Genomic DNA, 110,582 nt, shown 5'->3' with positions numbered 1-110,582 from the left:
TCTGACTCGTTTATTACATATTTACGTATATCCTCTTTAATAAGCAAAAAGGAGTTCTCAATTGATCTATATTTCTATGTGGTCTATATTATATATTGACTAGTGGGATTGCCCGCATAATGTGCCCGAGAAACAACACTTAAATGCTATTAACAAGTCGAGAGGAGCCAAGGCTAGCTTGAGTTCAACTCTAACTTCATACTAAGCTGGCTCGACCTTAAAATTAAAATCAACCTGGAATCTTAAACTCCGCTTAGCTTGATTAAATCAATATGGCTCGACGTTACCACTTATTTTTATCTTAAGGGCTAAACATATACTTATTCTATCAATGGGCTATAATATTAAAACTTTACTTAACAACTAACTTTTATAAAACCACACCAAAATAGCCTAGCAAGTCACTTGATTAGTACAACGCCAAAATAAACAAAGACGAATACGACTACAACTCAAATTAACACCAAGCCACCTAATCCAAACTCGATACCTTCTCCCTGTTTTTGATCCATAAAAGACTAGAAGCTTTAATATCTTCCATTACTCGATTAATTGAAATACGTCTTGCGCTGAAAATGGTTTCGCTCATTGATTAAGGATTAAGGTGCTTAATGAATGGCAAATGTATATAAGGGATAGAGATTGACATGATGTGTGGAGCCGTGAAGGGGGCTATATGGGCATCTAATGATTAGCCATCACTTTATTGCATGCATATTACACCCCAATTGGCAGCTAAGCTGGGACCATCTCCCCTTCTCTTATTTTTCTTCTCTTCCACATATATACTAATGAAACAAGATAATGTAAACATAATAACTTATGCAATAAAGGGTGAGATATTTATTGAGATTCTGTTACTATGTTGTTACAATTCATTGGTACTTTTTTACTATATGAAAACTAGATTTGAACGTATTAGTTGAACTATGTTAGTGATCCGTTTATCACACGAGCAAAAATGATAGAAAAAATGAACATGTAAATATATTTTTATGTATCTAAACAATTTGTATTTATGAACTTTACAGGCCTTCAAATTTCAAAGATCCTAAAACGTACATGTTTTATTGATTTAAATTCGGACCATGAGTGGCATCTGCCTTCATTTTTTCAATATGTGTATTTAGAATTAACCATCATGTATTGACATATAGTCAATTGTTTTAAATCCTACACTTTTATCTCAATGTACACTTCATAAGAAAACCATTTAAGCTGCTAATCGTTCTCTGTGATTTATCAATACATATATTGTCCGCTGGCTGTGGCCTGGCCAGGATTTTAAGCCTATGAGTTTGGAAATATTTGATGGACGGACGACCAATTGTCTATCACTAATGTACGGGTTTTTCTGTCTTTTTCAGGTTAAGTCACATTATAATAGCAAAACAAATTAAAATGCACAAAATTAATTAAAAACACATCAAACGATACTAAAAGTCAATAATATAGATTCATTAAAGTAGCCCTCTATGGGTTTATTTTTTGAAACCTACCCATTACATCATCTATCGAAACCTTTCTAAGCAATTCACTTGAAATTTTCTTGAATCCTTGGAGCACTACCGCACTGGAGCCGTGGAGTTTCTCAATGCTACGAAAGTGTCAACCCCTTATTTTTTTAAATAGCCAATGAGGTTTAATTAGTTAGGGGTTATGCTTGTTGGTTATGGGCTTACATTTCTAGAATAAATGTTATGGGCTTAACTATCATTTTTAATTTAAATATGGTTAAGGTTCGTTGTCAAGTTTCTATGAATTCGATGTCGAAATTTCTATGGACACGGTGCCGAAATACATGATTTTATAACACTACTTTTTTATATGGGCTCGGCCGAACTCGTTCTCCTTTACTTGTCAAGTGCGATGAGTTTACTTGCGGTTATGCTCATGTTAAATTCAGTAATGGTAAGTCATTACCAGAACATTAAGCAAACGAACTACGTAATTTTATTACAAAATGGCAGAATCATCTTGTTAGCTTTATGCCCGGAAAAGGTTGAGTTGGCCATGAAACTTGAAGATCGCTTAAAGAATTGGTAGTGATGTAGACTAATGATTGGTAGTTAGAATTTTAAAATGATCATGCTTCCAAAATGTGTGGGACGTCTGCGAGATGCCAACACTATTGTTGGACCATTGATGGCCATCACAAGTATACAAAACCGTCAATCACTTAATCCCAAGTTCATTAATCACTCAAAATTAGGTTGAATCATCTTAAGTTTCATCTAATTTATGTTATAATATTGTGCTTGATCAATATACATAAAACATGTGTTTTTTGAAGTTTTTCCGTTTATGTGTCACTAAGCAATTAAGCTGATATCAAGTTGACGAAAATAGTTTATGATGTTAGACCATTCGGTTTTTATGAACCTCGCAAAATCTCAAGGGAGTTTGTTAAGATTGAGAAGGAAAATGTGTCTGTCTAGTTGGATAACTATTACGATGAGTTCCAAATCCGGTTTTTCTAGTTCGAGTTGAGTTGCTATATTTGCTCCAGAGAAGGCTTGAATAGATACCATCATAAAGCAACTTTATGAAGGCATCTAATGTGCCTCAAGCAATAGGTACCTACATAAGGCACTTATAGGCTCTATAGGCACCTTGTAAGAGGTGAATAATAGTACAGGTTAAGGAACACTTATAACACAAATAGTAAAATGAAGAGTTAATAGCATTTGTTGAATTTTATTAATAGTTTAGCTTACTTGCAGAGTCCTAAATGATTACCTAGCATGAACACGATAGTGTTTCGTATCTTACAAAGTACTGAAATGGCTAGACAAGGAGGTGTTAAGCGTGTTGGAGGTGTACTAAGGTTTGGGCTAATTGCCACTTAACAAGGATCAAACTAAAGAGAACGAGAATACTCATGTTGACTATGAGGCTAGTGGAATTAAAAACAATGCATATGAGCACAATGCTACTCATACAGAAAGTGAGAATAATGAATGGATTAGTCTTGAAACCGTTGTCATGATAGTCAATGCCAAAGAGGTTGCTTAGGTACTTGTTGAGAAAAAACATTGGTTTAAACTTTAATCAACCGATGACCAATTAACTTAATGTGATCACTTGAAATATTTATAGTGCATCAATGATTCTATGCACATACATGACCCTAAACACTTTATTAATCATCATTAGTCACTAAAAAAATATGATTTAAAACAACCAAGTGTTAAATGAAGAATCTACATCAAAAAGATTGAAAGTTATGTAATTACAAGTCCAACCCATTGAACATAATTTTATAAATGAAAAAATCTAGTTTTATAAACTTAGAAAAAGTTTATAAACTTATTTAAACCAATTTTTTTAAATAAATATTATTTGAAAACTTAATAATACTTAAAAGAATAATTTTAGGGAATGAATTTCATTCAGTCGATCTAAAAGATCTAACATTGATAAAGATGCTTAAGCTAGTCAAAATCAAGAATGGAATGCATAATTCTTCTCAAGATGAAGACTTAACTTTCGATACCTACCTGAGAATTCAATCCCCAAGACTCAGTATAATCGCACTATGAGCATTCTTAAGGATATAATTCCTCTCCTTGGTGTTGGTCTCCCCCAATAACGCATCGCTGTTTCCATATGAACAAGGAGAGCTTGTATATTCACCCCTCATAGACTAAAATTGTTTCACTCATCGAATTTCTCCAATTCAAACTTCGTTGAAACCAATTTTCAATTCGATTAAACTCCTAATCGGAAACTTTTCAAAACCAAGCCCTAACCAGTCTCGGAAATAAGACAGGAAGTTTATAAGATTTGTATGCCAGTGGTTATAATTCCTTTATATATGATTTAATTTATGGCTTTAATTGATGGAATAAATCAGTTCTATATATGAGTTAAAATAGATAGAAGTTCATGGTTTACATATCGTTCTATTAATTATATTGGTAATGATCCTCTTTAAAACAAATTTTATGTATAAACGCTTAAAAGAAAACCCTATATGATTTTGTAAAAATTGTAATCACCTTAGCGATAATTAGTAATTACCCAGTTGTAAGTAAACTAAATTACATAGGAACCTCAGTATCCCCAAGAGACATCATATGATAGTAAAACGATTCATTTCTATTCAAGACGTTGATGGTTCAAATCCTCGAAGCACATAAATGGTCTATAGGTTATTTTAAATTTGGTATATTGGTTTTTATTAATCAAAACTATCATCTTTTAGTCGCTGTAGGTCTCAACTAACGGATTAGTTGTTGACAGTCCCAGCTGTTAACGTATTTGTTCCCAACGGTCAATTACTAACAAAATCCTAAAGCCGTTACTTGCGGGTAGCCGGAAAAACGATTTTGGCGTAAAAAGTCACATTTTTCCGGAAAACTCAACCTGAACACCGCCACCACCACCAACGGACTCACCACCAACCAACCACCACCCCTTGAGCACCACCAATCGATTCTATGATTGTTACAGGGTCCCGACAACCTTAATAATTGGGGGTTTTTACTAGAAAAAAGTTTTTAAAGGTCCGATCTAATGTTACAAAGATGTTTGGGACGAAAATGTTGAGTTTTCGAAAAAAATTTGAGTTTTACAGCTAAAAAGGTTTCTTCGGCGACTTGCAACTAATGCTGTTAGAATTCTGTTAGTTGCAAACCGTTGGGAACAAATATGATAAAAGATGAGATCGTTAACTACCAATCGTGAGTTAGAACCGACAACGACAAACAAAAGATAATAGTTAGGATTAATAAGACCAATACACCTTTAAACTTAAAAAACATTAAACTCCCGTTGGTTTTTAGCCTAGAGAATATAATCTTGAAAGTCAGTTCACCCCTTGAGTTAATAGGGTAAAAGACCTGCAAGTGGCAGTGAACCCGACAATAACCCGAGTCAAGGCGACAGAGGTAGGGTTGGCAGTTGGCTTGGCTGCATTTAAACCCAAGGCTTCATCACCAATATATTATTATTATTACAATTATTCTACACTAAACATTACCATATGTATCCTCTCTAGGAGGCAACTCAAACCTTTTGAAGACCTCTCATCCTCTTCTCTTACCTTATAATTCAATCATTTTAATTGCTTCCTTAATCACTCCATCTAATATGTTGCGTGGTGTCACAAGCTCTAGCTCCACAAGAGGCATCGCGGCCATTGTTGGCGTCGGTCCCAATCTCGGGCGCTCAGTTGCCCGGAAATTCGCTCACGAAGGATACACCGTCGCAATACTCGCTAGAGACCTCGGTATTCTAACTCTATCATTCAGATCTGTAGTACCAGCTATTTAGTCTGTGTCTAACTGGTCATGAATATTAATGTTATGACTCAAACATTTATGAACGTACTCTTGGAAATAGAAAACATTATTTTGGTATTTAAAAAATGGCTAGCTACGCAGCTTGTTTCCGTTTGCCTTCTATCTTGACGTAAATAACAAATAGCAGCCATTTTCAGGGAGGTTATCAAGATTCGCGGACGAGATAGCGAGGGAAGAGAAAGCACAAGTGTACGCTATTCGTATCGATTGCTCAGATACTCAAAGCGTACGAGAAGCATTCGAAGGTGTCTTGTCGTTAGGTTTCGTCGAGGTTTTGGTTTACAACGTGTACCAACCAATTCCATGGCAATACTGCGGTCCATCCAGCTTCACCGACATTCGTCTAGATTCGTTTCAGAAATCCCTAGCCGTCTCTTCTGTTAGTGCTTTCCACTGTGCTCAGCAGGTACACATGACTAACTATAGCTAACATATGTCATTGTTTACTGTTCTTACACTTTGTTTAGTAATGTTTGTAATTGTAATTATTATATATTTGCTCAAACACAATCAGGTGTTGCCGGGAATGATCGAAAGAGGACGAGGGACCATATTATTCACCGGATGTGCTGCTTCTCTAGCGGGGGTCGCCGGATTCTCTGAATTATGTGCGCATGCATCTTTAATATTCTTTAGTTCATCAATCTTATCATAATCTATATTCTTTCCATTTTCTACACGTTTTCAGTACGATATTCGTTCAAAAATTCCCATGTAATAAGTATTTAATCAAGTTGGATCAACAAGACTAAATTTTAATTTGTTGATCATGCACATTTTTAAACAAGTGAAACATGTATATAAGTATATAACTATATATCCAACATTGGATTATACAAACAATACTAATTTTGTTATAAATGTTATACATAGGTTGTGGGAAGTTTGCATTAAGAGGATTATCTCAATGTTTGGCTAAAGAATATCATCCACTTGGGATACACATAGCACATGTCATCATCGATGGTGTGATCGGTTCATCTCGGTGCGTTTATTGCCTTTATAAATATTCTTGCTATATTATTTTGTTGACAAATCAGCAGAAGAAAATCAGGTTTGTCAAAATTTGACTGGTTTCTTAATTCTTTTTGAAAGAATGGATCAAAAGATATTTTTTACCTTTGCTTGTAGATTCTTCTTTATTGCCATCTTTTGTTGTCATGGTCAATTATCCTTTCAATGATTGTAGAATATACGATTTCTGTTTTCTTAGTTATCTTAAAACACTACAAAAATGACTTTCATCATGATCTTTCGAAATGTTTGTAATCCGTTAGCGATTATATTGCTGACAGATTACCTTTACTGTATTCATTGACGGATCACTGACACAAACCCTATCGATGTAACAACGATGGGTGTTGTCATTGCATCACCGATCGATGACATGTTGTCGTTATGTCAGTGATGGGTTGCCGACGGTCTTTTGTGGTCACATGTTTTGTCGGCTGATTGCTGCCAGATGGAAACACACCCATGCCCATTTGTCAAGCGATCCGTCATATCTCAGTGTGATATGTCATTGATTACCGATTAATCAACATTGACAGGTACAAATTTAATTATAATTTTTTTTAATTTGAAAATTTTGACCTATAACGGTCCGGTGATCCGTTCACGTCTGTTGATAAAATTCCGTCGATGAAAGTTATTTTCCTAGTAGTGAAATGGTCATATATCATCACCAATAATGAACATAAGTGATCATGTTTTTTGTTTTTGTTTTTTTTTTCAAAACATAAGAGAATTATTACTATAGAATAATTAACAAGTTTTGTGCCGCTTGGCCTCTTATTGGACCAAGTGGCAGATAACTACTAAACCACATCTAGTTATAATATAAACTTATTAGAAGTAATGATCCGGGTCCCCTTTCTTTTTTACCTTTTAGTGCGTTGATATTATTTTTTTTAACGGCTACTCACACTCTTTAGTTTTAATCATAATTTAAACTTTTTACAACTAACGAAATTGTGGTCACACCTCTAGGAAAAGTAAAGGCTTATACAATTAGTTTGTTACCCCTCGACCAAATTAAGACACTTTGGAACAATTTCTGTCTTTTAAAGCTGGATATTTTATATGTGTATTTGTATCTTTTGATACCCTATAAAGTTTTGGATTCAAATTCTTGTTCCCATCTCTTTCAATCAGAAGCGTCAAGTAAACTCAAAAACCTTCAAATTCTGGTCCCATACATATTCAGTCTAATCTAAGCTTCACGGCCCACGAAACGAAAATATTATTAAGACAAATATGGATTTCATTTTGCAATGCTGCTTTCATACAATAAACGAATCGATAAAAGTAAACTTTAATTACTTACTTAATTCATTTCTAAACAATCGGATGATTAGCTATTTGTTCAGTCGTTCGTTTGTTTTATGATTAAAACAAGCGCGGTTTATTTAGCGTCCGTTATGGCCCTGCCACTAGATGTTTGAATTATTAACAAGTTTTAACCTTTTTATCAATAATTGGGTGACCCCAGAAAAAGTTTAGAAGAGTAGTTTGCAACGTCATATTCTGTTCATCATTGGCTAGATCAACTTTACACTACTGGGACCCACATGCATCTTGTCTTGTGATGACGTGCTACTTTCTTTATCTTTCGTTCAGCCAATTGATCGAGATTGTTTGCTAGGTTATTTAGATTGTGAATCAGTTGTCATTTTGTATATATGTTTGTATGTTTGTATATAAATAGAGGGAGAGGTATATATGTATATATGGTGTGGATACACATTATATATATATATATATATATATATTAGTTTAAAATATATAGAAACTAGGTACTCCGTATAATATTATAGAGGTTATGTTTGTGATAGAACATGATGTCTTATATTGGTATACTATTTTGTATATACTTTGATGGAGTTGAGTAGAAAGTTGTTTATGGATATATACTTGTGGCATGTTTTGGACATTTGGTGTTCATGAACATTATCACGTGACTAAAATATCGAAAAACTGGTTTTGCAGTGCATTATCGATGCCACAAAGATCAACGATAGGGGAACACGAGAGTGTAGGAGGGGACGGATCTATCGACCCTGATTCGGTGGCTCAGACTTACTGGTATTTGCACATTCAGCCTCGGGCTGCTTGGACTCAAGAAATAGATATTCGCTCACCCAACCAGAAATTATTCTAAAAAAACGCAGCACACATATGATCATTGTATATTACTTGTCTTTTACTTGATAGTTTGTTTTGTGTTTACTTATATGTGTGATGTTCTTGATTCAACCATTTGAGCTCATAACTTTGGAAATAGAAATTATTGTTGTACAAGTTCCAATACATAGGATGCCCTTGTGTTGGATTTGACTATATATTATGGGGGGCTTTAAATATACCAAAAGTTTTTATTTGGTATACCAAGTCAACCCTATTAATCAACTACTAATCATTTTTATTTAAGTTTGATGGTGGCTTGATGATACATTAATGACCAATGATTAGATGTATACATTTATGTGGAGCATGCCAATGTGGTGGTTAACTTTCTTTTCCATGAAAATAACTCTTAGTCACATGTTAATTGTATGTTTCACTTCTATTGTTTCGGATCCATGACATTTTCGGATCATATCTTAAGTATAGGTAAAGTTCAAGATTAGTGATGACTGATGAGTAGCAGCGGCAACAAGCTATCGACGGGAAATAGTTAATCGGTAGCAAAAAGCTAAGTCGATAATGCAGTAAATCTATTAATAATTTTGTGTTGTTAGTTGGAAGTTGGAACTAACAGTAGAGTAGGTGCTTATTGTCAACAGGAAAGATATTCCTAGTTTGAGTTTATGTGGTTGTTATATTCATTCCATGTATCTCTCGGGTATAACCCGGTTTAGCATCAAACATATAGAAATTGACATCCATTTTGTTTGCTAGAAAGTTCAACGAGGTTAGATTCCGTGCTACATGTACCCGGCCACACATTATCAGTTCACCGACATCTTCACCAAAGGATTACCTCGTGCTTTTATTGATGACTTCTGAGCCAGTCTAAATATCCATGATCCTGCAGCTTAGACTAAGGGGGCATATTAGAATGGAAAGATTGTATATAATATTTCTTATAACACCACCTAAAAAATCACAATAATATTATTCTATGGAAAAATAGAGGTAATAAACAAATAAAAATGCTAGCTAGCAACATTAGCATTAAGAATAAGAAAATAAAAATGGGATACATGGTACATAAGGGGAATCGTGTTCTCATAGGGCACACACAACTAAAGTGTACCACTTGCATAAGACACCTAGTGAATCCCAGAATCACAAGACATGTCAGTCATACCAATAGTGCCATGTGATAGACTTTCCTTTTAACTTAATTTGTCTACTATTACTGAGAGGGTCCTTGGTGTTTGTTTCTAGTCACTTCTATTTCATTCTTGTAAATTTTATGTCCATGCATTACATAATTGTAGAGTGTGAGGTGTGACCTAGAATTGTCGGCAATCCGTAATGATTCATAACCCTACTTGGTACTCCGAAAGTGGGATTTCATATCGATAATTAAATAGATGATGTCGGTTGAGGGTCGTTAGGCCCAAAGGCAGACACGACATATAGGGGTTTTTTCATCACCTAGAGCTTGCCCCATTCGCGGCTTGAGTATGTTTATTAGCTAAATACATTGCTAGCTAGATTTGTACATCATTTTATGACATACGGGAAGAAGAAAAAATATATTTATTCCATCCATGTATTGGGTTAATAACTATATCAAGTGATAGTGAAAGGCATTTTGTGTTTTTGTCATTGTTTTTCCTTTTTTTTTTCTCTTAACAAAAAAGAAGTGTTGTGAAAAGGGGGTGGTGGCGATTGGTGAAAAAATGATTGGGCTATCTTGGTTGAAACTAAGACACAAGAGTTAGCTAGTTAAATATTGACACTACTATAAAAAAAAAAAAAATCAAATTCTAAATGAAATATCTCTGTCTGTAATTAGTAATTACCAATAGAGCCTTGTGAGATTAAAAAAAATTAAAAAAAATGTAATAAAAATTTTACCATTGGTGATTATCGACGAACAAGTTGACCAAGGTCAACCCAACACTTACCGATAGAAACATGACAAACACCTGCGGCAGGGATGTGCGGGTTTCTTTGTTCTTTGGGAATATACTTACCGACGACATATACGTCGCAAGTTTTCCGATAATAGCAAGATAAGATATTGACAAGATTTCCGCTAAGACTGTTTAGAACTTGCTTGTGGTGGTTGGATCGACGACGTGGTAGTCTTCTCTAATGTATTTGAGTCCCTTAAGGCGCAAAAGTACTAGTTAATTAAAGTTCGCCCAAAATCATTTGTCACAAGATTAAAACATATAAAACATGGTTACGGGCCCGGTCCTACCTAAAGGTACGTACGAACCAGATTTCGGTTTCTTAGAGAAACTATACTTGGACCGGAACCGACCCTGCACCGGTTCCACCTCTACCTGGTCATAACCCTATATACATGACCCGACCCAGTCAAAAGCCTGATCATACCCAGAACCGATTACTACCCGACCAAATTCTTGACTTTTGTTGATTAAACCCATAACCGGTTCCTAAAAGCTGGCTTGCCCAGCTCTACACGCACATATAATATAAGATTATGTTGCTTCGTAAGAATATGTAAAGTTGGCCAAACTAAACTAACCCATTAAAACATGTCAAAGTCAATTAAGGCCCAATGTATATGTAACCAAAATATGTAAACGTGGCCCAACTTGTTATAGGATTATGTTGCTTTGTGAAACCTAGATCAACTTACTAGTTCAAAAAATGTATCATTTATAAACCATTGTAAATGTATACGCTTTAAACAACTATTCATTATAACCAAACCATTGTAAAAAAAAATAGAAAAAACCACTGTAATTGTACCTCAATTATAAATTAATCTTTTAAACATTCTCGTTTATTATAAGTCTATATTGTTCTGATTACCTACAGTTTTGTATGGGCCATTTTGTAAATTGCTCTCTTTTTTCTTTGCTTTGTTATGTACTGGACTTTGGAATATAATCCAACTGATAAAATTGTCAAATTTTTTATCACATAATTAAAAACGTGAAGATAGGGACCATTTTCTTTACTCACCCCAAACTTTGGAATTTTAAGCGATTCTTAGAGACGGCTCTCTACGTAACCTCTCACTTGTGCTTGAGTGCTTCTCACGAACCATATATATAAAGTTGGTAAAGTAGATGAATTTTATTGTTAATATTAAATTATGGGAAAATTCCAAAAATAGCCATTTTGACAAATTATTTTCAACTTTAGCTATTATTCATGTAATACCTAAACTTGCCATCCTAATCCATCTTATCCGACGAAAGCACAACAACAGCCGCGGATGAAACACAATGTCAACCGCTAAAATCTCGTCACGTGTCATGATGTTTGGTCGCCCCGGCGGAAGGAAGGGTTGGTAAAAATGATTATTTTGGCCTTTGGGGATTTTCCCTTAAAATTATTCATAATGAATAATATGATCAGTAGAATGGTTTGGTGTAACATATAATCATATATTACTTCTTTCTATAAAATGAAAATGTCAGTTTACAATTAATTAATTATGACTGTTAAAAGCATATCACATGATTGTTTTAAGGAATGAGAGTTTTAAGTTAAGAACCCGAAATTTTAAACTTGGAACTTTAGACATTTTACTATCAGCAGTTCTTCCTCCTCGCATCAACTTTCATGATATATATATATATATATATACATATATATATATTATCCATGTATTTATTTATGTTTGCTATAGTTAGTTCCTTGTAGTTGAGACATATATGAGATTTACAAAATGGGACAAACAAATTTCAACTCGTACCGATGAAACTGAAAACTAAACTATGTAATTAGAAAATACTGACTCGTACCGATTCTCATGAAAGTACAAACATATCTTATTTTGAAAATTAAAATCACAAATTTGTCGATTGTTATTACTTATTACAACACCAGTAGTTTATAGTTTGACAAAAACAAGCTCAAGATAAGCTAATGGTAGATTATCTTAAAAGTTTCAGATCTGTCCTCTTCAACAAAGTTAATCTTCACCTTACCAGGGTGGCTTTCAATATTCTTCCACAAATACGATCTCTCTTCGTCGCATGTAACATTTTTGAGCTTTTCCAATCCTGCCAGAGATTCCGGCAACATTTTCAACCCTTCACAACCACTGATATCAATCGCTTTCAGGCTGCTTAGCTCGCCAATTTGTTCAGGCAGGGCAGTTATATCCGAACAATCAGATACATCAAGTACTCTCAGTTTACGGAGGCTTCTGACTGATTCAGGTAATGCTTTTAGTTTTGTGCAGCAATGAAGGCTCAAGATTTCAAGATCTGACAGATTTCCTAAGTCTTTAGGAAGAGAATCCAGCTCTTGGCAATTGGTGATGACCAGTTTCTGGAGACGAACGGAACTACATAGTCCTGCTGGCAGTTCCTTAAGATCGTAACACAAATCGATTTCAAGATATTTGAGGTTTTCCAGCGTGTAAGGATACTCGGTGGTACCACTACTGAGAGCATCACCTATCTTGCACATAACAAAGGTAATTTTCTTTAGAGTCTTCAGTGTGAAGATGGCTTGGATAAACGGAGAAACTGAAACGTATTTGAATCTGATTCTATGCAATTTGGATAAATATTCTAAAACTTGTAGATTGTTTAGTTGAGTAGGATAAACTCCGTAGCCTGTCACGATTAGAACCTTTAGTTCGCTCATTTTCTGGATGAACTCGGGCAGAATGTAGTTTTCACTCCTTATATTCAATATCAATACTTCAACTTTAGGCGCATTTAAATCATTATTCCAGGTAGAACTGAATTTTTCATCTGTAGTTAAAGATTGTGAGTTAATAAGGTTATTAAAGACAAGAGGATGCATATAATTATCCACATATATCCATGTTTGCGTATTGTTTTGACTATAATACATAAGGCAGTTATCTCACAAGCTCATAAAAGTGGTTGTGCGGTTCTCATAGTTCTTATGTGTTCCTACAAAGCTATGTGTAATACTATCACTTGCAAATTATATCCTCTTCGCTTTTTCTCTAGATTAGATTCTATTAGAATTCAACAAAGTTTTCATTGGGTAAGCATAAAAATGATCACAAACCTGTTGAAATAGATAAGATGCGTGCAGCGATGGGTCGTTCAGCCCACCATTTAGGAAAGTCGACATTACTACGGATTTCTGTGAACAGCCGTTTTCGATTTGCTTCAGGCTCTTGCCTAGGCTCTTGCATAGGTTCTTGGCTAGGATCTTGCCTGCCCAGGTGAATGGCCAACTCTCTAAGCACATCATGCTGCGTCACACGATAATGACTACAATGACCTCCTGGTTCACCTGCAGCTTTTCTATAACATCATATGATCAATTGTTTTAGCAGAGATAAAAGTCATGCATGTTGCAAAGAAAGGTACTACCCGTAAAAGTGGCGAACTATATAAATAATTAAGGGTACACTAATAGTATGGAAGAGAAGCGTTAGTTCAAACAACAAAGTTAAAATCACTACAATTGGAGATCATCAATTAAGAGAGACTGACCATTATTCAATGTGTCGCCATAATTTGAAATTTTAACGTCGTATAAAATGGAAGTAGAAAGATTTGCTCGATGAGTGAAGAGTTGTTCTCTTGATAATAATAACTGAATTCGTGGAATATTTAGTCTTGCCGTATATGAGAATGAAAACAACGGCGAGACGATCAACAAAGTGAGTGAGTGATTGAGTGAAGGGAGGCTACATTTCAATAGATATGGGATAGCTCAATACTTTTAATTCCCAGTATACAACATATATAATAGGAGTTAGCTATCAATTAGGAGAGAATAGGTTTGAAGACCCCCCCCCCCCTCTCAAGCAAAACAAGTAGGGGGTCCATCTCAAAGCATTGTACGGAAGCCTTCAAAAAATGGCTAGAAGCTCTTCTAAAAGAACTCGGGGCATATACAAAAGATGCGCCAACCTAGAGTGTGACAATCTTGCCACATCGTATCTTGCTATAAATATAGTCTTTCAATGCACGAACAAAACACATTAAAGTCGAGTCTCACTTTTTTCGAGAACAAGTTGCAAGAGGAAAATTACTAGAACGACTCATAAAGAAAGAAGATAAAGTTGTTGATGACTTACAAAGCCCCTACCAACACACAGATTTATAGCTTTACGTTCCAAGCTATAGGCCGTTCTCTGGCTTTAGCTTGCGGGGGAATATTAGATCATTATACATATAGCTATTTGGGTATTATAAATACCCTCACCTTGTAACGCTAATTCCTTGAAAAAATACCAACAATCTTATAATTACTGTTGAACTTGCATATTCAGTTCTTTATCATTATTATATCTTTGTTTAATTCTTTGATTATCAACTGATTATGTGTATTTAATCAATCCTGGGCAATAGCAATCGTGGACTAAATAAAACGAAGAAGTACCTTATTGGAATAAGAGTGAAGAGATTTTTTAACTCGAGATCACGGAGGTATTCACTAGCAAATAGGCCCTTATCATCAAGCCCATGAAACTCAATCCACATATCCATTAGAGCCGAACCCGCAATCTGGTCATCCTCAGGAAATAAGCCTAAGTCCAAGAAGCAGTCTCTATGCAACTCATCTAGTGCATCGACACTGGTTTGGAGACAGGTCCGCAGCCGTTGGTGAGACTCAAAGATTGATTGACCTTTAGACCATTTCAAGAGAGTGGTTTCCCATTTTACCTCGGGTTGATCATGTAGTGAGGCACCAACAACACTAAGGGCTAATGGAATCCCTTTGCAGAATTCAACTATCTACATACACAAGCGCAGACGGAGACACATGAGATCGAAGTGGGAATTTAGTTTTTGATATATCAAAATTAATGTATTTTCATTTACCTTGTTCACGGTTTCTTCCGACACATCAGTCTCATCACTTGTAAACGCGTGATAGCGGAAAAGAGTCTTTGCATCTTTAGCATTCAAGATCTCCAAATCATACCTGGACCCCGAAAACAAGTCCCTACATGTGACCAGAATTTTGTATCCGGGTATTTCGAACTTAAGATCTTGAATAATAGATTCAGACCAGACATCATCAAGGACCAGCAACACTTTATCTGATCCCTTTTGTGTAATTAAGGTCTCAATTTGATTCTTGGCGTCTTCTTCGCTTCTAAATTCATAATTATTTATGCCATAATGTTTATGTAGGCTTTGGCCGATGCTCTTTAGGCTGGCCTTTGAGACAGTAACATAGATGATTTCGTTACCAAATACGCCTGTCAATATAAGCAAGGCAAGTCTGATGAAACCCACGTTGCGACCCATAAGTTACAAATTAACTATGTAAATTAGGGTGTTCAACGAATCGAATTTCAAGATTTTGAAACTGGATACGAATTAAAAATAGCCAATTCAAATATTAAGGTAAAAAGTTGTATATATTTTTATTTATAATTTCTTCTAAGCCACTACAAACTTGAGTTTTTAACAACAGAAAATACAAGTCTATAAAACAAACAATACATCCAGTTTCTCTATGGTCTTTAGTTCTTAAAAGATTTATGTAACTTTTTTAATATAAATACATATGCATGTATAATAAAAAGAAAAGGCTTTATCTCAATTCGAATCGAAAATCATGAATTTGTATTGATTCGAAATTCAGTTGCTGAAATCGAATTTCGAGTTTTAACACTCTTAATCTAAACAACAAAAAGAAATGTAGGTAGGTACCTTTAATTTCATCATCATGACAAAGCTTCTTGGCCAAAGTAGTCTTGCCAAAACCTCCAGGAGCCGCAACCACCAACACCCGAGTTTCATCCTCAAGCAGCTTACGCTTCAAGTTTACGAGATGCTGATCCAAACCAACAGTGAAGTCCAGGAGCCCCGCAGCTCTACACGGATCAAAAGACCTGTCTTGGGCCAATAAAGCCTTAAGTGCGGCCATCATCGCCAAGGATACTTCTATTTGAAAGAAGTTGCATATATTGTGGTTCAACTTAATCAGCTTCTTTGTGTATTTTTTTATCTTTATTACATTCCCTTTCTTGACACCCGAGCACTTGACAACGAGCTTCTTCCCCTTGTCTAAATAGCCGCGGAGAGTTGTCCTGGCTCCATCAGGACGTTTCGACAGTTTGTTCAGCTCCGTGATTCCAGTAAACTCTGGTTCGATCGTTTCCAGGGTTTCTTTAAAGCCTTTGAGTAGCGGTTTAAATTCGCGGATTTGTATAGTCGTGTTTATGACTAGTTTTAGTAATTCACCAAAGGCAGCGCCTAGAGCTGCTCCTCCAATAAGCGCCACTGCCATTTGATCACAAATCAATTTGCTAGCTAGGAACTGTTGTTTCTGTCTCTTGTAATTCAAAAGATGGATTCGGATGATGAATATTTGTGTTGAGGTTCGGTTGACTTATGAAGGTTCTTTGCAATTTCTCTCTTTCTCAGATGGAAGGTGATAGAATATTAAAATACTATTGTTGGGACCTAAAGACTTTTTCAACAAATATAGCAAGTCTAAAAATAAGGATATTTTAGAACTTTCTTTATAATAATTATTTTACATATAACAATATTCATGACAATAGTATATTGAAAGAAAAACAACCAATCATAATTAAAGACTTTTAAAAGACTAAAAGGAAGTATTTTTTGGTTTTATTAGACTTGTTTGTGTGTTAGGCCACCGTACTTTCTAAGTCGGAGAGTCCCGTACGTAGTCCCTCTCTGGCTAGATTACGTTGTCTTAAATTCTTAATCGGACCTACGCTGAATTCAGAGTTTGGCTTGAGCGTTTCCCGGGAAACCATATTGTTGGATACCGCTTGACAGTCGTTAAATGATTCAAGGGTTGGTTGAACGAATATTTTTATTGGGGTTTGAATGACTTTTAAGTCGACGTTTAAACGACCATGAATTAAGGTTCTTTCTTTGAAGATTCTCTCAATTATTCCAGTGGATGGCGACAAAATTCTGTCGTGACATGATTGTAACTAAGCTTTTTAAAACTTTTTTTTCTTTTAAATAAGGCCAATTGGATGTTAATAATAATCTCATGTTTGTAGTCATTAATCTCACGTATCTTTCGTCCTATTATTTCTCACTGGACCTCATTAAAGAAAATTAATATTAACTTTGTTATTTTTTTTTTTATTTTAAACTAATGTTTTAGGGTTTTTGATCAGAAAGAAGATACGAGTTGATTGATGTAAAACTTATCTGAAACGGTACTTCAAACGGTTTGATTTTTGTTAATTAAAAGTTTAAACACTGTTTCACCGACTGGAGCACCGACAAGGTAATAATGTTCGTTAAACACCCGACATGAACCTTAGAGAAGCAGGAATTTAACACTTAGACATGAACCGTTTTGCCTTCAAGTAAATATGTATTTAACAAACCGTAGCAAAAGAATTAAAAAAATAAGCAAGTTGCTTACATGAACAAGTTGTAATTATTGTATATGTAATACATCTATATAGACCTATTGAGTTATTGACTCATTGAATTACTGTTTTCGACGCACCGAAAAGGGATGCACTGAAAAACTATATGTGACCAACTGAAAAATTGAATGTGATTATTTGATGCACCCATTGGTGTCTAGTAAATGTTATGCACCAAAAGGAAAGCCCATCTACAAGCACCGGTCAATCTCGTGCATCAGCTACCTACAAAAACCTTGAGATTAAGACGCGTCTTCAGTTTCAGGTCATTGTTGTTGTTTAGCTTGCTGGGATGCTAGCAACAGTTTGAGTTCTCCATCCTGGCAATAACTTTCTTGATACTATCCATGTACTTATTAAGGTTAGCTATAGTTAGTTACTTATGGTAAAGCCAAAAATGAGATCTACAAAATGGAACAGCATATTTCATCTCATGCCATTGGAATTGAAAATTAAACTACTAATCCTAACCTAAAACCATAATCTTATAAAAGTACAAACATCTTATTATAAAAATTTTCAAATTAAGATCACAAATTAGTCTATAGTTATTACACAAACAATACTTCAAAGTTTGATAAAAACAGTATATCAAGATAAATTACTGGCAGATTTTCTTTAAGTTTTCTAATCTGTCCTCCACAACAATGTTTATCATCATCTTAGAAAGGTCACTTTCAAATTTTTTCCACAAATGCGACCTCTCTTCATCGCATATCACATCTTCAAGCTGCACCAATCTGGCCAGAGATTCTGGCAACTCTTCCAACCCCTCACAACCGCAGATGTCAATCACTTTCAGGCCGCTTAGCTCGCCAAGTTCTTCAGGCAGCGCAGTTAGAAGCGAACAATCAGATACATCAAGTGAGCTCAGTTTATGGAGGCTTCCTATTGATGGAGGTAGTCCTTTTAGTTTTGTGCAACAATGAAGCCTCAAGTATTTAAGTTCTGATAGATTCCCTAAATTTATAGGAAGAGATCGAGCTCTTGGCATTTGATGATGGTCAGTTTCTGGAGCTGAACAGAACTACATAGTTCTTCTGGCAGTATTTTCAGATCATAGCATAAATCGATTTTGATATCTTTGAGGTTGTCCAGCATATAACGATACTGGGTGGTACCACTACGGAGAGCATCACCTATCTTGCACATATAGAAGGTAAGTTTCTTTAAAGTATTTAATGTGAAGATGACTTGAATCGATGATGAAACTGAAACATGTTCGAATCTGATTCTACTCAATTTGGATAAAGATCCTAAAACTTCAAGATTGTCTAGTTGAGTAGGATAGACTCCGTAGCCTGTCACAATTAAAACCTTTAGCTGGCTCATTTTCTCAATGAACTGAGGTAGAGTGTAGCTTTCACTTCTTATATTCAATATCAATCAGTACTTCAACATTAGGCGCGTTTAGATCATCATTCCATGTAGAGCTGAATTTTTCATCTGTAGTTATAGATTGTGCGATAAGGTTATTAAAGAGACAAGAGGATGCATATAGCTCTCAACAAGTTGTGTGTAACAAATTTAGAATGACCTTCAATGTGCAACCAATTTTGAGTCTAGAACCACATGACTTACGCATATTTTTTTGACCATGGTACATAAGTCGGTTATGTAACTACACAGCTGACTTGCCCTTTCTCTCTCACAATATCTGGCAAGCATAACGTACTTAAAATTTGTTTTTGTTATTTATTTATCGTGCGCTACAAATTAAGCATATATGTAATGTAATAATTTGTAAACTCTAATCACAGTTCTCACTTTCAATATCCTCTTCACTTTGTCTAACTACATTAATTTATATTAGGTTAACAAAGTTTTCTTTGTGTAAGCATAAAAAAGATCACGAACCTGTTGAAATAGATAAGATGATTGCATTGACAGGTTGATTCCACCATTTGGGAAAGACATTGCGACGAATTTCTATGAACAGTCGATTTGTTTAGCTTCAGGCTCTTGCCTGTTCAAGTAGATGGCCAAATCTCTAAGCACATCATGCTGCATCACACGAAACTCGCTACAATGGCCTTCAATATCAGATGCATCTTTCCTGTAACATAAGATGTTGGTTACTTGAACAATGGTGCAATAAAAACCTTTTTTAGAATACGGAGTACCTGATTGGAACAAGATTGATGAGATTTCTCGATGAGAGATGATTAAGGTTCACACTGGCATCCGTTCCCTCATCATCAAGATTGTACAACTCCACCCACATATCCATTAGAGTCGAACCCGCAATCTGATCATCCTCAGGAAACAAACCTAAGTCCAAGAAACAATTTTTACACAACACATCCAACGCATCGATACTGGTCTGGAGACAATCCAACAATTTTTCATGTGATTCTAATATCGATTGACCTTTCTGTTGGGTTTAATACGGGTGTAGCCCCGGCCCGTCTTGGGTTGGGCAGTTGAAGACTAGAAGGGTTGAATGGGTTGGCCACCCACTCAACTTTAGTGGCCCGTTTTATATTATTTCTTGTAACTTATGGAAAAAGAAATAAACCCTAGTTAGCCTTCCTATATAAACAAATGTTGTATCTTGTAATTTTGTGAGCACCTCAATAAAAGAAGAGACACTGTTCGTTGCCCGTGGACGTAGGTTACACACCGTGACCGAACCACGTAAATCCCGTGTTCAACTTTACTTTATTGCATTATAATAATATTATTATTAATATTGTTTGAAGTTGATTTGTGTTTGTGATAAGTTCACTGCCGCCACCACTAAAGTATTAATATATTGCAATTATTAATTTGGTTTTGCAATTGTTGTTGTGTGTCCCGTGAGATATTAAGCATACGCCAAAAGTCAAGAATATTGTTGACAGTTGCATGTTGTTGGTTTGTTTGATCAAGATTGAACAAGACGCAAGCAAGTCCAGGTTCTAATTTATATTCGGTTCTAGTTTGGTTGTTTGTTTAATTAATTTGAGTTCAGTATTACTTCTCGTTTGTTTCCGCTGCACGTTTTTTTTTGTTTTATAAATCAATTAGAAATACCGTTAAGTTCTTAAGGCCCGAGCCGTTGTATTGTATTGATTTCTTTAGCCCTATCCGACTCCTTTCGGGTCAGCCGCGTACACGTAATACCTAACAAGTGGTATCAGAGTCAGTGTTGGCTCTCACTCTTTGATCTCCGGTATTATGGCTGATGAGGGTAAAACGAAAATCGAGAAGTTCGATGGACAAAACTTTGGATGGTGGAAGATGCAAATCACGGATTTGCTAATACAGAAAGATCTAGATGTGGCTTTGGAGGAACCGCCAGAAAAGATTACAGATGAGTGGAAAGCTATTGACAAGAAGGCGAAGTCAACAATTAGGCTTGCCTTGTCTATGAACGTGGCGTACAACAACTTAGACGAAACCACAGCGCGTGGAATCATGGAGGCGTTGTCAAACATGTATGAGAAGCCATCATCTGCAAATAAGGTGTTCCTAATCCGGGAGTTGGTAAACACACGCATGAAAGAGGGAGGTTCTGTTACCGAACACATATACACCTTCAATTCTCACCTGAGACGTTTATCATCGGTGAAGTTCAAGATTGATGATGAATTGCAAGCTTGCCTACTTTTGTCTTCATTACCTGACAGCTAGTCAGGAACAATCACTGCAGTCACCAGTTCAGTTGGTTCGGATGCCTTGACTTTCAACAAAGTTCGTGACCTGATTTTGAATGAAGATTCTAGAAGGAGAAATAATGGAGAATCATCAAGCACTTTGCTAAGTGCTGAAGGTAGAGGGAGAAGCAAGAACAGAGGAGGCAACAGGGGTAGATCAAAATCTAGGAAAAGAAGCAAGTCTAGACCAAGAAAAGATATTACCTGCTGGAATTGCCAGGAGAATGGGCATTTCAGAAGTCAATGTACCAACCCTTCAGCACCTCAACAGAAAAAGGAAGTAAAATCTACTTCGGAAGTAAATGCTGCTACAAATGAAGTTTCAGATGATGAAGCCCTAGTCTGTTGTGTTGAGAACACAGTTAAGTCTTGGATCATGGACTCTGGTGCGTCTTTCCATGCCACGTTTAGCACAAAGAGCCTAATGAATGTTAGAACATGAAACTTTGGTAAAGTCCGTTTGGCGAATAATGAGGCTCTAGATATTACCGGGATGGGGGATATCGACTTGAAGACTTCTTTAGGAACTACATGGACTCTGAAAGATGTCAGAATAATTCCTGGGTTAAGGAAGATGCTGATTTCTATTGGGCAGCTTGATGTTGAAGGTTATAGTGTTACTTTCGGAGAAGGGCAATGGAAGGTCATAAAAGGTAACTTGGTAATTGCTAGTGGGAAGAAAAAGGGTACGTTGTACATGGCAAAAATCTCAGCAGGAGAGGTGAATTCAGTGGCTAGTGGACCGAGTCCATCATGTTTGTGGCATCAACGACTCGGCCACATGAGTGAGAAAGGTTTGAAGATACTGGCAGAGAAAGGAAATTCCCTGATTTGAAAAAGGTGGAACTTGATACAGGGTTCTGTGAACCTTGTGTGCTTGGCAAGAAGAAACGGGTCACCTTTATAAAATCAGGAAAAACACTTAAAGCAAAGAAGCTTGAGCTTGTTCATACTGATGTGTATGGACCAACACCAGTATCATTATTAGGAGGCTCCAACTACTACGTTACTTTCATTGATGACGCTACACGGAAGCTATGGGTCTATTTTCTCAAAAACAAGTTCGAGGTATTTGAGATTTTTAAGAAATGGAGGGCAGCCGTGGAGATGGAAACGAATCTGAAAGTGAAGTGTTTAAAGTCTGACAATGGTGGGGAGTACATCAGCAAGGAATTCGTTAATTACTGTGCTGAGAGGGGTATAAAGATGATTAATACCGTTCCCGGTACGCCACAGCAGAATGGAGTAGCCGAAAGAATTAATAGGACACTGAATGAAAGAGCTAGGGCAATGAGGTTAAATGCAGGGCTTCCAAAGACCTTCTGGGCAGATGCAGTCAACATTGCTGCATATCTTATAAATAGAGAACCGTCAGTTCCTCTTGGTTTTAGACTTCTAGAGGAAGTATGGAGTGGAAAAGAGGTTAAATTCAAACATCTTAAAGTGTTCGGTTGTGATGCTTACATTGGGATAAAAGATACGGAGAGGGACAAGGTTGACCCTAAGGCGAAGAAGTGTACTTTTATAGGCTATGGAGACGCAAAGATGGGCTACAGGCTTTGGGATCCAGAGGCCAGAAAGGTATGTCGGGCTCGTGATCCGGTTTTTAATGAAGCAAGACTTTACAAAAATAGAAAGTCATTCACACAAGAAGTTGATAAAGAACATGTAGAGTTTGAAGATTCAAGTGAGAAGGTTGATAGTCAGAGCTCAGAAACATCAGAAGAGGTTTTGGAAGAAAATGCAGATGAATTTGAGGATTTCTCTGACAGTGAGAGTTCAGAGCCTAATACTGAACAGTCTCCACTAGAACAAGAAATGATTACACCTCAGCTAGAGGTTAGGAGGTCTTCCAGAACCATTAGACCTCCTAAGAGATATTCTCCTTCTGTTAATTACCTTCTACTGACAGAGAATGGTGAACCACAGTGTTACTCTGAAGTAATGAGCTTGAAAGACTCATCTCAGTGGGAGAAAGCGATGAGAGAAAGATGGATTCACTTAACAAGAACGAGACTTGGGTTCTTACAAAGCTTCCGGCCGGGAAGAAAGCTCTTCAGAACCGATGGGTATTTAGGATCAAGGATGAAAGTGATGATACAAAGAGATACAAAGCACGATTGGTAGTGAAAGGGTTCCAACAAAAGCATGGGGTTGATTATAATGAGATATTTTCCCCTGTGGTAAAAATGACTACAATCAGACTGGTGCTTAGTATTGTGGCTGCAGAAAACTTACATCTAGAGCAGTTGGATGTGAAGACAGCTTTTCTGCATGGTGACCTTGAGAAGGATATCTACATGGCACAACCAGAGGGGTTTCAAACAGTTGGTAAAGAAAGCATGGTGTGCAAGTTAAAGAAGAGTCTTTATGGGTTGAAGCAGGCGCCCAGGCAGTGGTATATCAAGTTTGATGATTTTATGGGCAGGAATGGATACAAAAGATGTGAGATGGACCACTGTTGTTATCTCAAGAAATTCGCCAGTTCTTATATCATTCTACTGTTGTATGTAGATGATATGTTGATTGTCGGTTCAGACATGTCAGAGATTAATAAGTTGAAGTGACAGATGTCTGAAGAATTTGAAATGAAAGATTTAGGTCCAGCCAAGCAAATTCTTGGCATGAGCATCACCAGAAACAAGAATGACAGTTCTCTAACTTTATCTCAGGAGAAATACATATGGAAGATTTTAGAGAAGTTTAACATGAGCGATGAGAAAACCGCTACTCGAAGTACACCTATGGGTAGTCATATTAAACTTTCTAAGGATCAGTCTTCTAGTACTGATGGAGAAAAGGCAGAGATGGCAAAGATTCCTTATGCATCTGCAGTGGGTAGTCTTATGTATGCAATGGTATGCACGAGACCTGATATCGCTCACGCAGTGGGAGTTATTAGCAGGTTCATGTCAAATCCAGGGAAAGCACATTGGGAAGCAGTGAAGTGGCTGCTTAGGTACCTAAAGGGAACTTCAAAGATGGCCTTATGCTTTAAAGGCAAGAATGCAATTCTTAAAGGGTTTTCAGATGCTGACTTGGGCGGATGTAAGGAGACTTATAAGAGTACTACGGGATATGTGTTCACTATGGGGGATACTGCAATCTGTTGGAAGTCTAGACTGCAAAAGAGTGTGGCACTCTCAACCACAGAAGCTGAGTATATGGCAGCTGCTGAAGCGAGTAAAGAGCTTGTTTGGTTGAGGACTTTCTTAGAGGAGTTAGGCAGGGAACAAACAGATTATCCATTGTACTGCGATAATGAAAGTGCTGTGAAATTAGCCAAGAATCCTGTGTATCATGGTAAAACAAAGCACATTCATATGCGTTATCATTTCATTCGGGGTTTAGTCAGTGATGGGACTATTCGGTTGAACAACATTAGGGGAGACAGGAATCCGGCGGATATGTTTACCAAGGTTGTGACCTTGGACAAACTGAAGCTATGTGTAGCTTCAGTTGGTCTCCAGGAATAGTGTTGAGGAGGTGGCGACGAACAGGTAGAAGACATGGTATATACCGAAGACAAAAGATTACAGGTACTGGTGTGTTTACAGGTGGAGCAAGTGAAGACGTTCCGAGGCTCCAAGTGGGAGATTGTTGGGTTTAATACGGGTGTAGCCCCGGCCAGTCTTGGGTTGGGCAGTTGAAGACTAGAAGGGTTGAATGGGTTGGCCACCCACTCAACTTTAGTGGCCCGTTTTATATTATTTCTTGTAACTTATGGAAAAAGAAATAAACCCTAGTTAGCCTCCCTATATAAACAAATGTTGTATCTTGTAATTTTGTGAGCACCTCAATAAAAGAAGAGACACTGTTCGTTGCCCGTGGACGTAGGTTACACACCGTGACCGAACCACGTAAATCCCGTGTTCAACTTTACTTTATTGCATTATAATAATATTATTATTAATATTGTTTGAAGTTGATTTGTGTTTGTGATAAGTTCACTGCCGCCACCACTAAAGTATTAATATATTGCAATTATTAATTTGGTTTTGCAATTGTTGCTGTGTGTCCCGTGAGATATTAAGCATACGCCAAAAGTCAAGAATATTGTTGACAGTTGCATGTTGTTGGTTTGTTTGATCAAGATTGAACAAGACGCAAGCAAGTCCAGGTTCTAATTTATATTCGGTTCTAGTTTGGTTGTTTGTTTAATTAATTTGAGTTCAGTATTACTTCTCGTTTGTTTCCGTTGCACGTTTTTTTTTCGTTTTATAAATCAATTAGAAATACCGTTAAGTTCTTAAGGCCCCGAGCCGTTGTATTGTATTGATTTCTTTAGCCCTATCCGACTCCTTTCGGGTCAGCCGCGTACACGTAATACCTAACACTTTCGACCATTTGTTCCAAGTGGATCTCCACATGACTAAAGGTTGACCACACAGTGATCCACCAACAACTTCTAGGGCTAGTGGAAGTCCATTGCAGAATTTGACCATCTAAATCCACAAGCACCAACAAAACCGTATAAGAATATTACCATTTTAACTTTGAGATAAAGACATGTAATTCATCTACCTTGTTGACGAGATCATCTGGCACATTATTAACATGAATTTGGCCACTTGCAAACGCGTGATAGCAGAAAAGATCCTTTGCATCTTTATCATTCAAAATCTTCAATTCATAGGTCGAGTTAAAGTCCTGAAACATGTACCTCGATGTGACTAGAATTTTATATCCTGGTATTCGGAACTTAAGATCCTGGATAACAGATTTAGACCAGACATCATCTAGGACCAGCAGCACTTTATCTAATCCCCTTCGTTTAAATAGGTTCTCGATTTGATTCTTGGCGTCTTCTTCACTTTTGAATTCATTATTATCTATGCCATAATGGTCATGTAGGCTTTGACCAATGCTTTTTAAACTGGTGTCTTTGGAGACAGTAACGTAGATGATATTGTCACCAAACACGCCTGTCAATATATACAAGCAATAAAGATCCATGAAACCCTGCTGAAACTCATAAGTTAACCATCTAACTAGGGTGTTCAATGAGTAGAATTTTGAATATTCGACTTATTCGAATACTAATTGAATTTGAATGGATTCATTTCGAATTCAATCAAAAAATATATATTTTATTTATAATTTTAAGACCACCACAAGTTTGAGTTTTTTAACAACATATACAAATCTATAAAGTTAATAAACCATTCAAAGTTACAACTTCCAACTTTTTACTCTTTAGAACTAAAAAACTTCTATAACTTTTGTGATATAAATATGTATGTATGTTTAATAATAATAAAATGCAGTATCTTGAATCGAATTTCGAGATTTCTAGTCCGGTTCCAATATTGAACACCCCTAATCTATACAACAAAAAGAATTGTGGGTACCTTTAATTTCATCATCATGACAAAGCTTCTTGGCTAAAGTAGTCTTGCCAAAACCTCCAGGGGCCGAAACCACCAACACCCAGGTTTCATCATTGAGCAGCATAGGCTTCAAGTTTACGATATGCTGATCCAAACCAACAATGAAGTCCGGGAGCTCTGTAACTCTGCACATACCCGATGACCTGCCTCGGGCATTTTAAGCATTAAATCCAGCCAATGTTGCCACGGACGCTTCTATATGAAAGAACCGCAAGAGCTTGTTGTCCAAATTAATCAACTGTCTTGAGTAAATGTATTTCATTATTAAATTCCAAGTCTTGATCCCGGAGCACTTGACAACGAGCTTATTCCCATCGTCTAATAAGCCGCGGAGTATTGTCCTCTCTTGAACAGGACGATTCGACAGTTTGTCAATATCAGCGCATGCTGGTTCGATCATTTTCAGGGTGTCTTTAAGGCATGTGAGTAGTTTTTTGAACGCGATGGTTTGTTCAATCGTGCGTATGACAAGTTTCAGCAATTCACCAAAGGCAGCACCTAGAGCTGCTCCTCCAACCTCAAGTACCATTTCTATATAGTCACACAAATCAGTTTGTTAGTTAATTAAACGAATATTTTTATTAACGGTTGACTTATTAAGTCAACGACCAAGAAGGGTCTTAGTAATGTCTCTCAATTATTGTTGGGACAAAATGTCAAAATCTCAAAGAGTAAACTTTTTTTATTCATCAATCATAATCAAATTTACAAAAGTGTTTGATACAACATGATATTCTCAACAATCTCAGTTAAAATCTTAAATCAAAAACTATATAAACTGTATGAATCAAAGAAAACTATACAAACTATGATGAAATCTAACCTGCAACAACGTGTAGCAGATCTATAAATATAAACAGAAGATGATTTAATCCATCAGATTGTGAAGTGTATCCCGGAATATTCTTTCTCCAGACACAAATTCTTTATATTAAGAAAGATATATAAGTTCAACTTTTAGTCCTTCTAATTTGGATTGACTTCCCATCCGGTCCCTCTTATTTTGCAGCAAAGCCCCTCCCAACAAAAACTTTACACTTTGATCCCTCCAGGATGTATGAACTGGTCACATGCCATCCAAACATGAAATACAAACATACACAAAGAATAAATCAATAAACATATTATACAAACATAAAGAACAATGCTTACCTAGCAAGATGACTTGAACATATGCAAAGACACCTTTTAAGTGGTTTGTGTGTAAGTTTAGTTCCAATGAGATGAGATTGAGACCCGTTGAATTGTTGAACGCTATTGCTAATTGTATCAAAATGAATTATGAAAACATTTTATCGAGCAAGCATTAATCTCTAGCATCTAGCTTACGTGTTTTTAAAAGTTCTTTCAAGTAACCAAGAGTAAGGCATGAAAGTGGATATGCTCAATGGAGATAGAAGATCGCTAGGCATAGATTATGGCTGATGACTCGGCTAATTTTGTAAACGAAGCATATGTAGACTTGTTTTATAAAGAAAGAAATTTCTTGAAACGAAAGAGGGTATTTGAATCCCTATGTTATGAAGGTAAATTAAATATTTTCCGTTGCGTAATCAAACATTGATAAATTAACAAAACTGGTACCAACTATTGATCACACGACTAGGCCCCTGAGATCGGGTGTGACTGTATGTGTGTGTGTGTGTGTGTGTGTGTGTAAACCACACTTTAATATATTTTATAATTATGGTTTCGGCCAAGAATTTTTGGTTATATGCTAGTTTCGCTTAGGGATGAGCTCGGGATGGTTCTAATCTCGAAAATCCGGATCCGAAAATTTGAAAATATTTGGTACCAGTATTGATACGGTGACATTTCATACAAAATTCAGGAAATACCGGTACCTACGGTACCGGAAACTCAAAACTTGGTACCAATTCGGTACCGACGCTACCAAATCCGTATCAATTAGTTTGGTGCTAGTACCAATAAGTACAAGTACCTAATCTACCCGTCCGTATTCTCATCCTCAATTAGAAAGAATGGGGTTTTGTGGCAACTTTGACCTTACGTGCTGATGCTTACGAGTGGTGCTCGTTTGCAAGGATCTGGTCCCTTTGTTGGGAATATAGAGTTGTGATGCGTGAAAGAAGCGATGAAAATGCTAAATACATTCTGGTAAATGTTTAGACAAAAATCATATAAAAAATTCAAAATTTATTTAATATCAAAAGTTGTAAACATTATATAGGAATCTTAGCTTTAAAACTACATATTAATTTGAGACTTAAGACAATGTGTTGTAGGGCGTGATACCCTCTATTATAGTGGCCCGAACACCACTCCACGGGTGTGTGTAATGAGTAATTATTGCAAGAGGGTTACTGTGTGTACGGGCCACGGGGTTATACAACTATACCATTTTTCTTTTGTCATAATCCCCTCGCTGACGTGCCCAACATGTGTCACATAACGTCTAATTTAATACATATTATTTGCAATTTTCATTCCAAATCCTTAATTACATAAATTTAGTAATTTTAATTCATCTATTTATTTCATTTACTTCCTAATTCCCAATTTAGTAAATTAACATCTGTAGTTTAACAACAAAATATATGTTTTTTTTTTGTTTTTTTATAACTAAATAATTTAAAATACGTTTATTTCTAAACAATTTTCAAAGTATTAAAATGCTATTTTTATTATATCTTTTATTAGTTTTAATTAAACAAGTTGTAAAACTCTTTATTAACCCAATAAATAATATATTTTTTTTCAGAATACTTAATATTTTTTTTTCATAATTGTAGCTTCATACCTAATTTTAAAAATTCGCATGTGCAATCCCGCATAAACCTTAACCCTTCACTTCTCTCATAATTAATTCTCAAGTTAAAAACCACTATAAAACATGAAAAAAATATTAAACACATTTATGTTTGATCCGTTCTTCACTGCGAGTGTCAGCCAGCATCATACTACATTGCTCAAGTCAACTATTAAACTATTTGGAGTCTAAACAGATCTCACTATAGCTCCCAATATGAAATCATGAGCCGCTACGAATACTTAACAACGATAATTAATGATCATCAGCTTGTTGTACGGGGCAGTAGATCCAGATTCTATTTCCGAAAACCATTCCATGTTACCGCATTAATCGATGTGATCATCATGTTTCTAGTCTTGTCTTCCTATATAAGTTGTCCAATGTACATGTTTCTAATCATCAGATTCTCATTTTCTAGCTCTTTAGCTTCTTTCAACTCCGTAAGTATTTGATTTAACTTTCGATTTATCGATCATGATCATATTTTCTAAATAATATTCTAATGTCACATGTTTTAGATATTCTTGGAAGAACATATTCTAATAGTCTTAACAATTTTACAAGATGAACTGAGCTATCGCGTTACCATTTTATCTTGGATTTCTTGTTTGGTTGTGTGTCTTTTGTGTTAAGGCTGAAGATCCATATAGATTCTTCACATTTGAAGTTACATATGGACAAATTTCTCCACTAGGAGTTCCACAAAGGGTAATATTGAACATAATTTTAGTTATTTAAATGCGAACCGTTTGTGACATTGTTTACAATCGTTGTAGGGTATACTCATCAATGGTCAGTTTCCAGCCCCGACGATAGATTGTGTCACCAACGACAATGTGATTGTTAACATCGTTAATAAGCTGGATGAACCCTTTCTTATCACATGGTTAGTGTTCTTTTTGTTTTAGTGGATAAATTTGTTTTTACTTTTGGACACATATTAGTATATCTTAATAGTTGTAAAACAGGAATGGAGTAAAACAAAGAAAAACCTCATGGCAAGATGGAGTGTTGGGGACAAACTGCCCTATCCCACCAAACTCAAACTGGACTTACCAAATGCAAGTGAAAGATCAAATTGGATCTTATTCTTATTTCCCTTCGACCAAGATGCATAGAGCGGTTGGTGGTTTTGGAGCGATTAATATACGTGCAAGGGCCGTGATTTTTGTCCCGTATCTTAAGCCAGTTGAAGAGTTCACTTTACTAATTAGTGACTGGTGGAAATCTGATCACAAGGTTTGTACCCATATCTTAATAAGTGCATGAACCAAAGGTTTCAAGAGTTAGCATACTCTTACCTGGACCAGCTTGACAAACGTACCAAATTTTGAATTCCTAAGCGCACCATATGTAATAGCTAGTTCGAGGCATTTAGAAATTTATCAACTTTTACTTGAGCATTATCTACGTGTTTCTTTATATTTCTTGCTTCCGCTTTGCGTCAAACAAACATTTAAGGTTATTTTGTTTTCAGGTGCTATCTCAAACACTTGACTCTGGGAAACCTCTTCCTATGGCCGATGGTCTTCTCATCAACGGGCATTCTTCTTCAACCCCTTTTACCGTTCAAGAAGGTATATAATAATATGTTATATATCCGCTTATGTATTCATGTTTCCAATACCAAATTTTTTAACCAACATTTTTTTGTTGTGATCCAGGTGGATTGTACATGTTTAGGGTGTCGAATGTGGCATTGACTACTTCGGTCAACTTTAGGATCCAAGGCCATACACTGACATTAGTTGAGACCGAAGGATCGCATACGCTTCAAGAAGCGTATGAATCATTTGACCTTCATGTTGGTCAATCTGCATCTTTCTTGGTCAAACTTCATGCTCCGGTAAAAGACTATTTCATCGTTGCTTCGACTCGTTTCACCAAGCCCACGCTTACCGCTACGGGAATCCTTCATTATGATGGCTCGCAAACCAAAGCTTCTTTACCACTGCCTATTGGTCCCACCTATCAAATCCACTGGTCCATGAAGCAAGCAAGAACAATAAGGTACAACATATTCTTGAGTCTTGACATACCATTTGAGGCGATTTTAAAGGTCAAATATTTATATTTTTTTCTTGTTTTTTAGATGGAACTTGACAGCAAATGCAGCTAGACCAAATCCGCAAGGCTCGTATCATTATGGGACAATCCCGGTAACAAGAATAGTTGTGTTGGCTAATTCGGAAGCAAATATTAATGGCAAGCTTCGGTATGCAGTGAATCAAGTGTCTTATGTTAACCTAAAAACACCATTAAAGATTGCCGATTTTTACAACATTTCTGGAGTCTTTAATGTTAACTCACTCAAAGATACACCCCCTTCATTCCCTCCAATTCTTGGTGTCTCGGTTCTCGGTTTCACTCTTCATGATTACATTGAAATCGTCTTCCAAAACAACGAGAACACCATTCAGTCTTGGCATCTTGATGGTCAAGATTTTTGGACTGTTGGGTAAGCTTCTTTTTCTTTTATCTTTTTTTAAATATTAAAATAACATGATAATAATTTTCAAATTATAGCTTTGGTTCTGGTGTGTGGGACTCTACACTTAGAAGGTGAAGAGGTAGGTCCCAGCAGAGCCCAGTTGGACCCGCATGACTCACCTTGAAGAGAGACGTCTGCGCAGAAACCAACTGGATCCGCAGGACCCACCATGCTCAGAGACGTGACGTCCTTACGCGCAGTACGCAAGCTGTTCCCGCAGGAAATGCCTCCCAATGGTGAAGTACTCTGCCTGTTCCCGCAGCTGCGGATACAAGCCATCAGGGAAGGCCACCCGCGCAGCAAGGCTACACGCACAAGGCACTTAGCTCTCAATAATTCAGTAGTCACCTGAAGGAATGAGCAAAGCCGGGAACAATCCCGCACAAAGGCGGGAGGGGGAATACTCCCGCCCAAATGAGCCAGTCCGTACGATACTGGAGGATCTTTTGTACTGTACCTGACGAGGTATGGGCAAAAGATCTGACCAGAGATACGACAGCTCATTGACAACAGTATGGCGAGCAGCATGCTCTTGTACTGTAGGTCACTATTAGCCGCTGCCTACTCACCAACTCCTGTCATACCACGTGCATAGCCTGCAGTTGGTGGAAAAGGAATAGTACACAGCAGGCCTGGTCACTGTCGGCCGCTGCCTACCCACCAACTACCAGCATGGCACGTGCGTAGGCCACAGTTGGTAGAACAGGAATACTATTCAGCCGGCTACACCTTCTTGGAAGCCTACCTTCGGCTATAAATACCCCAAATGGTATGATCATCTGATCTTATCTTGTATCTTATATCTTATACCTGATATCTGCTCTAGCAATCTCTTAATATACACTTATATTCAAAAGCAATCTAGTCTGATTCTCACGCCGGAGGGTGGTCACAAGGAGGTCCCCCCCCCCCCTTCTCAGTGACGAGCTCACGGTGTCTGTTTTGCAGGTTATCAGAAGAACCATCTTTGCCGGGTCTAACCCCTCGTGGGAAACATCTATTTAACCCCCAGATTATCCGTAATCTGCCCGGGGTCATTTAGTGTTTCTTCAGAAGGAAATTTTACAATCTTAATGATGCTACTACAAGACACACTGTGCAGGTAAACATATTTCATTTGTGATTTTTTTTATATATAAAAGTAGAATCTTGAACAACTTATTTCTTTTAATAGGTGTATCCAAAATCATGGAGTGCAATATTGGTTTCTTTGGATAACAAAGGCATGTGGAATCTGAGGTCTGCAATCTGGCCGAGACGATACTTGAGACAAGAGTTGTATGTTCGTGTTTGGAACAATGAAAAGAGTTTTCACACTGAATATGACATCCCAGAAAACGCATTAAGATGTGGTTTAGCACCATTGAAGTAGAAATTTTTCGGTTATTGTTGAATGTAGCTTTATATGCATGTGTTCTTTCCAAATTTATGCGGTTACGAGAGTGTAATCTTGTTAGAAAAGAGAAGTAATAATCCACCTTGAGTTCATATTGTCATTTCACAGTTTTCATTCTATCAATCTGATTATATATACAAGAAATTATACACACCAAAAAAAAGTGATTGTGGTACATAAGTACATTATATTCTAGCTCAAATTAAAATCACATCTTATAATTATTTTAACATTTATATTGGCTGTTCAACATTTTCGTTGTGTAACACCTTAGTTTCAATGTCAGTTTAACTATGGTAGTTGAGTAAATGTATAATAACAAAAATGGACAAGTTGACCAACAAACTTACCAAAATGCACGTGACTAATTTTCTTATAAATTGATTTTTTTTCTATAAATAAAAATATAAGTACACGTGAGTATGTGACATTCTAATAATAACTTATTGATAAAAAATTCTTACTAAGCGGTGACTTATTGGATGAAAACTATGCTTGACGCCGTAGTGTAAGTTTTACCCAATTAATGAGTCTCTTGATATAAGTTATATGTTATCAGGTTGAGAATTGGTATACTCGTATTTGGCTAACACTCAAACTCATTTATTAATCAAGAAACCTGACTTTAAAACTTGATTACAATGTTTCTGCCCTGATTCACGGTACAAATAGGAAACTTAAACACGTTTGACTAAAACTAGGACAAACCTGATTAATTCCGCAATAATTATCTAACATATATCCTATCATAACTCGATTAGGATTCTAAGATAATTATCCACAAACTAATTAACTATTAATCTTTATTGATTAGCTTGCACACCAATCAATCAAGTTTCCTAGCTGATCCATGCTTCTAGCAAATTGCACCTATTGTGTTTCAATCAACCAATCACTCAACCAACTATGGAATTCCTAACAAATTGCACCTATTGTGTTTCAAGAGTTCATATGAAATTGTTCTATTTAAGAAAAAAAACAATGTTATGATTAGAAACTTCAAACAATTTTGTCAATGCTCATTTTAATAGTTAGATTGTCTATATTGATTTTCTCTCTTTATTTATTTGGACACAAAACATTGATTTTTTTAAAATTGGGCCAACATCTTTTCTTTTATTCATTTATCTTAATCAAAGATATTTATTTTTAACACACAAAATGGAGAGCAATTTCTCGTTTAGTTATTAACTTTTCTAGAAAGAGAAAACAAGAAGTGAAAAAAGTTGAGGGAGAGAGACCGATAGCACAAGTTCTTTTTTCATAGGATCTTTTTCATTTCATTTGCCTACCCTTTTAGTTCCACCAAGGGGCTTTTAAAGCAATCTAGTATCGAATCATTAAAATGTCTGACTGATTAAAAGACAATTACTGATCATTAAGCATGTTTATGAAACTTAATAATTAAGGTGCTTCATAAGTAATTAAGAGTTGTAACAAAACTGCTATACATCTGATAGCCTCTTAATAGAATCATTAAGAAGTTACCAAACAAAGAATTCACAATTTATTTTAGTGTATACTACTTTAATTTTATTTATTACATTTACTATAGCATCAACATTCTCCTTAACGAATGATTTCATGTTATATCCGTCTAGTTTCTACCATTAGAGTCCGTGGCCATAAACCACACCCTCAATCCATCCTCGCAATACTTGCAATGTCATATCCCTCAATTTTCCAAGTCAAAATCTACTATCCGTAGTCTTAAAGAAGTAGAGAAAATGAAACTAATTTTGATGTTATTTTATAGCTAATAACCGGTGTTCAGATTTAGATATTTATTTAAAAAGTGTTAAAACTTAAAACGTAAAATACTTTTTCTAAAAAACATCATCACAACAATTGCCAAATACCCATACATAAAGGACTGTTATTGACCAACCTTTTTAGTTAAAGGAGTAAGCCCCAAAACAACAAAAAAACACAACATTTTACTCAATTTATTATTAAACATAAACAAACGTACGATGATCAATCAACCTGATCCAATAAACAACAGACGTGCAAATCAATCCAAATAAACCTCAAATTAAACTCAAAAACATATTAGGGTTGTGAAGTTTGTCAACTCAAAGAACTGGTAACTTACACTTAATTAATTAATTAGTTAACACAGATTCATCATAATTTTGTATTCGATTTACATAATCTGCTTATGTTGTGTTGTTTTCAGGATGTTGAGTACTTTGAGATACGCGAAGTGCTTCGATGTAAGTTTATTAGGTCGCTATTTGTAATGTTAGGTTCAAAGTTTATTTATATCTTGTAGTATGGCTAGGCTAGGGCTGTTAATGACCGGGACCGAACCGAACAGAACAAAGCGTTGTTCGTGTTTATCCGTTAAGCTGTTATTGGATAAAAGATCAGTTCACGAACAGCTAACCGAATGTAAATGAACACAATTGAAAACAAACACGGTCTCTGTTCGTGTTCGCCCATTTATTAAACGAACGAACATAAACGAATATTTTGCTGAACGTTCGGTTCATTTAGGTTCCCTAGTTTCCCAAATTTAACCATTTTTTTACCGATCTACTTTTACGCCCTAAACGTCCTAAAGATTTCATTGTTTATATGTTTCAGTTGACTTTATAGAAGTTGGATCCGTAATAATACGTGCTTGACAATCCTGTTTTTTTTTTAATGTAGTGAAGTATTGATGTTTATTGACCTATATGATGTCCTTGTAGATTGCGTTTGTATGTTCAGTTTTTTTCTAGTGGTACACAAACATCTATGATAGTTTATACCGCATTGTTTACTTATGACTGCATACTCGGTTCTAAAAGTCAACAGCTCATATGCCTTTGGGAAAAATTGGTCAAAAACAGGATTTTGTTGATAAAAAAGTTGATATGTAAAACAGATGTAGTCAGTCGTGTAACCGAAATGTTTGCAGGCATCCTGCACACGATTTTCTTTCACAGAGCTTTAGGTCTGGAGAAGCGTCCTCAGCGGTTCATATAATGTATATATGTGTGAACCCTCGGGTGGGCAAAAGTAAAATTGCACTAATTTTGACGTTATTTTACTAATCTCGTGAAAATAACGTTAAAAGTGGCGGAAGGTTAATCAGGCATCATGTGGTGGCGTTGATAGCCGAAAGACAAGGGCACATGCACCGATCAGCCGGTGTCCCGATGATTGAGTGTTATGTGCCTTATGTCCAAGGCTTGATGCAAAACTACTATCGAGCCGGGGGTCTCACCGGAAGCAGCCTCTCTATCCCTATGGGATAGAGGTAAGGCTGTCTACATCTTACCCTCCTCAGACCCTACCATAGCATTGCTATTGGTGGGATATACTGAGTACGATGATGATGATGAAGATGATGATGATGATGATGATGATGATGAGAGCTTTAGGTCTGGTGCGGCCCAAAGACATTGATCTTACTCTTTTTGAAATTACATATGTAAGTATATATATATATATATATCTGCATCATTGAATAATAATTTTGGATGAATATATTGTGCGCATGGTTTACTGTCGAATTCTAGGTGCAATGTGGTGATGCAGAGCTTGAAAAGAAAGTAGACGAAAAGATCGATCAGTTCATCGATAGGGTCGAGAAACACCCAAACAAGAAAAACCAGGTTTTGCTTTTAGATATAACTTAAATGTTAATGTTATTGATTCATTTACGATAATGTTAATGATAATGTTATTGATGCAGATATGTTTATCTTTCTTTGAAGTAAAGAACAAACAAGCAACATGGTTCACTCACAAAGTTGAACACTTATACTGGGAACAATGGTATATAAACTTAATCGTTGCTCACCACCTGAAACCACATTCTGGCAAATCACATCATTCGAAGTTAGTTTTAGACCCTGGAGGTATAATAATTATTTATCGGCTTCAACTCTCGAATTGTGTATTTAAAAATTTATATTATGTGACATAATTTATCAATTTGTTACAGAAAGCGCGTCTGATGAGAGAAATGCCAGGCGCACAACACTCGAGTCCTCTCTGCACGAAGTTTTATTTCAAATAATTAAATTCGTTAACGAGAAAAAAGATCACATCCCTCCAATACCAAACAAGGAAGGCGTCTCATTTCCCTATGAAATTACTATCTCAAGGTGAGTTTTCCTTTAACGAGTTTTCATGGTTTGACCAATAATATTAACTGCTGCGTTACGTTTAGTTCATCAGATTCAGCGTTCGGGATGGACATGTTTAAGAGGATGCTTCAGACTGGGCATCCCACCATGCTTAGCTGAAATTTGTAAACTATCGAACAACTTCTGGCACGCTAATTCTGTTGAAAAGACGGTTGTTTGAATGATGATTTGGCGGTAATTAACTTTGTAACGTTTGTTCGTGTGTACATATTGGTTATGATTAGTTTCTCGCATGAACTTTCGAGTTCATGTTAGTTTGTACTGTTGAATATGAACCGGAGAAATATGCAGACGATGGACCGAGATTCGAGTTGACTTAATTTTGTTGGCTCTTATTAACCATCTTAAGGTTTATTTATTTATTCTCTATGTAGAACATGTTCGTTTCCAATTTCTAAACACACCACTTTGTACTAAACGGGAATTTTCAGGAACCGGAACCAGTTCCGGGAATGATCAACTTAGCGATTAATGCGGAAAATTATCGGATATCGGTCAAGGACCATGGTGAGATATCGGTAATTTGAATGTCATGTAAAATTCATATATATAACAATTTAACTTTAATAATTTAGTTTACTCTCTTACCATTAACAAATTAACCTTTTGCAACTTGTAAAACACTAAAACACGTAGCAAGTAGGAACTTATTAAGATTTAAAACACCGACATTGAATACTAAAAGTTGATAATTAAGACTTAGAACACTAATATCGGTGACATTGGTACCGATATTCTGACTGAGTGACTGATATTTACTAAGGGACTGATAACAGATATATCACGGATATATAGGTGATAACGACTGCATAGACGGTCAACAAAAGTCAAAACCGAGTCGGGTTGGAACCAATTCTGGGCAGTGTTGCAAAAATCCCGACTAGTCACTGACTAATCCCCAATTAATCGCTATTCCCCACTTCACTGATTAATTTTGGGCTAGTCGGCCAATTAATCAATCAATGGTCACATCCGGCCAAAATCGACGGTTTCCGGTCAAATCCGGCAAAATGTCTGACCAAAAAAAGCGGTTTCCGGCGAAATTCCGACCAAAATCGGCGGTTTTGCGCGAGATTTCAGCAAAAAACAGCGGTTTCAAGCGAGATTCCAGCCAAAATGTGTTTGTGTATATAAAAACTGAAAATTACATATAAAAATATGTGCGTGTATATTATATATAAAACTGAACATTATATATTAAAGTTCGATCCGATTAATCAATAGTCCTCACCCCACCACCCGACTAGCGACTAGGATTTTTACAAGGTCATACCCACTGGTCGGGTACGGATAGGAACATCAATAACTAATACGACTATCCACCGTCCTGATCAAATGAGAAACACAAGTGAATAAAAGACATAAAAGATAAAACAAGAAGTTTGAAAGCCAACCAAAAGATCCGGTCAAATGGTCAATCAATGGCAGCACACTCCTATTCAAATAACAAAACATGTGCTTGAAGTTTGAATTACAAGACAAAATAAACCATAACACGTATTAGTCATCCTGGGCCGTTTTAGTTTACCTTTATGTCGAAAACCGACCATTTTAACATTCATAGGAATTAAAACATTTCTAAAATGTCCACTTGACTGTCATTTGAATGTCCAACTCAAATTTAGTCGACCTGTCTACTTAATAATCCTTATCTAACTAGATTTTCAACAAACTAGGTCACAGGGCGCCACATGTCAATTTCCGGGACACCCAAATTTAAAAAAAAAAAAAAACTCGTGGAAACGATAGGATTTTTTAGGCGTCTCAAGTCTCAACGGTATTTTTTTAGGTGTTCCAATGAGATTCTCTGTCTTTTGACGATGTTCTTTTTTTGGTGTCCAACGAGATATTTTTAGGCTACTGACGAGATTTTTTCGTCTTCCGACAAGATTTACTTCTTCGCAGGGGGTTTTTTTTTTGGGCTTCCACCGAGAACTTTTTGACTTCTGTTGAACTTTTTTTGGCTTCCATCTAGTTAGCCCTGTCAACGGACTAAACAAACACGGATACTTAATCGAACACATATTTTGTGTTCGTGTTCGTTTGTTTAAAATCTAAACGAACAATTCATGAACATATATGAACAAATGTATGTGAACACAAACAAACATGAATGAACATATATGAACACACTTAAATGAACACATAACAAATATAAAACCATTAAGTAGATAATATTTAATTATTTGTTATTACATGTAAACGAACATAAATAAACAAACATTCACTAACATATATGAACGAACAAAACATGTATTCATGTTCATTTGTTTAGTTACATAAACGAGCTTTCCGTCGAACAGTTCACCGAACGTTCGATTCGTTTACAAGCCTACAACTAGTTTTTCTTTACACATGTTTTAATTCATGTTGTTTGAAAATCTCGTGAGTTGAATAAGTACGTACGTGGGTCGAGTGGATTATGGATATTTTAAGAAAAAGCTAGTCAAATAAACATATTGGTCATTTTTTTCAAAATTTTATGGTAGTCAGCGTAGTCATTCATTTGTGAAAGCAGTAGAGCTGTAATTGATTTATTAATTATTATTAAATCCAAGTCGTCCAAATTATTTTGCACATGGGACTATAATCACTATACCTTAAGACTTCTCATTTTCCATGGTCCATTGATGATTTAATGGTTATTTATGTGAAAGGTTGCTTGACACTATAATATATATGATATAATGTCCAAACATTTTATAACAAATACATAACCATATATAGGATCATTTTTCTTCAAAAATCTTAACCACATGCCAACATCCACCGGTACTTCAAAGAAGCACTTGGTGCTGGTCCATGGGCTATGTCATGGAGCTTGGTGTTGGTACAAGGTTATGACCTACCTAAGGTCCGTTGGACACCAGGTGTCAGCAGTGGACCTTGGTGGTTCTGGGGTGCACCCAAGTCGGCTTGACGAAATAGCCACTTTTATTGATTACCTACAACCATTGATTCAGTATCTTGAGCCGTTACCAGCTAATGAAAAAGTTGTGTTAGTGGGCCACAGCTTCGGCGGACTTGCTATTTCTCTAGCCATGGAGAAGTTTCCCCACATTGTCTTGGTGGCAGTTTTCATCACTGCCTATATGCCAAATTGTAGGGACCCGCCAGCCCTACAGATGACACAGGTATATGTTGGAGTCTCATGCACCTGGTTTTCTTTTCTTTTTTATTTTTTATGTATTTATCTGGAAAGTAAATTTTTTTTTTGTTTTGTTTTGGTTGTTTAGAAGTATTTCAAGACTTTGAAGCCTGAAACGTATATGGATTGTCGGTTCACTTTCAAAAATGGATCGCCGGAGTCAGCCGAACTTGGTGACAATTACATGGCCACCATGATGTATCCGAATTGTCCACCAGAGGTCAGTTCCATTCTATATCTGCTCATATCTGAATTTTGGAGTTTAATGCAAATGAGACAATTAGATGAATTGAATGAGGTAGTTTGTTAGGGACCACATGTAAATTGGTTGCATACATGCATCAAATTCATCAATTACTAAAGTATAATACTCACGATATTAAGTTTATATATTAGAATGATATATAAGGATGATAATCATTTCAGAACATTTAAATTATTTAAAAAATTGAAGAAACTCTTAATAATTAACGTTTTTTATAAAAAAAATTTAAGTGTGGTTTTATCACTTTTTATATCTATATTTACGATTACAATTATGAAACTTAGTTTTTACACACATCTAAGTTTTTTTATCATATATGTAAAATTGTTATTACATAAGTTTTACACATATGTAAACTTATGTTTATATGTTTAACAAAAAAATTATATATAAAATATGGTTAAACTGGTCTCAAACAACGTTAATATATGAAAAAAAATTAAAAAATGTTTGGTTGTTATGAGTTCCTAGAAGTTGAGGATATTATGGTTGATGTCATCATTCACATCATCAGTCCCTACATGGTGAACGGCCTAACGAAATGCGATAGTGACATCTTGTAATCTTATTGGTTAAGGGGATGTGATTGTTATATCCCCTTCCACATATGCCATGTCAGTTGTCGAGTTTAATTATGACGAGTTTGGGTTTTGCCCGTAAATTCGGGATATATCTCTTCAGTGTGTATAATGGCCGTGTATGTGCGTGAAATTGTTTTGAAGTAACAATAAAGAGATAACACACTTTAAGCATTCACATCGTCTTCTCTATTTTCATTCCATTTTCATTTCTAAAATATATTGATTTCCTCATTTCCTACATTTTGCATCTTCAATCGTGTTCGTTATCTCCATCTCTATCTATACAATTTAGAGTTTAATAAATGGTAATACTCTAAATATAGAGATGTAATATTCATTACCTCTATAAATATTTGTAACTATTTAAGAACAGGAAAAAATATAATAAAATAAGTGTTTGGGAGTGAGATAAAAATAGAGATAAAGAACCTGATATGATACGTTAAATAAAATTTAAATAAATTTAGAGAGATGCAATATTTAGTTTAAAAAATAGGAAGTAAGATAGAGAAGCTAATGTGAGTAACCCATTCTCGAAAATTAATCTATCTTTTCTTTTCTATGTGTAATTTATATAGATTATTGTAAGTGTTTGATAAAGAAAAATGAATAAAATAATCTTATATGAGTATGAGGTTTATAAAAATCAAACAAATTTTAAAGTAAAATGTGTTCCTTGAGTCTAAGACTGTAACCATGTTGATCACTTTGATTAACCAATGTTTTGGTGTACTTAGGACCTCGTATTGGCGAAGATGTTGATTCGACCGAGTAAGTTCTTCTTGGAGGACATGAGCAAGGAGGGTTTTCTAACCAAAGACAAATACGGATCGATTAGTAGAGTTTACGTGGTGTGCGAAGGTGACCGTGTTATGGATGAAGAATTTCAGAGATTTATCATTAAAGATAGCCCCCTAAGGAAGTGAAGTCTTTTCCGGGAGCCGGTCATATGATTATGATGACGAAATCGAAAGATCTATCTCTTTATTTGCAGGAACTAGTTGCTCAATACCCGTGATTCTCTTCATAGTTATTATATATATTATAAACATGCATGTATTTAGTCCAACAACACTTGTGGAGATTATCTTAGGCGCGATAAGTTGGTTTAGCGTGTAAACCATGTGGTTTATGTACAATAAAATTTAATTCTGTTTCATAAACTGTCAATACTTGAATGAGTGTGTTTCATAAGTTCGTATTCTTTGGTTATTATGTAACCGTCTTTTGTATAACACTCAACAAGAGATACAAGTGCATTATATGGTTCTAGCAGTTGTCAACATATATATACTAGGAGTTAATGTAACGTATATCTTTTTTATTAGACTCGTCTTACACCTATCCATTTTGATCGAATATTAATCGATCCCTATTAATGAAAAAACAAATTTGACATTGTAGTCCTGATTCATAAGATTACAAATTCAATCTTTCGATTATTTACGTGGAAACACAAGCTCCAATTCACACATACATCTACAAACAATAAACTATAGATTACAAGATAGATCGATAACCACAAAGGTTGAAACATTAACTGAGATCCATAATACAAAAAGTTAACGATAGCACAAGTTTATCGATCATTTATTAAAGATTTAGATCGCGTAGTTCTCTTAAATTCATCGGAGACACATATTTTGGGTCACCTTGGAGCAATTGCTTGGAGATGAGCAAATTTGCAGCTTCACTAGGGTGGTAAGGATCCCAAAACACATGTTTATCTCTATCCTCGCACAAAGTCGACGTTGGACCACATGGAATGATCCCTGCATATTGACCTCCATTCCCGCAACAAGCTTTGCTCGCCGTTTTAAACCCTGAAATGTCCAATAATTAATCCAATTCAACATACAATGTGGGTGAAAGAATAATATCTAAAGATAACAATAAGTAATAGATATAAGTATAATTGTTTCCCACCGTATTTGTCATAGTTAACGATGAGTTCAAGCACTAAATCGTAAACATTAGCATGAACAAATGTAGCCCCAGGGAGATTATCGTTCAGTTCCGCAACCAAATCCTTCAGTTTAGCATTGTACTGAATCGCAAGTTGATTGGGTAATGCAACACACTCGTTTTCGTTTAATTGATTAATCGTCCTTTGATAAGGTATGCACCCGATTGGCCCAACGTTTCCCACAATGAATTTTCGAGCATCCAGTTGATAAAGTCTCTGAAATCATTAGTTAGCTTACACTCAATATATAGTTTCTAAATATAAGTTGTAGGGCCGGCTTATGGACCAGCGAAACCTAACAATGACTTTAGGTTCACACTTAATTAAGCCCTTCAAATAAAAAAACATTAAATATAGATATATTATAATCGGTAGAGTAAATTCAACATTATGTATTGTTTTTGTGGTAAATTCGTGTGGCTCTTAGCTGTAGGTCATGAGTTTGAGTCTGGTTCTAAGCAGTTACTTTCTTTTTTGTTATAATTTACAACTGTCATGAAATGTCACAAAATCTCATTTTAATTTAGGTCTTTAAAATTGTTGAGTCAGCCTTATGAGACTTACAGTTAGTTGGGATCGAAGGTGGCTTATAAGATCATCAACAAACCCATCGGGAGTCTGTGTAACTCGAGCTCCAATCGAGAGAACAGGAAGCAAGTAATTGTTGAGGAAATCATTAGAACCGATACTGATTGAGAAGATTGATTTCTTCATGACGTGTTCCCTTCCTTTTGACGCACCGAGGAGTTTATCGATTTGTTTCCGTGTTATGTTGAAGTAATCTACTTGGATGTCCATTGATAATCTGTTAACCTATAAAAATGGTTTTTGATAACATTGTTAGTAACTATTTATTTAATGGTTTTAGGACCCTTTTTTTTAATTAGTAGGTGGCAAGCAAACTCGGAAGTTTTCTAGAGACAAGCGAACTCGTAGGCAATTTGGAACAATTTTCACTAGACTCTATGGAGTTCGTTTGCCGCCCATCGAGTTTGCTTGCCACCCAAACGAACTTGTGTGCATGGGCATCAAACTGCCTAGAAGTAGAATTTACAGGTTCCAAAAAAATTTAACTAAATTATGAACCATCTATTAATCGGAAAAAAAAAACAAACTTACGAAAATTCTTCCGGTGGCATTCATAATCCCTCCACCGCCGGAGGCATAATTCACACCATGTAATATAACGTCTCCGGTTGAATTTGGGTCCAGAAACGGTACCGCGTAATATTGTTGCCCTAGTTCCTCCCCTATAATCATAAAACATAACATAATATAACAAAACGTAACATAACATAACATTAACATTAGTTTAGTTAGCTAATTTAAATACACTAGTGATGAATAATCAAGGTTATTATCTAATGACAAAAAATGTTATATACTGATTTAAACTCGTACCGATGATATCCCCGATAGTTCTACCATTAGTATATCGACCGGTAGGATTTCCACCAGACTGTTTAAAATCAATCCCATTAGGTTTAATGTTAGCTTTAGATAATGTAGGTAAAAAGTTATTATTTCCGGCATCAACCAACGAATCGCCAAAGATATAAGAAGCCCCCAACGCTCCGCCTCCATCACCACCATCAGCGGCAGCAGCCACCGCGGTTAAAGCAATAAAAAGAAGTAAAGCTGCTCCCATATTGAAGGTGATATATTATTAGAGGTGGAGTGAAGGGAAGTGACAAATGAAGGCCTTATATTTGTGGGGTTATAATGTAGTAAAAATGGATGCATGTGTGTTTGGTAAGACCTGATGAGGTGGTTGATCCAATATAGGAATCATCAATGTCTTTAATGTTTACCTGTCTTTGACTTATAGGAATACCATGTTTTAGAACATCCTTGTTGTATATGAAATTATAGATGTGACTAATGAGTAATGACTATGGTTGTGTTGGTACATGGATATATATAATTGTTTTGATCTATGAAGAATTTCATATATACTTAAACTTTTCAAATGTAATTTTGTTTTCATAGAATCTATTTTTAACATGTATTCTCTAGTCATTATTTTTTAAAAACTTGTATAAACATTTTGTTAGAATTTTATTAAAGTATAAATTATACTTTCAAATAGGCACATGAGATTGTTTGTGAATGGGCGAGATCGATCTTATACGAGGTCAGGTTTGGCTTGAATAGGCTAATTTACACCTCCAAAATGATTTATTAATTTGTTTGAGATAAAATAACAATATATATATATATATATATATATGATAGAAGTAAATAACTAAATAAAAAATATATTTTTTTATTAAATAATTAAATTGGTTTATAAATAATATTTAAAAAATATATGTATAAAACAACAGTGATAAAAAGAAGAAAAGAAAAATAAAGTGAGGTTGGGCTTGGATAAGCTGGTTTGAACTAGAAAAGAGTGAACTATAAAAGTATAAAGTGAGGTTCATTCCTTAATTATTTTCTTTTATTTCTTTCTTTTTCTTTCTTTTTTTCCTTCTCACGGCCTAGTATTTTATTCTCCTTTTGAACTTAATTTATCACAGCTCACCAATTTTTTAATAAAAATAATAATTATTATATTATTATGGTGGTTTTTCTTGTCATTTTGGATTTAATTGATTATTATTACTCTTTTATTATTTTTACCATTATTATTAATATTATTATCATTAACAGCACCAACAAAAGTAGTAGCAGTCTGTTTTTTTATATTCTAACGACAAGCATTTTAAAAGATGAAAGCTAAGCTCGCACTTCTTTTCAAGGATTAATGGTATGATAGATTTAGCAACCATTTTTCTATGATAATGTACATCGTTGTCAGTTTGCTATCAATGTAAAACACATTTCGATAATTTTTTAGCATTTACAACTTTATATTTTGGTTATACGGAATACTTTTTATATAATTAAACCTTATATTATTATAAATAAACTTTTTTTATTTTGTAGTATAAAGATTTTCCTATGCACCACGCGAGAGATACTCATAGTTGTCATTTTTATTATCAATAAAAACAAACTTATTATAATATTCATTTTCTAAAAAATTCATGGGAAATATAAATAAAGAAAACAACTATTTAAGTGTGGGAGGGGATCGAGAGGTGGTGTGGTTTGGGGCCCATTTATGCTTTTGAGGTCAGAGATCTTATGGAAGTGTTCAAATCCGCTAGGGGAGGTAAGATTGGAAAGAGAATTGTGCACGGGGTGATTATTGTTGTTGTCTGGTGTATTTAGAAAGCGAGAAATGAAAGTATTTTTAATGGCAAAAAGGCTAATATAGGGAAAATTGTGGCGAGCGTTAAATCTCTATCATTTTTATGGCTAAAGTGTAGATCTAGATTTAAGAAGATTGTATGGAAAAATTGGTGTAAGTCTCCTTTGTATATGTCGTAAGGTTGTTTTTTTTGCCTTCGGTCCTTTTTTTGAGGACCGCTTTGGTGTGGTGAATGAAAGTATAATTTCAGGAAAAAAAAAAAAGACAACCACCATCAAGAAAGTTCTTCCAAAGCTTATAAATAATTGTCAACGTCCAACTTCAAAAGTGCTTTTTCTTCCTTGGTGTAACCGATTTTTTGGTCATTTTTGTTAACAACATGAAAGTCAAAAACTACATTATTTAACAAAAGTAGGTTTAAAAAAAACACTAAAATAACAAGTTTAACCATTGTTTAATTTTAATTTAGCCAATAGTTTTGTTTCCTGATTTCTTAAAATTAAGTAGAATGTCAATTGTGTAAAATTACTTACGTGATGCATCAATTAATAATGTTATAGCATTCTATAATTAACATTTATATATGATTAAAATTTGATCTGGTATGAATTTGGGTAAAATTTATGTCGGCACATAGATAAAACCATGCACGTCTCGTCGGTGTATTCGTAATTATGTAAACTTTATATATTAAAACTTAAAAGTCACAAAAGAAAAATAAAATATGAGTAAATTTTGTTATACTATAATAATATACTAAACTAGGACAGGACGCAAGGTATTTAGCACCAAACATGTCGGGAAGTCTCGTTGTGGATTAAAACTCGTCGTGGCGTAATGTTTGGTGAGAAATGTGTCTGGAAGACTACAAAACACCACGTGATCGAGGACACGTTTAGACGGGGACATTACTGGAATTCCGATATTTTGATGAACAGATGGGTAAGTCATAAATTTATACGATAATTAATACCCATTAGAAGCATATGCATATGTAATCTTGCAAGCCAAATCATGATTAAAACTTCAAAAGTAAAAGTTAGTACTTGGTTAGTGTTTGCCTTTACTTTATAAAACTAGATTATGGTATATATTAAAAGTAATTCCTTCCTCTACAAGTAAAAGAAAAGGTTTATAACATCCAACACTAAAAAGATATCTAGAACTTCATTATCTTCTTTTGGTTGGCAAAAGGCTATAAACTTAAAACTTCTAGGAAGTGGAAATTAACATATTGAATTGAATCTACCTTTTTCAAAAAATAAAATAAGTAATTATTGAGAAACAAAAACAAACATACAAAACAAAATGCATTAGTTGCTTTCATTTATCATTATGGTATTATGAAACTTGATTATAGGCTAATAAAATATCACAAAATTTATTTAACCATATTTTAAAATTTTAAACAGAAATATATGAAATCGACTAATTAAACCAATGTTTTGAGGTCTAACCAGCTAGACCAAGACCAAAACTATGGTTTGATCGATTCTTTCATATGAACCACGAACCAAATCGATGGTTTGATCGATTTTGTTGATAAAGTAGTTTTATATACTTGTTTAAGCCAGTAGAATATGTTTTTTAAAATTTAAAATTCTTTATGCGTTTGTTTTATTTGTTTATATCGATCCAGCGAGTAAATCAGTAAGACGACCAGTTTGATAACCAATTATGTTATAAAACAATAATTTAAGCAACTTATGTTTGCTTTCTTAACACATCCTTCATGTGAATATCTAGCATGTATATTCATAATAGTAATGTGTGTCAATGTGTTCATTCTTGTCTTCTTTACAAAGCAAAGCTCCTATGAGGGTATGCTCTTTACTCTACACTTTTATATTATCAAACTCAAATAAGAGTGTTCTATTCCATAACTTGCTTCCTTTTGCTTTATATCGTTCAAAAGTCATTAATAAAAACCTTTGGAACAATTCAAAGTATTGAACACAACAAGCAAGAACACACAAAACTTTTTTTTTTCATCTTCTTTCATTTCTAAACCATCTTTTGTTTCAATCTTTACCAAAGATTATGCGTATTTCACTTCGATACGCTTGTTTAATATGTCGCAAGAAAACCAAAAGAAAACACGGGTCCAATGAACCGACAGACCAAGAACTTAAGCTCAAAGCCGCTCTTCAACAAGCATCCGAATACGGGTCTCTAGCACAACCACAAAATATTGATATGGAAAACAATGGCTTACAAAGATCAAGATCACTAGCAAGACTTGAAGCACAAAAGGAGTTCCTTAAAGCAACCTCTTTATTTGCGGATACAATATTCGAAACCGAAGACTCTATTGATGATCTTGATCATGCTTTCCACAAGTTCTTAACCATGTATCCAAATTATAAATCATCTGAAAAGATTGATGAGTTGAGAGTTAACGAGTATGCGCATTTGGCGGATAATGATTCCAAGATTTGTCTTGATTATTGCGGTTTTGGTTTGTTTTCGTTTTTTCAAGTTGTTAGTTATTGCGAATTATGTTCGTTTACTTTATCCGAAGTAACATCAAATTTAAGCAACTATGCACTATTTAATGGAATAGAACAAGGTACCATGGAACATGATATTAAAACTAGAATCATGGATTACTTAAACATACCCGAAAACGAGTATGGGCTAGTGTTAACCACTAGTCGTGGTTCTGCTTTCAAACTTCTAGCCGAATCGTACCCGTTTAATAACAATAAGAGCTTATTAACCATGTTTGATCACGAAAGTCAGTCGGTTAACTGGATGGCTCAAAGAGCCAAACAGAAAGGTGCTAAGGTTCATTCTGCTTGGTTTAAGTGGCCGACACTTAAACCGTGTTCGACCCATTTAAGGAAACGGATACTAAACAAGAAAAGACGGAAAGATTCGTCGAACGGGCTTTTTGTGTTTCCGGTTCAGTCACGAGTGACCGGGGCTAAATACTCGTATCAATGGATGTCGTTCGCGCAACAGAATCATTGGCATGTGTTGCTTGATGCGGGTGCGTTGGGCCCGCTAGATATGGACTCACTCGGGTTATCCTTGTTTCGGCCCGATTTTATTATCACGTCGTTTTACAGAGTTTTCGGGTATGACCCGACTGGATTCGGGTGCCTTCTTATTAAAAAATCCGTGATTAAAACACTACATAAACACTCGGGTCGTACCAGTTCGGGTATAGTGAAGATAAATCCAGTGTTTTCTTCATATTTGAGTTATTCCGGGACCTGGAATGATGAAGGTCCCGGAATAAACGAAGGAACACCGGAAGCAGCCGGTACTAGAAATCAGTTACCGGCTTTTTCCGGTGTACTTACTCCTTCATTAATGAAGGATGTATACGAAACCGACACCGAATATATTGGTGACTCTACTTTTGACGAAACCGGAATCTTTTCGTTAATGAAAAGCCCGATATTAACCGAAGAAGAATCTCCTGAAGATTCAATGTGGATCGATTTAGGACCTAGTCCGCTAGTATCTGAACCGATGAACTTCAAGTCGCCTTTACCGCCACCTTTCTGGTTCACGCGCAGGCATAATAATATTAACAAATTCGATTCGCAGCCTCGTGAAAGTGAAAGCTACATTATAAGAAAAGCTGAAGTACACAGTCCAGAAATACAAGAGTATGTAGCCGAAAGCTCGGTTATACGAAGAGAAACCGAGGGTGATTTTATGTTACTCGGAAGAAGAACTGCGTTTGATTTCGACGAATATATCAGCGAAGAAGAAACGGAAAGAAAAGAACCCGAGATAACATGCAGACATCTTGATCATGTAAGCATGTTGGGACTCGGTAAAACCACAATCCGGCTTCGGTTCTTGATTAATTGGCTGGTGACTTCATTGCTTCAGTTGAGACTTCCTGGCAGCAGTTCAGAAGATATGGGCCATATGGTTCCACTAGTTCATATTTACGGGCCGAAGATAAAGTACGAAAGAGGTGCGGCTGTCGCGTTTAATATAAGAGACGGATATACATGAGTTATTAGTCCTGAAGTTGTTCAAAAGATGGCTGAAGCAAATGGGATATCTCTTGGTGTTGCTATTATTAGTAATGTGAAGATCATACAGAGCACGAGGCAGAATCGTGGAGCAATGGATGTTGCAGATACTGCGGTTTGCAGACCAATGGATAACAAGAACCGTGATCTTGAAGTGTTTGTGAGAGCTGAAGTGGTCACTGCTTCACTCGGGTTTTTGACTAACTTTGAGGATGTTTATAAGTTATGGGCTTTTGTTGCCAAGTTTCTTAATCCGTCTTTCGCTCGACAATATGGACTTGCAACACTCGTAGAAGGCGAAGAAGAGTGAAGCCGAGAAGATGATATCCTGCCTGAGTTTGAGCTCACTGGAAAAGCAGTCAACTTTCTCGGAACTTTTCGGGTGAGCACTCGATCTACAGGTATAGTGCATAGGTTAGTTTGGGTCGATGGTTTTTGGTTTAAACCGGTTTTTGGGTATTGTTTGAACCTAAAACCGAAATTCGTTTTTTGGGGTTTTGAAAACCATTTAGTTTCAGTTTTTCCAGTTTTCATGATGGGTTCGGTTAGGTTCGGTTTCGGTCTTTTCAGCTTTGCTATTTTAGCTTAAATATTTGGGCCCAAGAAAATGATCCAAAATAAAGAAATTAGTCCTAAATTTCTTTTAATTAATTATTAATTTATTATTACACATTCAGGGATAAAATTTTGGAGCTACACCATTTATTACGGGTTCGGTTTAATTTTACGGGTTGGTTTGGTTTTTACGGGTCCGGTTCAAAAAAAATTTGGGCTACACCATATATTATGGGTTTGGTTTGTTTTTAAGGGTTCAATTTAGGGAAGAGGTCGGTACGTACCGTACCAAACGGTACAATACCAAAAAATACCGATGTCAAAAATGAGTGATAATAAACCGAACACCGTACCGATTTTATCAGTTCGAAACATGTACCATTGAAAATACTGAAACCGAATGGCACCGATACCGAACGCATGAAAAACAAATGTTGGTGCCATTTGTGTTCAGATCGTTTATATTGGGAATGAGTACATGCACAACCAAACAAAAAAAACAGGCCGGTAGATTTTTTTTGGGTTCGGTTATTTAGTTTAGTTGTATCGGTTATTTTGGTAACTTTCGTAGGTTATTTCGGTTTCGGATGAGCAATTTACGTTTGATTTTATCTTAAAAAACAGAGGATACACCGAGTCACCAATTACAGAGAAGCGTAGGAAAGTTGTAACAGAAGAAGATTTTACTTGCTAGTCAGATAAACAAATAACAGAACATACATACATACATACATACATTTGTATCACCTAAAGTTTCATTCACTATGAAATCATATAATACAACTCACAGGCAGTCTTTCTGTTCGCATGATGAGCCTTTTATGTACGGTGTCGTCTTTCTGCTTTCATTTGATGATCACTAAGAGTCAGAACCGGAATCCGAGCTATAAATTGTGTACTCATTGAAGTTAAAGTTCGGTTTCTCTTCATCCCACTCGAGTATCTCCTTTGCATATTTAAGTGTTTGATCCACACTGTTTGGGTCCAACCCCTTAACTACCGAAACATACAGCTTCCGGTCGGTTAGTGATGCATAAAGCTTTTTAAACTTCACAGCAACATAATGTGAAGCCATTTGTCCCATTGAAGGACTGTGATTAATATTATTGCTGCTAATGTTTTTATTCTGGCTGTTTCGGCTCACTACCGGACGGAAATCACTGAACCAATCACAGCAAGTTAGTGGGACCCGTTCAAGCTGTTCCTCAAAGATATCGAATTTGTTGAGTATTAAAAGAAACTCCATCTGCTCATAAGTCGGGTGTGTCACGATACTTGTGAAAAACTTTTTGTTTAGCAGCATTTTGTTGACTAAATTCCCGTTTGCATCAACCTCATACTGATCAAAATCGCTTAAGGATATACAGAAGATGACAACACGAACGTCTTCAAACATTTCGAGCCATTTGCAGTTTTCACCAAAGCCTCGTGCTTGCACTCTTATTAGTTGAAACCTGATGAAAATTAAAAAGATTGTTATAATATGTTTTATTTTTATAAAGAAAATGATAGGAGATTGTGAATTATTGAACAAACCTTGGAGAATTATGTTGTTCACTTTTGTCATTATTTTCGTCTAGTGATAACGGGAACGAGAAGTCAACACTCGAAAGCCCGTTTGATGAAGTAACATGTTCGGCATACAAGATATCAACATCGGAAGGTGTATAGTCGGTGCTCAATATGTTTGCAGCCTGTCGATTCACACGCAGATTAGTTCATGGTAAGTTATTGTAAATCGGTTTGTTTATTTTGTGAAAATGAAAACGTCTTCATTACTTGTTCTAAAAAGTAACTGGAAACACTGGGGAGTGTTTCTAACTCGTTTCGTCTCTTGTATGTGGCTTGCATAGCTGGATGATTCCATAGTTCAACTACTGGTGCGTATTCGCGTGTGGCGGCTGGAAATATGTCTTCCAAATTACCAGCCACCATGGTTTTAAGTAGCCAATCGGAAAATGTTTTTAGTCTCTGTGGGATGGAATATACAGTTTCGTCATATTCTGAAACTCGGTTTCCTGTTAATAACCGTAAATACTTTCAAGATATGTTGATACAAATATCTATTAAATATATGATCAAAATCGTTACCGGTATTGTTCAATGCTTCATCTTCAAAACGTTCGCACCCTTCTAGAAGAATCCCGAGGTAGCTATAGAAGTTGCTCTGGATTATAAATTTGATACTCTCACGTTCTACATCAGTGAACGGGATCTCTTTATACAAGATTTTCGCCTAATAATAACATTTCATCAGGTGAATATACATTATACAATCATAATATAATAAACAGAAAATAGAATTTTTTTAATAATATATATTCTGAAAGTACCTGCTTGAAAATGGTACTTGTACCAGATCCGGAACACCCGATTAAAAGAAGTTTACGAGGGGCGATTTGGTCAAAATAATCTGGCATCGATTGACCAAGTGTGCTGCTAAATTGCTCTCCAGTTGGATAAACTTGCTTAGACGGAACAGGAAGTGATAATACAGCACAAACCAGCTTCGTTCCAGCCTGAACAAGTTATATTTAAAAAACCAGTTAAATAATATTACAAACACAAAAAAAAAAAAAAAATTCTACTTGACTCACTTTTCCCCATATATAACCTCTGGTGTTCTTCTGTCCTTCTTCCTGATATGAACCGTCATCATTCACCCAAAAGTGCGGGTTACCCGCACACTGGACACCCGAAAGCTGCAAATTTTGACATAATTAGTATTTATACATATTCTATTACTAATCATTATCATTTCATAAAATACAAACCTGTAGCATTCTTAGCTCGACTTTTGTTATCTCACGACCGTTTATAAAAACGCCCGTGTTTCCATTGCTAGCATTGGGCATAATCGGAGCCCCAACATTTAAATGTGGACTAATAATCTTTGAAGGCTTCTCACCCTCCTATTAAAAGATAAACAACATTATTAATAGCCTTAATTAGTTAATTAACATCTAAACTGATTCATAAACTATGTATAAGTTTCTTAAAGATTAAAACTTTACCTTTCCCCAAAGACCGGATACTTTATCATACCAATAATTCCCGGGCTTAAGCTTCTCCGGAGGGTTCGGGCAGCTTTGCAGTATCACCAGCTCATCGTGACAAAGCGGTTTTCCATTAACACAAACATACTCGGGTGGCAACTGGTTAACAGCACATAGTTTCTCAGCTTTCATCACTTGCCTAACTTCTAAGTTATTAAGAAGTCGTTTTAGCATTCGGGAACATTTTCCCAAATTACCCCTCTTTGACTCGTCAATCGAATACCCGATACAAGCAACACACTTTCTTCCTTCTGGCATCGACCCCATTGCTCTAAGCACACAGTTGACACAATATTTAGCATTACAAACTATGCACACTTCCTTCTCGGTAAACCTATTTCCTTTATTACATCGGTAACACACCCCTTTTCTTGTTTTCACATCGGGCTCTTTTCTGACCCGAATATTATTAACATCGGGTTGAGGTTGACTAACATTAATATCATCAACAAAACTCTCGGTTTCAGACTCGATATCACCGAAACCAATCAACCGATTCTGCCTATCAAAACTAGGCTCGTCCTTACAATCACCGGTTTTGAGAGACGACACGCGTGAAGACGGATACTCAAAGGTCAAACTCACACCCGACCCGTTCGACACCCAGTCCTGCTGATTCAAATTCAACTCATTCAAATCTAAACTCTCCTTACACGCCCTAAACGCAAGCGAATTCCCCGAAAACTCCCTAGACTTATCAAAACTATCCGAAAACCCTAGCGTACCCGAACTCTCACCCCTACCCCCTATACCGATACCGTCCCTACTATTAACCATATCCGAAAACTCACCAGAGCTCTGTTCCTCAAACCCAGGAGACACTCTGGTCTCGGTCTCCGCACCCGTACCTAACCCTAGGTCTTTCGAAACCAAATCATTACCATTACAATTTCTATCAATATTAAACGAAATAACCGAATTCGGCGAAACAATAGTGTCCTTACAGCCTAATAATTTGGATACAGCAATAGGTTGAACTACAGGCATAGATGATAACAGTTTACTACTATTACGCGAAACGGGAACAACAGCAGCGACGGGAATCTTATTAATATCGATCGGCACGGCTCGTGGAAGCGAGCGGTGCGAAATCGGTGGACCGGAGTATTCCACCGCAAACGAGTACGGTACTCCAGTAGTATTCGAATCCATTGTTGTACCATCAGCAGCAGCTGGCATGATGTATTGTATTATTATCAGATTAGGGTTTGTTAGTAACAGCACACGGGCACGGGCTCGGTGAGGTTAACAGAATTAGTTGTGGTTTGTTGTAACTAACTGAGCATTGATTAATAATTAACAATAATATGAGTAAAAGTGTATTATTATTATTATTATTATTATTATTATTATTATTATTATTATTATTATTATGTGTGGATTTGGTTTCACGGGTGTAGAGGAAATTGGGAAAGTTGGGAGTGGGAGAGGAAGAGAATAATAATAAGCATGATATGATGATGAGTGAGAAAGAAGAGTAGTGTGACATTGACATAGAGACAAGAGAATTTTGTCTTTTTTCTATGGCCATTGGAATCGAAGCTAACTATTTGCTTTTTGTTTTTTGCTTTTTTGAAAATTTGTAGCATTTTGTATGGGAAATTTAAATATGCTTAAACATAAACTAGATTTTAATAATTTAAGTTTTGATATTTTGGCTAATAATAATTTTAATTTAAGAAATTATTTATGTTAATCCATCCCAACTTTCACTATATTGGCTTTTGTTTGATTTTTTTAACGAAAAATAATCCAGTTACTTTTAAAGAAAAATATGGCATTTCTTCAAGTTGATTGGGGTAAAACAAATTCTTTGTTTATTGGAACTCATGTTTATATTTCTTCTCCAAGCAGGGGTGTAAACGAGCCGAGTCATAGCTCGACCTGTTTATTTTACATAGAGCTTGACCTCGAGCTCGGCTCGTTTCTATATCTATTTCTAAAAGCTTGAGCTAGGCTTATGGGTGGTTTTTCAAACTTGAGTTCAACTTGTTTACTATTTATTAATCAGTTTTTCTATATTTATAATAAAATCTTTTTTCATAACTATATATATTAGATAATAATAATTATATAAATCTTCACACTCCCTTCATAAACAAATGTTGTGGTGATGATGCCAGTCGCGGTGGTGGAGGTGAGTTTTTAAGTTTAATTACATTTTGTTTCATTCCCCCCCCCCCTCCTTCTCAACTTGAAGAAATGACATATTTTTTTGCCATAAAATTAACCGGGTTAGTTTTCATTAAAAAGGCTCAATGGGGGGCCAATATGATGAAAATTAGGATTAACCTAAAAAATTTCTTAAGTTAAGATTAATACAGTAAAATAGACCAAAGTTTGAATTATATAAATCCAATATCCCTATTAAAAAGGCGTAGTGTGTCAATTCAATTTTATGATAAATTAAGTTGTTAAGCGGAACATAATAACTAATATTGTAAGATCGAAGCGCAAATAGTCTAATTTTGTAAAGATGAGAGTTCAAATCGCGTGGTTGACAAAAAAAATGTAATTTAGAAGTAGAGCTAGAAAGTTTTGAGTTATCATTTTAAGAAAAATAAAATGTAATGATACTACAACATCAATTCGACTTACCAAAAATGTCACTAGAAAACATAATGGAACAAAACCCAGTGAACGTGAAATAATATAGCGTGTTAGATTAGAGTTGTATCATGTTGATGCCTTGTTTCTAAAACGTTAATGCCACGATTGCACCAAAGTATGATACTTGTGGACCATGTACTTCTTCAACCTTAGCTCGGGAACGGTAAGAACAATCTAGGTACAACCTACCTATCAGCTAATCTTGTACTCTTTCATGCAATCATGCTTAGACAAAGCATATGGAAGCTTATATCTTCATGTGTAGTTTATAATTATATAAATAAATGATGAAATTGTTGATGACATATTGACATTACAAAGTCGTTGCTAACACATAGGTTTCTTAATATTCTTACGGTCAAAGGTCAAAGCTACACATAATGTAGTTATTATAGACTTAAGGATATTCATAATTTCTATTCTATTTATAAATTATAGAGGACTAAGTAACTCTTTATTCACACCATCAATAGGCAATCCTATTTTTGTCTTATCTATACAGTTAATTATATTTATACATGTATAAATTTATGTTGTGTTCGATAAATGAGTCTCAAATGTGTTGTGTTGACATATTAATCATTTAATACATTCGTGGGTTTGAAGAAACACTAACCTGACCCCGGGCAGATTACTGGTAACCTGGGGGTTGGATAGCTGTTTCCCACGAGGGGTTAGACCCTTGGAAGATGGTTCTTCTGATAACCTGCAAAACAGACACCGTGAGCTCGTCACTGAGAAGGGGGGGGTTCCTCCTTGTGACCACCCTCCGGCGTGAGAATCAGACTAGATTGCTCTTTAAATATAAAAGTATATTAAGAGATTGCTAGAGCAGATATCAGGTATATTATGATGATAATATGATAATGTAATGTGTGTCGATGATCATACCATTTGGGGTATTTATAGCCGAAGGTAGGTTTCCAAGGAGGTATGGCCGGCTGCAACAGTGTTCCTGTTCATCAACAGTAGCCTACGCACGTGCCCTGCTGGTAGTTGGTGGGTAGGCAGCGGCTGATAGTGACCAGGCCTGCTGTATACTGTTCCCTTTCCACCAACTGCCGGCTACGCACGTGGTATGACAGTAGTTGGTGAGTAGGCAGCGGCTAATAGTGATACAGTACAGGAGCATGCTGCTCGCCATGCTGTATCAGTGAGCTGTCGTATCTCTGATCAGATCTTTCGCCCATACCTCGTCAGGTACAGTAAAAGGTCCTTCAGTATACAGACTGGCTTATTTGGGCGGGAGTATTCCCCCTCCCGCCTCTGTGCGGGATTGCTCCCGGCTTTGCTCATTCCTTCAGGTGACACTGAATGATCGAGAGCTAAGTACCTAGTGCGTGTAGCCATGCTGCGCGGGTGGCCTTCCCTCATGGCTTGTATCCGAGGCTGCGGGAACAGGCGGAGTCCTTCACCATGGGAGGCATTTCCTGCGGGAACAGCTTGCGTACTGCGCGTAAGGACGTCACGTCTCTGAGCATGGTTGGTCCTGCGGATCCAGTTGGTTTTTGCGCAGACGTCCCTGTTTAAGGTGAGTCTTGCGGGACCAAATGGGCTCTACTGGGACCTACCTCTTCAGGGTTAGATGGGTTGAACCAATTAATATCAACTAGCTTTGTAAGAATATGTGTTATATTAATAGCATAAATCATGCACCACCTATTATTATATATGCATCCATCTTCATCGCCATTCCTAATTTCAATCCCTTTACCACTTTCCGTTCATATTCATGAAATTAATCCGTCTTAAACTTGTAGATCAATTGACCTTTCTGAATTCAAGACCTTCAAATCTACAATCATAATCCACAATACCTGCCATTTCTTTATTATTAACCGGAAAGTTTATGAACAACAACAACGAACATCATCCTAAGGAAATGGCGGACGAGTTGTCCTTTCGCCTAAGAAGCATGCCCGACAACAACCCTTCATTGGACGACATAGATTCCCCAACTGAGGACGACGTGTCTCAAAGAGATTCGTATACGTCACGTATGTTCTTTGGTGCTTCACCTTCAACCCAAATGTCTCCATTAACAAGGTCTCCATGGGCATCGTATGTAGAACGATCAACACCTGACATCTCTGATGGTAACTCAAATTACACCGGTCTAATGGCGTCCCTTGTTCGGGAAGAAGGGAATATATACTCGTTAGCGGCTAATGGGGATTTGTTGTACACCGGATCGGATAGCAAGAACATTAGGGTTTGGAAGAATCATAAGGAGTTTTCGTGGTTTAAATCGAATAGTGGATTGGTTAAAGCGATTGTGATAGCCGGTGAGAAAATATTCACAGGGCATCAAGACGGGAGAATTAGGGTTTGGAAGGTGTCCACTAAGAACCCTAGCATACATAAAAGGTTTGGGACTTTACCTAATTTTAAATCCGTTATGGAGAAATCGATGAAACCGAAAAACTATACGGAGGTTAGAGGGAGTCATAAGAACATATGGATCAAGCATTTTGATGCGATTTCTAGCTTGAGCTTAAGCGAAGATCAATCGCTTTTGTATTCTGGTTCATGGGACACGACGGTTAAGGTTTGGAGTGTGCCCGATTTCAAATGTTTGGAGTCAATCGTTGCGCATGAAGATGCAATTAACTCGGTGGTGGCTGGATTTGAAGGTATGGTTTTCTCAGGGTCAGCGGATGGGACAGTGAAAGCATGGCGAAGGGAGTATCACGGGAAGAGAACGAAACATTTCTTTATTGACAACTTGTTGAAACAAGAATGTGCGGTGACATCATTGATTATTAATCCAGCAGGGACAATGGTTTACTGTGGTTCATCAGACGGTTTTTTGTATTTCTGGGAACGGGATGATTTGTTATCCCGTTCCCCGGGTTTGAAAGGTCATAAACTAGCGATTTTGTGTCTTGCCGTGATAGAGAATTTGGTTTTTAGTGGTTCTGTGGATTCTAACATTTGTGTGTGGAGGAGAGAGAAAGGCGGAGAGCATAAGTGTTTGTGCATGCTAAGTGGACATACGGGACCGGTGAAGTGTTTAGCGGTGGAGTACGAGCAACGCTCAGTGAGGGGTTGTCGGTCCCGGTGGATGGTGTATAGTGGTAGCTTGGATAAGTCACTGAAGATATGGAGGGTGACAATAGACAAGACTGAAGTTGAGAAGCAACAACCACCAAGTGACTCTTCACAACATAGAAGCTCCTCTGGGCAAAGTCTTTTCACGGATGAGAGAGTGAGTTAATGTAAATGTGTAAAACAAATGACTTCTATTTTCTTAAAAAAAAATCTTGTAAATAGATCATTTCTATTTTCAAATAGTTGGAACAGTCATACTATATAAGAACCCCCAAAACACCTAAAACCCTCACTAGTTTGATATACATTACAAAAATGTTGTATGTGGGAAGGGTGTATCCTTTGATACTTATTAATATGAGAAAACTTCAATAACACATCTAAAAAAAATTTGAAGGCACTTGAAATTCGCATAAGTTTATGCATTCTTCAAATATATCACATGTTGCCCCACATGCTGTTGGGATGCATAAGCATAACAACACTCAAACGAGCACAAACAATATAAACACATAGTATAGAAAATAATAAACGACACAAAAAATTTAATGTGGTTTGGTCCCAGTAGGATGATCAATATCCACGGGTTGCAAATAGGTTATTTCATTAAACTCAAACAAAGAGTACAATTACATGACATCAGCTTAGGCCCCAAAAAACATAACATGAGCCAAAACCGGGCCCAAGATCTCTCAACCTTCATAAACCTAACATATGTCGTACATATTTATGTAGGCGAGAAAGGCCTTTTCTACGGGCACAATCAATCTTTGAGAAAAGTAGGCAATATGCTTGGATATACTGTCGTTAGTTCGGTTTAAAAGTTTTCTTATATGAAACCTTCGTTTAAGTATCTCTCAGGGTACACCAACTCTAAACAAAAGTATTTCCAATGATTGATTATCGTCCCCCTATTCACAATTCCATGTATAATTTTTCAACACCATCACCCGTCAATTATTTAAACGCCATTTTGTAAGAAAATTATAAATGGTAAAACATTTGGTGATATGTGAGCTTTCATTATCACTCGAACTCATTTTTGGTGAGAATTGAAAAAAAATGAGAGAAATTATTATAGATGAAAGTTGTGACAATGTGAAGAATAAAAATTAACGACAGTATAAAAATGACCCTTTTTACCAACAGATAGATTCATTGGGTGTCGATTCTAATATACTAGATATGATAGTTTAAAGATGACCATTTTGGGTATGCTGGTTTGAAAAGATTAATCAGGGAAAGTTTTTGATAAAAAGGGTCATTTTAATCATTATCCCTAGTGTTTATGATGAAAAAAATAGTCATTCGGGGAATATATGCGTTTGAAATGTCTTTTGTGTGAAAATTTTTAAGTTTCAAACATAAAATAAAAATTTTTAAGTTACAAAGTTATAGTAAAATTATAAATTGTATTATTTAAAATATATACTTTATTTTTTTAATTTAATATAATATTTTGAATTTGCAAATAAATTTCATTTATTATAACAATCTATATATTTATATATAAGTATCTTTCTTTTTTCCGGATCATAAGTCATTCAACTCACCAAGTACCTACATTGCAAAATGCAGGAGCTAAGTCTAGTATCGTATACACATGATTTAACCAAGCCCACCTGGCGCCACGCTTGGTCCCATCTTCTACCATTCATGGCATTTATACACATGAACGAGATGTTCAAAACTGGCGATTTAAAAACCTACTTAATGATGAGGAATGTTAAAACAAGTTGAGAGAGCATTCTTGAGGGACAAAACACCCTCAAGAATATATAATATATTATTTGACATGTCTCACATGGATAAATTGAAAAATACAATTGACAAATTATAGCATATATTATTGAAATATCACATGGACAAATTATAAAACAGAAATGTTAAAGTTCTTATTTAAAATGAACGTGGAGCCTAAATAAAATGTCTTCTTGAAACAAAAATTGACTTAGTGATTGACTTTACATGTCAATCAAAAATAAATATTAGTCATGAGTTGAAAAAACAAAATGCATGGTAAAATAAAAATAATATAATTTCTCCACGAACACCTAGGTTGTATCCTTCCCATATTTGAACGAAATTTTAAAAATTGAAATGACTATACATAACTAATTATATCAACTTATTACCCGGATGAGAAAATGGTCAGACCTGCAAAACCCAACCTGAACATAAACCCACTTAATCTGTTAATGGTATTTTTAGGACTCGGAAACTGACTCTATTGTAAATAATTAGGTATAATATGGGTCGGGTTTCGCATGTCTCACAAATCTTACGTGATTTATGCTCACTCCTAGTCAACTGAGAGTTATAATGACTATCATTGTCGCTTACGATATAGTATGATTCGTTGTAAACCAATAAAACACTTTAAAACCGGATGACCGGATAAAGCCCACATGGGAATTAAGAGTTACTATGACTATTAGGGCAAATATGCTCTCTATTAAGACATCTACGATGTATTATTTCCTACTATGATCTACTATGACTCACTGTTAGGGATAAGAAAATGGTACCGGGTACCTGTACTGTAAAAGGCATTTCGGTAACTGTATTGGTACCAAGATTTTGGAAAAATCAGGTTTTTCAGGATCTGCAACGATATCATTAATTACAAATTTTTTGTCTACGGCATACCGAACCTAGCATTTTCGGCACCGGTACCAAGTTTTTAAAAAAAATCAAAATTAGGATTTTCAAGATCGGTAATGGTTCGGCACCGAGCACATCTCTACTCTCTTCAACCTTATTTAACTCTTTACGACATAATGTTGTCTAATAAAAGCCATCATGGTTCATTAATCATGGGCCATTGAAAGCTATTAAGCCCAATATAGTTCATTAATACATGATCCTTATAAAGCCCTTAAGGCGCCTCTTAACCGTCATTAAGTGACTACATCTTAATGGTTCATAGTCTCTTAATGGTTAGTGATAACATTAAGTTTGAATGGTTAAGTGGTAACCATTCAGACTTAAAGTTATCTCTTAACCATTAAAAAGCTATGAACCATTAACATATTATTATGGCACTGAACCCGGACCAAATTGTATGGTTGAAATTGGTTTGTAACCCAACCAAGTCAAAACCCAGTTTCAAACTCACCAAAATCCAATTTCAAAACCGATTCTTTCTCCCTAATAAACCTGAACAGGTTTATATAAAAATCCGATTTGATCATCTTTGGCAGAGCCTGAACCGGTTTGGGCCCAGATTTCGATACCACTAGTAGAAACTGATGATGCTCAAAGTACGCCAGTGAACGATGTTGTACTACATTGAAAATACGTGTTTTTTAAAGAATGAATGTTTTACTGACGTGACGAGTTACCAAACATAAACGCTTTTTTTTAACATATTTTAGACATAAATCATTATTCTCCTACAAACCATGAATGCCACGTGGCAATACACAAAACCATCAATAATTACTCAAACCAGCCAATGGAACATCATCTTATCCTATCTGTTTATCTTCCTAAGCACCACACAAATCTTTCCAATCCAACTGTCTGCAACTAGTTGCTGCAATCACAGTTTACAACACAACACAATCTTTTAAGTTTTAAGGTTTTAAGTTTTAATACACACAACACATAGGTGCATTGTGGTTTGCAACTTTACGTTAACAAATAATAATAATGGCAGCCTCATTACAGGCAGCTGCTACATTCATGCAGCCAACTAAAGTTGGCCACTCGAACTGGTTGCACCTTAAGTCTTCACAAAGCCTTTGCAAGGCCTTCGGTGTCGAGCCGGCTGGAGCCCGGGTCACTTGCTCCATTCAGTCTGATATTAAGGAGTTTGCTCAGAAGTGCACTGATGCAGCCAAGATTGCTGGCTTTGCACTTGCTACTTCTGCACTCGTTGTTTCAGTATGTTTCTCGGGTTCTTGATACTACTTAGGTGTTTCATTTGTGTCGGTTTGACGGGTTGGATTTGTTAACTTGAACCCTACCCGTATATTTATTTGTGTCGTGTTGGACCAACTTAAAATTGTATCGTTATTCGTGTTTAATGTTCATTTGTAAATGTTTTTTTTTTTATTTTTCTTTTTTATCAGTTAACAAACTTGGTTCTATATATTTAGTTCGTGATTAGACGTAACTAATGAATAGAGTTTTTGAATATTAAAAGGTGGTAATATTTCAAAATGGGATATTAATTTTACTTTCAAAAGTTAATTAAAAAATAAAAAATCACACTTTTTAAATAACCCTTTCTAATATCAAGATTTTACTTTAGGTTAACCTAATTATTAAACAGGTCGCGATTCGTGTTAACCCTTTTATAAAACACACGGCCTTCGAGTTGACACGTTTTATGAAACATTTCGTGTTAACCGACGCAAACTTCTTATTTTTCGGGTCCCTAACATTATTATTCAAATTCTTGAAACTAAAACAGGGAGCAAGTGCTGAAGGAAGTCCAAAAAGACTGACTTTTGATGAAATCCAAAGTAAGACATACTTGGAAGTCAAAGGAACCGGTACCGCTAACCAGTGCCCGACCATCGAAGGCGGGGTTAACGGCTTCGCGGTCAAGCCCGGGAAGTACAATGCCAAAAAGTTCTGCTTAGAGCCGACATCTTTCACAGTCAAAGCCGAGGGTATAAGCAAGAACTCAGCACCCGAGTTCCAAAAGACCAAACTAATGACTCGGTTAACCTACACACTCGATGAGATAGAGGGCCCGTTAGAAGTATCGCCCGACGGGTCCATCAAGTTTGAAGAAAAGGACGGGATAGATTACGCTGCAGTGACCGTTCAGCTTCCAGGTGGCGAACGGGTCCCGTTCTTGTTTACGGTTAAACAACTTGTGGCATCGGGCACGCCCGATAACTTTAGTGGGGAGTTTTTAGTGCCATCATACCGAGGCTCGTCTTTCCTTGACCCGAAGGGCCGAGGTGGGTCCACGGGTTATGACAATGCGGTTGCTTTGCCAGCAGGCGGGCGAGGCGATGAAGAGGAGCTTGCTAAGGAGAATGTGAAGAATGCTGCTTCTTCAACAGGGAAGATCACATTGAGTGTTACTTCAAGCAAGCCCGACACTGGTGAGGTGATCGGCGTGTTTGAGAGCATTCAGCCTTCTGATACTGATCTAGGGGCTAAGGCTCCTAAAGATGTCAAGATTCAAGGTGTTTGGTATGCTCAGTTGGAGTGATTATAGAGTGTTGTTAACCCAAATTGTAATTTTTATTTCTTGGATATGATTTTATGCTCAAATTATAATAAAATGGTGTTTTGATCAGTATTTTCATGCTTCAATATTATCAAAAGTATCTTCCAACTTGGGGTGTGAATGAAACCGAAATAATCGAACTGTACGTAAACGAACCGAAATAACTAAACCCAATCACAAAATAACGATTTGGTTTTAAGTTTTTTTAAAAAGATTTTTCGGTTCGGTTATAGTTAACCAAAAACCGAAAAAATCAAAGCAAACCAATTGGAACCAAACCGAAAAGAAGAAAAAAATATTAAGTAATTTATAAGAAAATAATAAATTGTTTAGCCCAAAAATCTTAGGTCCAAATGTGTAATAATCAATTAATCATTAATTAACAAACTAATACAGGCTCAAAGTTTCATATTAAAATTTATTATTTTGGGCCAGTTTCTTTTCAGCCCAAAATTTGCTAAAACCAAAATCGAACCAAACCGAACGGTTTTTAAAAACCACAAACCAAATTTACGGTCTTTTTGGTTCAGTTTGAGCCCAAAACTGACCCAGACTGACCCATTCACGACTAGTGCAAGAATAAAATATTATAGGATACAAAGCTCACCAAAAATCTTTACAAGAGCAATCTCCATCTCTAAAATGATGAAACCTCAATGAATCTCTAACAACTATAGTCACACCAACAATTTTAGCCATAAACTTGATGGCATTATGACAATCCCCACAAATCCTCAAGTTTTTAAAAACCGTAATCGACGATTCACCGTTCAAATTCAGTAACCCGAAAGCCACTGCAAGCTTCTCACTGTGATTACACAATGTATCTTCTTTCTCCTCACAATCAAGATCTTGAAGCACAAACTCGGTGTCGGGCAAGTACCCGAGTTGCCTCATTTTCTCACTCATATTATTCAAGAACATGTTAATATCATCACTGTGTTTGTTTCTCTTATCACCAGCCACAAAAGTGTACACCCGGTTTTTTAACCCGAACCCAACTGCAACCGGGCTCTTTCTTGATTCCTTTATGTTTCATTAACTTTCTAGCTTCCGATGCTTCGCCCCATAGTTTAGCATTAACCAAAATATTAGATAACAAAACATAATTTCCCGCGTTGTCTGGCTCGATCTCAAACAACCGTGCATCTGCAATTTGTGCTAAATCGACATTCTTATACACCCTGCACGCGCCAAGCAACGCGCCCCACGCAGAAGCAGTCGGTTCGGTTTTCATATTTTGTAAGAACCGATACACCTCGTCCAACCGCCCTGCGCGGCTTAAAATGTCTACCACACACGAGTGATGCTCGGTGTCTGGTTCGATCATGTGAACCCGCCTCATCGAGTTGAAGATAAACAGACCTTCGTCGACTAACCGCGAGTGGCTGCAACCGGAGAGAACGCCCGTGAAAGTAACCTGGTTCAGTTTGATACCCGAGTTTAGCATTTGGTTAAACAGATTCAAAGCTTCGGTTCCATTCCCGTGCATTGAGTTTGCAATAATCATCGTGTTCCAAGCGACTGTATCTTTTACAGCTATCATGTTAAACACCTTTCGAGATGTTTCAAGCTTCCCACATTTAGCATACATGAATATAAGAGCGGTTAATGTTGTTGTGTCGGTTAAGAAACCATGTCTAAAGATGTAACCATGAATCTCCTTACCACCTCGCAAGCTTTCTAAATTTGTACACGCGGTCAACACAGCGGTCAATGTAATCTGATTCGGGCTGAACTTCGCGTGTTGCATTTCCGATAAAATTCTAACGCTTGTTGTGTTCTACCCGTCTGTAAGCACCCGCATATAACAGCATTCCAAGACGCATAATTTAACTTTGATGATCCATTTTTCATCCTTTTGAATATATCAAGTGCTTTTGCAGGCTCATTATTCTCAAAATATGCAGATATCATCACATTATGTGACACAATATCTTTATTAACCATTTTATTAAACACTAGTTCGGCTTGTTTAATGGGTACGCAAGCAGCGTACATATTCACAAGCGCGCTACTAACAAACACATTCTCCTCAACTCCATTTCTCAACACGAACCCGTGTATCTCTCGACCTAAATTCAAATACTTCGACTCCGAACACGCAGGGAGAATCGACGAAACCGAAACCGAGTTCGGCTTCACTCCATTCAAAACCATTTCTCTAAACATTTCAACCCCCATTTTCGGTTTCCCACAATTAACATAACACGAACAAATCGACGTCCACGAAATCACATCCCTAAACCGCAGCTCGTCAAACACTCGTTTCGCACCGTCAAGATGCTTACACTTTCCAAACATATCGATCATCGCATTCCCCAAAACAAGATCTTGACAAAACCCGAATGTGACCGCGTCTTTATAAGCGCGTTGCGCGTGGACAAGATTTCCGGATGTGGCGCACGCCTTGACGAACAACAAGAGTACGAATTTATCGGGTGGGATTTCTTGGTCACGCAAACGGGTGTATAAATTAATAGCTTCATTATTATAACCCCTTCTTGTGTAGGCAGAAATTAAGACGGTCCAAGAGCGAAAATCCGGGTGGGTAATTTTATCGAACAGTTGGCGTGCACGGGTTAAATCATCCGAATCGCAATATGTTTTGATGAGTTTGAGACTGACATTGGGCGGGAGGTTACTGGGTAGCTTCGGAAGCATTTGATTAAGAGAATTTGGCGGCAAATTGTTGTTTGAATTTAACGACTTTTAACGGTAATAATAATAGTAAGCAATAGACCCAAATTAAACCCTAATTTTGAAATCCCAAATGAACGAATTTTTTATTTAAAAATATAAATTAGATTTTTTTTAAGTAATGCATTCATTTTTTATTAATTTTCATTTCACATATAACTTAAATTTTTTATAATTTTTTTTAAGTAATGTGTTCTTTTTATTCATTTTAATTCTTCGCTTGTTTTTTTTTTATCTAGATTAAAGTTTTAATATATGTTCTATTAAAAAATTGATACACCATAATAAACTTCTTGAATAATCAATATTTTTCTTTTTTATTTACGACAAATTTCCATTTTAATATATCAATTTTGCTTGGTTTTCTCTTTTTGTTTGGATTAAGTTCAAGTGACATATATGAGTCAAGAAACGAGCTCACCACTAATCCAACTTGGCTCGAGTTTAATCTATACTAGAAATTATAAGGGTCAATTTTGAGTCAGTTTTTTTAAAATTATTTTCAAGTGATTTTCTAGCCACGGGCTATTTGAAACCCAAAATTGTGAGTTTTTAGAAACGTCTTTGAGTTCCTTTAGAATGCCTCAAAAGAATTTTGTTTCTTGGATTGATTAACCCAATAGTTTGAAATCGTTAAGAGATTGAATGCCATAAATTGGCTATTTGGTCATGTAACTTGTTCATCAATAGAGTTTTCCCATTAAAAAAATTTACTATTCTCATCACAAGTTGTTAAGCAAGTGGGAAGATTAAAATACCATATAGAGAATCTAGTAATCAGTTTTATAATCAACAACCAACACCACAGAAGAACAACCAAAACTTCAGTAGCATATTCATCATTGACATATGTTAAATAACCAAACATTGCATGGAAGACAAATAAACATACTAATTATTAAATGTCCCTCACAATCTTATTAAATTTATTATAACAAATAAATATTTAAAAATATCCTATAATTGTTATTGTAACTAGTGGTAATACCGGCGTTGCGCCGGGAAAGTTGGTAAAACCAAGGTGCGCGGTAGCAAAACCTAAACGTTGTCAGTCTTTGGCGTTGAGGTGGTAAGTCGACGCGAATTCTGTCGATTTTTATTAGAACCAAACAAAAACAAAATGAGAATTCGGACGGTTTTTGTTATGCTCGTTACGATACCGAAATTAAAACAAAACACGGCGAGTCGACACGAATTTGATCGGAATATGTCACATTCGTTACGATACCGGGGATAAAACAAAATTAACATTTAGTCGGTTTTCCTTACGTTCGCTACGGTATCAAAAGTAAAAAAAATAACGCGTACCAATAAAGTGCCGCAAAGCTACCCAATATGGTTTTGCGGCAACATATATACGTGTGTTGATCGATTAATGTATAGCTTAGACCAACCCCTCTAGATCATTCTGCATGCATGAATCACCACCTTCAATGAATTAATCTTGTTTCAGATTTCCAGACAACAACAGATAAGCATTTTGTAAAAAAAACATTTATGTATGACCAACAGTTACTTGCATAGGAACATGATCAGGTTATAGGAATGGGTACTTTTTAAATCTAGTACTAGTCATTGCTGATAATGTTTTCTTGTTATATATGTTGCCGGTTGTTTGGTGAACTATTGAACGTGACAACTGATTAATTCTTGATATCTAGTCAGTCTTGGAAGACATTGTCTCCACATGGAATCTGAGAGTATAGATCTTCAGATTTATGAATTATTTAGAGGAATAAAAATATGGGTTTTAATATAAAATGAAGATGACTGGTACTACACCTTTGCTTGGCAGGTTGCACATGATAATTTCTTTTCATATGTTTATCAATTACATTCAATCTTTGGTGAAACTAACATGGAATGTGGATGATGAATTCGATCAATTATGTAAATATGTAATTTTGGTTTTTTGAACAATTGTATGGATTAATCTATGAATTGGGAATCAGTACTTTTCATCGATAAACCTATTTACGGATTACATGTAATGATTTATCGGACAAGACCGAGAATTCTGTAGATTAATTTGGATTTTGATGATTTTGTATATGCGATGAAGATGAAGAACCAGAGAAAAAGTAACCGTCCTCTTCTGTTCTATTTTATTCGATCGAGTCAGAACATCAATGGAACGAAAAATATTGATTTATATAATCCAAATTCAATTCCCTTATGAGCCCAAATAAATTAATTAAGGCAAATATATCTCTCCGACAAGGGTAAACCCTGTTTCGACACGAAAGCAGTGCCAATCAATGCAAACTCTGAATTCTAGATCGTATATAAATGGCTTTTATGTTTTGCAGTTTGGAATTGCCTGAATACATCTCCAAATTGTCTATGAATCACTTTCAGATTACAGTATTCCAACAATACTCTTAAAATCTTCAATTGAAAAGGTCGAAGAAAAACAACACATGTATTTTGAAATAAAGCAAACACTTGTGATTTATAGTTAAAACCATCACAAGATTTAGTGTAAAGGACACAATACTTCGTGAAAGAGTGTATGAGTTTATGGTTGTTAGGTTTACCATCAACTCAACAAGAGTTTCCTTCAATTTAACTTCTTTAACTACTATTACAGATGTTAGTTGTCTTTTATAACCGAGTTACTGCTAACTGTCTTTTTATCTGGTAAAACGATAAAAAGATCACTTACTTTTAAATATAATCTACATGTTATAAGTTATAACACTTGTATATAAATGTAAGCTACATGTCGGATATCAGTTGTTTGGTGCACTGTAGCGGTGCAATATTTATTTTTTCCACATACGTAACAAAAAAACCTATGTTTAGAAATCAAACAAACGTCATATATGTATTTTATATATTATATAAGAATCATTCCACTTTGACATTCAACGTTTCTAATTATTTAAAGTAACATTTGGCCGTCAAGAACACTATTAAATTTGATGTTTATGCCTTCTTTAGTTAAATATAACATTAATTTAATAATTTGTTACTAAAAGAGGTGGCATACAAAATCACCTTTGTATCTTATATCAATCTTTACTTGATTTGAGGAAGGATGAACGAAGGTACATAATGGAATCTTTTTCACAAACTTCACATGATAGTCGACTTTAATTTTCAATTATAAAATATATATCATAGCAAAGGCAATTTACAAAATGGATCGTTTTGCGTTATGTGGCGTCCTGCGTCCAGTCAGCAAATAATATGTTTTTGTTTTTTTGGGTGTAATGGTATTGTAGCCCTATATATCACACACATACATGTATTATAATAAATAATAATAATAAAAGAAACCACATGCAGGCGAGAAATACTCCCCCGCCCCTATCGCCCCCAAAATCGCCTAGGGGCGATGTTTGCGTCCAAAATCGTTCCATTTCGTCCAGAATTGTAACCCACTACGCTTGTCGTAAGACATCATAGAGACTAGAAAGTAGAGGGTAAAATGCAAAGACCTTTAATAAATAAATAAATATAAACCAAAGCCCCTATAAGTAAGCTAAGTCAAAAGGAAAGAAAAAAAAAGATGCATTATTTACTAAAATTCTTAATGTTAATTTTATGTCGTAACAAACTTCTACCTTCGACTATGTCCTTAACCTTAATAATATTGTATACCAAAGGCGAATTCAGTTAATATAAAACGATTCAAACCATTGTCTTCAACGAGTTGTGTCTTCGGGTTTGTTTTTTATTACAACTCTTGTGAGGATTCATGTTCAATGTATCTCTCTTAAAACAGGTTGCATGTCTCTTCTTAGCTAAAAATATCTATCTCCTTACTCCTATGATACGAGACAGTGAGGATAAATGACAACTAAAGATGTCTCTTTATTAGAATAATAAGATAAGATACTTGTTAAGAATAACTATTTATACATGTGCGTTACATTAGAGCGTGTTAAATGTATTACATGTTCAAAAGCTACCTTGAGTTGCGGCAAGTACATGGATGGAAGTCGGTCGGTATTTCTCCGACTTGTTACGTAGACTCTTTGTTGCAAAAGTTCAGTTATCAAAACTGATAGGTCAAAAGGTAAATATGTAAAATTAAATTGAAGGAGCTCAAAAGTAGATATGTGAAACTAAATTTTAGGATCCAAAAAGTATATGTGTCACTAAAGTCTAGTGAATGTAAGTTTTTAACTTAAATTAATTCTGAACGATGTTCACAACAAATATATAGTCATTTTGGGACGGTCTACAATGTACTCGATCGAGTAACAAATGTATTTATTTATATTATTAACTGTTACATTCTCGAAGAATCTCGTGCATAGATTATTAGTTATGCCTTAATAAACTATTTTTCGAATGCATCCCACCTTTTCAAGAATATTTTTTTTTGAATATTTTATTGCAAAATACGCCACACATATTAAGAGCATAGTTTTGCTTTATTCTTTTTTTTTTCATAGAACAAATTTTATATGCTTCCTTTTACTTTTTTTTTATTTATTTCAGAACGATGATTTCTTGTATGTTAGGTTTCATTAATGCATTCTTTTACTTGCAAAACCACTCAATAGATCAAGCTTTACGTTATGTATAATTATACATACATGATATTCAGATGTGTCACATGTATTTTAGAGAAAACTATAACAATCATTATAACAAACGTTTATAACACACTGTTCTAATGTTTGGACCCACCATTACAATTGCGCGTATCCTTGCGTCAGATTTGGACGCATTAGACGAGCCGTTATAACGTATGATGCATTGTCGTAATAAGTTTGATTCATCGTTGAAAGAGTATACGTACAGTTATAGTCAGTTAAATGCACCGTTATATTAGATATAGACGCATTGTTTGTCGCGTGTGCTAACAAAGTCTTACTAAAATTATATTGCTTTTTTTAAACATATATATAATACATTTTACTCTTTAATTGTTTTTTACTTTCTATTACGTATGATTTATCATAGCTATTCAAATTGTAAGTTTTGTTCTTTAAACGGATTTACACATATCTATCTATCCCTACTTCTAATTCTAAACTACCCTATGAAAAAAGTTAAGTCTACATCAAGAACCAAACACATGTTACAATTACATAAAAATAGGGGTGTGCAAGAAATCGGAAAAACCGATCCGAAACCAAAAAAACCGAAAAATCCAAACTGAATAAACCGATGGTTTGGTTTATGTTTTTGTAAAAAACGAACTAACCGTTCGGTTTTGGTTTGCATATAATAAAAACTGAAAAAACCGAACCGAACCGGATTCCTAAAATTTTGTTTTTTTATATTTTATATTAAGTAATTTATAAGAATTTAATAAACATGTAAATAAAATATTTTTGGTCATATATATAACAATCCATTATTTTACAATTAACAAAATATTTTTACCTAAATTCATTATTTTTTGCCAACTTTTTTTCGGCCTAAAATTTTCAAACTCAAATGGCAATAACCGAAAAAACAAAACCAAAACACAAACCGAAAAACCGGAACCGAAAAAACCAAAACCAAATGGTTTTAAAAACTCTAAAAACCAAATTTATAATTTTTGGTTTAACTTTAGCTGAAAACCGCACCGAACCGCACCACAGACACCCCTACATAAAAGATTAAACTAGTAGTATAATTTTTCAAAGTGAGACCCAAAATAAAATCCAGTCAAAACACATTACTATTCTTATTCTTATTCTTATTCTTATTCTAATACTAAATCTAAAACATGATAATCTCTTAATGTTAATTATAAACACAGCTTCCTATCATGCCAACGTCAGCTAGCCCTTATCAATACACACCTCCTCACCTGTGCAATTTCTCAACAAAATAATATGTTCACTATTTATTGATGCATACAGCCTGTCACCCACAACTCACCTTTATATATACACACACATACATCTTCATAACATTATTCATCATATCTCACTCACCAAAAATGGGAATATGTAGTTCTAGTGATATTGCAACATCAGTCAGTGTGACCACCACAGCCAAGTTAATATTACACGATGGTACACTTCAAGAGTACTCTTATCCGGTTAAGGTTTCACACGTGTTACAAAAACACCCTTTGTTCTTTATTTGTAACTCAGATGAGATGGAGTTTGATGACGTGGCCACCGCTATCCGAGACGATGATGTGCTGCAGCCTGGACAGCTTTATTTCGCATTGCCGGTGAGTCGGTTGAGGTGTAGGCTGCAGCCTCAGGAGATGGCTGCATTGGCTGTCAAGGCTAGCCATGCATTGGATAAAAGTGGTGGTGGTGGAGAGAGGTGTGGGTGTAGTGGGAAAAATGTTTATTTTATGAAGGGGTCGGGTCGGGTTTTGGATGGAGGGAGTGTTGGTGGGGGAAGAAGGCGTGATGTTATTGGACGGTTGAGTGTTATACCGGAGTAGAGTTAGTAGAGCAGAGAGTGTGTGAGTAATAAACTAATAATGTTGCGTTTGTAAATAGTGTAGTGGTGTTTTAGTTATTTAGCATGTTTAAAATGGAAGCATTTTGGTGTGCTTTTGTAATTTTTAGTTTTTACACTATATCTTGATTAGGAAATAAATTCCATGTTAGTTCCATGCAATTCTAAATCCTTTTCATAATTTACTTTTCGGTTATGTTAACATACTAAGACGGTCGTTTCTGATTAAAAAATAGTATATCAAACTTTGAAAATCTGTTTAGCCAAATATCTAAACGGCTGTTCTGACTATAGATAATTAAACTTTATAATTTTTTGGGTAAAACAGCGGTCCGACCTAAATCATGATAGTTGTATATAGCTAGCTGGTCTCGTTACCATCATATTTATTTATTTATGGACACACTATATACAATATGTTAAGTTTTTTAATCGTACATAAGAAATCAGTCATATCTATGTATTTTTATTTTTATGTTTATGTTGTGTATTTGAGAAACAAGATGAAATGGGGAAAAAATGAGTGTTGAATTCAGTGAACTACTTTAAGTTACTTTTGGTTATTGAACTAGTACTTATAATTACCTTTTTGGTATTACATCAAAACTTTATCATAACTCTTAGTTTTACCGGTGACAACGATAAATTATTATCAATTTATCATTCACGTGACCGGATTTAAATGTCAAGTAAAGAGATATCCAAGCATAAAAAACGACCTCTAAGTCTGCTACCACACTTACAACTATTCTTTAATTGATTCGCATATATGATTATATGATATAATATTTATTAAGTATAAAAATAACAATTCATACGACTGATTCAGTCTTTAGTAAACCCCGTAAATAATAGGAAACTTAAAACATTGACGTTTGTTATAATGACACTCATACAAAGAGTCATGTGAATTGAATCTTGGTTCGTTTTCCATATCCAAAGAACAAAGACCAAAGACAAAAGACCATGTTTTAATGTCATTTTCGCTTATATATATTTTAGTACAACGAGGCTGCATGTTATATATTAAATAAGGGTCAAAATAGTGAAATACTATTGATGTTTTTTTCTTTCATTACAATGGAAAAAACAAAAGGAATCTATGAGTGTAGTCAATGATATTATAGTTGAAATAATAATTGTTGACAAGAAAGAGGAATGTGATGGGAAGGATGATGACTTTGAAAAGGAAGGTGAGGGGAAGGGGGCAATATATATGTAAAGAAAGTATATGTTTTAACTTTATGTTATCACTTAAAATATTAATTTATATTAAAAAAATTTAATTAACAAAAAATTGAGTAATTAATTAGATAATTAAACTATATATATCATAGTTCCAATGCTAATACCATACCCATGTTATATTTGCAAAGTTCAATTTCTTAAAAACAAAAAGCGCATATATACTTGTCGGGTTTGAGTTTGTTTGTCATTCCTAGTTGTAGACGAAGGAATATGGACGTTCCACCACTTCGTTGAAGGTCTTTGGGTGGATTCAAACATGAGGCTTCAAAAGAGGAGTCGTGGATAGCATCCTTTAATCCTTTGAGGCGTGCGTTATCCTAGAGCTAGACGAATACAATTGTAGTGATACTATTAATTTGGGATGCCACTCTTGCACAATGTCTTGGATAATTATTTAAAATAGGTAATGAAAATGTTTGATTAGAGCTATTTTGTTGTCAAAGTTAATTTATACAAATGATCTATTCTTTATTGTTTTGTTAAATCATAGGGTATGTCAAGAGACATTCTGATGCGAGTCCAACACTAAGCCTATTGATAACCCACATTGTGGGAGAAAAGTGTTAAAGGCTGGAAGAAGATCGCGCGTCTTTTTATTTTTGAAACAATCACATTACGTTATTAGCAATGATTTTGGTTGTTCTAGCTAGCACCGAGAAATTGCGCTTATGCTTATGATTCTTAACTAAATATTTTGTGTTATTTGGTAAAGTTTCAATCTAAATTTACATAATTTTCCAATAAAATAACTAACATATACATTCACAATTATCATCACTTTATGAACTTGGAAGACGAAATTCAATCTAAATGCGTCTTGAAAGACGAGATTTAGAAAACTCTTTTTTCAAGAAAAAATTAATATGAACGGACCAGACAAGAAACATAAAAAAAACCGTCTAGAGAGACTGTTTCTTAAAAAGTGACTTAACTATAAAATATGGACAGAAACCACGAGATTTTTAAAAATCTCGTCGGGTGTGTCAGATTTTCCACATGTCAACTTTTGATTGGTTTAAAAATCTCGTCGTTTATTTTACCAATGCGTCGCCTCAGTACATATTTATTGGATTGTTTTGGGAATCTGGACATATTTAAAATCTTTTTTTCTCTCTTCTCATTTGAATTATTTTGGGAATTTTCCCTATCTTTTTCCATCATCGCTTTTAATTAGGAAAATCTAGTACATGAACAATACTTCACCTTTTTCCATATGTTAAGTTGGCATAATATTGAGAGGTCGTTGTTTGTATTTGTGTAACACGCATGGGTTAAATGAAACGTCCAAATCCAATACATCTGGTGGTCCATATGGTCTAGCTAGTGGTGGATGTCCATGTCTTTTAGGTGTATTTTCATGGTCATGGGTTGGCTTGCTATGGGATACATGTTGTGCAATTAACTCGTAGGATCAATTTTGCATTAGTTGGTAGGCTCTTCATAGTCGGTCGACTGGGGGGTTTAAGAGTACTCGGACATATTATATATGTGATAATAAGCATCAGGCCGATTATATTTGGACGACTTGAACCAAGTCGGCTTGGTAAGGGTCAAAGGACCAAGTAGTCGCCAAGTACTCAGCCTCGGAATCCGAATTTTACAACAATGCGTAGGATTGTAAATAAATCAAATGAAAAATTAAAGTGGTAATAAGTTCATGCTTGCTTGACCAAGTTAAAACATAGCAAGTAACATATAAGCAATCACCAATCTAGTGACATATGTAGGCATGTAGTACACGGAAGGAGTCCTCAAGTGCAAGAAGAGTTGATTAAGGGTTATAGATAATTATCAGGTTTTGATTAGTTATTTTAATTGTTTTAATTATTTTATTACAGTCATGGTTATAGGGTTATAGTCTAGACGGGTTTATATTTAGCTATATATATCGAGTCATGATAAGATATGTAATCAAATTTTGAGTTACCATTTTGGTTAATAGAATTAAGGAGTTTTCCACAATTAATCATTACATACAAATACATTTGTATTAATTCACCATCGTTTGCAATCGATGATGAAGAACATCACGATTTATATAATTTAACTCGTGTAAACATCATCAACAGTCATGTCCCAAACAAATGTGAACGACATCATAAATAAAACATGTGATATATATAACAGTACATAAAATATCCAACCAACCTCTTTAGGATACTTTAAAGACATTCAACAAAGGCACTATCTTATTATTATTATTATTATTATTATTATTATTTATTTTCTTGGAATTTTAGCACTAGAAAGGCACTATCTAGAATTTAAGCTCTAGAATTTAAGGCAAAAGCTCTAGAAGAATTAGAAGATTGACGAAAGGCGTAGAATAAGGTTTCGAGATTAAGATGGCACACAAACACCATTAAATGTGATTAATGTCCTATACAATCCTTAAAAACTCACAATTATTTAAATAAAACCAGTAAAATAAAAGTCCAAAAAAACTAGAGTATTGATTGTTTGAGGGAAACCTCACATCATCTCACTCTTTTTATTGTTTTCATTATCAGATATCCATCGGGAACTAAACCCACCGCTGGTTAAGTTAAGTGGGTTGGACGTATGAAATGTTGTTGTTGTTGTTGTTAAGATTTGAACCTAGACCCTCTCGTTTAAGTTAAGTGATAGTCTTTGTGAACTAAACTGAAAAGATATTGATATTGTAATTCTAAATAGTAAATATACTATAATCTTTTTTCTTATAAACTTCTTTTCCTTTTTTTCTTTATTTTTCTTATCTTTTATATATATAAAAGACAATATATTTACTTTTATTTTAACAAAAAATACAAACTTATATATATAAATTAAACTTTCAACTTAATGCATCTGGTTAATTGAATCTAAGCCAACAAATTAATAAACCTGTAAGGATGTACTCCAATGGTCGGTTCTATTCATGAAATCATTATATTATTATTATTATTATTATTTAATTTCTATAACAAACATCATATATATTATAGAAATTTGTATAAAAAAAGGTGTGTAAGAGAGAGAGAGATAGCAATTCTTTATAATTTTCTTGATAGGTATAAGATATATAACAACACTTCTTAAGTTTTAACAATTTAACTTATAAAAGTTCATATTTAAAATAAAGGGTAAAGTGATAAATATCTGCCTTTTAATCAAACAAATGATATGTCCATGGCTTTATAGCCTAGTGGCATCTTGGTGGTGGGATAAGGCTTAGGGACCATAAGGTCCTGGGTAAATAAATCTGGGTTCGAATCTCACAAGGGGGTTTTTCCAAGATTTATTGGGTTTCCTCCTGAATTGGTGGTTAGGCATTATTGCCTAGTGGAGATGGATATGATCGCATGGTTTTGCTGGTGACACGATGATACTCCAGTGGTCCGTAAGTGATCCTAATTTGCCGTTCAAAAAAAAAAAATCAAACAAATGATAAATATCTGATAATTCGCAAAGTCGCTAGACAAAGAAGTTGATGGTAGCAGCTACATATGAGTTGCTCCATTGAATGTGCCTTACAAAAAGTACAAATAACATCTTACTTTTCATCATGGTAATTTGAAGTTGATTTTTTTTAACGAATAAAATATTTGTACATCGTAAAGGTTTAAATCTTCTATCTCCAATTTAACACCATAACCACTTTACCTATCAAACTAAGAATGACTACTTTCAAGTTGAATACATTTGTATTAATTCACCATACCATGATACATTATTATAATAATTATTAGTATTAGTATTAGTATTATTATCATTTAAATTTTTTTTATAACTATTTCTGTTGAATTTTATATAAAGTTCAGTATATAAAGAAAAAAAACCTTAAACTGGTTAACCTACAACTATAGATACATTATTAATATGTAAATGTGTGAATATAATCAATTCTTAAAATTAATTAAACGTCACAAGACATGCATTTATAAGAGAGATGAGTATGAGAGCTACATCTTCTATTTCTAGAATATTGGTCATATCGTATGTCATCTTATTTTGTAGATTGACATTTGACACATCATATTGCTAATTTGCTATAACTCTTCAGTCGTACATCAACTGATACATCAATACAAGAACATTCGTATTGGAGTCTCTACATCCATCGCTATAGTTTAACTGAAACACACACACGCACTTTTCGTTAAGTTCTATTTGCTTAAAACAATATTTATTTTTTCAATTTTAAAGTTCCAAAATACAATAAATAGTTAAAATGTGATGTTTATTCCTCTTTTTTAACATTCTAAAAAGTACATATACAAAGTTTGCCTAGTTGTCCGGCTAGCAATCAGGTTCAAGTATTTAGGATCGTTTGTACAGAGTGACAGGGATATTGGCAATGATGTATCCCATCTCGTTTAAGCAGATTGGTGCAAGTGGAGAACGGCAATCGAAGTATTGTGTAATAAAATATTCCTAACAAGATTAAAGTGAAATTATATAGAGTTGTAGTGTGACTAAGTTATAGGAACTGATTGTTGGGTCATCAAGATAACGCAAACATGAAAGCTATACGTAGCAGAGACGAGGATGTTGAGGCATATGATTTGCTAGACTTACACATCTCTAAAGACATGATCAGGATATGATTTCTTGAAAACGTTGTCTTAACTTTATGGACTTTTTGGGTAGATGATAGATATAAATTAGATTTGTGTAGGCGTTTATCTTTACATATACTTTTGTTTGCCTTATCATGAGCATCATTTGTTTGGGTACGTAGACCTTATAAGTTCTAAGGGTGTATGTGAGCACTTACATAGGTGTTACTTGTTAGTGCTTATATTGTTATAAGATTCTCATAGTTCTCTATTTAAAATTGATTACGTATTTAAGACACTATTGTATTTAGTCTATAATTAAATAAGTACTTTATAACTAATAAACATATTATTTGTATTTTAAAATGGGAGGAAAGAAGTGGATAAGGCAACATCATCGTGTAGTTTGATTTAGACATCGCATAAGAAGCAAACGAGCAACAAAACAAAACTAAAGACAAAAAAATAGTAAGATAAAAAAAAGTTGGAAAGAGTTTATTTATACGTGTACTTGTTACTTTGTTTTCTAACAATTCATATAGAGAAATATTAAAATAATCTAAAAACTTGTTAAAATTGCATGTTTAATTCATGTTATATTTTTAGATTTCTTCATTTATCTATGGATCATGTTATGTCTTGTCATACTAAATCAGATTATTTTATATCATATTCCATTATAACATATCGTATCATATATATATATATATAATATCATATATTGTATCGCGCCATGGTATAGCCATATCATGTTTTAACCACACATACTATGCATGTCCTGCATACATGCCATGTCAATTATGGATGAGCTCGATACTAACACTAGTGCCAAAGTTAATAATCCCAAAAATCATCAAAACAGGGTATTGGTACCGAAAATGCTCGATACGATATCGTACCAAAAATATCGATCCTGAAAAACGGTAAAGGTTGGTACGTAATTGATGCCGAAAAATACCCGGAAGGTACTGGTACCCGGTACCATTCGCTCCCTAATACCAACCATACTCATACTACGTTATTTCATACCACATCACACCATATCTTATCATTTCCCTTCATACCATGCCACTCCATGTCTTGTCATATCATACCATACCATAATATGTATATGTATATGTATATATATATAGCAAATTATAAGGGTAAAGTTAAAATACAAACGGAGACAAAAATGAGAATTGTGAGAAGGATTTGTGACAACACAAAAAATCCCTTAAAAATAAATTCAAAAAATTAACAAAAAAATCATAACTCAAAATATAAATAAAAAACTAAAAAAACTAAAAAACTAAAATGTTTCTGACATCATTCCCGTTCAAAAAAAATATAAAAAAGTACAAAAAAAATTGCCGAAAAGATACAATGCCAAGATCAACGAAAATGAACAAAAGACACAATTATAACTAAAAATACACGATTGATCGCAAAATATAACACAATGCCGAACAAAATATAACACAATGTTGAGTAATATAACACAGTATAAAGAAAAAAAGACACAATGTAAAGGCTAAAAGACACAATCAATTACCGAAAATAAACACAAAACACAATGATAAACAAAAAGACACGACTTTTTTCTCTTACCATTGTGTTTTTTTATGAGAACGGGAAAGACGGCGGAAACATTTTTGTGTTTTTATTTTTTTCGTTTTTTTATTAAATATTGAGTTATGATTTATTTATTTATTTTTAATTTTTTGAAGATATTTTAGTGTGACTGTTAATCATTCTCATTCTTTTCATTTTTTTTTCTCTTTTAGAATAAATTAAACCCCATTTATTAAATATGGATTACTCTATAAAATAGTAACCAACTTTGAAAGTTGTTCCAATTAGGTCACTGATAAAAACTTTTGTTCCAATCAGGTCACTGAACTTTCATTTTTGTTCCAATCATAAATATTTTACCTGGATAGCAGGTAATCTAGGTTTTCTTTTTTAATTTGTCAATGTTTTTACGTTGCATAATAACTTTTAAATGTTGCGAAAATTAGTAAAAATGCGAAATATAATTTTAAAATTCCGAAAATTTGCAAAAAAAAGTTCGGAAAATTGAGGTTCGGGTTAGAACGGGTCAAGGTCGAAACGGGCCAAAATGGCGGGTCAATTTTTTTTAACCAGCGATTCAGCGTGTTTTTAACACGTTACAGCTTGTTTTAACAGCAAAAGCTCGTTTAAGCGATTTTTTCAGTTCGTTTCAACACCTAACAGCTCGTTTAAGCGATTTTTCAATTCGTTTCAGCACCTAACAGCTCGTTTAAGCGATTTTTCAGTTCGTTTCAGCACCTAACAGCTCGTTTAAGCGATTTTTCATTTCGTTTCAGCACCTAACAGCTCGTTTAAGCGATTTTTCAGTTCGTTTCAGCATCTAACAGCTCGTTTAAGCGATTTTTCAGTTCGTTTCAGCACATAACAGCTGGTTTAAGCGATTTTTCAGTTCGTTTCAGCACCTAATTGCTTAAACGGGCTGTTAGGTGCTGAAACAAACTGAAAAATCGCTTAAACGAGCTGTTAAGTGCTGAAACGAACTAAAAAATCTCTTAAACGAGCTGTTAAGTGTTGAAACGAACTGAAAAATCGCTTAAACGAGCTGTTAAGTGCTGAAACAAACTGAAAACTCGCTTAAACGAGCTGTTAAGTGCTGAAACGAACTGAAAAATCGCTTAAACGAGCTGGTAAGTGCTGAAACGAACTGAAAAAACGCTTAAACGAGCTGTTAAGTGCTGAAACGAACTTAAAATCGCTTAAACAAGCTGTTAGGTGCTGAAACGAACTTAAAAATCGCTTAAACGAGCTGTAAGGTGCTGAAACAAACTGAAAAATCGCTTAAACGAGCTGTTGGGTGCTGAAACGAACTGCAAAATCACTTAAACGAACTGTTAGATGCTGAAACGAACTTAAAAATCGCTTAAAACGAGTTGTTAGATGCTGAAACGAACTTAAAAATCGCTTAAACGAGCTGTTAGGTGCGGAAATGAACTGAAAAATCGCTTAAACGAGCTATTAGGTGCTGAAACGAACTAAAAAACGAACTAAAAATTGCTTAAACGAGCTGTTAAGTGCTGAAACGAACTAAAAAAATCGTTTAAACGAGCTTTTGCAATTAAAACGAGCTGTAACCCGTTGAAAACGCGCTGATTTGTTGGTTAAAAAAAACCGACCAGAACCCGTTTTGACCCGTTCCGACCTTGACCCGTTCTAACCCAAACCTCAAGTTTCCGAACATTTTTTTGCAAATTTTAGGAATTTTAAAATTATATTTCGCATTTTACTAATTTTCGCAACCTTTAAAAGTTATTATATAAAGTAAAATCATTAAAAAATGTAAAACAAACTTAGATTACCTGCTATCCAGGTAAAATATCTAGGATTGAAACAAAAATGAAAGTTTAGTTACCTGATTGGAACAAAAGTTTTTATCAGTGACCTGATTGGAACAACTTTCAAAGTTGGTTAGTATTCTATGGAGTAATCCCTATTAAATACTATGAAGTAAATGAGTTTGAAATTTGAACGAGAACAATGGGCTCAAAAGTTGGTCCATTAGTTGTGGGTTGTTAATTTGGTTAAGCCCATATATAGTTTCGTAACTTACTTATATCATTCCTTATTTTTCTGAATGGCCAACAAATTTTATTAAAACTCTAGCAAGAAGCTAGAAAACACCTAATACAACCACCAAATACAAACACACCAGTCACAAGCTACTACGTTATAAACGGAAGGTGCACCAAACTTCCCACAAAAACCCTAACATAATTAGGGAACTTGCATCATTCCCTAATTATGCAAAACTTGTTTATATAAGAATTAAGAAACATATCACTTTTGAACCTGGTCAAACCCAAGCCTAACACCGGATTCAAACCCGAGTTCAAACTAGTCAAACCCGACCCTTTCCATCTAAAACCGGACCGGAACCCGACCCAGTTTCACCAAAAACTCGGGTTTGACTTTCTTTGTCCCAACCAGATTCACTTTCAACCAAACCGATTTATGCTAAAAACCCGACTTGTGCACCTCTAACAAAGTGTATTAAGCAGACATGTGACACCTTTTTCACACTTCAAACGTGCAACAATTATTTTTGTAAAAAAAAAACTCCAGGCTTTATGCTTTATACCGTTCCAACTTCCAAGTGATTTTGATTATGCCATTACAAAAAAAAATTTGATTTTGATTCTAATCATACTTGTCGAGTTTTTAGTTTCTTGTTCTTTTACTCCGATTTTCAATTCAAGATCTTCTCTTAATGTTCTTGATATTGTACGTTTGTATGCTGTGTTAGCCTGTCAGCAAGCAGTGAGTATTCAGAGAATTTGGGAACTTATAAATCTACCATACCATTTTCAATCCCATCCGAGTTTTGATTTTTTTTCCTCTTTTCCATGTAAAAACGTGTGTATCTTTTATTTAAGTATTTTACGCGCTGATTTCATAAATCATTTTCATAACTATGCACATGAACTTTTCAAAGATTATTTTTTTTTCTGACTTTAATGATGATTCACTAATTTGAAAGCTTCTAACTAGACAACTTTTGGCTAATATGTTGCAGCTAACATCATATCCTGCCGGCTAAACTTAGATTTAATACTAAAATACATAAATAAACTATACAATTATTGGAAGTATCTTTACTTAAATAATTAACATGTCAAACTTTATGAACAAATTTTATATTAATCCACTTTAAATCATTAATAATCAAGGACTGAAAGCTACATAATACCAGTAATCTTGTCACATTGTCACATAATATTCAAACACTTCACATGTGAAACAACCTCATTCACATGGCACTCTCATTTCTTATGTTCTTAGTTCATTCTGTAATCTTAATCTCGCCAAGTAACGTACATGCAACGCTTGCAGACACGAATTTCACGTGTTCTGCTGACTCACCGCCTTCATGTCTAACCTACCTCACGTACCGCGCAAGGTCACCTTACATGGACCTTGGAAACATATCTGATCTGTTCGGTATCAGTCGGTTAAGTATCGCACAAGCAACCAATCTCACTTCCGAAAATGAAAAAATAGTGCATGATCAGCTTTTGTTGATACCGGTTACTTGCAGCTGCAATAATAATAACCGGTATTTTACTAATGTTACATATGAGATCAAGAAAGGCGATAGCTTTTATGTCGTCGCGACGTCTGTGTTTCAGAATTTGACTAATTATCACGCGGTTGAAGATATGAACCCGTCTCTAAACCCGACGAATTTGACTGTTGGTGAGTCAGTGGTCTTTCCTTTACTATGCAAGTGTCCGAAACAGTTTCAGAATAATATTCACTATCTTATTACATATGTATGGCAACCACAAGATGATATGTTACATGTAAGCTCCATGTTTAACACAAGTTTGAATAATATTAATAACGAAAATAATTTTCGTAACTTCACCGAGGCTGTGTGTCTTCCGGTTATTATACCAGTATCTAAATTACCCGTGTTCTCGCTTTCTACTTCGAGTAAAAGGTCTAAACATATTCAGATAATGTTTATTGTTTTAGGCATATTCGGGTCGGTTTCACTATTTGTTATGTTATGGTTTTTGGTACATAAATACCGTTCGGGTAAAACTAAAATAGTCTTGGCTCGAAAGGAGTCGGCTTTTGAGTTTACCGACTTTCTTTACACGAAAAAAGCCTTAAAACATGAACCGAATGGTTCGAATGTACCTGTGAAGACGAGTCAAGATAAACTGCTAGCAGGGGTGTCAGGTTACTTATGGAAACCGATTATGTATGACAGACAGGAGATAATGGAAGCAACCATGAATTTTAATGACCGGTACAGAATAGGCGGGTCGGTTTACAAAGCCGTGATCCATGGTCAGACATTAGCTGTGAAAAAAACCCGTGATCCAACCGAAGAACTCAAGATTCTGCAAAGAGTAAACCACACAAATTTAGTGAAACTTATGGGGATTTCATCTGACTTTGATGGAAGTTGTTTTCTTGTTTACGAGTATGCTGAAAACGGTTCACTCGATAAATGGTTGTTTCCAAAACCTTTGTTATTATCTTCTCCTTCGTGTTCAGGTCCATTGGTCCATGTTAACCACCTCTCGTGGTCTCAACGGTTGAGTCTAGCGTTAGATATAGCGAACGGGCTTCAATACATGCATGAACACAGTCAACCAAGTATCGCGCATAGGGACCTTAGAACGAGTAATATAGTTCTGGACTCCAAATTCAAGGCCAAAATCGGGAACTTTGCGGCTGCAAGGCCTGCAATAAGCTCCATCATGTTTAAAGTTGACGTTTTTGCGTTCGGGGTGATTTTGTTGGAACTGCTTTCGGGTAAGAAAGCGATGGAAACTCGAGACGATGGAGAGGTTTGTATGTCATGGAAGGAGATAAGAAAGATTATAGAAGTTGATGATAAAAGGGAAGAGAGTTTACAGCTATGGATGGATCCGAATCTCGGTAGCTGTTATAATATTAATGCTGCTATGAGTATGGCTGCATTGGCTAGAGCTTGCACATCAGAGAAGTCTGCAGATAGGCCCGGAATGACAGAAATTGTGTTTAATTTGTCGGTTCTTGTTCAATCGAGTTCTGAAATGTATGAAAGATCTTGGACTTCTGGTTTGGAAACCGAAGATGATCATATGATCACTCCGGTTATAGCCCGTTAAAAGCTGTAAATGTGTGTTTGTTGTAATCCATACACTTGTAAATGCGAAAGAAAACGAAGTACAGAATGAAATAAACGGGCCATGTTCTGGTTGACTTGTTTAATAAATTTTATTAAACGAGTTGTGCTCAAGTTTAAATATTTAACATGTTTAATTAAACATGTCAACGCGTTTAATTAAACAAGTCAACCCTAACCCACCAACCCATTCACGACCCGATTACCTCATTTATTACAAACCGTTTAACAAGTTCACAACTTGATTACAACCTAAATTGTACACGGTACACCCACAATGCTAAAATACATACCCACGCGTCTCTCCATTTCCATAGCTTTAATTCTCGATAACAAAAAGACAAAATAAAAAAAAAGTAAAATGGGTTAGTACCGCCCATGACCATTGTTTGTCTCCACCATCTATAAATTGCCACCGACCAACGGGCCCACAACTGCCTACACCACACACCACCCACCACCACCACCACCACCACCATCACCGCAACTTCCAACATCACCTTGTAGTCGTCAAAACCATCATCACCAGTGCATAATAAAATTATATAGCGGATGAACCGGTTTTGATATTTCTTTTAAAACAATCCAATTTGGCCCGAACCCATTTCACCTAAAACCCGATCTGACTCAAACCTGTCCAACCGTCCAACTTATGAGTCAATTATATTTTTTAAGTTTATTTAAACCCAGTATAATTTTACCAAACCAAAAGAAAAAGGTGAAAAACCATGAACAAAACTTGCCTATCCATGTCAAGTTTACAAAATACCTCTTTCCAATCTAAAGGTCTCAAGAGATAAATATATATTTTTTCAGGGGCCTTAGAATAAATTTCTATTTCATCTATATGTTCAAGCGAATCGACTTTTTAGCACCAAAGTTTCACTCGGCCAGGCCTCGTGACGTGGGTAACAAGCTTTCCTCAACTCGTTATATTTCCCCAAATCAAACCCTTCACGTTTCATCAACTTCTTTTGTTTCGCACCAAACCTGCTTCGGAAAAACCCTTCAAAAGACGGCTCTTTTGCGGTCCTCAAGAAAAAAGCGTATCCACCCATGAAATAGATTGACGTGACATAAAAGCAAATGGGCTCCATCACGTCCCATGAAAGCTCCCAAAATGTGAGCCTCATGAACCCTGCGGTCTGGACCATCAGGTATGCCAGACCGCCCCATAGCTCTCTCTGGACCATTTTTTCCGCCTTGGTGTCGATGGCGGCCTTCCACCGCTCCATCTCTTCCAATTCTTTAACTAGCGAGTTGTGGGTCGCCGGTGAATTTGGGGGCAGCAAGCCATATATGGCTTTCACCACCTGTAATACAAAATTGTTGGTGAAACTAGACTCACCTAACTTCACATTTGACCCTTTTTTTTTAAATTCTTTTTACCCTAATCAAAACTAAGAAGTAACAACCAAAAGATGTAAAGACTCAAGGCGCCTAAATTGGGTTTTCTTTAAAACAGGTTTCAAGTTTGGTCAACAAAGTCAAGAATCGGGTCGAGTCCAGAATCGGATTTTATATAGATATATACAAATCAAGGTTGCTCTTTTCCTGGAACCCAATTTTGACCCCACGCAATTATTAAGTCACCCAAATCCCTTTCCCATATCAAGTTTTCACAAATCCAGCACATATTTGGTATGCCAAATTGCAATACATGCATTACAGGCTGTAACTTATCTGGGTTATTATTATTATTATTATTTTTATGATTTTGAGTATCCTTTATCAGAAATCTCATTTAACCAACCAATACCCTGTGAACAAAAAGAACCGCTAAATGCCTGAAACATAATTTATTTAATTGCATTAAAAATAGAAAACTAGTGAATGTTGGATTTAAAAAAAATTTAAGATACCAATGGTGCTTGGATGTAAATTGGAATTTAAGGGTAACTCTAGAAGTGCTTTTAGGGGGTGTTTGGTATTGCTTATTTTCACTAACTTATAACTTATTAAATTTTTGAAAAGTAATAAGATGTTTGGGATTGCTTATATTGTGAGAGGAAAAGTTTCATAAGTTACAATGTTGTAACTTATTAACTTATTGAAAAGTTATAAGAAGGTAAAATAAGGAATCCCAAACACCCCCTTAGTAAAAGTGATTATTTACTTATGAAATTATTGATCCTTTTATATATAACACAAACCGAACTACATCTGGATAATGGGTAAGCGAGCAACAAGTTGCGCCGCTATCCCCTTTTGAATCGCAAAGCCTATTCTACTAAATATAAATCCTTGGTTCCTCGGGCTCTGCGAGCCACTGTGGACCACCTTCTGCACCCGCTCCAAGAAGCGAACCGCCTCGGGAGCTAGGGATCCAAAAGTGTCGAAGGCAAATGGAATGAACACGTGCTGATTCTCCAAACACAATGTCTCATGCTTAGCAACCTTCCTAGACTCCGCTCTCAAAACCGCCTGTCCCGGTACGAAGCCACTGTCTCTCAGCCCCACCAACACGCATGCTTACCCCCTGCCCAGCCAAACACAAGAACATCCGCAGGACGCAGGGTAGATTTTCCCTCACGCGGATCAGTCAAAAAGTTAACAGGTGCCTCTTTCTTGGCTGAGATCCCGGCACGTTTAAGCACATCCCATAACACATCTCTAACCCAGTCATGACGATACTTGAATCCCGGCAATTCCTTACAGTGGAGGGCATGCTCACCGAATCTATCCAAACAAGCTTTTTTACAAATGGGCATAATTCATCTGGAGGGAAAAGGGGAATCATAAGCCGGTATTTAAGGATGGCTCTGTATTCAACTGCCGACATCCGTTGCCCAAGACCTTCAATGGGCACAACAGTCAAAAAATCCTGGGCATGAGCCCCCTTGAGACAAGTTAAAACTGCCTTTTGTCTCGGGGTCATATCGAATCGCTCCTCCAAATCATGTACGTGTTTACCATAAAGAGCACCCGCCAAGGTTTGTTGAGGTTTCTTGGGGGCGGTCTCCTTATCAGTAAAACCGCCTATATCAAGGTTTGGGAGAGTTGTTCCAATATTACCAAGTGCAAAAGAGTAGTCAGGATCTACCCCCGTAACACCAGCGTTTCGCAGGACGTGGTCTTGCAATTTCCACGACTGAGACCTGGAAGCCACAAATGCATATGCGGAGACATCCTCAGCCGAGAAAATTTCCAAGCCTCCGCAACGCATAGGGAAGGAAGCCAACCTCCACTGGAGGTCCCCAAAATGCGGTCCTCCACACATAACAATATCTTCAATTGCCCCTCCGCAAGCCCGCATCAAAGATGGACACAACCTCTTTGACATGTTCAGGTTGACAGGTCCGGAGCCCAAACACTAACTTAGCAACCCCCATGCACAAGCGTAACAAAAGGAGCTCACTTTGGGGGTCCCCCAGGTCCGGCAGACGTTTCATAAGTTCAACCGCCCTCAAAGCTCTTTTAGTTGCCAAAGACCGAATAAACCCTGCATCCCGACTAACCGCTCCCCCCAAAGAGTTTAACTCCCATCGCAGGCCTGCTAATCTCTCCAGGGAATAAACCCGACACTTTCTTCAAATCATCACATGATGGCTAAAAAACCTCTGTTTTTCGAATATTAAGCCTAAGCCCTAGAGACGCCCCCTCTGAGCGAATAATGCCCAACGCTCTAGCGACCTCCTAAACCTTACCAATAATAGTGTCATCGTCTAAATACCAAGCATGGAAGGGCAAGGGACAGGTCCCCTGCACCCTAAGGATGAGCGGATGAAGGACCAATGCAAAAAGAAGAGGGCCAAGGGGGCCCCCTTGCTGCACCCCAGTAAAAGCCCCGATATGAGTATCCCCCACATATAAACGGGCGGGGCGGGCATATAAAAACTGGACCCATGGGAAGATGGATGGACATATGCAGCTAACTTCCCTGAGAAGGGTCGTCCGATCCACCTCGTTGAAGGCGTTAGAAAAATCAACAGTGAGCATAGCCAGGGACCCGTCAGAATGAAACGCGCTCAAAAATCTGTTAGCACTATGCAATACCGCTTCTGCCCCATTAGGGATCCCAACCCCGAATTGGAAATCCCCTAGATAAGCAGCAACCTTTTTCCCTATTTTACTCATAGCGACTTTCGACACCAATCTTCTCCAAATGGCCCCCACTGCGATGGGTCTAATTCCATTGTCAGGCTTCAACAGGGGGGTCAACGGTGCCGAAGCAATGAACTCCGCTAGAACTTTTGGACAAAGCCCCCTAAGCCACAAGTTGACAAAAATCAGTGATGACCTTTAAGAGCCTGGAAGCGGTCGGAGACCCCTAGCCACAGAAAGCGTCTAAAATATGTTGGGCCCGCATGGTCGGGGGGTCCACCACAGGATGTTTATCAATCAATGCTCTCAAAGTATCCCCCCCGGCAGGCGCGACCCCGGATGAACACAGGACTTTGATCGCCGCTGTGTAATGGCCGTCCGCTACTTATGGCTTTTTCAAAAGTAGTTTTTAAGAAAAGTGTTTGGATTAACTTTCGTGGTTGGAAATACCAAAAAGTATGTAAAATGACCGAAAATGACATTCTTATATATTTACTAGTTTTACAGATAACGTAACGGTGAATATATTTGTAATTTGGTATTTGGTATTTCAAAAACAAAACAACCTAGAAGTGCTATTATGATACCTAAACATGATTATTCGCTTATTTGCTTTTTGAAAAGCAAATGAGTATAATAATCAACTTTGAAAAGCTAAGTCAAATTTCTTTTTTCTAAAAATTCATTTTGAGAAATTGCAGGTAAGATCAAATTTTTATTTTATATATTTTTTCTCCTTGGGAGGAAGATGAATCAAAGTAGTCTCTAGGTCAATCTGTCTCCACCTCAAACAACCCTGTGATAAAAACATAACACAATAATACAAAAAGAACCCATCAGATTTCACTCAATTCTAATAAAATTTATTATTAATAGTGTGTGCAAACTGCAAACCCTAAACCCCCAAATGCTTAGAATTCATTCATTTCTGTAAACACAACAAATAACATGAATAATTGAATAAACCAACCATTTCTTTATATGCGCGTATTAATAATAATAATAATAGAATGATATTAGAAACCAACCTGATCAGGCTTGAGGAACACAATGTTCCCCAACACGATAACCGAACCAGAATCGTCTAACGCTTTCGCTAAATCCAACCCTTGATCTCTGCTCGAGCATCCGTCTACACAGATCTCCACAAACTCGTCATACGTTACGTGGTCTTGAAGACCGCTACTCAATTTGTATTTCAGTTTTTCAATTTGCGAGACCCTAAGAATCTTCTTAGCGTCCGCTACAGAGATCTCCGCTGATGAAGAACGTGTTTGTGTGTGTGTCTCCGCCAGCGGAGATCTCCGAGCCGGATACGTGTTGATGTCCGGAGGTGGAGACAAGACATCGAGACGTATCCGGCTTCTCGTAATGTCCATCTCCTTCAGCCTCTCCAGCACCGGCCGGAATGGGGTGGTGGCGGTGGAGGCTGAAGAGATGCGGCAGTTACGGAGGGTTTGGTGGGAGAAATTGGTGTTGCAGATGTTGAATATACGGTGAATTAGGGTTTGCTTGATCGCCATTGATGATTACTATAATGATGATAAATGACACAAAATGTTATGATGATGATATGCCTTTTATCATGGATTTGATTCGCCGGAGAACGATTGCTCTTTTATAGTGAAAATATTAAGGTGTGAATTGTCTGGAAATTGATGGCCCTTAATTCTTCCATGCTTATTGGTGGGTTAATCTTGATCGTTAAATGCTTAAATCCATTATTATTATTATTACTATTATTATTATTAGTTGTAATCAAGTGCGGATCTCGAGGCCATCCAGGTTTTCGTGTCATCGCGTGTTACGTTAGATAGTTTTGTTGCTGTGGCGACACAACGACTGTCAAGTGACTGTCGGCGATATGGTTTCCGGGATGAACACATAGGTTATAAACTCTGAAGCCAGCGTGTACCCAGTAGAAACAACACAGTGTGGCCAAAGTGAGACAACAAAGCTCTCCAAATTGAGAGTGTGATTGCCTAAATACAAAAAAAAATCCGTTCTGAAAAAAAAATTTACTTAACCATGTAGCATATGTAACAAAACACGTCACATTACGGCGACGCAAAACGACGAGAATTAATGTGGTATTGGTGAAGTATGTTTGGTGCATCGATTAAGTTAAATAAACAAAATTTGTAAACATCCAAAACAATATCGGTATACGTGTAGTTTATGATGGAAGGGTCACAAGTTAGGTCAGAATCAGTTAGTTTGTTACGATACTGATACGAAACCCAAAAATAAGTTATTAAGTGCCCATAATAATGATGAGACACGTATAAATAATGATAAAAATATAACGTTTATAAACAATGTGTATTTATTTGGTATCCGTTAGGTGTGTAGATAACAAAACTGGATCCAAAAATATAATTTTGTCCAATTAACATATTTACAAACAAAACATATCAAGAAAAAATATTAAAATAATCATGAAATTAATAATGGCACCCACGACACTTTTTAAACTAATGTAATAGAAAAGTATTTATGAGAACGTAAATGAGGGGGACAATTTCTAAAATAGTCCTCTAGAAGAAAGAGAAATCTTAAATAGTCTAAAACTTTTTTTCTTTTCAAAATAGTCCTTGCAAATACATCTTCCACGTGAAATTGGTATTCGTGACGTGAAATTTTGCTGACCAGCCACAGAGTGACACGTGTAAAGTTAAAGATAAAGTTTCAGCGAAATCTGTCTTGGGCGATATTTTTGTAGTCAAAATAGTCTTCTGAAAAACCATTGTTTTGGAATGAAAGTTGTCCGTCACGTGAGGTTTTAAACTCATCGGTTTCCACGGTATTTTGAAATTCGTCGCGTCCGACGCATTTCAGGTGAATTTCGTCTCCTACAAGGAATTTCAAAAATGTTGCAAAAAAAAAACGATACTTTTCCAATTAATTTAGTCTTGTTAGATGATTTTCAAAAAAGTTTAAAAAAACGATAATTTCCCAACAAATTTAATCTCCTTAGATGATTTTTATAGAAGTTTTAAAAATATGGCAAATGTTAAAAATGTGGTGGGTGATGGTGGTGGATGATGGCAGTGGGTGATGGTGGTGGTGAATGATGGCGGTGGGTGGTGGTGGTTGATGATGGGGTGGGTAGTGGTGGTGGTGGTTGATGATGGCGGTGAGTGGTGGTGGTTGATGATGGCGGTGGGTGGTGGTGGTGGTGGATGATGACGGTGGGTGGTGGTGGTTGATGATGGCGGTGGGTGGTGGATGATGGCGGTGGGTGGATAAATTTATCTTTTTATAACATCTATTCTTTTTTTGCAAAAACATATAAATTTCATCAAAAGACCATCGAATTACCATACTTTGTAACGAAATCTATCTTTTCTGACAACACGTCTTTTGTAAGGCCCCGAACCCGGTAGCCCTACTTTAGCGTCGGATTTACTCATAAACACAGTCCTTCAAAATCAGAGTTTATTAAAACTTTTCGCGGAATATAAAACATCAATCATTTGTTACAAAACATTAAATCTTTTCTTTGATACCATAACACAAAACTTATATTCAAAACATCTTTACTTCTTTCTTCAGATGCCAGCCGTTCAATCCATGCCGTGTGTCATCCTCATGCTAACCCTATAATCAGCTCACCTGCGTGCATACTAAAAGTCAGCTACGCTGAGTGAGTTCTAGTTAATCAGGCAACGTACAATCTATTCTCATATATTACTTCCCGTATCCGAAGACACATATTACTACCTTAACCTTGTATAAATATCCATAGGAGGATCGTCACGTAATATCTATTAAAAGAACCATTACCATTACCCTACCATATATAATTTCCATAGGAGGAACACTATACTATCCATAGAAGGAACACTTTACTATCCATAAAAGGAACACTATACCTTCCATAAAAGAAACACTATACCTTCCATAAAAGGAACACTATACCTTCCATAAAAGGAACACTATACTTTATTATTTAATATCCATGTAAGGAGCTAGTCACTTCCCTTGACGATACGTGCAATATCCGAAGATCGTTCACGTACCATCAAGCAATCATTCATATATTTCACATTATCCATATAAGGCATACACATAAAATTATATCCTTTCGTTCATACTTTCTTACTTTCTTTAGTATTATCTTACTTTCATATCTTACGTTATAAGGAGCATTACGCCCTACATTCCTCGAGTATTATTAGGGCTCGGTTCCCTTTTCGCAACCATACAACCATACGTTATCATTTCTTTCTTCTATTATCTCTATCATGTTCATACGCATAAACTTACATAACATACTTACCTTATTCTTAATGCTGCGACCTGACAGTACGTGCAATATCCGAAGATCGTTCACGTACCATCAAGCAATCGTTCATACATTTCACATTATCCATATAAGGCATACACTTATCTCTTAGGATAAGTGTATTAACAAACATATTGAGTATGCACACAGCCCCGAAAACATAACACATAAATGGGGCTAGAAACTCACCTGAATTCTGCTTCTTTTTCTGATAGCTGTAAATCCCTTCTCTATCTGAGCTCGGCTGACTGTACAAGTTACAGGTATCAATACTCGCCTGATCTAATCTGGTGGCCTAGTAGTGGCTTACTTAACTTATCGCTTTTTAATTTATTTTCTAATCAAACTTAGCTCTAGGCGAACTTAGCTTTACAGCGAAGTTGCCATCAGGCGAACTTAGCTTGCAGGCGAAGTTCATCGCGTTGAAGGCGAAGTTGCCCAGATGAAGGCGAAGTTACCCAGACAGCCGCTGTTCGGTTTCTTTCCAGCATTTTGAGCGTTTTTAACACCCTTGCTATGGTTCAATATCACCCACTACGCTTCCCGACCATCTTCGGTCGCTTATACACTAAAAAGCTTGGATCTTTAAACCTTAAAGGTCAAGTATCATACCTTTTTGGGCTTGTTTGGATCTCGTTTACTTGCTTATCACCACTAATCGCTCTCTCTCTCACTCGGGTCTGCCGGATCTGCCCGGATCTGCCTTCGGTCCGGCGGCGGTATGTGTGTGGTGTGTGTGTGTGTTAGGGAGTTTGGTGTAAATGAAGATATTTTGGGATTTTGGGGGTATTTATATCCCTGAAATCCCATTCTCATTTAACCCATCTCAATTAATCCAAATCCATAACCAACGTCCATTACCCGACACTAGCCCGACCCATACCAACTCCTATTCTTTTATTTATTTCCTGATAACCCGAGTAAACTTTCCCTCTATTATTAAGTAATATAATTAATATTATCTTGAAATTTCGGGATGTTACAAGTCTTCCCTCCTTAAAGAGGTTTCGTCCCTGAAACCTAACTTATTCCCTATAAAAGGAAAACTTCTTATATTTACACGCTTTATTGAATCGCCTTCGTTTTCTGTGTTACCCTTCTTACTTCCGACTTTGCAGTCATCGAATGGTGGTCATGTGTATTAGCTATTTAAGGTAGCTTGTCCATGAGGCCCTCAATGTACCAAGTCTCGTTTCGATCTTCAAGAGGCTTTGTCCTAAATCATATTAATGCTAAAGCCTAAGTCGACACTCTATCACAACACGTCAATTTATCATGACTAACATGCATTCAGACAATTCGTACCATAATTAATAAACACCAGATTAAATTTCAACATAAAACAACACGCATCGAGTCATCAATAAGTTGCACATAGATTTAATACTTATGGCTAGCATCTAGCCTTCTTGAATGTCTTCTCTAAGCATACGGAGGAATCTGTTAAACCTCAAGCACTCTTCTCTCCTTCATGTCCTCCCTTTGGCTTCTTGCAATCCCTTGCTAGGTGCCCACGTCCTCCACAGTTGTGACACCTATGGTAATCATTACATTCCCAAGAGGAATGTCCTACTCTTCCACACCTGTAGCAAACACCTAATCCCTTTCTGCACTCTCCGGGGTGTCTCTTCCCACATTTTTCACAAGCAGTGAACCTCTCTTGCCTTGCCTTCTTTTTGCGTGGATCCACCTCATTGGCTTCCTCTGGTTCTGGGGTTGGGTTCTTTTTCTTCGGTTCCATCTTCTCCCCTTCACAGTTGGCAAGGTCCTCATAAATCATCTCGGCCAATTCCACGGCCGAGTCAAATGTTGCGGGCTTACTAGACTTAACCAAAGTGCGAACATTCCGCGGAAGTCCCCTTACGTAACACTTGATCCTTTTAGCTTCGGTGTTCACCATGTCAGGTACCAACCTAGACATGCGGTTGAATTCAGTAGTATACTCCCGTTGTGTCATCTCTCCCGCTTTCAAATTCAGAAACTTCATCTCCACTCTTTCAACTTCTGTATCAGCGCAGAACCTCTTCATCACCATGTCCTTTAGGTCATTCCAACTCATCTCCTTGATCTCTTCACGGGTCTTCCTCTGCTCCACACTCTCCCACCAATACATAGCCTCGTCTTCAAAAGATTGAGTGGCATAACCGACAGCTTGGTCAGGACGGCACTCGCTAATGCGGATAACCTTATCCATGGCGGTTATCCACTGAAGAGTAGCGATTGCGTCTCCTAAACCAGTCAGCTTAGGCGGGTCACAACCTTTGAAGGACTTATAGTTGCAACCGCCTCGGCCCCTCTTCCTATCATCATCTTTCACAGACTTTACCTCACTCGAGTCACCCCTTTCCCTCTCGTCATCCTTTCTATTATTACCACCTGCCCCTTCAACGGTTCGTTCACGGCTTCCAGCAGATCCTTCGGGATTCAGGTTCTTCACAGCAGCAACTACAGCTTGAACAATGGCTGCTTGAACTGCAGGGCTAAGTTGAACTTCTTCGTTGTTGTTCTGGTCTCCTCCAGCGGCGCTCCCTTCATCTTCGGTGTGGGATGCTTCTTCTACCGAGGGTTGCCGGACAAGACGAGGCCTGCCACGACGTCCAGCGCGACCCCCAGTTCCCACAAATTCTCCAGCTCCAGCCATCAGTATTCTTAAAGGGACAACACAAACATCATCACTCAAGGAACTATTTAGTACAAGGATAGCAAGGCTAACAGGTAATAACAGTGGCCAGCTGTGACTAGCTGATCACGTTGCTTTCCATGTCCTATTCGCTTCCCTTTATGAGTCTATTTGTGCGGGTTCTACTTAAGCAGTTAGTCACATCAAACAATCAATTACTTGTATCCTTATCGTTCACATATCTTTCCTTTCTCCTTAACATATATCATTTAATCATACACTTTACCTTTACTGATCTTACTTGAGCGACACATGGCATTCTTGGACTGGCATCTTCTTTTCTTTCTTACTTAAATCCCATTCTCTGTTCGAGTCTAAGCATGTAGGATGCTTAAATCTCTCGAACTTATGCTCTGATACCAACTTGTAAGGCCCCGAACCCGGTAGCCCTACTTTAGCGTCGGATTTACTCATAAACACAGTCCTTCAAAATCAGAGTTTATTAAAACTTTTCGCGGAATATAAAACATCAATCATTTGTTACAAAACATTAAATCTTTTCTTTGATACCATAACACAAAACTTATATTCAAAACATCTTTACTTCTTTCTTCAGATGCCAGCCGTTCAATCCATGTCGTGTGTCATCCTCATGCTAACCCAATAATCAGCTCACCTGCGTGCATACTAAAAGTCAGCTACGCTGAGTGAGTTCTAGTTAATCAGGCAACGTACAATCTATTCTCATATATTACTTCCCGTATCCGAAGACACATATTACTACCTTAACCTTGTATAAATATCCATAGGAGGATCGTCACGTAATATCTATTAAAAGAACCATTACCATTACCCTACCATATATAATTTCCATAGGAGGAACACTATACTATCCATAGAAGGAACACTTTACTATCCATAAAAGGAACACTATACCTTCCATAAAAGGAACACTATACTTTCCATAAAAGGAACACTATACCTTCCATAAAAGGAACACTATACCTTCCATAAAAGGAACACTATACTTTCCATAAATGGAACACTATACTTTATTATTTAATATCCATGTAAGGAGCTAGTCACTTCCCTTGACGATACGTGCAATATCCGAAGATCGTTCACGTACCATCAAGCAATCATTCATATATTTCACATTATCCATATAAGGCATACACATAAAATTATATCCTTTCGTTCATACTTTCTTACTTTCTTTAGTATTATCTTACTTTCATATCTTACGTTATAACGAGCATTACGCCCTACATTCCTCGAGTATTATTAGGGCTCGGTTCCCTTTTCGCAACCATACAACCATACGTTATCATTTCTTTCTTCTATTATCTCTATCATGTTCATACGCATAAACTTACATAACATACTTACCTTATTCTTAATGCTGCGACCTGACAGTACGTGCAATATCCGAAGATCGTTCACGTACCATCAAGCAATCGTTCATACATTTCACATTATCCATATAAGGCATACACTTATCTCTTAGGATAAGTGTATTAACAAACATATTGAGTATGCACACAGCCCCGAAAACATAACACATAAATGGGGCTAGAAACTCACCTGAATTCTGCTTCTTTTTCTGATAGCTGTAAATCCCTTCTCTATCTGAGCTCGGCTGACTGTACAAGTTACACGTATCAATACTCGCCTGATCTAATCTGGTGGCCTAGTAGTGGCTTACTTAACTTATCGCTTTTTAATTTATTTTCTAATCAAACTTAGCTCTAGGCGAAGTTAACCTTAGGCGAACTTAGCTTTACAGCGAAGTTGCCATCAGGCGAACTTAGCTTGCAGGCGAAGTTCATCGCGTTGAAGGCGAAGTTGCCCAGATGAAGGCGAAGTTACCCAGACAGCCGCTGTTCGGTTTCTTTCCAGCATTTTGAGCTTTTTTAACACCCTTGCTATGGTTCAATATCACCCACTACGCTTCCCGACCATCTTCGGTCGCTTATACACTAAAAAGCTTGGATCTTTAAACCTTAAAGGTCAAGTATCATACCTTTTTGGGCTTGTTTGGATCTCGTTTACTTGCTTATCACCACTAATCGCTCTCTCTCTCACTCGGGTCTGCCGGATCTGCCCGGATCTGCCTTCGGTCCGGCGGCGGTATGTGTGTGGTGTGTGTGTGTGTTAGGGAGTTTGGTGTAAATGAAGATATTTTGGGATTTTGGGGGTATTTATATCCCTGAAATCCCATTCTCATTTAACCCATCTCAATTAATCCAAATCCATAACCAACGTCCATTACCCGACACTAGCCCGACCCATACCAACTCCTATTCTTTTATTTATTTCCTGATAACCCGAGTAAACTTTCCCTCTATTATTAAGTAATATAATTAATATTATCTTGAAATTTCGGGATGTTACATCTTTTTATGCAAAAATAGACGAAATTCATTTGAAATGTGTATGAGGAGATGAATTTCAAAAGAACGCGAAAGTCATTTTTTTAAACCTCCCGTGGCAGACAACTTTCATTCCAAAACAATGGTTTTTCAGAAGACGATTTTGGCTACAAAATATCGTCCGAGACATATTTGGACAAAACTTTATCGTTAACTTTACACGTGTCAATCTGTGACAGGTCAACCAAATTTCACGTCTCGAATACCAATTTCACGTAGGAGACAGAATTCTAAGGACTATTTTGAAAATGAAATATGTTTTGGACTATTTTGGATTTCTCTTTCTCTACAGGACTATTTTGAGAATTCTCCCTAAATTAGGCCTTTGGTTGAATAAGTTTATTGAATTGTACGTTAAATAATATATCTTGTCAGGTCGTTTCGGATCGGATCTTAATCAATCATGTCATAACTCACACAAAATTAATCGTGTTGACAAGCGAGTTAATGACGGGTTACTATGTTTAGAAAGATGACCGTTTGTTAAAGGCGGAATCAATAACAAACATACGGTTGCAGTGAATATTCAAAAAGACGAAGACACACGAAGGATTCACTCAAAAGATTTCCATTTATATAACGTTAATCATACAAAAGGATAATCGATTAGGGTTTAGGAGGAATCCTAGGACAGCCATCACACACAAAATATTCTCTTAATTAATGTGTCGGTCTTATCCTCTCTGTCTCTCGTGTCTCTGGCGGCGTGCCCTAATTATTCTATTTATAGGCCTGCCAACCTAGGACAGCTGTCATTCCTTCTAGAAACCCTATCCGATAGTACATATTCAATTTACATATTCTAAAATTATACTAAGTGTGTTGGTGCATAATGTCAGTAGTTCAGTGTCTAGTGTCTGTAATTGCGTTTGTAATATTTTATGTTTTGTATAAGCGAAGTTGCTAACAAGTTCGCTGATATGGGCGAACTTGTTAGACAAGCGAAGTTAGTGACAACTTCGCCTGAACATGTCAAGCGAAGTTGTCGTGATTATATAAGCCATCTGTTACGGCTTATTAATAAATTAATTCAGTTTTACAGTTTTCGGGTATTCGAGTCAGAGAGAGTCTGTAATCAAGTGATCTTCGTATCACGTGTTTAGGGTTGGTATACAACGTGTTTGATTATCGTGTGTTAATCGTATTGTTTTCTATACTCGTAACGTCTTACGTAGGGATTCCGCACCTGCGTAGTACGTGATATCTCGTGTAGATCCGGCTGGGAACCTACAATTGGTATCACAGCGTTTGCTCGATTGTGTGGTTCGGGATTATCACGCGGGTATAGAAATCGTTCCGTTCGACTATTCGCGGGACGAGTTTTCTGAGTTTTTGCGTCATACTCATCTCCTACAAGCTTAAACAACCCATAACACCTTCACAAACCTCGAAAAACCCAGAAATCTAATCTGCAGAAACTTCGTGTTCATCAGGCGAAGTTGCCGTCACTGTAAGTAGGGTTTCGGCGAAGATATAAGGTTAAGCGAAGTTATCCACAACTTCGCCTACCTCTTCAAGTTCGCTTACTTCAAGCGAAGTTACCCTCAACTTCGCCTACCTCCCAAGTTCGCTCAACTTAAGCGAAGTTATTCTCAAGTTCGCCAATCCAGCGAATTTAAGAAAGTGAGCAACGTTACAAATTCACGCGAAGTTAAGCTTTAAGCGAAGTTATCCACAACTTCGCCAACAGTGCTGTTTGAAAATAAAATTTTTATTTTCGGATTTCTTTGAGTTTAGAGAAAGATGTCTTTGATAAACATTACTGAACTAGTAAAGATGGAAGTAGAAGCAGGTTCAGCTACAAAGGCACCCAAGATGCTTAAGAAAACGGATTATGTAGCGTGGAAAGATCGTTTTGAACAATATGTCAAGTATCAAGATGCCAACATGTGGGTGTGTATACAAGATGGTTACATTCCACCTACTACTGAGTATGAAGGTCGTGATCAGATCAAGAAGTACAAAGAGATGGAATATGAAGAGAAGAAGATGTATGAGGCAGAAAGTAAAGCTCATGCAGCAATTACAATGGCTCTTCCACAAGAGATACTTCACACCTTCCGAAAGTATAAGACTGCTAGAGAGCTTTGGGAAGCTCTTGAAAACCGTTTTGAGGGCAATGTGGCAATTCGTGCTTCGAAGATTAAACTTCTAAAAACCCAATTCTCGGTCTTCAAGTATCTGAAAAACGAATCACTTGATGATATCATCACCAGATATTATCATCTGATGACTGAACTCAGCAACTATTCAATTGCATACAAAGAAGATGAGATTGTTGAGAAGCTTCTTGATGCTCTCCCACCAAAATGGGAGATGTATACTGTGTTGATGAGAGAAGATAAAGACTTTGCTGACTATGACCTTGAGACAGCAGTTAACAAGCTGAGAACGTTTGAACTGAACATGGTACGAAAGGAGACACCTACCGATCAGGTTCAAGATCCGGGTATGTATGGGGCAAAGGTTAACTCCGGATCAAGTTCGAAAACGGAATCATCTGCTTATTACTCTAAGGGAGAGTCAGGCGCGAGCTCAACACATGAGGGACATGTATCTCTCAATATGAATGGTGATGTGTGCTATGTAGCTGGAGGGTCAAATGCTTCTCAACCTCAAGCGACCAAGAGTAGTTATTCCCCAAGTGTTTCAAACAACAACTACTCGAAGATGCCCATGAGTGTCAAATCTGCTGAACAGCAGTTTGCCTATGCATCTTTTATTGCTTCGTATGAGAACTACATTCAGGGTAAGATCGTTGATCCTGCAGTTTTGGATGAAGACTATGACCAGATCGATGCTGATGATCTGGAGGAGATGGATCTGCAGTGGCAGATGGCTATGATTGTCAGAAGGGTGAAGAGGTTCATGAAGAAGACTGGCAGGAAGTTTGTCGGTGAGAGGCCAGGGTTTGATAAGTCTAAGGTTCGCTGCTACAACTGTCAGCAGAATGGCCACTTTGCAAAAGAATGCAAGAATGAACGTGTAGAACGCAGTCAGAACAGATCTACACAGCAAAGTGGTAGTAGTAATGACTATAGAGCCATGATTTCCAGACAGAATGAAGAGTACAACTGGAATCTGCATGTTGAAGAAGTATTTGAACAGGCCAACTTGGCAAACATCGAAAATGCAGATAGTGAGAAGGGAACTGGCGAAAATGAAGCGTACATGGCAGATGTAGCAGACCAGCTCTCCGAGGTAAGTACCGAACTTTCTTGTACTAAGTGTGAACTTCTGTCTGAACAACTGACAACTCTAACTGATCAGTTTGTTAGTTTGGATGCGCAATATAAAACTTTAAAAGAAGATCATCATTTCACTAAAGCTAGAGAAAATAGTTACAAAGTAAAAATTAAAGCTAGTGAAACAGATATTAAAAGTCTTAAAGCAAAGCTTGCTGAAAAAATTAACATGATTGATCTTAGCTATGAAGTTCTAGAAGAGAAAACCAAACTAATAGCTGAGAGGGAAAAACAGATAGCTGATCACCAGGTAAAAGTGGTGGAACTTAACAGGAAACTTGAACAATTCAGAAATTCCTCCGCTATACTTGATCACCTCGTTAGTGATCAAGGGTCTCCAAAAAGGGGAGGAATTGGTTATCATGAAGTTCCACCACCTTTCAATCATAATTACACTTTTAACCCTAGTAATCAGAAATCTGTCGATGTTGACTATGGTCAGACAGTTCCAGTTCCAGTTACTGCTAAAAAACCAGAAGTTAGTAAGCCTGTTGCAAGTGTTAAAATTTCTGCTCCGAGTCCTGTCTCATCTAACTCGGACAAGTCTTCTGAGTCGTGTGACACAAAACAAGAGGAAGTATTACCAAAAAGTGGAGAGAAAAATAAAACACCTGAAAAGAAGCCTCCACTAAACCCGTATGTCCCACCTTATGTGAGACAAATGGGCAGTAATACTGCCTCAACATCTAAGACAACTTTTGATAAGAAAGTTGAACACAGGAGTTGTTTCAGATGTAATCAATTAGGACACCTTGTTGCTGATTGCCCTCTGAAGCAGAAATTCAGAGGAGTGAGGCCTTCAAAATCTGAGAAAAGAGCTAACGGTAATCGATTTAATGGTAAAAATGAAAACCCATCAAAATTCAGAAATTGGTCTAATCCAGGTTTTCAAAGAAATAGATCTCAGTTTTTCACTGCAAACAACCAAACCATAAGTAATAATTCATTTAATTCAAGACGGGTTGAGTGGCCTCATAGACAATCCACAAGATGGTATCCTGTTAGGACTCACAGAAATTATAATGATACTAACTTTGGACAGCCAAGGTATGGGATGTATCGACCCAAGACCAAGAGGTCTTGGGTCCCCAGATTTTAACTCTCTGCTTTAATCGTGCAGGAACAGCTGAACAGGGCTGCCAACAATCAATGGGTTGTGGATAGCGGCTGTTCCCGGCACATGACGGGTAACAAGAAATTGTTACAAGACTGGAAACCTGTTCAAGGTGGTAGAGTGAGTTTCGCAGGAGAGAGCGGTGGAAAGATCACAGGAATTGGGACTGTGACTAACGGGAAGATGACGCTAGAGAAAGTTAACTTTGTTGAAGAACTAAAGCACAATCTGCTGAGTGTTTCGCAGATCTGTGATAAGGATTATACCGTGCATTTCACGAAGAATGAGGCGATAGTGTTGTATCCTGGTTTTAAGATACCAGAGGACTGGATTGTTATGAAGGCTCCGAGAGTAAAGGATACGTATATCATGGATATGAGGTCTACTGAAATGGCCACTGAAGAATCATGTCTTTTGTCGAAAGCGACTGAATCAGAGTCCGAATTATGGCATAGGAGAATGGGGCACATTCATCTTCGTAAGATGAACTACCTTGTCAAAAATGGGCTTGTGTTGGGAGTTCCCTTGAAGAATTTCAACTTCGAAGACAAATGCTTATCATGCAAGAAGGGAAAGCAACACAAGAAATCCCATCACACCAAGAAGGTCAACTCAATAGTCAGTACCCTAGAATTACTTCACATGGATCTCTTCGGTCCCGTGAATGTAAAAAGTCTAGGGGGAACATCGTACTGCTTGGTGATTACTGATGATTTTTCTCGATACTCGTGGGTATATTTCCTGAAGTCGAAGGATGAAACTGTTCAGATGGTAATAAATTTGATTACCAAAGTTGAGAACATTATGGGAAAAAGAGTTAAATACATCAGGAGTGACAATGGGACTGAGTTCAAGAACTATCAGATGGAGATCTTCTGCCTACAGAAGGGGATTGAACACCAATACAGCGCACCGTATACTCCGCAACAAAATGGAGTGGCTGAGAGGAAGAACAGGACTTTGATTGAAGGAGCCAGGACCATGCTGGCTGATTCGAAACTTCCCGTGGTGTTCTGGGCTGAAGCCGTTGCAACAGCCTGTTATATCCTTAATAGAGTGTTAACTAAGATGAGGAACGAATTGCTACGAAGATGATATGCGATGAGGAAGACACTTTGGTGCAAAGACCACAGTATGATGAATGTCAGCCTTCCTCGTCAAATGCTGTCAATACCCCTGCTGCCTCTACTGAAGAGGAATTCATCAATCCGTTTCACTCTCAACATCAATCAACCATGGATGAGCTATCTTCGAACTTGGAAGATAATCTAAATGTCAGTTCGGTTCCGACTACGAGAATTCACAAAAATCACCCGTTGGAGAATGTGATAGGTGATCTGTCCGCCGGTGTACAAACAAGAAAAAGCGTGAATGAGCACACTTGTGTTTACACAAGCATTAAAGACACGGGCATTATCAACGAATGCTTGTACACCTGCTTCATCAGCCAGATTGAACCAAAGAACTATCAAATGGCTCTGAAGGACAGCTCGTGGGTCGAAGCCATGCAAGAAGAGTTAGCTCAATTTAAGAAAATGGAAGTATGGAATTTGGTTGAAAAACCAAGAAATGTGCATGCGATAGGCACGAAGTGGGTCTTCAAATGTAAGAGAGATGAGAAAGGGGTTGTTATCAGGAATAAGGCGAGGCTGGTTGTTAAAGGCTTTAATCAACAAGAGGGGATTGATTACAATGAAGTATTTGCTCCTGTGGCAAGATTGGAAGCCATTTGGCTGTTTTTGGCATTTGCTGCTCATAAAGTGATGAAAGTTTTTCAGTTGGATGTGAAGAGTGCGTTCCTAAACGGTAAAGTCGATGAGGTTGTGTATGTTGAGCAACCTCCGGGTTTTCCTGACCCTGACTTTCCCGATCACGTGTACAAGCTAAGTAAAGCGCTGTATGGACTACATCAGGCACCTCGTGCCTGGTACTCAACGTTATCCGATTACTTGCTTGAGAATGAGTTTGAAAGAGGTAAGATTGATAGCACGTTGTTCTTCAAGAGAAAGGGAAGCGACTTTCTGCTGGTGCAAGTCTACGTGGATGACATTATCTTTGCTGCATCAAAGGTCACCATGTGTCAGGAGTTTGAGGCCGTCATGAAGAAGAGATTTGAAATGAGTGCTATGGGTGAACTAACTTTCTTTTTAGGATTGCAGGTTGATCAGAAGAAAGACGGGATGTTCATTCATCAGACGAAGTATGTCCATGATGTTCTCAAACGCTTCAAGATGGAGAACAGCACTCCATATGAAACTCCAGTCTGCGTCAATCACAAATTGGGTGCTGATTCAGATAACGATGCAGATGTGGACCCAACCCAATATCGGGCTATTATAGGTTCTTTAATGTACTTAACTGCTTCTAGGCCTGATATAATGTTTGCTGTTTGTCTTTGTGCACGCTTTCAGGCAAACCCAAAAGAATCTCATTTGAAGGGTGCGAAGAGGATACTGCGGTATCTCAAGGGCAAGCTGAAGCTGGGGTTGTGGTACCCGAGAGGAGGAGACTTGGAGCTAGTCGCTTACACAGATTCTGATTATGGAGGGTGCAATCAGAGTCGGAAATCTACAACTGGTGGATGTCAGTTTCTTGGTGGCAGATTGGTGTCGTGACAATGCAAGAAGCAGACTTCAGTCGCAATTTCAACCTGTGAAGCAGAATACATGGCAGCATCCAACTGCTGCTCCCAGGTTCTTTGGATTCAACAACAGTTGCGCGACTATGGTCTGAATTTCTCACTTACTCCTATTTGCATTGATAACACTGCTGCTATCTCAGTAACTAACAATCCCGTGAAGCACAGTAAAACTAAACATATTGACATACGTCATCATTTTATACGGGATTGTGCTGAGAAGAAGCTGATTGAGCTCGAAAAGGTTGACACGTTAGATAATTTCGCTGACTTATTCACGAAAGCGTTTGACAAATCTAGATTTCAAAACCTTGTTGAGCTGAATGGGATGATCAATCCCGAGTAACCGTGCTTTCCTATGTTTGTTTAAAAAAAAAAAAATACGTCACTATCGCTTAGAATTATGTCGGTTGCCTCAGTTTGAAGGACATGTCTTAGGATATGTTTGGTCCTCATTTCTACTTGTAGAATATGAGGATAGCCATTAACCAGATGACTGAAAGTGACCGGGGCGGTTTATGATGAGTTTTCATTCTTTCGCTGAAAATTAGTCGATCATACTTAGTTAGAAGGACACATACTAGTATGTGGTCGGTCCAGCTGATCCATTGGATCTTCGGGATAGCCGTTAACCTGAAGACTTTGATCTGGTCGGGGCGATAGAAGTTAAATTTTTCTTTTAGGGAGATGAAATTATTTTTCAAGTCTACTACTTCGTAAGAAGTTACTTTACTATGTTTAACAGAAAATTGATCCAACCTTGGAAAGTGATAGATATACTGATTCTGTGTGCTTAACTAGTGAAGTTATTAGGCTTAAAAGTCTTTAGAACAGTCATTGTATGTCATGGTAGCTTTTATGGTGCGTAAAAGTAGAAGTGATACTAACTAAATCTACTCGATTTTATGTGGAAACTCCTTAAAAGTTGTGCATGTCTTCATACATATCTTTCCAAATGATAGGCAGAAAAGCGATTACCCAGTCATACACGAGCCCGTGAGTGTTCTGAGTCCCGTGAAGATAGCGTGTCAAGACACTGCAGTGATCCAGATTCGGGACTTGCAGTTATTTTCTACTTGAAGTTGTGTATATATATGTTAGATTAAAAAAAATGTGTGTATTCTAGAGTTCATAAGGTTAATGATTCTCAATCAAGACGCAAGAAGGTGAACGGGAAACAGAGTCTAAGATCGAAGTGTAATCACTACTTAATCAGACACTACGGGTCAAGGTCAATTCGGGGTGACTTGGGGAAAGCCAAATACGCTTTGAGAATAGATAGGAGGCATCATAATCTCTGAGTTGTTGCCCACTTAAGTTTTGAGCTTAATTGAACCTAACTCGTATCACAGAAACGATGAAAACCATTCTAAGTAGATTACCTGCTTACAACCTTTTTCTTTATGTCATAATACAGCTGAACACGGATCTGTGTGACAGTCACGAAATTAGTATGATTCCTGTTCGGATCTTTTCTAAAACATGGTAGTCCCTGTCGAGACTGAAATTTGATCCCGTGTACCTTTATTTTAAAAGTTTTTTTATTTTTAGAGTTGTATGATTTTATACCTGGTTACTTGGTCTTGATCGTTTCATTTAACGCTTTAAAGGATGTTTTCTAACTTAGTTGCAAATTGTTCAAATTATGGGGTTTGTTTTGAAAAATTTTTAATTTCAGCGAAGTTCTGCATAACTTCGCCTGATAGGCGAAGTTATCCACAACTTCGCCGATACATCTGTGACCCTATATAAAGGACTTTAAAGGTCAAACTGTTCATTTATTTCAAAACCCAGCGAACTTATACTCACAGAAACCTCGGCGAACTTATCGATTCTATTATCATCAATCATTCTGTGTTTCTTTCTCGATTTCATTGTCGATTAAAGGTGTGTAGGGTTCCATATTCGTATAATCATTGTCGTTAATGATTATCACAGGTCGATAAGACCCGTTTCGTGACCTCAATTATTTGAAACCTAAAAACCCGATTTTCAAACTTGTTTTTACGTGATAGTAAACCACTTGAACGTATAAAACTTCATAAAATCATGTATTTCGGAGTCCTTGATCTCCGAAATCATCATCTACACGTCGTTCAAAATCCTAACTGTTGCCGATTCAAATTCGGCGAAGTTACAGTTTAGGCGAAGTTATCCGTAACTTCGCCTGAGGTTTAACTTCGCCTGATTATTGATTTTGAAACAGTTTATGAGGCGATGTTGTGATTAGGCGAAGTTATCCGTAACTTCGCCTGGACCATTTTACTTAACTATTTTCAGACGAAGTTCAAGTTGAAGCGAAGTTGTTTTCCAACTTCGTCTCACCTTTAACTTCGCCTATACAGAATTGATCACAACTTCGCTCATGGTAACAGGCGAACTTGTGATTCGCTTTGACGTTTATCTAACTTAACCTGTTTGTTGCAGATATGGCTGCTGTTGCTGGAGCAGGTGGTGCAGGCGGTGATGACGGAGGTGATCAACAAAGACAGTTCTTCCCGGGTCACAACATGTACATAACATTAGACCCGGAAGCGAGCGGAGTTGATGATTTCCGCGAAATCATCACATTTCTTTTACGCTCAAGGATATTCCACGCCATTACAACAACTCTGCCGATATCCTTACCCAACATTGAGGATTTCTGGCAGACTGTGGAATACGACTGTAGAGTCGAACCCCCGGTGATGCGAGCAACAGTAAACAATCAAAGAGTTTAGTTCTCTTCTGAACATATCCGGGCGGCTCTGCAGTTTGGAAACGAGACAAGGGATGACCCGACAGAGTTTGTAGCTCCTTTCCGCGATGGAGCATTTTTGAGGATGGGTTATTCAGGTCCCTTGGGGGATTCGCAGAGAAGGAAGGGATTCCTACTTGACCAGTGGCGCTTTCTCATGCATGTTATGATAGTATGCATGTCAGGGAGAAAGGCGGGCACTAATGGCATGGGCGCGACCATGCAGTCAGCGATGACTGCTCTGACATACAACAACGATTCAGCTTTAGTCAGATGGTCTTTTACGAGATTGATCGTCAACGAAGAGCGATGGCGCGTGATCGATTCATCATGTATCCAAGATTCCTACAAATGATCTTGGATCATGTTGCTCCAACACTTCCTCAGCGCCGTCCGATCCGATATGTTGAGAGTGTGAATAAACGGATCTTCGCCCAGTGTCGATCCTCCAGTGCGAGGAGCAAACCTGAGCTTCGTCCTCGCCATACTCCACTCTTTGGGTACTTAATCAACCCGGAGTATGTGCCTGCTCGTGGGGATGAGTTTAGGGACCCGGCACCACAACAGGCAGGAGCACCTCAAGCTATACCTGCTGCTCCTGTTGTGTCACCGGAGGAGAACGTGGACCTTGATGCAGAATTTGGTGGTCAAGGCTTCTTTGATATGGATCGGGTGGATCCATAGGAGAACGTTCAGGTCCAGGTTGAACGTGCT

General features: G+C 36.5%; 9 protein-coding genes and 6 pseudogenes across 11 annotated transcripts; 9 read left to right on the top strand and 6 right to left on the bottom strand.

The window, feature by feature from the left end:
- Positions 1-4,678: 4,678 nt before the first annotated feature.
- Positions 4,679-8,647, top strand: LOC143549633 (uncharacterized). The gene is made up of 5 exons (XM_077040494.1): positions 4,679-5,233; positions 5,444-5,712; positions 5,821-5,914; positions 6,180-6,291; positions 8,295-8,647. The coding sequence occupies exons 1-5, from the start codon at positions 5,095-5,097 to the stop codon at positions 8,464-8,466; spliced, it is 786 nt and encodes a 261-aa protein (XP_076896609.1). The 5' UTR covers positions 4,679-5,094; the 3' UTR covers positions 8,467-8,647.
- A 3,582-nt stretch (positions 8,648-12,229) lies between these two features.
- LOC143549657 (putative disease resistance protein At5g66900) lies at positions 12,230-16,695 on the bottom strand. Its single transcript, XM_077040516.1, has 5 exons — positions 16,070-16,695; positions 15,230-15,612; positions 14,787-15,142; positions 13,458-13,699; positions 12,230-13,171 (listed from the first exon to the last, which is right to left on the bottom strand). Exons 1-5 carry the CDS (start codon positions 16,647-16,649, stop codon positions 12,330-12,332), a joined length of 2,403 nt encoding a protein of 800 aa, XP_076896631.1. The 5' UTR covers positions 16,650-16,695; the 3' UTR covers positions 12,230-12,329.
- A 1,684-nt stretch (positions 16,696-18,379) lies between these two features.
- On the bottom strand, positions 18,380-27,963 carry LOC143549658 (putative disease resistance protein At5g66900; annotated as a pseudogene). The gene is made up of 6 exons (XR_013138170.1): positions 26,774-27,963; positions 25,947-26,347; positions 25,764-25,867; positions 19,908-20,159; positions 19,642-19,840; positions 18,380-19,230 (listed from the first exon to the last, which is right to left on the bottom strand). The product of XR_013138170.1 is annotated as a putative disease resistance protein At5g66900 (transcript).
- Positions 27,964-30,149: 2,186 nt separating this feature from the next.
- Positions 30,150-33,448, top strand: LOC143549659 (L-ascorbate oxidase homolog; annotated as a pseudogene). Its single transcript, XR_013138171.1, has 9 exons — positions 30,150-30,293; positions 30,362-30,471; positions 30,554-30,824; positions 31,063-31,162; positions 31,250-31,595; positions 31,678-32,043; positions 32,112-32,147; positions 33,133-33,178; positions 33,251-33,448. The product of XR_013138171.1 is annotated as an L-ascorbate oxidase homolog (transcript).
- Positions 33,449-33,796: 348 nt separating this feature from the next.
- LOC143549617 (autophagy-related protein 101-like) lies at positions 33,797-37,899 on the top strand. The gene is made up of 9 exons (XM_077040484.1): positions 33,797-33,832; positions 35,529-35,558; positions 35,652-35,688; positions 36,378-36,413; positions 36,844-36,893; positions 36,982-37,077; positions 37,158-37,323; positions 37,410-37,572; positions 37,638-37,899. The coding sequence occupies exons 1-9, from the start codon at positions 33,797-33,799 to the stop codon at positions 37,711-37,713; spliced, it is 690 nt and encodes a 229-aa protein (XP_076896599.1). The 3' UTR covers positions 37,714-37,899.
- A 2,471-nt stretch (positions 37,900-40,370) lies between these two features.
- On the top strand, positions 40,371-42,626 carry LOC143549616 (methylesterase 10 pseudogene; annotated as a pseudogene).
- Positions 42,627-43,155: 529 nt separating this feature from the next.
- Positions 43,156-45,246, bottom strand: LOC143549632 (GDSL esterase/lipase At2g23540-like). The gene is made up of 5 exons (XM_077040493.1): positions 44,976-45,246; positions 44,694-44,824; positions 44,139-44,387; positions 43,535-43,790; positions 43,156-43,431 (listed from the first exon to the last, which is right to left on the bottom strand). Exons 1-5 carry the CDS (start codon positions 45,220-45,222, stop codon positions 43,202-43,204), a joined length of 1,113 nt encoding a protein of 370 aa, XP_076896608.1. The 5' UTR covers positions 45,223-45,246; the 3' UTR covers positions 43,156-43,201.
- Positions 45,247-48,712: 3,466 nt separating this feature from the next.
- LOC143549655 (uncharacterized) lies at positions 48,713-51,081 on the top strand (annotated as a pseudogene).
- A 725-nt stretch (positions 51,082-51,806) lies between these two features.
- LOC143549654 (extra-large guanine nucleotide-binding protein 1-like) lies at positions 51,807-55,591 on the bottom strand. The gene is made up of 8 exons (XM_077040514.1): positions 54,341-55,591; positions 54,101-54,238; positions 53,924-54,028; positions 53,660-53,845; positions 53,418-53,562; positions 53,106-53,344; positions 52,863-53,020; positions 51,807-52,780 (listed from the first exon to the last, which is right to left on the bottom strand). Exons 1-8 carry the CDS (start codon positions 55,559-55,561, stop codon positions 52,186-52,188), a joined length of 2,787 nt encoding a protein of 928 aa, XP_076896629.1. The 5' UTR covers positions 55,562-55,591; the 3' UTR covers positions 51,807-52,185.
- Positions 55,592-58,653: 3,062 nt separating this feature from the next.
- LOC143549631 (protein JINGUBANG pseudogene) lies at positions 58,654-60,204 on the top strand (annotated as a pseudogene).
- Positions 60,205-63,559: 3,355 nt separating this feature from the next.
- LOC143549653 (oxygen-evolving enhancer protein 1, chloroplastic-like) lies at positions 63,560-65,309 on the top strand. The gene is made up of 2 exons (XM_077040513.1): positions 63,560-63,931; positions 64,464-65,309. Exons 1-2 carry the CDS (start codon positions 63,698-63,700, stop codon positions 65,217-65,219), a joined length of 990 nt encoding a protein of 329 aa, XP_076896628.1. The 5' UTR covers positions 63,560-63,697; the 3' UTR covers positions 65,220-65,309.
- Positions 65,310-65,840: 531 nt separating this feature from the next.
- Positions 65,841-67,961, bottom strand: LOC143549630 (pentatricopeptide repeat-containing protein At1g20230 pseudogene; annotated as a pseudogene).
- A 5,869-nt stretch (positions 67,962-73,830) lies between these two features.
- Positions 73,831-74,292, top strand: LOC143549614 (uncharacterized). Its single transcript, XM_077040483.1, has one exon. It carries the CDS (start codon positions 73,831-73,833, stop codon positions 74,290-74,292), a length of 462 nt encoding a protein of 153 aa, XP_076896598.1.
- A 10,497-nt stretch (positions 74,293-84,789) lies between these two features.
- On the top strand, positions 84,790-86,741 carry LOC143549629 (serine/threonine receptor-like kinase NFP). The gene has a single exon (XM_077040491.1). The coding sequence runs from the start codon at positions 84,880-84,882 to the stop codon at positions 86,731-86,733; it is 1,854 nt and encodes a 617-aa protein (XP_076896606.1). The 5' UTR covers positions 84,790-84,879; the 3' UTR covers positions 86,734-86,741.
- Positions 86,742-87,342: 601 nt separating this feature from the next.
- On the bottom strand, positions 87,343-92,399 carry LOC143549652 (calcium uniporter protein 3, mitochondrial-like). Its single transcript, XM_077040512.1, has 2 exons — positions 91,823-92,399; positions 87,343-88,063 (listed from the first exon to the last, which is right to left on the bottom strand). Exons 1-2 carry the CDS (start codon positions 92,315-92,317, stop codon positions 87,602-87,604), a joined length of 957 nt encoding a protein of 318 aa, XP_076896627.1. The 5' UTR covers positions 92,318-92,399; the 3' UTR covers positions 87,343-87,601.
- Between the last annotated feature and the right edge of the window lie 18,183 nt (positions 92,400-110,582).

This window comes from Bidens hawaiensis, unplaced genomic scaffold (assembly GCF_021521415.1).
Source record: "Bidens hawaiensis isolate Kalapana, Puna unplaced genomic scaffold, B.hawaiensis_p1.1 tig00015706_1, whole genome shotgun sequence".
NCBI lineage: Eukaryota > Viridiplantae > Streptophyta > Magnoliopsida > Asterales > Asteraceae > Bidens > Bidens hawaiensis.
This window is presented reverse-complemented; position numbering and strand designations above follow the sequence as displayed.

Coding starts and splice junctions, on each gene's coding strand:
- LOC143549633 (XM_077040494.1), top strand. CDS start 5,095: ATGTTGCGTGGTGTCACAAGCTCTAGCTCCACAAGAGGCATCGCGGCC. Junction 5,713..5,820: donor CTTTCCACTGTGCTCAGCAG/GTACACATGACT, acceptor AAACACAATCAG/GTGTTGCCGGGAATGATCGA. Junction 6,292..8,294: donor GGTGTGATCGGTTCATCTCG/GTGCGTTTATTG, acceptor CTGGTTTTGCAG/TGCATTATCGATGCCACAAA.
- LOC143549657 (XM_077040516.1), bottom strand. CDS start 16,649: ATGGCAGTGGCGCTTATTGGAGGAGCAGCTCTAGGCGCTGCCTTTGGT. Junction 15,613..16,069: donor TCATGATGATGAAATTAAAG/GTACCTACCTAC, acceptor TTATATTGACAG/GCGTATTTGGTAACGAAATC. Junction 13,700..14,786: donor TTCACTCTTATTCCAATAAG/GTACTTCTTCGT, acceptor ATGATGTTATAG/AAAAGCTGCAGGTGAACCAG.
- LOC143549617 (XM_077040484.1), top strand. CDS start 33,797: ATGGACAAGTTGACCAACAAACTTACCAAAATGCAC. Junction 33,833..35,528: donor ACAAACTTACCAAAATGCAC/GTGACTAATTTT, acceptor AAAACATATTAG/GGTTGTGAAGTTTGTCAACT. Junction 37,078..37,157: donor ACCCAAACAAGAAAAACCAG/GTTTTGCTTTTA, acceptor TTATTGATGCAG/ATATGTTTATCTTTCTTTGA.
- LOC143549632 (XM_077040493.1), bottom strand. CDS start 45,222: ATGGGAGCAGCTTTACTTCTTTTTATTGCTTTAACCGCGGTGGCTGCT. Junction 44,825..44,975: donor AACTATCGGGGATATCATCG/GTACGAGTTTAA, acceptor TTATGATTATAG/GGGAGGAACTAGGGCAACAA. Junction 43,432..43,534: donor CGTTAACTATGACAAATACG/GTGGGAAACAAT, acceptor TGGACATTTCAG/GGTTTAAAACGGCGAGCAAA.
- LOC143549654 (XM_077040514.1), bottom strand. CDS start 55,561: ATGCCAGCTGCTGCTGATGGTACAACAATGGATTCGAATACTACTGGA. Junction 54,239..54,340: donor TATCCGGTCTTTGGGGAAAG/GTAAAGTTTTAA, acceptor ATCTTTTAATAG/GAGGGTGAGAAGCCTTCAAA. Junction 54,029..54,100: donor TCGAGCTAAGAATGCTACAG/GTTTGTATTTTA, acceptor CAAAATTTGCAG/CTTTCGGGTGTCCAGTGTGC.
- LOC143549653 (XM_077040513.1), top strand. CDS start 63,698: ATGGCAGCCTCATTACAGGCAGCTGCTACATTCATGCAGCCAACTAAA. Junction 63,932..64,463: donor CTTCTGCACTCGTTGTTTCA/GTATGTTTCTCG, acceptor AAACTAAAACAG/GGAGCAAGTGCTGAAGGAAG.
- LOC143549614 (XM_077040483.1), top strand. CDS start 73,831: ATGGGAATATGTAGTTCTAGTGATATTGCAACATCAGTCAGTGTGACC.
- LOC143549629 (XM_077040491.1), top strand. CDS start 84,880: ATGGCACTCTCATTTCTTATGTTCTTAGTTCATTCTGTAATCTTAATC.
- LOC143549652 (XM_077040512.1), bottom strand. CDS start 92,317: ATGGCGATCAAGCAAACCCTAATTCACCGTATATTCAACATCTGCAAC. Junction 88,064..91,822: donor TGTTCCTCAAGCCTGATCAG/GTTGGTTTCTAA, acceptor TTTGTATTACAG/GTGGTGAAAGCCATATATGG.